At 41.7% G+C, this 112,538-nt stretch overlaps 1 protein-coding gene across 1 annotated transcript; it reads right to left on the bottom strand.

Annotated features, from left to right (window-relative positions):
- Positions 1-4,553: 4,553 nt before the first annotated feature.
- ADAMTS14 (ADAM metallopeptidase with thrombospondin type 1 motif 14) lies at positions 4,554-109,104 on the bottom strand. Its single transcript, XM_058189234.1, has 22 exons — positions 108,872-109,104; positions 101,897-102,282; positions 90,546-90,702; positions 88,711-88,901; positions 70,790-70,873; positions 68,865-69,012; positions 59,459-59,564; positions 56,331-56,474; positions 55,456-55,588; positions 53,399-53,512; positions 51,544-51,692; positions 49,364-49,539; positions 48,093-48,226; positions 43,601-43,724; positions 40,016-40,099; positions 38,140-38,303; positions 35,473-35,638; positions 19,868-20,000; positions 14,343-14,550; positions 12,217-12,346; positions 9,926-10,036; positions 4,554-6,479 (listed from the first exon to the last, which is right to left on the bottom strand). Exons 1-22 carry the CDS (start codon positions 108,963-108,965, stop codon positions 5,866-5,868), a joined length of 3,750 nt encoding a protein of 1,249 aa, XP_058045217.1. The 5' UTR covers positions 108,966-109,104; the 3' UTR covers positions 4,554-5,865.
- Between the last annotated feature and the right edge of the window lie 3,434 nt (positions 109,105-112,538).

Genomic DNA, 112,538 nt, shown 5'->3' on the forward strand with positions numbered 1-112,538 from the left:
CTGGTAAAAGATTCTTATTCTTATCCTCCTGTCACCGGGGGTAAAAGATTCTTATACAATTTTAGTTTTATTCCTCCTCCTTCTCCTCCTCCGGTCTTATCTAACCCCCTTTTTCATCACAACGGCTTAGTCAATCTTGACTTTTCTACTGGCTGTTGACTAAGCCGTTGTGATGAAAAAAGTGGTTAGATAAGGCCGGTGGAGGTGGTGGAGGAGGAGGAAGAGGAGGAGGAATGAAACTAAAATGGTAGCATATAGCATGTCTGCTATGAAGCTAGAAGACAGGACTATTCAAGGGGAAGATGGCTAAAGAAGAATGAGAATAAAGCAAACAGTGGAATGAAAGGAGAGAAAAGGAAAGTGGACACAGAGGACGGCAGCATGTGAGATTAAGGGAAGCCAATATTCACATTCTTTTCTTAGAATCATAGGGCTGGAAGGAATGGTGGGTTTCAAATTTTTTTACTACCGGTTCTGTGGGTGTGGCTTGGTGGGCATGGCAGGGGAAGGTTACTGCAAAATCCCCATTTCCTCCCAATCAGCTGGAACTTGGGAGGCAGAGAATAGATGGGGACGGGGCCAGTCAGAATTTTTACTACCGGTTCTCTGAACTACTCAAAATTTCCGCTACCGGTTCTCCAGAACTGGTCAGAACCTGCTGAAACCCACCTCTGGCTGGAAGGGACCTCATACCTCTAGTCCAACCTGCTACCCCAATGCAGGGGTCTTTATTCCATCCCAGACAAATGGTTTTCCAAACTTTTCTTGAAAACCTCCTGTGATGGAGCACCCACCAACTCTGGGAGGCAAACTGTTTCATTGGTTTATTGGCTCTCACTGCTAGGATATTTCTCCTTACTTCCAAGTAGGAGATCACTTTAACCTGTTGCTTCTTGTTCTGTCCTCAAGTGCTTTGGAGAATAAGTCAACTCCCTCTTCTCTGTGGCTCTCCTTCAAGTATTGGAAAACTTCTATTGTCACCCCTAAACCTTCTCTTTGTTAGACAAGACCAGGGGTCAGCAACCCGCAGCTCTGGAGCCACATGTGGCTCTTTCATTCCTCTGCTGCGGCTCCCTGTCGTTGGTCAGCTCCACAATTGATAGGACTTTCGGTTAGGACAGGTAGGGGAAAAAGGATGCCGTGCTAGGAGGAGTCTCTATGGTGGGGGAGCTGGACTTCCTGTCAGCTCCAGAATTGAATGGGGGGCTTCCGGTTAGGACCTTTGTGGCTCTTTTGAGTATTTAAGGTTGCCGACCCCTGGACTAGACCTACCTAGTTCCTTCAATAGTTCATCATACGGTTTAGCCTCAAGGTCCTTTATCATCTTTGTTGCTGTTCTCTGGATAGTTTCTAGAGTCTCGGTATCTTTTTGTGTGTGTATCATGGTGACCAAAACTGGAAGCAATATTCCAAGCATGGCCTCACATATTGAATGAAATACTAGCCATCCAAGTGTTTGGCTGCTGGCCTTGAAAATATATGAATGCTTCTGACCTCTGCTATCAAGGGATTTCCTGTATCATTTAAACCAAATAAAACTATGATGCCAATCTTCTTTCTATTTCCTTTCCCACAATTCTATATAATCAGGATCAGTTTCCCATAATAGCAGACTTTAAAAACAGCTTCTCAAAATGTGAGAGGTATACTTTTTTTTATCTTTCCTAAAGTTTCAGAGAAAACAAATGTTAAATGTCTATTCTGAATGCAAAACAATTTATAGGCTTGCCAGAGATCTAGTAAATGAGGTGGGTTTTTTTTGCAAAAAGAAAAACACAGTACTCGTCCCAATCCTCTAAAAAAAGGAAGTCTTTTCATAGCCATACCCAGATCATCTCACAGAGAAAAAAAATGTGAGAATTGAGAAGTTAACCCAGACTACTGCAAATAAAAGCTGTTCTGATCCCTGAGATTATGCTCGTACCATTTTAAAAAGGGGGAAAAAAGGATAGATAGTGAGGGGCTCTCAACTTGCACGTGTGACGCGAATATGTTCCTAGGAAATGGAAAGGTGATTGCTATAAAATCTAAACCAACCACTTCCCCTGAAAATAAAGAGATTTAAGGTCATACATGGAATGGAATGCAATGGGGTATTAAGACAGGCTTGATTTAGTTATTAAAATACATTAAATACAGGTGGATAGCTTCCCTGTATGTCATTCCCCCTACATAGACAGTAATCTTATAGCACGTGCCTCTTATGTTCTTCAACTTAATGAAGTCAAAGTCAAAACTACCAATACGTTCCTGGTTATGTGTCACCCTGAGCAGTTTTTAAATGGAAGTCATGTCCAACTATGGCAACTTTAAGACCTGTGGGCTTCAACTCCCAGAATTCCCCAGCCAACACTGTTAGTGTTGTGGTCCACCTGCAGTCAGCGGAGCTAGCAGCGGAGTTGGACAGTGAGGAGGCTGGGGAGGACCATGGGTCAGTCCTGAACTCTGAGGAAGGCCCAGACGAGGGCTCTGCGTTGGAGGCAGAGATAGGGCCAGGGCCATCTGGGAGCGATGTGCGGACTCCGAAGCCTCCAGAAGAAAGGCAGAGGAACAGGAGCCTTTTCCTAGTGTATGCATGCAAAGAGCTGCCAGAAGGGAAGAGCAGCTAAAGCAAGAAGGATGACTTGGGAATAAGGCCAGGAGATGATTGGCCCCTCCCATAAGGCTTAAAAGAGCAGCAACAGCTCTTGGGCTCTTTCTAAGAAAGCAATGTTGCGACAATTTTTTCTAGTCGTCCTCTCTTGTTTCTGAAGTTCGTGGGGCTTTGCCAAGAAAAGCCTTTGGCAGGGTGCCAAAGAAGACAAAGGTTTGTGATGAGGCCAAAGGACTTCTGTCTGAAGGATTTGTTTTGGAATTAATTAGGACTAAGCTGAGAATGAAGTAATTCTCAGCTGCTCTAATAAAATATGTTTGTTTAGGACTGATTGTGTCTGGTAATAACTACTTGGGCCTAGGTCACAACAGTTAGCTGAAGAAAGAAGAGGGAGTCGGGCTGTTCTCCAAAGCACCTGAGGGTAGAACAAGAAGCAATGGGTGGAAACTAATCAAGGAAAGAAGCAACTTAGAACTAAGGAGAAATTTCCTGACAGAACAATTAGTAAGTGGAACAACTTGCCTGCAGAAGTTGTGAATGCTCCAACACTGGAAATTTTTAAGAAAATGTTGGATAACCATCTGTCTGAGATGGTGTAGGGTTTCCTGCCTGGGCAGGGGGTGGACTAGAAGGCCTCCAAGGTCCCTTCCAACTCTGTTGTTGTTGTTGTTATTATTATTTTATTTACACAAAATAACAATATACACAGCAAACGAGATAACTATGCTGGATTTCGTATTACAGATCACTAGTCGAACACTTCCCAAGTGTTTAGGACTGCGTGATGTATCAGCGAATTATGCGAGCAGATCCCAGTAAGGTGGCCTTCTGCAGCTGACCAATGGTGATCTTGTCAGCGCCAATTGCTTTTAAGTGCTTGCCTAGGTCTTTAGGCCCAGTTCCCAGTGTGCCGAGTACCACTGGAACCACCTGCACTGGTTTATGCCAGAGTCTCTGCAATTCGATTCTCAAATCTTGATATCTGGTGATTTTTTCAAGTTGTTTCTCATCGATTCTGCTGTCACCAGGTATAGCAATGTCGACTATCCACACTTTTTTCTTTTCCACAATCGTGATATCCGGGGTATTGTGTTCCAAAACTTTTATTATTTTATTTTATTATTTTATTTAAATTGTTGTTGTTGTTGTTATTATTATTATTATTATTAATAATAATAATAATAATAATAATAATAATAATAATAATAATAATAATAATAATAATAATAATAATAATAATAATAATAATAATAATTCTGGATTTTGAAGTCTACCCATCTTAACGTTGCCAAAGTTGGACATCCCTGATCTAATGTATACTGAAAGTCTTGATGCACATATCGTACTAAAAGTAGGAAGACTGGACTTCTCACTTTCCACCTCCAGCAGAATCTAAAACACCACCACCATGCCGATGTAAAATAATACTTTCAAAGCAAATGAACGATGAAACACAAAAGAAACCAACGTATTTAAAAAAATAAAAAAATGATCCTCCATACAACCTATTTATCGCTATAACATTATTTCAGAAGCAAAAGTCTATTGCATGTTACTGTCCTACCTCCTTTCTGTGAAAGCCATCGCTCGTGGTTGTCTAGCCAAGTGCTGCTATAAATGAAGTGCTGGAATCAGAGATGTTGTCTGAATTAGACAACAAGAACTTGTTGTGTCTTGCCCGCTCTCACCGCAGCCGGGGCCTTCTTATCTGCTTCCGAACGCTGAGGAATGTCCTAGTATGCCTCCCGGCCCCAGCCCTGGCTCCATGCCCAGACAGGCTGAGGAGGAGGAAGCACCTCCCGGCCCCAGCCCTGGCTCCATGCCCAGACAGGCTGAGGAGGAAGAAGCGCCTCCAGCCCCTAGCTCCGGCTCCATGCCCAGGCAAACGGAGCAACTAGACCCCTCCCCCTCTCCCACAGCATGTGAGCCTGAGGGAGGTCAATTACCAACAGCTGCCGACTGGAGTGACCCTCGCTTCAGAAGAATTGATAGGTGGCGGCGTCAGAAGGAAGGGAGGGGCAGGCCTTAATGAGTGCTGAGTCATGGAGCCACACCCCATGGCCTATATAAAGGATCTGCTTTCTGGCATTCTCTGAGTCAGGCAAAGTCGAACATATCTTGCTGAAGTCACTTTCTGGTCTCCTGCCTGCCTTGAGGACTTTGCTAGGACTTTGGCAGAGCTGCAGAGGCACGCCTGATTCGGATTTCCCTGACCCGGCCGTCAGCGGAGGAGTGGGACACGACAGAACTTCCCAAATGGGTAAGAGTTGGGACAAGCCAAATACGTGCCAACATCCTACAATAGAGGGACTGACTCTTCCATGAAAACTCCAGGCAAGGAGGGCAGCGTCCTGTCTGTTTCTAGTTCCACTGGGTCTGCAACCTGTGACCATCTCAAACCACCACCCCTCTGTCCTTTTAAATGTACTACTCATCATGTCCCACTAAAGGTTGAGCACAGAGGTGAGCTGCCTTTTTGAAAAAAATCAGCTTCCATAAGGTGGACCAACTAGATAACCCTTTTCGTTTAAAACAAATGGTCATTTGATCTGATCCAACCAGTTAACCATTATATTCATACATACTCCCTGCTTGGTTTCCAACAAAGATTTTAACTTCCAACCAATCAGATTGGATGATGTGTTATGGGTTTAGGAGTCTTACTTAATCCAAATTGTACATGCACATCTCTCCTATTTTTTTAAACTAGTTCTCTTCATATATTTTTTCTCCTCCACATGAGATCTCCCTTGTATGGCTTAAAACTGCCAAAGGTTCATGTTCCACTCAGGCTAAAGCTATGTAATAAAAAGCCCATTTCAGAACAACAGGAATAGCAGCAGAAACGGGCAAGAAACCAAGGAGGAAGAAAACAAGATCCCTGGGTTTGGGTGCTTTTGTTTTTGTTCCCTTATTGCTTAAAAAAAGAAAAATATCGTTAGCACCTTTAAAGAAAAAAGCTGCTTTCGGAAGATAATGTTCTTAAATAATCTAGAGGCAGTGACTCTTGGCTTCTCATCGTAAGAAAAATGGCAGCTGAAGTTGTACCCTTTTTGCTTCTGGCTTTCTTTGGCTTTTAAAGCCTTTAGAAAAGTGCTAAAAAAGAGTAAAAATGTCATTGCTATTATAAATGAATGGGCTATTGCTTTGCATCCTTCAAATGAGAAACGCCCCAAAGAATCTGTGGAGAAAGAAAGAGAGAGAGAGAGAGAGAGACAGAGAGAGAGACAGAAAGAGAGGAAATTCTAGCAAAAAAAAAAAAATAGCCATGCTCATGTCAATGTCAAGGAGGACGTCCTGGAAATGGCATCTGGCTCTTCTGACACCCCATTGTCCCTTCCCCGTTCTGCTACACCTGAAGGTACACGGGAGGATCTACTGCCTCCCTGCGATGCAGCTAAAATTTTGTCCAGCATCAAAGGGAACCGCTGGAAGGTTGAGTTAATCTGGAGGTTCTCAGGAATCCACCCAGCTGTCAGCTGGCGAGGAGAAAACAGGCGGCCTGATCTTCTAACTCTTGCGGTGGTGTTGCCAGGACAGGGCCCGGGGGTAGTCGTCACCCGACATAAGCTGTGGGCTGTTAAACTGGTCATCGTGGTGGGCAAGGGATGAACCGCCTCTGCCTCCTTTGAAGTAGTAGCTTTTATCCTTTGCAGGTAACTTGCAGCCGTGGGGAAGAAAGGCAGTGGTGGAAAAGGGCTGGGAAGGACAGCTCCCTCCCGTACTTCAGTCTCGCGGGCTGTGCGGTCAACACCGGGCGGCTGAGTGGTGATGACTTTTTTGCTGCAGGATTCACAGCACAGCTTGTGGTAGCCCGGAATGGAGCAGTATCGAGCCAGGACTTCCATTTGGCAGAATACAGACTTGTCCCCAAGGCAAGACGCCTCTGTGATGAGAGAGAAAAAAATCACAAAAAAATGTTTTGTTTTGTTTTTTGATTTTTTTTAAATTTTTAAATGAACATAAATAAAAACATAACACCATCTTCAATTACAAATATGAACAGTGTGTCGGTCGGTTACAAGTCTTTTGTGCTTTTTCACCATATTCATAGCTTATAGTTTACCTAATTTCTCATTTTATCAATCTAATAGGTATCCAAATACTGTTCTCCTCATTAATCATTTATTTAACTGAGGCTGTTTCTTCCCTCACTTCATACAAAATATTCTAAAATTTAGGTTAATTTATATTGTGCCATTCATTTCATTCATCCTAAATCAATCCAATAATAATACATCTTTATGTTATATTTTGTATAATTCTACAATTCTTGTATTATAAAGATCTCTACCAAACTTCGTTACCATATTTTTTTTCCTAACCATTGATAAAATAAGTCCCATATCTTATAATATTGTTTATCTTCCTGTTCTCTAATTTCAAATGTCAATTTGCTCATTTCAGCACATTCCATTATTTTCTTAATAACTTCATCTTGCATTGGTATTTATAAAATATATCATATATCATATATATAAAATTATATCATATATCATATATATAAAATTATAAAGTGACAAAAAATGGTTTCCTGAAGTGGAGTGAAAATACCCTTTGCTCAGGCATACCCTCTGCTGCCAAATGCCCAGAGTTGGAAGGGTTAAAAAAAAACAAAAAACAATACAGGTAGTCCTTGACTTACAATCATTTATTTATGACAGTCTAAACAACACTGAATGATGTGGCTTATGGCTGTGTTTCACACTTACGGACAATTGCAGCATGGCCCTGTGATCAAAATCCAGATGCTTGGTATCTGACACGTATTTATGATAGTTGCAGTGTCCCGGGGTCACATGATCACCTTTTGCAACCTCCTGATGAGCAAAGTCAACAGGACAAACCAGGTTCACCTAACAACCATGTTACCAACTTAACTGTGGCAAGAAAAATCATAAAATGGAGCAAAACTCACTTAACAAGTGTCTCATTTATCAATGAGAAAATTTGGGCTCAATTGTGATTATAAGTTGAGGAGTACCTGTAACCGTCTCAAATATAGCTAATGAACGTTCTGGGTTGTACAATCATTGTCGGGAAAAATTACAAATCTTCATGCCACAATATTATGCAAATACATCGTCCTGTTATATGCAAGTACATCCGAATGAAATCAACCGTATCTACATCATTCCTGCAATAATGAAAGAATAGCACAGACGCATACATAAATAGATAAGAACCCGGCTAGAAGTAGGAGTTATTAACAAGGAGAAAGAAAAAGAAAAGAGACGGAATTAAACAAAAGAGAAGCCACAGATTTTCTAGTACTACATAATAACCTTCAAGGCAGAGTTGGGTTTCAGCAGGTTTTGACCAGTTCTGGAGAACTGGTAGCGGAAATTTTAAGTAGTTCAGAGAACCGAATAAATACCACCTCTGACTGGCCCTGCCCCCATCTATTCTCTGCCTCCCAAGTCCCAGCTGATTGGGAGGAAATGGGGATTTTACAGTATACTTCCCCAGGATTGGGGAGGGAATGGAGATTTTACAGTATCCTTCCCCTGCCACACCCACCAAGCTCATACCCAAACCACGCCATGCCTACCAAGCCACACCCACAGAACTGGTAGTAAAATTTTTTGAAACCCATCACTGCTTCAAGGGAGTGAAGTAAACTAAACAGGATTATCAGAAATTCAGGATGTCAGTGGTATTTGTGACATGATCCATGTTACTGACGATTTCCATCAGGAGTCGTAAATGACTAATGAGCATTCCCATCGCCTTCTGCTCTGAAGAAACTGTCAATTCCAACATCAAAAACCTTGCTCTAATGATATATAGACTTTAGAAGTGGGGTATTTTCTGTTTCTCATGGTAAACACTTCTTAAAATGAAGTTTGCGACATAAGACGTTCAATTTAAACCGATGCCTGTTCAGAAAAAAAGAACACACTATCCTTCACTGCGTATGGAAGACAAGAACAAATCACTTTAATGGCATTAAATTTATGAGTAGCTCAGCAGGTTAGAATGTTATGTTGAAGGCCAAGAAGAGAAGAATACGAGAAGAACAGAAAAGATGCTGAGGAACATCTTTCTAGTTTTGTGGCTCCTCTTTTGTCTAATTCTGTCTCTTTTCATTTTCTTTCTCCTTGTTAATAACTCCTACTTCTAGCCAAATTTCTGATCGACAAGCTCAGCGTCTTAGCCACTGAGCCACCTAGGGAGCCACCAACTTAACTTAATGTGCTTCATTCACCTGCACACTTAGATAGCTAGCAAACCCAATTACGTTTGGTGGTTTAGCAAGCGATTGTTTAAGAAAAAAAAGGGTTTAGTATCTTTTTAGTAAATGTATTCATTCACTTACACAATGAGATGGAGAGCATCCCATCTTCTAAGTATTCCAGAAGATGTTTGGGATAATGCATCTCCAAGAAGGCAGTTTTCCAAAAGGGAGCAGACACATGACAAGGAGCCCCAAATGTATTTTGGGAATAGATTCACCTTGTTCTGAGTAAAACCTACTTCTATTTTAGCGTTTTACATATCGTATGTACAGGAAATTATGGTAAAGCTGTCACAGCCTGAATGGTAATGCTAAGGTTTCCTGAACTGAATCTTCTTGTGCTGAAGAGAATATGTTGTGGTCTGCCAGCAGCCTGCGGAGCTGGCAAAGGAGTCGGACAGTGATGAGGCTGAGGAACAGTGTAGGCCAGTCCTGGAAGCTGGGAAAGGCCCAGATGAGGGCTCTGCATCAGAGGCCGAGGAGGGGCCAGGGCCTTTGGGGAGTGAGGTGAGGACTCCAGAGCCAGTAGTGAGGCAGAGGAACAGGAAGAGCCTGTTCCTAATGCACGCATAAGAAGAGCTGCTAGAAGGCAAGAGCAGCTCAAGCAAAGAGGACGACTCGGGTGTAGGGCCAAGAGATGATTGGCCCCTCCCATAAGGCTTAAAAAAGACCGGCAACGGCGTTTGGGCTTTGCCGGAAAACAATGTTGGAAGCTTCATCTTCTTGCATTTATTTTTGTATCAGTGTCTTCTAAACATTTGCCAAGAAAGGCCTTTGGCAGTTTGCCTAATTGGACCAAGGTTGGTGATAGGACTGAGGAATTTATGTTGGGAGGAATTTGCTTTAATTTAGTTGAACTACGCTGAGAATGAAGTAATTCTCAGCTGTTCGAATAAAGTTTGTTTGTTTTTACACTGACAGGGTTTTCTATTACCTACTTGGGCCTGGGTCACAACAGAATAGAAGAGATTTATTTATTTATTTATTTTGTCACAACAGTATATATAGGTATAAGCATGTAATAACTATACAAATTGGATACAATCAAAGGGAGTTGAGAGAAGCTGATTCAGAATACGAAAGTCTGTACTTACTGGATGATACCTTGCTAACAGGATGTTTGACAGTCTCCTCTGAAACCCACTGAACCTGTGGAGTCACGTGATTGCTGGTGTTTGCATTTGCGGTGACATTTGGTGGCCTTCCTGAAAGAAGTAAAAAAACACATCTGGGATCTCAGCTTGAAAGTAGACGGTTCACTAAACCTTTCCCACAGAATAACCTTCCATTTATGGTGAGATGGTATAAGCCTTCTGAAGATAATCCCAAACAGGTGTACAGATAGTCCTCAATTTATGACCATTTGCTTAATGACGGTTCAAAGTTACAACAGCGTCAGAAAAAATGATTTTATGACCCATGCTCAAAGTTAAGGACTGTTGAACCAACACCATGGATACATGATCACAATTAATGTTGGCTTGCATTTACAACTGGTTGCAGCATCCTATGGTCAGTCAACTTCTGACAAGCAATCTCAGTTGGGAAAACCAGGTTTGACTAATGGTTGTGACGATTCACTTAATGACCATGGCGAAAATGATCATAAAACTAGGTCTGGTCATTGATGACTTGCTTAATGACTGCATTGCTCAGTGGCTGAAATTCCAGTCCCAGATGTGATCATAATTCAAGGACTATATGTACTTGGTTCTTTTAAAGCAGGGGTCTCCAACCTTGGCAACTTTAAGACTTGTGGACTTCAACTCCCAGAATTCCTCAGCCAGCAAAGCAAGTTTAAGACTTGTGGACTTCAACTCCCAGAATTCCTCAGCCAGCAAAGCAAGTTTAAGACTTGTGGACTTCAACTCCCAGAATTCTGGGAATTCTGGGAGTTCAAGTCTTAAAGTTGCCAAGGTTGGAGACCCCTACTTTAAACCATGGGTCCCCAACCGCTGAGCTGTAGACCGGTTGCAGTCTGTGGCTTGCCAGAAACTGGACCGCACAAGTGAGCAAAGCCCCATCTGCGCACATGCAGGATCCAGGCAGCACACAAAAGCACCCCTCTGTTTCAGGGAAAAACCTCCCTCCGTGGAACCAGTCCCTGGCACCCAAAAAGTTGGGGGACGATACTGTCATCATGTATTCAGGATGGAGGCATCTGCAGAATCCGCCGCTTTCATTAACGTAATAAAAGGGTCGCATCATCAAACCCCTTTCAAATATATATGCAATGCACAATTAATGTATAAAATGGATGGAACGTACAATAGCGCCACACTTCTTTCACAATTTTCTCCCTCCCCCAGACATACCTTCCCATAGATGGTGCCCAAAAATTGTTTTCTGCCTTTGTAACTCTCATTATAATTGGAGGCTAAAAAGCATGGGAAAAATGGCTGCAGGGAATGGGTATGTCTAGTCTGATGAAGAGAAGAACTAAGGCTGACTTGATAGCAGTGTTCCAATATATGAGGGCCTGCCACAAAAGATGAAGGGGTCAACCTGTTTTCCAAAACATCAGAAGGCAGGACAAGAAGTCATGGGTGGAAACTAATCAAGGAGAGAAGCAACGTAGAACTAGGGAGAAACATCCTGACAGTTAGAACAATTAATCAGTGGAACGACTTGCCTCCAGAAGTTGTGGGGGCTCCAACACTGGAGGTTTTTAAGAAGAGATTGGACAACCACTTGTCTGAAATGGTATGGGCTTCCCTCCCTGAGCAGGGGTTGGACTAGAAGACCTTTCAACTCTGTTATTCTGTTATTTGTAATGGGGTGTGTGTGTGTGTGTGTGTGTGTGATGGGTGGTATTCACTTACCTTCACTACTGGTTTGCAAATGTGCCTGCGTGCCTCCTCTATGCATGGACAGAGGGTCAAAAATGGGACGTGATGACATCCGGGTGGATGGGCAGAGTCTCCCGCAACCAGCGCTACCAGATCGTGCGATCCGGATAGAACTGGCTGAATTTCACCACTAGTTGTGTGTGTAGAAATTCCCTCTTTTGCCCCACGTTTGCTGAGAACAAACAACAATTTTTTTTCCTCACTTCCTGATAGGCTAACTAGTTTCCCCACCCCAGATATTTCCATGAGAAGATTTCTATCTTCCCCCACTTCCTTTCTCTAAAAGGAAGTTTGTTCTTCCCATCAAGTCGACATGTTGTCCCTGAAAGCCTTAACTATGAACTCCCAAATAGAGAGCAAAAAAGCCATAGAGAAATATAAACATATATTGTTAGGTCTATGCAAGCATCGAGCCATTCACATTGGCATTCTGATATTCTGGGTTTGTTTTGTTTCCAACAACGGAGCTATTTAATTTCATTACATATGTACAGACACTGTTATTTAATTCCTTGCACAATTCCAGGTTCTCTCACCTGGGCATTCCTCCAGTTGGCAAACTTGGAAAGCCGCTGGCTTCTCACTGTCACACTGACCAATGGCATTGTCGTTGGACTTGCAAACCACTTGGCGTTGCCGAATGCCTTCTCCGCAGCTTACTGAGCACTGCAGTAGGAGAAGAAAAACAGAAGTCGATCAAGGAAGTGGAAAGAAGGAAAGTTTGTAGATCTCCCCAGCCCCCAGGAGGACTCTGCAGGCTTCCCAAAAACTCTGCGCACCCCGTTTTTGCAAAAAATGGACCTGTTTTTGGCAAAAACGGGACGCGCGGGGCAGGGTTTTGGCTGTATTTGGTGTATAAGAAGCACCAACATTTCAACCCATTTTTAGGTGGGGGGAAGTACATCTTACACTCAGAAAAGTACAGTACATCAAAGCCTTTTTTTGAAGAAGACCGCATTTGTATTGAATGGCCTGACTGGAATTCATATTCTGCAGAACATCTTCTGCCTCTGGAAATAGCAAGTGATTAAAAAATGAGAGATTGGGATCTTTTTTAAAAAGAAGAGGGTGAAAGAAGAGCCAGCCTACTAATCTCTCTTTATTTTCAATCAGTCTATCCCCAGGGCAGGAGGAGGATATATTTGTTGCTGAATTTGAGAAAGACAACACAAGACGATATAGCAAAAGTTTCCCCACCATCAAAAAAATATCAATTTTTGTTCTTTTGCCTTTATTATTATTATTATTATTTGTAAATTGGATTTTAGGAACTGCTACCTCATTAGTTCTTTTGGTTATAGAGTGAAAAGAAGGGAGCAGGCAGCATTTCCTGACCCAATTAACAAATTTTATTAAACAGCACCAAAGGCATCTCATAAAGTAGGTTGCAACTCATAAAAGATTGTGTGTTTGTGTGTGTGTGTGTGTGTGTGTAAATTGATATACAATATTGAAAAAATGAGAACACGCCACCAGATGAAAACATAATTCGGAAAATATTGGACTGTGCAGAGATGGATAGATTGACATTGAAAATAAAAGATAAAGGAGATAGAGAGTACTATTCAACGTGGAATAGGTTTTATCACTGGTTAAAGATAAGAGGCAGAAATTAGATGAAAGATTATTGTTATATGTAAGTAAAATATGAATGTTGTTTATAATTTTTAGCATGCTAGTACAATTAATATGATCATAAATATGGTTGTAATTATTACATGTATTATAGAATAGAATAGAATAGAATAGAATAGAATAGAATAGAATAGAATAGAATAGAATAGAATTCTTTATTGGCCAATGTGAACGGACACACAAGGAATTTATCCTTGGTGCATATGCTCTCAGTGTACATAAAGAAAAAATAAAATATATTTGTCAAGAATCATAAGATACAATACTTAGTGATAGTCATAGGATACTTATAAACAATCAAATCATACTAGGAAACAATAAAAACAATATGTTGTAAAGATACAAGCAACATGGATATAGCCATAAGTGGGAAGAGATAGGTACTAGTAAGGATGAGAAGAATAGTAATACAGCCTTAGTAAATAGTTTGACAGTGTTGAGGGAATTATTTGTTTCGCAGAGTGATAGCATTCGGGAAAAAACTGTCTTTGTGTCTAGTTGTTCTGGTGTGCAGTGCCCTATAACATCGTTTTGAGGGTAGAAGTTGAAACAATTTATGTCCAGGATGTGAGGGGTCTGTACTCTGTAGATATTTTCACAGCCCTCTTTTTGACTTGTGCAGTCATTATTATTATTATCATTATTATTATGGATCATTATAACTATCAGTATATCTTATTGTTTTCCTTCTTTTGTAAATTATAAAAAAATAATAATAGTATTTTTAGTTAGATAATAAACTACTAGACTCCTGATTTCTTATTTTATCATCATATACTAACATGGCTCACCTATAACCTCTGTTCCTATGTTTCCTAGGTCCAAAACAGTCAAAAACATTTTGCATTTTGTTTTGGGGAAACAAAGCCACCTCCAAATTTTGGGACAGGATGTTTTGAGATGATTAAAAACAAAGCCTCTTTTTCGTCTCCATTTCATGAGTACCTGCGGAACGAAGAGACGCCAGATCCAGTACCTCCATAAGCTGTTAAGGCAGTGATGGGAACACATGTGACGGGTATCTTACCTGAGACCAAGCCCCTGTCCTCCATTGGGCAGGACACGGGATGCGGCTGCAAGGCCTCCGAGTATCTGGTTTTTCTCCTGCGCAGTACTTTGAATGCATGGTCCGGTTGGTACCATTCTGTAGCTGTTGTATGCACTGCACCACTCTGGCCTGGACCCCAAGTTTGCCACAGGATTTACTGCAAGCACCCCACTGCTCAGTTCCCCAGCTGCCAAGAGAACAGCAAAGAACAGGACTGTGAAGTCCTAACAATTAATGTCCTAATGCACTGGTTCTCAACCTTTATAGTGCTGCGACCCCTTTAATACAATTCCCCACGATGTGGCGACCCCAACCGATCTCAGCGCGCCTCAGCAGCCGCAGAAGGGGGAAAAAAGCGGCAAACTGTTTTTTTGAATTTATCGCACCTGAAGCCGTATTGGCTAGCGATCTGAACTGCTTGCGATTGCCTTGAGGACGGAGGCATTAAAGCGGAGACTCCTCCCCTATTAAGTTTATTGCGCCTGAAGCCAGATTAGGCTAGCGATTGGGAGTGATTGCAGCTGGCTTGAGAGGGAGACATCAGAGCAAAGATTTCTCTCTTTTTTAATTCATCGCGCCTGAAGCCGAATTCGGCTAGCGATTTGAAGAGCCTGCAGCTGGCTTGTGGAGTCAACCATTGGAGCGCGATTCTTCGACTCACAAGTATACTTCCCATATTTCCGATGGTTTTAGGTGACCCCTGGCAAATCGTCATTCAACCCCCAATGGGGTCGTGACTCACAGGTTGAGAATCGCTGTCCTAATGCTTTCTGACCAATGTTGACTTACAACAGTTCATTTAGTGACCGCTCAAACCAGGGGTGAAACTCACTTACCTTCCCTACCGGTTTGCAAATGTGTGCACAACACATGCGCTTCGCTCACTTGTGCTGTCATCTGCACATGTAAAGAGCCTTCTGCGCATGCGCAGAGGCTTAAAATCATCGCAAAAAAGCGCCGTCATGACGTCCGCGTGTGTGGGTGGAGCCTACCGCCGCTACCGGTTCGCCCGAGCTGGATAGAACCGGCTGAATTTCACCCCTGGTTCAAAGTTACAATGGCACTGAAAAAAGTGACTTATGACCGTTTTTCACATTTACGACCTTTGTGGCATCCCTGTGCTCATGTGATCAAAATTCAGATGCTTGGCAATACTGATTCATACTTACGACCCTTGCTCTGTCCCAAGGTCATGTGATCACCTTTTGTGATCTTCTGATGTGCAAAGTCAATGAGGAAGACAGATTTACTTAACAGTTACATTGCTACTTATAAAGTGCAGTGATTCACTTAACTATGGCAACAAAGCTTGCAAACTAGAGTGAAACTCACTTAACAAATGTCTCACGTAACAGCAGAAATTTTGGGCTCAATTGCGGTCATAAATTGAGGACTGTTTTTCAGATTGTATTTGAGAGCTCATATAATCTAGACCAGTGTTTTTCAACCTCAATGTCTTTAAGATGTTCTTCAACCCTTAGAATTTCCCAGTCAACAAGGAACTGCTTAAACAGACCTCTATTTAACCTCACTGAATTTAGGAAACAATGATTTGATTTTCAGCAATAAGTAAGGGTAACCAGAAAATAATCCTTTATTTTCAACAAAAAAGCTGGTCTGGTAATAACTTTTTTTTTTTACAAAAAATTATAGCTGCATGGGTACTCGCTCTTAATATTCACAACTACTACATTTTTCTTGGTATTCAAGATTTGCTAATTTGCAATTTTGTCATACAATGTCTTACCAAAATATTTTAAGCCTGCGAACCAGGGGGAAGGAAATTGTCCATTGAAAATATGTTTTGTTATAATACATATAAAGATTAATTTGTCAGTAATTTAATTTGTCCAGTAATTTAAAATGTCCTAATATTTATACAATAAAATAAAATAAAAAACCCACAGATTTATTTCTCTCTCTCTCAATGGGCCTGGCATCCAAGATTTTTCACAAATCTTCCAGAAATGTAACTTATACATGTTTATGTAAGCTTGCAAGTTAAGCTTGTTATATCATTTAGGTGAATAAAGAAATGACTGATACGAATGGACAATAGTGGTTCACCAATTGTAACACACAAGTTCTGTAGCAATACAGGTAGTCCTCAACTTACGACCACAATTTGCTAATCAAGAAGGTCAATTGAGTTTTGCCCCATTTTATAACCTTTTAGCCACAGTTGTTAAGCAAATCACTGCAGTCATTAAGTGAACCATGCAGTTTTTAAGCGAATCTGGCTTCCCCTATTGACTTTGCTGGGAAGGTTACAGATGGTGACCGCATGGCTCCATCATGCTGCAAGTTTACTAAATACACGCCAGTTGCCATGTCCCTAAATTTTGTCACGTGACCGTAGGGACAGTCGTTAAGTGTCATAAATCCCTTTTTTTCAGTGCTGTTTTAACTTTGGACGATCACTAAATGGAGGGTTGTAAATCGAGGACCACCTGTACGTTAATGAAAGCAGCACTGACATAGATTATAAGCCAGAAATATTTTTGCTAGGCATAATACCTGAAAAGTATGATAAAGGGAACCTACAGTAGTGGCCAAAATTGTGAAAACTGTTTAGGAAAAGTGTATTTTCTAAAACTAGCTAACAACACCACTTTTTTGGGGAGTAGTACCATAAAATTATATATCAATGGAAAGATAATTTAATCAAGAATGTAATGCAACTTTTATGAAGGATTTGCTATTAGAATAGCAGTTATAGTATAAAGAAGAAAAGTGAAACACGTAGAAAAAAACGAGATATACAAAAATTATCACCATAGAAAAAATGAGATATACAAAAATTATCATCATGTCAATTAATACTTAGTTGGGTAATCTTTAGCGTGAATTATGGCCTTACAACATCTTTACATGGAGTGAACCAAGTCTTTTAGTTCTGCAGCTGTTCTAATGTGAAACCAAGATTGAATGATTGCTTCTATTAACTGGGTTTTATTGCTGGATCACTTCTGACTAATAAGTTTCTTTATTCAACTCCATAGATTTTCAATTGGGTTAAGGTCTGGGCTATTCCCAGGCCATTCCAACAGTGGAATAGGATTATCTTAAAACTCCCCCCAAAAGTGGTGTTATTAGCCATCAAACCTCAAAAATACACTTTTCCCAAAAGGTTAATTCTGGCCACTACTGTATATTTAATATTACGTGCTTGGACAGCAGCAAGAATTGTGTATGCACAACATTGGAAAAATGAGGAAATGCCCAGAGAAGACGATGTAATTTAAAAAAAAATTAGATGGTGCAGAAATGAATAGACTGACATTAAAAAGAAAAGAAAAAGAAGACAGTGTATTTTCGGACATGGGACTTGTTTTATAAATGGTTGGATAGCAGAGATAGAAATCAGGAGTGGGAAGAGTATTATTGTATAAAAATAAACAGATCCAGACAATACACTGTTCATTAAGCACTTACGTATGTATGTAATGTGAAAATATATAAATAAACTGTTAAAAAAAAAAAGAAAACAGCACTCACATCGGTTGAGAGCACTCTTGCAAGTTACACCTTCTGCGGATTGGCTTCGGTTTCTTTCCATTGCCACAGAAGTTCCGGTGTAACATTCGGTTATCATTCTTCTTCCGGCATCCATACTTGGCATATTGTATTCCTGTAAGATCACAGAAGGATAAAGGCATTTCAAATGCATGTTGGAAATGTAATTGCAAAGAAGGAATGGTGGACCATTGGTAAAAGAAAGTATTTTTATTGAGTATTGTTGTGCTAAGTATTTTAATGCAGAAGATTCCTAAAGTGGATATAAAACTGAAACCAGAGGTTTTCCTTTTAGGAATAGCCCATAAAGAACTTGCAAAAAATAAAAGCGGGAATTTTGTTCCTGTATATGTGGACTGCAATAAGAGTTCTTTACCTGATAATTGGAAGCTGTGTCAATCTGCGCAAAGGAATAATGTATGGAAAAAGTGATGGAACTAGCAGAGATAGCCAAATTAAGTGCTTTGATCGAAGAAAAGAATATATATATATATATATATATATATATATATATATATATATATATATATATATATATATATATATATATATATATATATATATATATATACGGTTTTGTTTCTACTTGGAAACCACTTGTAGGCTTTGTGCGTGAGACAAGAAAAAAACAACATTTTGTCTTTGGGATTTGTTGATTAGATTAGTTTGTTGTTATAGAAATGATTGCTATTTACTAAATATGTAGAAGTAAAAAGCTGAGGCTATAACTTTACTATTTATGTTCTGCATGAAAAAAAGTTGGAATTTAAAAAGTTAGAACTTTTTACACACACACACATGCACGCACGCACACAGACAGGGCTACATGATATATATATATATATATATATATATATATATATATATATATATATATATATATATATATATATATATATATATACATACATACATACATACATACATACATATATATATATTGAGATTTTCGCGGGTGTTTGTATGTAGCACGAAGCTGAAGCCTGAAGATGACGAATGAGACTTCGTCGAAACGTCGCCAAGACACTTCCAATTTTACGCGGGACAAAACCCGAATAACCAAAGACCTACATATATATACATATACATACATACATACATATATATATATGTATGTTCTCTGTCTTGGATATTAGTGGGGGGTTCTTTTTGGATTAGTTTGCTAATCTTATTTCTCTGGAATCCATTGGATGTTAGTATGTTTGTGAGAGTGTGTTGTTCGGTTTTTAGGTGTTGTTTGTCAGCTAAGCGTTTTGTTCTAGAGATGAGTGTCTTGGCTACGGAGTTGATCTGTGCTGGGTGGTGGTGTGAGAGTGCGTGCAGATAGCGGTTTGTGTGTGTTAACTTCTGATAGATGGTGTGTCCTAGGGAGCCATTGGGTTTCTTGTAGACTAATGTGAAACCAAGATTGAATGATTGCTTCTATTAACTGGGTTTTATTGCTGGATCACTTCTGACTAATAAGTTTCTTTAGTCAACTCCATAGATTTTCAATTGGGTTAAGGTCTGGGCTATTCTCAGGCCATTCCAACAGTGGAATATGATTATCTTAAAACTCCCCCCAAAAGTGGTGTTATTAGCCATCAAACCTCAAAAATACACTTTTCCCAAAAGGTTTCCACAATTCTGGCCACTACTGTATATTTAATATTACGTGCTTGGACAGCAGCAAGAATTGTGTATGCACAATATTGGAAAAATGAGGAAATGCCCAGAGAAGACGATGTAATTTAAAAAAAAAATTAGATGGTGCAGAAATGAATAGACCGACATTAAAAAGAAAAGAAAAAGAAGACAGTGTATTTTCGGACATGGGACTTGTTTTATAAATGGTTGGATAGTAGAGGTAGAAATCAGGAGTGGGAAGAGTATTATTGTGTAAAAATAAACAGATCCAGACAATACACTGTTCATTAAGCACTTACGTATGTATGTAATGTGAAAATATATAAATAAACTATTAAAAAGAAAAAGAAAGCAGCACTCACATCGGTTGAGAGCACTCTTGCAAGTTACACCTTCTGCGGATTGGCTTCGGTTTCTTTCCATTGCCACAGAAGTTCCGGTGTAACATTCGGTTATCATTCTTCTTCCGGCATCCATACTTGGCATATTGTATTCCTGTAAGATCACAGAAGGATAAAGGCATTTCAAATGCATGTTGGAAATGCAATTGCAAAGAAGGAATGGTGGACCATTGGTAAAAGAAAGTATTTTTATTGAGTAGTGTTGTGCTAAGTATTTTAATGCAGAAGATTCCTAAAGTGGATATAAAACTGAAACCAGAGGTTTTCCTTTTAGGAATAGCCTATAAAGAACTTGCAAAAAATAAAAATGGGAATTTTGTTCCTGTATATGTGGACTGCAGTAAGAGTTCTTTACCTGAAAATTGGAAGCTGTGTCAATCTGCGGAATGGAATAATGTATGGAAAAAGTGATGGAACTAGCAGAGATAGCCAAATTAAGTGCTTTGATCGAAGAAAAGAATATATATATATATATATATATATATATATATATATATATATATATATATATATATATATATATATATATATATATATACGGTTTTGTTTCTACTTGGAAACCACTTGTAGGCTTTGTGCGTGAGACAAGAAAAAAACAACATTTTGTCTTTGGGATTTGTTGATTAGATTAGTTTGTTGTTATAGAAATGATTGCTATTTACTAAATATGTAGAAGTAAAAAGCTGAGGCTATAACTTTACTATTTATGTTCTGCATGAAAAAGTTGGAATTTAAAAAGTTAGAACTTTTACACACACACATGCACGCACACAGACAGGGCTACATGATATATATATATATATATATATATATATATATATATATATATAAATATATATATATAAATATATATATATATATATATACATACATACATACATACATACATACATATATATATATTGAGATTTTCGCGGGTGTTTGTATGTAGCACGAAGCTGAAGCCTGAAGATGACGAATGAGACTTCGTCGAAACGTCGCCAAGACACTTCCAATTTTACGCGGGACAAAACCCGAATAACCAAAGACCTACATATATATACATATACATACATACATACATATATATATATGTATGTTCTCTGTCTTGGATATTAGTGGGGGGTTCTTTTTGGATTAGTTTGCTAATCTTATTTCTCTGGAATCCATTGGATGTTAGTATGTTTGTGAGAGTGTGTTGTTCGGTTTTTAGGTGTTGTTTGTCAGCTAAGCGTTTTGTTCTAGAGATGAGTGTCTTGGCTACGGAGTTGATCTGTGCTGGGTGGTGGTGTGAGAGTGCGTGCAGATAGCGGTTTGTGTGTGTTTTCTTCTGATAGATGGTGTGTCCTAGGGAGCCATTGGGTTTCTTGTAGACTAATCTAGGAAGGGAAGTTGGTTGTTAACTTCTGTTTCCATGGTGAACTGTATTTTGGGGTGTAGGCTATTGAGGTGTGTGAGGAAGTTGTCAAGTTTTTCTTTCCCGTGTGGCCAGATTATGAAGGTATCGTCTACGTATCTGAGCCAGAGTTTGGGTTTGTGATCAGATTTTTCTAGTGCTTGGGTTTCAAAGTGTTCCATGTAGAGGTTGGCAATGACAGGTGAGAGGGGTGATCCCATGGGTGCGCCTTCTATTTGTTTGTATTTTTGTCCGTTATGGATTCCAGAGAAATAAGATTACCAAACTAATCCAAAAAGAACCCCCCACTAAAACCCAAGACAGAGAACAAGAAAACGGCACAGCCCTCCTCCCATATATAAAAGGCACCACAGACAGAATCAGCAAGATCCTCCACGAACATAACATCAAGACAGCATTCTGCACAAACCAAAAAATATCCACCATCCTAAGAAACCCCAAAGACAAAATTGAGTTAGAAAATCAAGGAGTATATGAAATCCCATGCACCGCCTGCCCCACCACATACATCGGACAAACCAACAGAAGAATAAGTGCACGCATTGAAGAACACAAGAACTCAGTCAAAAGAGGAACCAACTTCTTCCTGGTCCAACACCTTAAAGCCACAGGACACGATATTGACTTTAAAAGACCAGAACTATCGCCAAAACTGAACACTTTAACAACAGAATAATCAGAGAAGCCATCGAGATAGAAAACGGCCACACAGCATGAACAAACGAGATGATACCTCCGCCACCAGCCATTTGAAACCGCCCTTATTGACAAATGAGTCCTAAACACGAGGAATGACACCAGACCCACACTCACGAGGTCGACACAGGATGTCACCACCACACATCCACCCAGAAAGCAGACCCAAACCCACACTGATCAGGAAGCACGACCAAGGACCAGAAGCCAGACCGCAGCTGCAACATTAGCCATTTCAACCCCTCAATCCATACATGCAGCAGACTGACACCCACTACGAAGATGTAGCACGACCACGAACACGAAGCCAAACAGCAGCAGTGCAGCTCACCAGCTCAAATCCCCTGCAACTCAGACTAATCCTGAGCACAACCAAGCCCCCACCCAAACAGGACACACCCCAGCCAATCAGAGCACAAAACCCCCATCCAATCAGAACACAGCCAAGCTCACCCAATCAGTTCAAACCCCACTAGCAGTTAAAAGGAAGAAACAGCTGCAATCACATTGCTCCCAGAAGCACGAAGCTGAAGCCTGAAGATGACGAATGAGACTGTCGAAACGTCGCCAAGACACTTCCAATTTAGCTGAGAAAACACGAAAAACCAAAGACATACATATATATATATATATATATATATATATATATATATATATATATATATATATATATATATATATATATATATATATATTTGTTTTCTGAGGTTTTCACGGGTGTGTGTATATAGATCTTTAGTTGTTCGGGTTTTCTCCCGTAAAATTGGAAATGTCTTGGCGAAGTCTCATTCGTCATCTTCAGGCTTCAGCTTCGTGCTTCTGGGAGCAATGTGTGATCGCAGCTGTTTCTTCCTTTAACTGCTTGTGGGGTTTGAACTGATTGGGTGGGAGCTTGGCTGTGCTCTGATTGGATGGGGTTTTCTGTGCTCTGATTGGCTGGGGTGTGTCCTGTGTTGGTGGGGGCTTGGTTGTGCTCAGTCTAGTCTGTGCTGCAGATTTGAGCTGGTGAGCTGCATAGCTGTTGTTTGGCTTTGTGGTCGTGCTACATCTTCATAGTGGGTGTCAGTCTGCTGCATGAATGGATTGGAGGGGTTTGAAATGGCTAATGTTGCAGCTGCGGTCTGGCTTCTGGTCCTTGGTCGTGCTTCATGATCAGTGTGGGTTTGGGTCTGCTTTCTGGGTGGATATGCGGTGGTGACATCCTGTGTGGACCTTGTGAGTGTGGGTCTGCTGTCCTTCCTCGTGTTAGGGACTCGTTGTCAATAAGGCGGGTTTCAAATGGCTGGTAGGCGGAGGTGTCATCTCGTTTGTTCATGCTGTGTGGCGTTTTCTATCTCAATGGCTTCTCTGATTATTCTGTTGTTAAAGTGTTCAGTTTTGGCGATAGTTCTGGTCTTTTTAAAGTCAATATCATGTCCTGTGACTTTAAAGTGTTGGACCAGGGAAGAAGTTGGTTCCTCTTTTTTGAATGAGTTCTTGTGTTCTTCAATGCGTGCACTTATTCTTCTGTTGGTTTGTCCAATGTATGTGGTGGGGCAGGCGGTGCATGGGATTTCATATACTCCTTGATTTTCTAACTCAATTTTGTCTTTGGGGTTTCTTAGGATGGTGGATATTTTTCTGTTTGTGCAGAATGCTGTCTTGATGTTGTGCTTGTGGAGGATCTTGCTGATTCTGTCTGTGGTGCCTTTTATATATGGGAGGAGGGCTGTGCCGTTTTCTTGTTCTCTGTCTTGGGACAAATCCAAACAACTTGCCGTCTGGAGAGCCGAAACACAGACCACCCTCAAGACAGACACGCACACCAACAAACTCCGAAGACTACAAGAACGCCAGAAACAAACCCCTCCACCTTCACAGCAACACATGAAACAAACAGTGCATAACATCTCAGATAGGATCCTCACCAAAGCTGAAACCGATGTCCTTTCCAAAGGATTCAACTTTGCAGTCACTCCCAAATACATCCCCACCGAAACCATTATATGCGGAGTTGAAACCAGCCTGACCAAAATCAACCCCGATGACGCTAACAAAATCAGACTCGAGATCTCCAACATCCTCTGCACCAGCAAGCCACCCAAAAGCAACTTACTCAAAGAGGAACAGACAGCACTACTTAACCTGAAAAAAGATACCAGCATAATAATCCTACCAGCAGACAAGGACAACGCCACGGTGGTTATGAACACATCTGACTACCAAACCAAATTAACCAACCTACTCCAAGACCCTGCATACAAGCCCCTAAACACAGACCCCACCACCTATCTGGAAAAAACCACTAGATCCAAAATAAAAGCCTCCCCTATCAGCGAAGAAATCCAACAAAGAATCATTCCCAGAGAGAAATCATCCAGATGCCCTAAGCTCTATGGCCTCCCCAAGATACACAAAGAAGGAACCCCACTCAGACCCATAGTCAGCTCCATAGGCTCACCTCTACAAAACCTAGCCAAATTTCTCGCCAAACAACTACAGCCCTATGCAGAATCCATCACCTCACACGAAAAAAACTCATTCCAGTTCATAGAGATCATAAAGAAACAAAACTTACAGCCCAGCGACCTACTCGTGAGCTTTGATGTCATATCCCTCTTCACCCAAGTGCCAATCAAAGAAGCCTTGACAGCTATCCAAAACAAATATAACCCCCCCAAGCACATCCTAGATCTGACCAACCACTGCCTATCCAACACATACTTCATCTATAATGGACAAAATACAAACAAGTAGAAGGAGCACCCATGGGATCACCCTCTCACCTGTCATTGCCAATCTCTACATGGAACACTTTGAAACCCAAGCTCTAGAAAAATCTGATCACAAACCCAAACTCTGGCTCAGATATGTAGACGACACCTTCATAATCTGGCCACACGGAAAGAAAACTTGACAACTTCCTCACACACCTCAATAGCCTACACCCCAAAATACAGTTCACCATGGAAACAGAAGTTAATAACCAACTTCCTTCCTGGATGTCTTAGTCTACAGAAACCCAATGGCCCCTAGGACACACCATCTACCAGAAGAAAACACACACAAACCGCTATCTGCACTCTCACACCACCACCCAGCACAGATCAACTCCGTAGCCAAGACACTCATCTCCAGAACAAAATGCTTAGCTGATGAACAACACCTAAAACCCGAACTAGACACTCTCACTAACGTACTAACATCCAATGGATTCCAAAGAAATAAGATTACCAAGCTAATCCAAAAGAACCCCCACTAAAATCCAAGACAGAGAACAAGAAACGGCACAGCCCTCCTCCCATATATAAAAGGCACCACAGACAGAATCAGCAAGATCCTCCACAAACACAACATCAAGACAGCATTCTGCACAAACAGAAAATATCCACCATCCTAAGAAACCCCAAAGACAAAATTGAGTTAGAAAATCAAGGAGTATATGAAATCCCATGCACCGCCTGCCCCACCACATACATTGACAAACCAACAGAAGAATAAGTGCACGATTGAAGAACACAAGAACTCATTCAAAAAGAGGAACTAACTTCTTCCCTGGTCCAACACTTTAAAGTCACAGGACATGATATTGACTTTAAAAGACCAGAACTATCGCCAAAACTGAACACTTTAACAACAGAATAATCAGAGAAGCCATTGAGATAGAAAACGCCCACACAGCATGAACAAACGAGATGACACCTCCGCCTACCAGCCATTTGAAACCCGCCTTATTGACAAACGAGTCCCTAACACGAGGAATGACACCAGACCCACACTCACAAGGTCCACACAGGATGTCACCACCGCACATCCACCCAGAAAGCAGACCCAAACCCACACTGATCATGAAGCACGACCAAGGACCAGAAGCCAGACCGCAGCTGCAACATTAGCCATTTCAAACCCTCCAATCCATTCATGCAGCAGACTGACACCCACTATGAAGATGTAGCACGACCACAAAGCCAAACAACAGCTATGCAGCTCACCAGCTCAAATCCCCTGCAGCACAGACTAGACTGAGCACAACCAAGCCCCCACCAACACAGGACACACCCCAGCCAATCAGAGCACAGAAAACCCCCATCCAATCAGAGCACAGCCAAGCTCCCACCCAATCAGTTCAAACCCCACTAGCAGTTAAAAGGAAGAAACAGCTGCGATCACACATTGCTCCCAGAAGCACGAAGCTGAAGCCTGAAGATGACGAATGAGACTTCGAAACGCCGCCAAGACATTTCCAATTTTACACGGAGAAAACCCGAACAACCAAAGACCTATATATATATATATATATATATATATATATATATATATATATATATATATATGTGTGTGTGTGTGTATGTGTATGTGTATGTGTATGTATGTGTATGTGTATGTATGTGTATGTGTATATGTATATGTATATGTATATGTATATATATATATGGTTATGTGATCAAAATTCTAGCGCTTGGCAACTGGCATGTATTTCTTATGACTGTAGTTTCAAGTTTCAGTTTATTACAGCCATAGGCCCGAACAAATAAAAAACACTCAGTAAATATACAATTAAAAATTCAAGAATAAAATAATACATATCAGATAAAATCTATGATAAAAACCAGTTATCTGTTATGTAACTTAAAATTAAAATACTACTGACATCCATCGTGTACAATACCATTCCTATAATTAAAATACATGATCTCAACCAGTAGGGTCACTTCCTAATTTACATGCGTGGAGAACCGTCACATATGTGAGTAAATGTATTTTCCCCATAACTGTTATATATATCTCCAAAAAGTTGGCATCAGTTGATATCTATAATTCGGTAACCAATTTTTTTCTTGTGGACATTGCAGCAACACAAAATTTTGCCACTGCACGTATGGTAGCCGGACTGTAGGAACCTGGGGTCACATGATCGCCAGTGGCAAACTTCGTAGCTGGTTTCTGACAAGAAAAGTCAATGGGGGAAACCAACTTCACTTAACAACTGCAGTGATTCGTTCAGCAACAGTGGCAGAAAAGGTTATAAAACTCGTTTAGCAACTGCTTGCTTAGCAGCAGAATTTCTGGTCTCAATTGTAGTCGTAAAATCAAAGTGTCAACTTCGAAACGGATCAGGCCTGCCGCAGCCATCTTTCTGTTTCTCAGCTGCCACACAGTATGGGAGCGGGGAGGAGTCTGGAATATCAGGCTAGACAAGAACAACAGATCATCCCTTGGGAACCAAGGTCATCTCTGGCCAGAGACTAAGAGGAGTTGCCAGTGAGATGCCAGAACACCTAATTGGACAATGTGACCTGTGACAATTAGGGGCGGGGGAATTATTTATTCTTTAATTATACTAAAACTGCAAGAAACACATCTGGTTTTGTTTTCATCTGTGCTGATACGATGTACACAATAAAACGATTCTTTGAGAAAGCTGAAAGTCTCAGAGTGCTGAATTGGCTGGGTTCATTAGTTGGAACCTTGACACGACTGTAATCAATTCTTGACTTGGACAATATTTCAAAATCACTTATAGATCTTTTGTGAGCAGTATGAAGAAGTTCATGCCGTCTCATAACGGCAGCTCCGACCACGCTTTGCTTGCACAAGCATAAAGCCGAAAGCACCAGCCTGAAGATGATAAGGGCGTAATAGCTCAGGCTGTTAGAAGCCTGTTATTAGCAGCCTGAACATTCCAGGATTTCAAATTGAACGATCAGACAGGGTTCCAGAAACATCTGGTAAAAAGAAAGGAGGAGGCTTATGCCTATATATTAATTCAACCTGGTGTCAAGATTTTAACATAATTTACAAATTCTGTGACAACAATTTAGAGACTCTAATTATCAATTGCAAACCTTACTATTCGCCTCGTGAATTTTCCTCATTTCTTCTAATTGCTGTTTATGTCCCACCACAAGCCTGTGTAAACGAGGCATTACGAACTCTAGCTGACCAAATCATGGAGGCTGAAGCCAAACACCCTGATTCACTGGCCATTGTTTTGGGAGATCTAAACAAGGCAAACTTAAGGAAAGAACTACCAAAATACTTTCAGCATGTCAATTGTCCCACCAGAGGCAAGAATACTCTAGACCACTGCTACACAACACTAAAAGATGCCTATCGGTCTTTACCACGTGCAGCTGTAGGACACTCTGATCATTGCATGATTCACCTTGTACCTGCTTACAGGCAAAGACTTAAAGCCATAAAACCAATAATTAAATCAGTGAAATCAGAATTAAATCAGAATTAATCAGAATTAAAGCTACAGGCATGTTTTGACTGCACTGATTGGAATATTTTTAAAGATACCTCTGCAGACCTGGATGAACTCACAGATACTGTAACATCATATGTCAGCTTCTGTGAAGACCTATGTGTACCTACAAGGAACTTGCAAATACACAGTAATAACAAACCTTGGTTTACACCTAAACTTAAGCAGCTACGACATTCCAAAGAGGAAGCCTACAGAAAAGGTGATAAAATGCTGTACAATCAGGCCAGAAATGCACTAACAAGGAGATAAGAGCAGCAAAAGAAGCTACTCTGAAAAGCTAAAGAATCAATTTTCAGCAAATGAACCAGCAAACATGTGGAAAACTCTTAAAATATCACCGGCTATGGCAAACCTCCTTCCCAGGCTGAAGGTAATCAACAACTGGCAGATGACCTGAATGAGTTTTACTGCAGGTTTGAAAGGAAACTACAGCCACCTATCTCCACAACCCCATCTCAGACACAGCAACAACAGCCAAGCCTCCTACAACTGACCCCATTTCATTGGGTTCACAACCCTAGTGATCACAGAAAAGGAAGTGCAGGACCTATTTCACAGACAAAAGCCAGGAAAAGCGCCAGGCCCAGACAAGATAACTCCTTCTTGCTTAAAAGTCTGTGCTGACCAATTGGCCCCATCTTCACCCATATTTTCAATAAATCACTAGAGATGTGCTATGTTCCTTCTGCTTCAAACGCCTACCATCATCCCAGTGCCAAGAAGCCCACCATCAAGGAACTGAATGACTACAGACCAGTTGCTCTAACATCTGTAGTCATGAAAACCTTTGAAAGGCTAGTGCTTTCCTACCTGAAAACCATCACGAATCCGCTTTTAGACCCTTGCAATTTGCATACCGAGCAAATAGATCAACAGATGATGCTGTTAATATGGCTCTGCACTACATCCTACAACATCTTGAGTCTCCAAAGACCTATGCAAGGGTCTTTTTGTAGACTTTAGTTCAGCATTCAATACCATCATTCCAGACATTCTCCTAACTAAGCTAAACCAGCTACAGGTACCGGAACAGGCTTGTAAGTGGATCACAAGCTTCCTAACAAACAGGAAGCAGCAGGTGAAGCTAAGCAAGATCACATCAAATACCTGTACAATTAGCACAGGCCCCAAGGCTGTGTGCTCTCCCACTTCTCTCTCTGTATACCAATGACTGCATCTCCAATGATCCATTTGTTAAGCTACTGAAGTTCGCAGATGACACAAGAGTGATTGGTCTCATTCGAGACAATGACGAATCCGCATATAGACGAGAGGTCGAACGACTAGCCTTGTGGTGCAACCAAAACAATCTGGAACTGAACACACTCAAAACCGTAGAAATGGTGGTAGATTTTAGGAAAACCCTTCCATACTTCCACCTCTCACAATACTTGACAACACAGTATCAACAGTAGAAACCTTCAAATTTCTGGGTTCTATCATATCGCAAGATCTCAAATGGACAGCTAACATCAAAACATCATTAAAAAGGACAACAAAGAATGTTCTTTCTGCACCAACGCAGTAAGCTCAAACTGCCCAAGGAGCTGCTGATCCAGTTCTACAGAGGAATTATTGAGTCTGTCATTTGCACCTCTATAACTGTCTGGTTCGGTTCTGCAACCCAACAAGAAAAACACAGACTTCAGAGGATAATTAGAACTGCAGAAAAATAATTGCTACCAACTTGCCTTCCATTGAGGACCTGTATACTGCACGAATCAAGAAGAGGGCCGTGAAAATATTTGCAGATCCTCATCCTGGACATAAACTGTTTCAACTCCTACCTCAAAACGACGCTATAGAGCACTGCACACCAGAACAACTAGACACAAGAACAGTTTTTCCAAGGCCATCACTCTGCTAAACAAATAATTCCTCAACACTGTCAGACTATTTACTGAATCTGCACTACTATTAATCGTTTCATAGTTCCCATCACCAATCTCTTTCCACTTATGACTGTATGACTATAACTTGTTGCTGGGAATCCTTATGATTTATATTGATATATTGATCATCAATTGTGATGTAAAAGTTGTACCTTGATGAACGATCTTTCTTTTATGTACACTGAGAGCATATGCACCAAGACAAATTCCTTGTGTGTCCAATCACACTTGGCCAATAAGAGTTCTTTACCTGATAATTGGAAGCTGTGTCAATCTGCAAAGGAATAATGTATGGAAAAAGTGATGGAACTAGCAGAGATAGCCAAATTAAGTGCTTTGATCGAAGAAAAGAATATATATATATATATATATATATATATATATATATATATATATATATATATATATATATATATATATATATATATATATATATATATATATATATATATATCTTTGGTTATTCGGGTTTTCTCCGCGTAAAATTGGAAGTGTCTTGGCGACGTTTGACAAAGTCTCATTCGTCATCTTCAGGCTCCAGCGTCGTGCTTCTGGGAGCAATGTGTGATTGCAGCTGTTTCTTCCTTTTTAACTGCTAGTGGGGTTTGAACTGATTGGGTGGGAGCTTGGCTGTGATCTGATTGGATGGCGGGGGCTTTTTGTGCTCTGATTGGCTGGGGATGTGTCCTGTTTGGGTGGGGGCTTGGTTGTGCTCAGATTAGTCTGAGTTGCAGGGGGATTTGAGCTGGTGAGCTGCATTGCTGTTGTTTGGCTTCGTGGTCGTGCTACATCTTCATAGTGGGTGTCTGTCTGCTGCATGTATGAATTGGAGGGGTTTGAAATGGCTAATGTTGCAGCTGCAGTCTGGCTTCTGGTCCTTGGTCTTGCTTCATGATCAGTGTGTGTTTGGGTCTGCTTTCTGGCAGTTAAAGGAAGAACAGCTGCAATCGAAACCTGAAGATGATGAATGAGACAAACGTCCCCAAGACACTTCCAATTTCGCGGACAAAACCGAATAACCAAAGACCTACATATATATATATATATATATTTGTTTTCTGAGGTTTTGGGTGTTTGTATGTAGGTCTTTGGTTGTCGGTTTTCTCCGCGTAAAATTGGAAGTGTCTTGGCGGCGTTGGCAAAGTCTCATTCGTCATCTTCAGGCTTTAGCTTCGTGCTTCTGGGAGCAATGTGTGATCGCAGCTGTTTCTTCCTTTTAACTGCTAGTGGGGGTTTGAACTGATTGGTGGGAGCTTGGCTGTGCTCTGATTGGATGGGGTTTTTTGTGTGCTCTGATTGGCTGAGGGTGTGTCCTGTTTGGGTGGGGGCTTGGTTGTGCTCAGATTAGTCTGAGTTGCAGGGGGATTTGAGCTGGTGAACTGCATTGCTGTTGTTTGGCTTCGTGGTCGTGCTACATCTTCATAGTGGGTGTCAATCTGCTGCATGTATGGATTGGAGGGGTTTGAAATGGTTAAAGTTGCAGCTGCGGTCTGGCTTCTGGTCCTTGGTCGTGCTTCATGATCAGTGTGGGTTTGGGTCTGCTTTCTGGCAGTTAAAGGAAGAAACAGCTGCAATCGAAACCTGAAGATGATGAATGAGACAAACGTCCCCAAGACACTTCCAATTTCGCGGACAAAACCGAATAACCAAAGACCTACATATATATATATATATATATATATATATATATATATATATATATATATATATATATCTTTGGTTATTCAGGTTTTCTTCCGCGTAAAATTGGAAGTGTCTTGGCGACGTTTCGACGAAGTCTCATTCGTCATCTTCAGGCTTCAGCTTCGTGCTTCTGGGAGCAATGTGTGATTGCAGCTGTTTCTTCCTTTTTAACTGCTAGTGGGAGTTTGAACTGATTGGGTGGGAGCTTGGCTGTGCTCTGATTGGATGGTTTTTTTTGTGTGCTCTGATTGGCTGGGGGTGTGTCCTGTTTGGGTGGGGGCTTGGTTGTGCTCAGATTAGTCTGAGTCGCAGGGGGATTTGAGCTGGTGAGCTGCATTGCTGTTGTTTGGCTTCGTGTTTGTGGTCGTGCTACATCTTCATAGTGGGTGTCAGTCTGCTGCATGTATGGATTGGAGGGGTTTGAAATGGCTAATGTTGCAGCTGCAGTCTGGCTTCTGGTCCTTGGTCGTGCTTCATGATTAGTGTGGATTTGGGTCTGCTTTCTGGGTGGATGTGTGATGGTGACATCCTGTGTGACCCACACTCACGAGGTGTGGGTCACACATTTCAAACCCCTCCAATCCATACATGCAACACACAGACACCCACTATGAAGATGTAGCACCACGAAAGCCAAACAGCAGCAGTGCAGCTCACCAGCTCAAATCCCCTGCAACTCAGACTAGACTGAGCACAACCAAGCCCCCACCCAAACAGGACACACCCCAGCCAATCAGAGCACAAAAACCCCATCCAATCAGAGCACAGCCAAGCTCCCACCCAATCAGTTCAAACCCCACTAGCAGTTAAAGGAAGAAACAGCTGCAATCACACATTGCTCCCAGAACACTGAAGCCTGAAGATGATGAATGAGACTTTCAAACGTCCCCAAGACACTTCCAATTTTACGCGGGACAAAACCGAATAACCAAAGACCTACATATATATATATATATAGAATAAGAATATATATATATATATATATATATATATATATATATCTTTGGTTATTCGGGTTTTCTCCCGCGTAAAATTGGAAGTGTCTTGGCGACGTTTCGACGAAGTCTCATTCGTCATCTTCAGGCTTCAGCTTCGTGCTTCTGGGAGCAATGTGTGATTGCAGCTGTTTCTTCCTTTTTTAACTGCTAGTGGGGGTTTGAACTGATTGGGTGGGAGCTTGGCTGTGCTCTGATTGGATGTGGGTTTTTTTGTGCTCTGATTGGCTGGGGGTGTGTTCACCATGGAAACAGAAGTTAACAACCAACTTCCCTTCCTAGATGTCTTAGTCTACAAGAAACCCAATGGCTCCCTAGGACACACCATCTACCAGAAGAAAACACACACAAACCGCTATCTGCATGCACTCTCACACCACCACCCAGCACAGATAAACTCCGTAGCCAAGACACTCATCTCTAGAACAAAATGCTTAGCTGACGAACAACACCTAAAAACCGAACTACACACTCTCACAAGTGTACTAACATCCAATGGATTCCAGAGAAATAAGATTACCAAACTAATCCAAAAAGAACCCCCCACTAAAACCCAAGACAGAGAGCAAGAAAATGGCACAGCCCTCCTCCCATATATAAAAGGCACCACAGACAGAATCAGCAAGATCCTCCACAAACATAACATCAAGACAACATTCTGCACAAACCAAAAAATATCCACCATCCTAAGAAACCCCAAAGACAAAATTGAGTTAGAAAATCAAGGAGTATATGAAATCCCATGCACCGCCTGCCCCACCACATACATTGGACAAACCAACAGAAGAATAAGTGCACGCATTGAAGAACACAAGAACTCATTCAAAAGAGGAACCAACTTCTTCCTGGTCCAACACTTTAAAGTCACAGGACACGATATTGACTTTAAAAGACCAGAACTATCGCCAAAACTGAACACTTTAACAACAGAATAATCAGAGAAGCCATCGAGATAGAAAACGCCCACACAGCATGAACAAACGAGATGATACCTCCCGCCTACCAGCCATTTGAAACCTGCCCTTATTGACAAACGAGTCCCTAACACGAGGAATGACACCAGACCCACACTCACGAGGTCCACACAGGATGTCACCACCACATCCACCCAGAAAGCAGACCCAAACCCACACTGATCAGGAAGCACGACCAAGGACCAGAAGCCAGACCGCAGCTGCAACATTAGCCATTTCAAACCCCTCCAATCCATACATGCAACAGACTGACACCCACTATGAAGATGTAGCACGACCACGAACACGAAGCCAAACAGCAGCAGTGCAGCTCACCAGCACAAATACCCCTGCAACACAGACTAGACTGAGCACAACCAAGCCCCCACCCAAACAGGACACACCCCAGCCAATCAGAGCACAAAAACCCCATCCAATCAGAGCACAGCCAAGCTCCCACCCAATCAGTTCAAACCCCACTAGCAGTTAAAAGGAAGAAACAGCTGCAATCACACATTGCTCCCAGAAGCACGGTTGAAGCCTGAAGATGACGAATGAGACTTCATGAAACGTCGCCAAGACACTTCCAATTTTACGCGGGAGAAAACCCGAATAACCAAAGACCTACATATATATATATATATATATATATATATATATATAGTTATGTGATCAAAATTCTAGCGCTTGGCAACTGGCATGTATTTCTTATGACTGTAGTTTCAAGTTTCAGTTTATTACAGCCATAGGCCCGAACAAATAAAAAACACTCAGTAAATATACAATTAAAAATTCAAGAATAAAATAATACATATCAGATAAAATCTATGATAAAAACCAGTTATCTGTTATGTAACTTAAAATTAAAATACTACTGACATCCATAGTGTACAATACCATTCCTATAATTAAAATACATGATCTCAACCAGTAGGGTCACTTCCTAATTTACATGCGTGGAGAACCGTCACATATGTGAGTAAATGTATTTTTCCCATAACTGTTATATATATCTCCAAAAAGTTGGCATCAGTTGACATCTATAATTCGGTAACCAATTTTTTTCTTGTGGACATTGCAGCAACACAAAATTTTGCCACTGCACGTGTGGTAGCCGGACTGTAGGAACCTGGGGTCACACGATCGCCAGTGGCAAACTTTGTAGCTGGTTTCTGACAAGAAAAGTCAATGGGGGAAACCAAGTTCACTTAACAACTGCAGTGATTTGTTTAGCAACAGTGGCAGAAAAGGTTATAAAACTCGTTTAGCAACTGCTTGATTAGCAGCAGAATTTCTGGTCTCAATTGTAGTCGTAAAATCAAAGTGTCAGCTTCGAAACAGATCAGGCCTGCCGCAGCCATCTTTCTGTTTCTCAGCTGCCACACAGTATGGGAGCGGGGAGGAGTCTGGGAAAGCAGGTTGGTGGGGTGGGGAGGGAATGGGGATTTTGCAGTAATCTTCCCCTGGAGTGGGGTAGAAATGGAGATTTTGCAGTATCCTTCCCCTGTCATACCCACCAAGCCACGCCCACCAAGCCACGCCCAAAGAACTGGTAGTAAAAAAAAATTGAATCCCACTACTGATGCCTTTTCTAGAAAGGACTTCCCTTACATATTTAAATATAGGCCCATCTGAGCTGGGCCATTCCAGGACAAGCTTGCATATAGAAAGTAGTTCTAAGCACAGAGAGAATAATACCTCCACCACAAGGTTTTGAGCAAGGAGACCAGCCCTTAAGAGCCCACTCATAGATATCCGTTTCTTCAAGAAGGACATTATTGTTTCCGATGACAGGTAGGAGATCTTCATGAATTATGTACTTATACATCAAGCTGCTTTTGGAACTATCATCTTGTGGGATGACCTGGAATCGAAGAAAAGGAGATAACAGAGAAAATGCTTCCTTTATGTTCTTCCTGTCTTTCCTCCTAACTTTTTGGACAGCTGTTTCACCAACGCTTGCTTAACGGACAACTGTGTACAAGGATTCTGAACTAGTCGCCACGTCCAACAGAGATGGATGGAGAGCCAGTCTGGTCTGGTGGTTAAGACAACAGGCCAGAAACTAAGAGAGAGTTCTAGTCCCACTTTAAGCCAAAGCCAATTGGTTGATCTTAGGCCAGTCCCTCTGTCTCAGCTCTGGGAAAAAGGCAATGGCAAACCAGTTTTGAAAAAGCTTGCCAAGAAAACTTGCACAGATTAGTCCAAACCAGGGGTTTCCAACTTGGCAACTTTAAACTTGGCGGACTTCAACTCCCAGAATTCCAAAGCAAAGCTGGCTGGGGAATTCTGGGAGTTGAAGTCCGCCAGGCTTAAAGTTGCCAAGGTTGGAGATCACTGGTCCAAACAGTCACCAGAAGTCAAAAACTGACTCAAAAGGTGCACACGCATGAGCACACTAACACACAAATATGAACATACAAAATCAACAGAGATGAGCTTCAGAAATCCATTGCCAAAACACAACTTTTAGTGTACACAACTTCTATTTAACCTGAGGACTGCTTAATTGTGATTTAGAGGCATCTTGAGAAGTGCAATCCCTAATGAGTGCAACATCTTTTAAATAAATTCATTATTTTATTATTGCAGGGGAATTTAATGTCATTAGTGGGGGGGGGGGCGCTATGTTATGGAGACTATCTGTGTCATAGCTCCCTCTACTGATAAGAAAAAAAATAATACGGCCTCTTCTTCTTTAACATAAAGTGGTCCTTGACTTGCACCCATTCATTTAGCGACCTTCGAAGTTAGAACAGCATTAAAAAAATCTGACTTATGCCTGACCCTCATATTTATATCTGTCATAGCATCACTACAGTCATGTGATCAAAATTTGGGCACTTGGGAAACTAGCATGCATTTATTTATGACAGTTGCAGCATCCCAGGTTTACTTACGGGACCGCCTGCTGTTACCTCATGCCTCCCACCGACCCGTACGCTCTCACAGAGAGGGCCTTCTCAGGGTGCCGTCCGCCAAACAATATCGCCTGGCGGCCCCCAGGGGCAGGGCCTTCTCTGTTGGAGCTCCTACGCTCTGGAACAAACTTCCCCCTGGTTTACGTCAAGTGCCTGATCTTCGGACTTTTCGCCGTGAGCTGAAAACGCACCTATTTATTCAAGCGGGACTGGCCTAAAAGTTTTATTAAATTTTAATTGGGGTAATTTATATTTTAAGGTTTGTTAAATTGCTTTTAAATTCCGGCCACCTTGTAATATGTTTTGTTTTAATCTTGTTTTAATGTGTATATTGTGGATTTTTTATATGGCTGTACACCGCCCTGAGTCCTTCGGGAGAAGGGCGGTATAAAAATCGAATAAAATAAATAAATAAATAAATCTGATCACCATTTGTGACCTTCCCAGCCGGCTTCTGACAAGCAAAGTCAATGGGGGAAGCTGAGTTTGCTTAATAACTAGGTGATCCACTTAACAACTTCAGTGATTCACAGTGGCAAAAAAAAAAAAAGCTTGTAAAATTAGGCATGCCTTAACATAGCAGCTGCCTTGCTTAGCAATGGAAATTCTGGTTCCAATTGTGGTTCATAAGCTGAGGACTACCTATAGATGGGACAGAACAGCAAACAGAAGAGGGAAGTAGCAATAGCGCTTAGACTTATATACCGCTTCACAGTGCTTTTACAGCCCTCTCTAAGCGGCTTACAGAGTCAGCATATTGCCCCCAACATTCTGGGTCCTTATTTTACTGAAGGATGGAAGTCTGACTCAACCTGGTGTGATTCGAACTGCCAAACTTCTGGCAGACGGCAGTCAGCAGAAATACCCTGCAGTACTGCATTCTAATCACAGCGTCACCGCGGTTCAAGTAGTTCTCTTCCTCTTGTTCAGAACAGCAATAAGGATACGTCATCTCCCCCTACTGGAACCAGAGGTGGATTTCAGCAGGTTCTGACCAGTTCTGGAGAACCAGTAGCGGAAATTTTGAGTAGTTCAGAGAACCGATAGTAAAAATTCTGACTGGCCCCGCCCTATCTATTGTCTGCTTCCTGAGTCCTAGCGTATTGGGAGGGAATGGGGATTTTGCAGTAACCTTCCACTGGAGTGGGGAGGGAATGAAGATTTTACAGTATCCTTCCCCTGCCACACCCACCAAGCCATGCCCACCAAGTCATGCCATGCCCACCAAGCCACACCCATATAACCGGTAGTAAAAATTTTTGAAACCCACCACTGTCTGGAATCCAAAGCACCCTTTGAGGGAAGCTGGGAAGGACCACAGAAAGTGATGCTAATGGCTTGTAGGCTGCAGTTCTCCTGTCCCTGGTTCCAAACAAGAAAACAATACTTGTCCTTTTCTTTGATAGATGTATGTATGGGAGCCTGAGGTGTCCTTAGGACTTACCAGAACATTGATGGCTTCATGAAGGGGGCCACTAGTCCTCAAGCTTTCCTTGCCATTCTCAGTGGTGTATTCCCATTCCAAACCCACCTTTAGAAAGGTATGGTTCTTGACCACTTTGATGCTGGGATTGATAATGAAGTCACCAGAGGCTTGGTTCTTAACAGCTAGAAAAGGAAAAGAAATTATTTGTAGCAGAGGATCAGGCTGGGTATGAGGGCAGGGTCAAACGGATAATCAGTTTGGAGTCACTAGGTTCCCACAAGAGATCTAAGTGCAACCCCCAAGAATTCCACGGATCTTATCTAATGCCAATTTGCCTTGACCGTTAGTAGCTCAGATTTGTGTGTGTAGGTAGCATGAAATTAATTGGTAGTACTTTTGAACTCTGTCCCGGGTCCTGATTTCTTGTGCCTGACGTTATTTGGATTATGACTCTCATCAACATCCTTCAAAAGGAAGAGAGGAAAATGATACAGGCATTGTTTTAAGTATAGAAAGCCCTGAAGTCATAAAGGAACATGTTTTCCCTGTTAAATGTTTTTTGATTATTGGTTTAAATCTGCAGCCATTTCAGGGTTTTTTTGTTTATTTGTTTGTTTGTTGCTTGTATCCTTACGATTTATATTGATATTGATTGTTTCCTGATTGCTTATTTGTACCCTATGACTATCATTAAGCGTTGTACCTTAGAATTCTTGATGAAGGTATCTTTTCTTTTATGTACACTGAGAGCATATGCACTAAGATAAATTCCTTGTGTGTCCAATCACACTTGGCCAATAAAAATTCTATTCTATTCTATTCTACTCTATTCTACTCTACTCTATTTTTTGCACCTACTGAATAAAACAACAGAATGTGGTATATGTATTCTGTCCTTTATTAACTATGAGAACCAATGTACTATACCAGTGTCGGCGAACCTATGGCACGCATGCCGGAAGCGGCAAGCGAAACTATCCTGCAACGAATGCACGGCCTCGCCAGCTCCTCTTCCACGTTCCTGTGTTCAAACGCGCACTGGTCAGCTGGCCGTCGCGCATGGGAGAGCACCGGATCCCGGAAGAGGGGCTTTCTGGCACACATGCGCAGGCCAGCACCCGACCTTCCTGGTTAACGTCGCATGCATGCGCGATGGCCAGCTGTTTGTCGGGTGCGCTTCCATGCCAGTATCCGGGTGTTTGAGTGCCGGCTCGCGCACGCGCGATGAACCACCACTCTTCTGGGTATCGCCACTCCCGCATGCGTGAAGGCAAGCGGGGCCGCGCATACATCAGCCGGCCTGCAGGACCGCCAAAGGTTCGCCAACACTATACAATAGGAAAAAGGGGATACAGTGCAGTGAAAAAGCATGTTTTCTCTATAAATTAATTAGAAATTCCTAGTGGTAGTAGAATATACAATCTACTTTTCTCAGTCTCCTTCAAAATGCTAGGTGGAGACAAATTTTTCTATTCTATTGTATTGAAAGTTTGTTGTTGTTGTTAGAAGCTATTTGCTCATACAGTCACTAGGGACTGAAATACTACTGACATAAAATTAACTCTTGTGTATATTGTCTACTTTAATAAATGTGGAAGTCAATCTTGCAGTGCCTATTTATATTTTGGAAATGACAACTGGATAAAGTAGGCATAGGGTATAAAGAAATTGCTTAAAAATATTAATTGGCTGAATGCAAAGGCAGCCTTTGGAAAAACCATTAACTCAGCCAAAAATCAGCCTCAATGAGTTCAGTGTGTCAATTAAATATCTGTTTTATTTGAACTTTAATTTTGACTAGATTCAACCTTTCTATTTTTCGATGAGCATTTGTTAAACATCCCTCTGAATACACCGTACAATACAGAACTGTTTCCAAGCAATCTGTTCTTACCAATTGTATGGGATGAAGGCTCCATCTCCTCAATTTGGACATGCCTGGCACCTACTGGAATCTCAAACATTTTCACAGCATCTTCTGAAAATTGCAAAAGAAATAAACCATATTTAAAATGAGTGCTATATGTAAAAAAAAAAATGAAGCCAGGAACCAGCAATTTCTAGGCTACAAAGAACTGTTGCGTTAACCCGGATATGGTGTCTTTCATTACCATAAAGAAAATGGGCAAGTATGCATTGATTACAAACAGTTTGAAGGGAAAAATAATAATTTAAGGCTTTGATTTCTGCATATCATAGTGGGCAAAACTTCTGTGCTTATATGCCTTTATTCCTCGGTCACATGTTTGAGAGACTTCTAGGAATAAGCTACTCCTTGAATCAAGGGTTAAGAGTCATGAATATTTGTTGTTGTTAGTCGCAAAGTCCTGTGCGGCCCATCGCGACCCCATGGACAACTTTCCTCCAGGCCTTCCTGTCCTTTACCATCCCACAAAGACCATTTAAGCTCCCACTGACTGCTTCAGTGACTCCATCCAGCCACCTCATTCTCTGCTGTCCCATTCTTCTTTTGCCCTCAGTCTTTCCCAGCATTAGGCTCTTCTCCAGTGAGTCCGTCCTTCTCATTAGGTGGCCAAAGTATTTGAGTTTTATCTTCAGGATCTGGCCTTCTAAAGAGCAGTCAGAGTTGATCTCCTCTAGGACTGACTTGTTTGTTCGCCTTGCAGTCCAAGGGACTTCAAGAGTCTTCTCCAGCACCATAGTTCAAAGGCTTCAATTTATTTTATTTATTTATTTATTTATTTATTTTGTCACAACATCATACAAAAAGATTATATAGTATATACACATATAAACATATATAGGAAGAAGAAAAGAAAAACAATAGGACAGGAACGGTAGGCACGTTTGTGCGCTTATGCACGCCCCTTATGGTCCTCTTAGGAATGGGGTGAGGTCAATAGTAGAAAGTTTTTGGTTAAAGCTGTTAGGATTATGGGAAGAGACCACAGAGTCAGGTAAAGTATTCCAAGCACTGATGATTCTGTTGCAGAAGTCATATTTTCTGCAATCTAGATTAAAGCGGTTTACATTAAGTTTAAATCTATTGGTTGCCCTTGTATTATTGCAATTAAAGCTGAAGTAGTCTTTGACAGGAAGGACATTACAATAGATGATTCTGTGAGCTAAACTTAGGTCTTGTCGAAGGCGACGGAGTTCCAAGTTTTCTAAGCCTAGGATTTCAAGTCTGGTGGGATAAGGTATTTTGTTGTTTTCAGAGGAATGGAGAACTCTTCTTGTAAAATATTTCTGGACACGTTCAATTGTATTGATGTCAGAGATGTGGTGAGGGTTCCAAACAGGTGAGCTGTATTCTAGAATTGGTCTAGCAAATGTTTTATATGCTCTGGTTAGTAGTGTGGTGTTTTTGGAAAAGAATTCTTTGGCACTCAGCCTTTCTTATGGTCCGACTTTCACAACCATACATTGCAACTGGGAAAACCATATCCTTGACTATACGCACTTTTGTTGGCAAGGTGATGTCTCTGCTTTTTAGTATGCTGTCGTTTTGTCATAGCTTTCCTCCCCAGGAGCAAGCATCTTTTAATTTCTTGGCTGTGGTCCCCATGTGGGTGATTTTGGAGCCCAGAAAAATAAAATCTGTCACTACCTCCATTTCTTCCCCATCTATTTGCCAGGAATTGAGAGGGTCGGGAGCCATGATCTTAGCTTTCTTAATGTTGAGTTTCAAGCCAACTTTTGCACACTCCTCCTTCACCCGCATCAAGAGGCTCTTTAGTTCTTCTTTACTTTCTTCCATTAGAGTGTTATCATCTCTATACCACTCTAATATTTAGCTGCCTTTAATTGCCAATATGGGAATTAAGTTTGAAAATATAGTAGTACCCTACTACAGAATTGTCAGGCCACCACTTAATCTTTCAAAGATTGATGAATAATATTTCCCATGAATGTACATTTTTATTTTATTTTAGTAAAGAAATTTTGGCAAGAAGGAGGCTTGTTGGCATCACTACTGATTCCTGAAAGACACAGAATACCCTAGAGCAGGGGTCTCCAACCTTGGCAACTTGAAGACTTGTGGACTTCAACTCCCAGAATTCCTCAGGCTGCAAAGCTGGCTGAGGAATTCTGGGAGTTGGAGTCCACAAGTCTTCAAGTTTCCAAGATTGGAGACCCCTGCCCTAGAGTAGTCTGAACTAACCACAAGAATGTGGGACATTTATAAACTTCTCACAGGCTCATACAAGCCAGGTTAGTTCTCCCCCCCACACATTTTAACAAAAGATTGATGCCTCAACACATAAATTATAATGCATCTTAATATACAATCTGCCACCAGCCTCCAGTCTGTAGCCAGCAAGGTATGCCCCATCAAAGTTAATCTATTCATTTCTGCACAAACTGGATTTCTTCAAGGGCCAGATCAGCATTGTAGTTCTCCTCCGCGAGTTGCCTGGTGGGGGAGGGGAGGGAGAAGGGACAGATGCCTCCTGCAGCACCCTGACAGCCAAAACCCGTACCCCCCGTACCCTATTTTGTGAGCCCCCCCATGCCACATTTTGGCTGGCACAGTGTTGCAGGAGGCTGTACAGACCCGAAAACAGGGCGCAGGGGGCACCCGAACGCGCCCTACACTCCATTTTGGCAGGCAGAGTGCTGCAGCACCCCCCACGCCCCGTTTTGGCTGCCAGAGGCACTGCAGGCCAATCTTTTGCTATTTCTAGGCCAACCCTACGAGCCAGATTTAAGTTGAAGGCTTTGAGTTTGACACCTTTGCCTTATAGTTTCCAAGAACTGATTAAATTATCTCCCACAACTATCAAGACCAGGGGTGAAATGTAAAATTTGTTATTACTGGTTCTGTGGGTGTGACTTGGTGGCGGGGTAATGTGACTGGGTGGGCGTGACCAACTTTTTTTAAAAAAAACTTTTAAAAGCATTTTTTCTACAACCTCTTCGGCTGAAATGCTTTTAAAAGCCTGTGATGATCAGGCAACTCAGCTGGGCTCGCCAGAGGAAAAAAAACTTTTAAAGGGTTCTGACGATTCCAGTTGATTTGCCTGATCGCCAGAACCTTTTAAAAGCTTTTTTTTTTTACAACCTCTTCGGCCAAAGAGGTTGTAGAAAAAAATGCTTTTAAAGGGTTTTGACGATCCCAGCTGAGCCGCATGATCATCAGAGGCTTTTTTTTTTACTTTTAAAAGCATTTTTTGGCCGAAGAAAAAATTCTTTTAAAAGTTAAAAAAAAACCTCTAACGATCGCGCAGCTCAGCTGGGATGGGGGGGAAGGGATTTTTGCTACCGGTTCTCTGAATCACCTGCCGCCATTGCTACCAGATTGGGCGATCTGGTCCAAACCGGGAGCATTTCACCCCTGATCAAGACCTCAAAAAATTTAAAGAGGACTGAAGCCCATTACTGACTTTAAAGAACTGCTGTGGTATGCCAAACTACAAACACATGCTGAAGAATAGACAACTGTGTTTACCTTTAATTGTGATACTAAATCCACTATCATTACCTTTTCAAGGATCATTTGTTCTTCCATTCTCACCTGACTGCTTGGGGGTTTTGACCAAAGTCCCCTTCACTGTTCTACAGTGGGAATTGTCACCCCCGCAAACTCCACACTTGTCATCCTCCTTCAGAGAGCCAATTTCTCTGTCGCACCCAACATGCTGCCATTTGAAGAAGAAGAAAAACACAGAAATAAGAAATGGGGTTAAGGATGCAAATTCAAAATGGCGATCCTCCAGGTGAACTCAGAACAGGCCTTGCAGAGTACCATTAGCTATTTCCATCTGTATCATCATCATCGTTTAACAAACCCATAATCCCTTGCGGGGTGGAATCTGGGCAACTGAATGGAGCTAGCAGTGTTTAATGGCCGGATGCCCTTCCTGTCACCAATGCGGAGTTTTGTTCAGCAGATTCTCAGTGTGCCCTGAGAGAGAAATATCTGCCTCTACCTAGGATCAAACTCACAGCCTCCTGATTGTGAGGCGAGAATGCCACCTCTAGGTCCCCACACCACTCTATTTCTCTCTGTATGATAGGATGAAATACTTCAGTGTTTCTCAACTTTAAGTTGTGAGGACTTCAATTCCCAGAATTCCCCAGCCAGTATTGATTTACTTTGTGGGCAACCATCAGATGGTCAGATTCAACCAAAAAAGCCTACTTACGTTTATATTTTAAAGGAGCCTCACAAATCAATGAAACATATTTTAAAATAAAAAGAATCTATATAATTGCATTTCCTGGTTTGCCAATGTATTTCTTTCAGACGTTCCTCATTTGGTTTACTCCTATGCCTTGCATTTTCTACTGCAACTTAAAACATATTATGGATATTCTGCTTTAAGTGCACAATTTGTTCATTTGTCGTATATGACAGTGGCTCTTCAGAATTGGGACTAAGGATGTACCTTACACTTTTTCAGTTGCTGCACATTCCTTGGGAAGATTATTTATCCATGTGTATATATATATATGTTTGTGAATATATTTTCTGCATCCCTAATCTGCTTTCAATAAAATCTAGATCTTGGTTGGGTGAAATGATTCCTTGGAAGGCAGAAACTGTTGAATTCTGCAACTGAGGAGCAAGAGGTTATGAATAGCACTCATATACCGCTTCACAGTGCTTTTACAGCCCTCCAAGCAGTTTACAGAGCCAGCCCCTTGCCCCCAACAATCTGGGTCCTCATTTTACCCACCTCGGAAGGATGGAAGGCTGAGTCAACTTTGAGCCTGGTGAGATTTAAACTGCCGGCAGTCAGCAGAAGTAGCCTGCAGTACTGCATTCTAACCAATGCGGAGTTTTGTTCAGCAGATTCTCAGTGTGCCCTGAGAGAGAAATATCTGCCTCTACCTAGGATCAAACTCACAGCCTCCTGATTGTGAGGCGAGAATGCCACCTCTAGGTCCCCACACCACTCTATTTCTCTCTGTATGATAGGATGAAATACTTCAGTGTTTCTCAACTTTAAGTTGTGAGGACTTCAATTCCCAGAATTCCCCAGCCAGTATTGATTTACTTTGTGGGCAACCATCAGATGGTCAGATTCAACCAAAAAAGCCTACTTACGTTTATATTTTAAAGGAGCCTCACAAATCAATGAAACATATTTTAAAATAAAAAGAATCTATATAATTGCATTTCCTGGTTTGCCAATGTATTTCTTTCAGACGTTCCTCATTTGGTTTACTCCTATGCCTTGCATTTTCTACTGCAACTTAAAACATATTATGGATATTCTGCTTTAAGTGCACAATTTGTTCATTTGTCGTATATGACAGTGGCTCTTCAGAATTGGGACTAAGGATGTACCTTACACTTTTTCAGTTGCTGCACATTCCTTGGGAAGATTATTTATCCATGTGTATATATATATATGTTTGTGAATATATTTTCTGCATCCCTAATCTGCTTTCAATAAAATCTAGATCTTGGTTGGGTGAAATGATTCCTTGGAAGGCAGAAACTGTTGAATTCTGCAACTGAGGAGCAAGAGGTTATGAATAGCACTCATATACCGCTTCACAGTGCTTTTACAGCCCTCTCCAAGCAGTTTACAGAGTCAGCCTCTTGCCCCCAACAATCTGGGTCCTCATTTTACCCACCTCGGAAGGATGGAAGGCTGAGTCAACTTTGAGCCTGGTGAGATTTAAACTGCCGGCAGTCAGCAGAAGTAGCCTGCAGTACTGCATTCTAACCACTACGCCACCACAGCTCATATAGAATGTGTTTAAATCATCATTGTTGAAATGTTTTAGAAGAACAGACTTTCAACCATGGTGTCAGGCCTGGAAACCATACTAGACTAGGTCTCTCTGATCTGAGACCTCAACCTGCCGCTCCCCCACCACCCTTGATAATCCAAGGTGAAACCCACTATGAAATCAAAAAAATCCTTGACTCTAGACTATACAGAGGTCAATTACAATATTTAGTCCACTGGAAGGGATATCCATTATCTGAATCTACTTGGGTCAAAAGTTGGAAAGTAAATGCGGACAATTTGATTAAACAATTTCACGACACTTTCCCTGACAAACCTAAAAAACCTCTTGGAGAGGGGAGAGGGGGGTAGAAGGGAAGTGTGGACCACTGACACTCTTCTTTATTAACTCTTTGTTTTCTTTCCTAGGATATAGCTTCTTTTCCAAGGGGGGACGCCTGTCAGGCCTGGAAACCATACTAGACTTTAGGGTTCCAGACGCTGCCACATTTTTCCCCTGAGGGGAAGAAGGGGGGCTGAGGGGTATGGTAACATTCTTCAAGCGGTCAAGGTCGGATGGTGTTCACATCTGCAGGAAGAGTGGCGAGAAGATATTCGAATGAACTGGGAGAACGTGGGACCATGTGACCATCAAAGGGGTCAGGGGGGTGGGACTCTTGGGGTTTGTATAACTGGGAAAAGAATCCGGAAGTTCAGTTTTGGAATTTCACTCATCGTGTGCCAGTTTCCTCATGCTAGTAAAGAACTCTGAAAAACAATGGCTTCTGAGTTTTTTTATGCAGAAGAGGTTTTTCTGGAACCTTGACACATGGCTTTCCAGGTAGTACTGGTGATACAGGCTCAGTCCTCGACACAACCATTCGTTTGGTAACTTATAACAGCGTTGAAAAAAATAACATTTTCCCCCACTTACGACTGTTGCACCATCCCTACAATTACGTGATCAAAATTTGGGCACTTCGCAACTGGCATGCACAGGTAGTCATTCACTTATAACAGTTCATTTAGTGACAATTCGAAGTTACAACAGCACCGGAAAAAGGGACATATAACCATTTTTGATACTTACGACCATTGCAGCATCCCCATGGTCACCTGATTTAGATTCGGATGCTTGATAGCTGACTCACATTTATGACGGTTGCAGTGTCCCAGGTTCATGTGATCCAGGGGTGAAATTAAAAAATTTCCCCTACCAGTTCTGTGGGCGTGGCTTGTTGGGGGGGAGGTCATGTGGTTGGGTGGGCGTGGCCAACTCAATATCACTCACATTGAGGGGCTCCTCACTGGCCCCTCCCCTCCCAGCCACTCTTTGTCGCGAATGGCAGGAAAATGGGGAGGGGAATATTCCTGCCTACCATCCTTCCCTCAGTCTGTGATGAGATTGAGGAATGGATGACAGGCAGAAAAATCCCCTTCCCCATTTTTCTGTCTTCCACAGAAACAGCTCCATTCCAGCTGCTCCCCTCCCCCCGTCTCCCTCCCTCCTGGGGACTATCTTAAAGGGACAGGCTCCAGCAGCTCCATTCTGAATGGAGGGAGAAAAGTTAGCATTCTCTCTTCTGCATTTAACATTGAATTTGGTGAAATAATGAGTAGCCGGAAGAGGTGAGCGGCGACCGGCCGGGTGTGGGTGGGGCCAAGGAGGGGTAATTACTACCAGTTTGGCGAACTGATGCCCATAATCCCTAGCGGTTCGCCCAAACTGGTCCGAACCGGTAGGATTTCACCCCTGATGTGATCCCCTTTTGCAACCTTCTGACAAGCAAATTCATCGGGGGAAGCCACTTAACAACCGTGTTATTAATTTAACAACTTCAGTGTTGTCACTTAACAAATGTGGCAAGAAGAGTCATAAAATGGGGCAAAACTCAACGAATTACTCACTTAGCAACAAATTTTGGGCTCAACTGTGGTCGTTAAGTTGAAGTCTACCTGTATTTATGAGAGTTGTACTGTCCCAAGGTCATGTGATCATTTTTGGTAACCTTTCCAGCTGGCTTCCAGCAAGCCAAGTCAATGGGGGAACCCAGATTTACTAAATGACTGCATGAGTCACTCAACAACTGCAGCAAGAACGCTCGTAAAATGAGGCAAAACTCACATAACAACTGCCTTGCTTAGCAATGGAAATCTGGGGTTTAAATGTGGTCCTAAGTCGAGAACTACCTGTATAACTTTAAGCACTTCCCAGTTACCATGGCCACTGCTAGCATCGAAATCAGAGAACGTCTGTCACATATCTATTATAAATCCTTCACAAACGTTTCTAAAACTTGAATGGGCCTGCAAGTTACATACCACACATTCACCCCTTACACAGACACTATAGGGGTCTCTGTAGGTGCACCTGGTACCATCGTGAACAACCTGATTCATAAATACCACATCCCCAGTTTCCTCAGACTGGCAAATCAGTTCACATTTCTGGGCATCTGCAGGGGGAAAAAAATGAAATACATGGAAAAAGATTGGTTCTATGTTCTGGTAATTGAGATGCAAAGTGGAACTCAGTATTTACAATTCAGCTTCCTGGGACTCAAGGAAACCAATCTACGATGGTTTCTTCCTCCTATCAATCCTCCCTTCTTTGCAAAACTGGATTTCTTCGAGGGCCAGATCAGTATTGTAGTTCTCCTCTGTGGGCTGGCAGGGGGCGGTGGTAGCGGGAAGAGGGGACGGATGCCTCCTGCAGCACCCTGCCAGACAAAACGGGGTGCGAGGGGGCACGTACGACCCCCTCTGCCCCGTTTTCAGCCTGAACTGCCTCCTGCAGCACTTTACCAGCCAAAACAGGGCAGGGGGGGCGGGGTTTGTGAGTGGCTCCCTCATGTCTTGTTTTCTCCCTCCATACCTCCTGCAGCACTCTGCCAGTTGAAAATCGTGTGGCCTGTTTTCAGCTGACAGAGGCACCAACAGGCTGGTCCTTTGATGTTTCCGGCCCGGCCCTATGGGCCGGATTTAAGCACCCCCACAGGCCTGATTCAGCCCGCGGGCCTTGAGTTTGACACCCCTGGCCTAAACCATGGGTGCATATGCAAATGGAACACCTGGATCACGTTTCATTACCCAAAATAGGTTCCCCAGTAGCATGTTACCTAGTTTGGATAATGAAACATCTGCAAGAAAACCACCAAGCTCCGAGAGCACCAAAGACCTCACAGTTCAACCCTGAACTACAAATATTCTCTTCTGTTGAAGAAATATTTCCCTGTCCTTTGAAACATCTTGCTGCCAGAGGTGAGGACTGCCCCCACCATTAAAATCTGGCTCTGTCCGTTGCCATGAGGCCCTGAGGGAGAAGCTGTAGCCTGGTGGTTGATGCAATGACAGAGAAAACACTACATCTTCTCTGAACCCATGGTTTTTTTCCAATTTGTATTTAAAAGTATTGCCATTTTAATTCATTTTCATATTTGTAATGGTTTTTATATCCACAGTGAGAGTTTTGCCGTACAGTGTATATTTATTTGTATTGTTCTAATTATTTTTATGTTTTGTTATTGCATGCCACCCAGAGTCACTGGTCGAGATGAGCAGTTATAAGAAAACAAGTAAATAAATAAATTTACCCTCAGGATGCTCATAGGGGAGCCAGGTGTGTTTGGAGTTTTCATGGGTGTAATAAGAGTTCCGCTTGGAACACTGCTGAGCATGAAAATCCTCATAGGGACCTTGGCACTCTTCGGCGTTGCAAACCTGATATTCATACATAGCACCTGGACACTGGCGGCCACCATAAGCTGGGCTGGAAAACAAACAAAGAGCCAATTAAGGGCCAGAGGACTCAAATTCTGCAGCATGAGGCAAGCAGGAAGGGCATTGGGTTTCATTCATTTTAATCTTTACTTTTGTTGGTTGATATAAATGAATAAAAATTATATTCAACATCAGGGGTGTCAAATTGGCAGCCAGCGGGCCAGACGCATCATACACAGGCCACACCCTTCCCAGCTCTGTGAAGGGGAAAAACATCGTGAAACGTCACGTGACAGCAAAGTGACGCGGAGAGTTTGACACCTTTATTCTACATTGGTATGTGTTTTTTTAAAAAAAAATCTCAAAGGAGGCATACAATGCATGTAAATGCAGTATTAAAAAAAACTAGAAACATTTGCAGGCAAAGCGTATTTACTATTAACAATAAACTTCAAGAAGATACAGAAGTCCTCAGGATACAATTAGATTCGGGCTAAGCCTGAATCATCCTCAGATTATCTTCTGATTAAAGAGGACAAATAGAACTGATTTATCATAATCAGAATATAGCATATTAATGAACATTTACTCCAAATTTCCTGATGGATACACCTATGACTGAGGAAGGAATAGCACCTCCTGCTGTGGAACTAACTAATGAAAATCTGTTGTTCTTTAAACATTGCTCTGAAGGTAGGGGCAGAACCAGGGATGGGCTGCTGGGGGTTCGCAGGGGTTCGGGAGAACCCATAGCTAAGATTCTGTGCAGTTCGGACAACCCGCACTCCTGGCTGGCCCTGCCCACACCGCCCCGCCCCTCCCAGGAGTTTCCACATGGCCTGTTTTGGATGCAGGTAAGTGCAGGGCGTGTACGAAGGCTCAGGGAGGACGGAAAACGGGCCTACCAGAAGTTCGGAAAGGGCCTCTGGAGCCTGGGGAGATTGTTTTCACCCTCCCAGGGGCTCAAGGAAAGCCTCTGGAGCCCGGGGAGGGCAAACTACCCCTCCCCCGCCATGGTGCAGGAGGCTGACTAGGTTATGCCTACCATGGCCACACCTACCCAGGAACCAGGCAGAGAATCCCTTGCTAAAAATTTTGAAGCTCACCCGAGCAGAACCACAGTAATATGATGCCCAAAAGGAATGGGATAGAATGAAGGAATTAACCTTGTGAAAGATCTTTGCTGATAATTAAGACTGGCTTAGCTAAGCAGCCACTCTCCAGCTTTAGCTTTATATTAGCTGTACATCATTGTTTATTTATATGCACCCATAAAAATTCACAGTATTTACAGATCTAATTTTGTTAGAATTGACATTGTAGACAGTCATATACCAAAAGGTCATAAGGGGAAGAGAGAATATTCTCATATTTTGGCATTTATTAATTGCGCTATGATTTTTTAGCATAAAATCTTCTCTTTATTGTTGGCTATATTAAAATCAGAAATGAGGAGGTGATAAGCCGCCTGGAAAAGCCAAGGGAAATTATCGATGCCATTAAAAAGCGAAAGTTAGAATATTTCGGACATGTGATGCGACACCTGGAAAAATATGACATATTTCACTTAATCCTCCAAAGAAAGATTGCAGGCAAAGGAGATCCAGGCAGAAGAAGAACATCATGGCTTCAAAATCTAAAGGACTGGTTTGGACAAAACTCACCAGCACTTTTTCACACGGCTGTTGATAAAAATAGGAGCACCGCCATCCGATGACAGATATGGCACAAGAAGAAGAAGATATTGGGAAGAAAGCCAGTTTGGTGTAATAGTTAAGGCACCAGGTTAGAAACTGTCAACACATTAGGCACAAAGCTATATGGGTGACCTTAGGCCAGTCACTTTCTCTGAGCCCTAGGAAGCAGGCAATGACAACCTACTTCCAAAATCTTGCCCAGAAAATTGCAGAGACTTATCCAGGAAGTTGTCAGCAGTCCACATTGACTCAAAGGTGCATCCACAGCCACATAATTTCAGGGAACTACATAGAGTTACTCTGCTAAATAGGGTAGGTGCTCTTGACACCTTTATCCCACGGAAAACCAGACTTACGGTGGTCTGTTGCAGTTCCTGCTGCGGGAACGCACCCCACCCCCACAAGTCCTGGAGCAGGAACCAAATTTGGACCAGGAACTCCAGCCGCCATCTTGGCTGTAAGGTTGTTCTGAAGTCTTCCAGATGCAGTGACCTTTGAAACACCACTGGAACAGGAGAAGAAATAAGGGTTACCTGAACACCTGCCTCTTCATATCTGTCCAGTGTTAGTGAGGAGAGCAGTTCTACCGCCACAGAAGCACCCAGCTTTACAATAGGGTTCGGAATCTGTTCCTCCCACTTTCATTGGTCAGGCAGACAGGGATGACTGTGGAACAATAAAGAAAGGTCTCAGGGGCGGGCCCGGGTGGCGCAGGATAGTCATGAAAAAAACCTTATCACTTCTAGAGCACCAATTTTGAATCTTGGCACAATCCGACAACATGCTGATACCTATCCGTACCTTACTTCTCCCCCATACACACACACACATCTGTATTTTCCAGTGGGAAAACCAAAAGGATGTCAAGGGGAAGGCATTAAACCAGGAGACTTGGCACTTTTAAGACTTGTGGACTTCCATTCCCAGAATTCCTCAGCCAGCATGGTTGACTGCAGAATTCTGGGAATGGAAGTCCACAAGTCTTAAAATTACAAGTCTTAAAGTTACCACGTTTGGAGACCCCTGCATTAAGCCTTCACGTGTATCTTCCATGAACGTAGTGCATGAACAAAGTACAAACAGCAAACAGCCATACGTTAAAAAAGCAACAATCAACTTTTTCCTACTACTAGCCAGGAGGTATCACCTAAAGCATTTCAGTGTTGCAGGGAATATCAAGGAAAAGCCATCAGTGCAAAATAAAACGTGCTAGGAAAATGTGCAAAAAGTGGTTGAACATGAGACTTCAATCATTATTTATTTATGAGCCGTGACGGCGCAGTGGTTAGAATGCAGTACTGCAGGCTAACTCTGCCCATAGCCAGCAGTTCGATCCTGACCGGCTCAAGGTTGATTCAGCCTTCCATCCTTCCGAGGTGTGTAAAATGAGGAGCCAGATTGTTGGGAGCAATATGCTGATTCTGCAAAGAGGCTTAGACAGGGCTGTGAAGAATTGTGGAGCAGTATAGAAGTCTAAATGTTATTGATATTGCTATGCATGCCCCATCAAACTGATTCGGGCACTCAAAAATTAAATTAAGCCCTAATTATTTGCAGCCACTCAAATTGCACAAAATGCCAGAATAGGAGTGGCAGAAGTTAAATCCACATCTATGAGAAATACCAAGCTTGGGAAAGGCTACAAGAAAACTAAGGAAGTTTAGTTTTGACTACAGGAGTAAATTCTGGGGATCCAACGGCTTTAGCTACAGCTCCAGCAGCAACTCTCTCCCCCTTACCGCCTTTTTTTTTTTTTTTTTGCATCTAACCGGGAGTGGAGGTTGCTCACGCATTCTAAAATTCATTTTAAACCTGGACCTTGAGCTATGGGTACATGAATCGCAGTAGGCAAACAAATTTAACAGCTAATCAACTTAACTGGTTAAAACTGAAAACAATTAATCATTAATCAGTTCATCAAAAGTAATAACCAATATTGCTGTTTAATTATTTGATCAATTTATTTCCTTCCCCTCTCTTTTTTGTCCTTTTGACATGACACTTAGCAATTGGGTTGCTAAATGAGGACTACTTGTAGTGTCAATTTGAAAAGAGAATATGAGTATGAGGTAAAAGATAAAAAATGTATAACATTGTCTATTTCGGCCCATTAAGACATACAGTATGTCCATCTGTCTGTCCCTATATGGATGTAAAACTGTTCAGCTCTTACTAAAATGAGACTGACATCCCACTCAACAGCAGACCTACCTGGCCTGAAGCACACTCCGTTCCATCCAAAGGTGGCCCTTTCTTCGTTTTACAGAAATAAGGGTTGTCTGGATGGCTACACCACAGCTGTTTGCATGGGTCAAAAGTCCTGAACTGAAAAAGAGAAAGACCACATAAAGCTTATAGCTCTTTCTCCATTTAAGCCAAGTGTACTTTGCTTTGAACAATATTTTATCCTTTAATTTAGTGCAGTTTAAGCTCTACATCAGTGGTAGTCAACCTGGTCCCTACCGCCCACTAGTGGGCGTTCCAGCTTTCATGGTGGGCGGTAGGGGTTTTGTCCAATACTGAAGCACTTTCCCTTTTTTTTAATTTAATTGACTTTTTAAAAAAAATTCATAGCATTATTTTAAAGCATTTTCATTAGGTTTTCATAAAATTCCCTGTGACAATTTAAATTTCTGAAAGTATACTATTTGTATCGCCTGTGCATGTTTAGTTCACGTTACGTAAGTGAAATTAAATGGCGCTATAGTGCGACCGCAATCAAAAGAGCCTCGTCCCAGAATAGCTCGCGCATCTCCTCCCACATCACCCAACTGTAACAGACAAGCAGAGCTGGTAGCCGGCGCCTTCTCCCCACCCAAACCCAATCCAATCCATGATGCGAGAGAGCCATGCGCAGACAACGATACATGGTGCATTACTATGGAACCGGTGGGCGGTTAGAAAATTTTACTACTAACAGAGATACAAAAGTGGGCGGTAGGTATAAAAAGATTGACTACCCCTGCTCTACATTATTACAGGGTTTTTTTTTAAAGGAATGGTGTGCATCCACTAAAGAATAATCTCATAAATTAAGGATTTATTAAAGTCATCTGTTGCTCGCTATTTGCACAACTCCTGAGCCAGTAAGTTTGACATACATTCAATTTGAAGAGTTCAGCATAGATTTTTCCAACCGCATTTCCCTCATTCAAAGCAAGATCTTATTTCGTCATCTCAAAAGCTCCTGACTTCTCCAGCGAGCTCAACTCCCGGTGACTTCTCCTATATGGCATCTCACGGCCTTCTTTAAGGATTTTTTTTTTACTATTTTGTCCCAATATAGCAGGGGGTAGAATGGGAGAGTGGCTAAATATATCATGACATTATCATCATTTTAAAAAACACAATTTAGGAACCTGTCGGATCGAATTTGCATTCTGATGTCATTGCACACATATTGCCATTTTGGTGTGCCTTTTCTTTGCTGCAGATTCTTACGAGACTCATCTCACTCACATCTTTTTTTTAAGTGTAACCCTCAAAAAACATTATTTGTTATTTTAACTTGCAGCTTTATGGATAGAAAATATCAGTTTTTACCCATAGATCAGTGGAATAACTTGCCTCCAGAAGTTGTGAATGCTCCAACACTGGAAGTTTTTATGAAGATGTTAGATAACCATTTATCTGAAGTGGTGTAGGGTTTCCTGCCTAAGCAAGGGGTTGGACTAGAAGACCCCCAAGGTCCCGTCCAACTCTACATATATTCGAGGGGCTGCCACAAAGAGGAGGGGAGTTGACCTATTCTCCAAAGCATCTGAAGGCAGGACAAGAAACAATGGATGGAAACTAATCAAGGAGAGAAGCAACCCAGAACTAAGGAGAAGTTTCCTATGTGAGAACAATTAATCAGTGTATTGGCTTGCCTTCAGAAATTGTGGATGCTTCATCACTGGAGGCTTTTAAGAAGAGACTGGACAGCCACTTGTCTGAAATAGTAGGGGGTTTCCTGCTTGAGCAGGAAGCTGCTTGGACTAGAAGTCCTCCAAGTCCCTTCCAACTATATTATTCTATATTCTGTACATAAGCTTCCCATCACACTATCATGGAAAGCTCCTCCAGAGGCTGAAGGGATTCTGTGGAACTGAATGGAATAGGTCATCAGCAGCTGCAGGACGTGGCAAGTGGACAAATCTAAGGCAAAGCCACCAGTGGGTTGAAGCCAACGTGTGATTCATTAAGAAAAGAAACCCGAGGAATTAACAGGAGGGAAGAGGAAAAGGTCCCCCCCCCAACAACAACAACAACAACATTTCCATACTCACAGCTGTGCATGTTTTGTATCCCACACCAAAGTCAAAACGGCATTGCTCATCCATAGTGTAATCAATTCCTGGTAATTCTGGGAGTCTGGGCCAGTCCTGCATAAAAGGGTCATCTAAGAGGCAGTCGTAAGAACTGCAGCACACATACAAAAAAACCAGAGATTGTGCATCAGAGATTAAATGTTCCTTGCAGATTCATTCAGCTGTTCCAAAAATCCTGGCACTCTTTAAGTTTCCATTTTTTTTTCCAGATCAGAAATATATTTCACCCTATTTCTGCATTACACTGTATATATTTTTTTCTTATCTGCAAGAAACTCCATATATTTGCATTTGAATGCATGTTCTATCCATATTTCTATGGGCATATTTCCCTCAATATTCTTAAATACGTATACATTATCTGAGTTGCAAACTACATCACAACTTTAAGAAAGTTGCTTCCTAATTAGTCAGCCGATACAAAAAAAAAGCTTTGGATTAAGTGGTATTTTTCTCCAACCCCAATATTCAAGCTGTTTAGTATTTTGAATCAAATTCTGTCATCTTAATGGTTCTGTAAATTAACAAATGCCTTTTTGTTTCAACTGTATTCTTTCTACCCATTAATTTATCCTATACAAAATAAAACAGAATGATTTCAAAGCAAAAAAAAAAAAAAGGAAGTTAAACTTACTGTATGAGGGGTCCTTGGTGCTCTCTGAACTTGGTTTTTTTCTTGCACACGTTTCATTACCCAAAATTGGTTCCCCAGTAGCACATTACCTAATTTGGGTAATGAAAAGTCTGCAAGGAAACAACCAAGCTCAGAGAGCACCAAGGACCCCTTATTTCAACCCTGAGCTACAAATATTCTCCTTTATTGGTAAACTTACTGTATATAACGGTTCAACTCCTGTTTGCTACATCGGGACCAGTGATAACGGTGAAATGCAGCCTGCACCAGTGGTGCCATAATACTGCCCATGCCAGTCTCATCAGCACATTGGTTACCTTGGCCATCATGTTCCATACCTAACCTGTTTAAAAAAAAACAAGTGATACAGTATGTGGGCCTCTGGTGGCTCAGACTGGTAAGACAGTCTCTTATTAACAGCAGCTGCTTGCAATTACTGCAGGTTCAAGCCCCACCAGGCCCAAGGTTGACTCAGCCTTCCATCCTTTATAAGGTAGGTAAAATGAGGACCCAGATTGTTGGGGGCAATAAGTTGACTTTGTATATAATATACAAATGGATGAAGACTATTGCTTAACACAATGTAAGCCGCCCTGAGTCTTCGGAGAAAGGCGGGATATAAATGCAAAAAAAAAAAAAAAAAGTATTTCCTGAGGTCTATGAAGCGCTAAATCATGAAACGGTGCCAGCGTTCTGAATACCGCTGAGTATCCCAACACGTTTGCTACCATGTGTACAACTGTTTTTGCTATTAATATAACCAGATCTGCGTCACTCATTAAAAGAGATGAAATGGGCCTGCCTCGCCAAAGACATATCAGGGGTGTCAAATTCAATTTCATTGAAGGCCGCATCAGGGTTGTGTTTGACCTCGGAATTGTTGTGACCCAGACCCAAGTAGGTAGTAATAAACTTAGTCCGTGGAAAAACAAACTTTATTTGAAAGCTGGGAATTACTTCATTCCCAGCGTCATTCAACTCAAAGTAAAACAAATGCCTCCCGACACAAATTCCTCAGTTATCTAACAAACCTTAGTCCAATTAGGCAAACTGCCAAAGGCCCTTCCTGGCAAATGTCCAGAAGCCACAAAAACAAAGATGTACACGAAGCAGAAGACGGAGTAAAAGTCGCAGCTACAACGTTGTTTTCTGGAAAAGCTGAAACACCGGTGCTGGTCTGTTTTAAGCCTTATGGGAGGGGCCAATCATCTCTTGGCCCTACTCCCAAGTCGTCCTCTCTGCTTGAGCTGCTCTTGCCTTCTGGCAGCTCTTCTCATGCGTGCATTAGGAACAGGCTCCTCCTGTTCCTCTGCCTCACTACTATCAGTCTCTGGAGGCTCTGGAGTCCGCACCTCACTTCCCGATGGCCCTGGCCTCACCTCAGCCGCATCGCTGTCCGACTCCGTTGCCAGCTCCATAGGCTACTGGCGGACCACAACAGGAATGGGCATGGCCAGCTCGACGTCACTTGCGTTGGGGGCGCTTTGGTGGCTTGAATGCTGTGCCAGTGAAAACGGGCTCCCAAGCTCCATTTCTGGCTGTGATGGCCTCCTGCAACCCTGAGCCTAAGCTCCATTTTCACTGGCAGAGGCACCGGGCCACATCTAAGCACGCCGTGGACCGAATCGGGCTCCTGGGCCGTAAGTTTGACACCCCTGATCTACATATTAAGGAAGACATTTTTCCCCAACCTGTTGCCCTCCAGATAGCGAATACAGGTAATCCTCGACTTACAACAGTTCATTTAGTGACTGTTCAAAGTTACAACGGCACTGGGGAAAAAATTGACTTATGACCATTTTTCACACTTACAACCACTGCGGCATCCCCATGGTCACATGATCAAAATTCAATTGCTTGGCAAGTGGTTCATATTTTTGACAGTTGCAGTGTCCCGAGGTCATGTGATCAGCTTTTGCAACATTCTGACAAGCCAAATCAATGGGGAAACCAGTTTCACTTAACAACCATGTTATTAACTTAACAAATGCAATGATTCACTTAACAACTATGGAAAGAAAAAGTCATAAAATGGGACTAACTCGCTTAACAAATGTTTCACTCAGCAACATAAATTTTGGGCTCAATTGTGGCCGTAACACGAGGACTATCTCTACACTGAACTGTGGCTGACACTTACTGAAAGATTTCTGACCCAACGAAAGTTAAAAATTCATGCTCATCCTCTGAGAATGTTCTCACAAGCATGAATTCCATAATCAAAGTTTGACAGCTGAGTTTTCAAACCATCACAGTCAACGTATTACAGGCTGTGCGGGTCCCACAAGATCAGCAATGTACAATTTCCCTTACTTGATTTCAGAGCCCTGGGAGAAATTGCTTGGGCAGAGGTCAAGTCAAATCAAGGTTTTCTAACCACACCTGAGACTGCACACTTACCGTATTTTTCAGAGTATAAGAACCATCTTTTTCCCCCAAAAAAGAGGGTGAAAATCTGGGTGCAGCTTATACTCCGAATGTAGCCCAGCCCAGCTTGTCAAACGCAGGTTTCAAAGGCTGACAAAGTATCAGAAACGAAGCTTCAGAAAAGAAGCCCCCAAACAGAGCTTAGAAAAAAAGCCCCAAACAGAGCTTAGAAAAAAAGCCCCAAACGGAGCTTCAGAAAAAAAGCCCCAAACAGAGTTTCAGAAAAGAAGCCCCCAAACAGAGCTTCAGAGGCTTTTTTTCTGAAGTTCTGTTTCGGAGGCTTTCAAAAGCAGAAACCGAGTTTCAGAGGCAGAAAAAAAAGCAAAAAAAAGCAAGGCACAGAGCTCACAACCAAGGAACCTGTTGCTAAAATTCACCTCTGGGAACAGTTGATTGGGGGTATTCCGGGAGGCCGATCCACCTGCCAATCAGCTTTTTTCTTATTTTCCTCCCCAAAACCTAAGGTGCGTCTTATACTCCAGTGCGTCTTATACTCCAAAAATATGGTAATAGCTTTTTACACAGCTTTGCATGAGAAAGAATGTTTAAGTGTGATGGTTGATAGTCAGACATTGACCTCAAGAGTGACAGATTTCTGAACAAGGTCCTGCTGTTAAAGTTCTTCCTTAATCTGGAAAATTTTTAAGAGCAGCGGGAGCTTGAGACATCCTGTGTTCTACCACAGCTCCCTCAAAGGAGCAACAACCCACAACAAAGATACCGGACAACTAAAGCAGGGATCTCCAACTTTGGCAACTTTAAGACTTGTGGAATTCAACTCCCAGAATTCCTCGGCCAGCTTTGCTGGCTGAGGAACTCTGGGAGTTAATGTCCACAAGTCTTAAAGTTGCTAAGGTTGGAGACCCCTGAACTAAAGAACAACCTTCACCAGTAACTTACACATGTCCTGTCTCATGAGCAACTACAAAGGCTGAAGAAAATCCGTCTTCGTGGTTAAGAGTGCAGCTACGCAGAGGATGGCACATGCCAGTGACAGGGGCATAACCTGAAATAAGATGAAGGGATAAAACAAAGAACAAAGTAGAGAGTCAAAAGGGGAGGGAGACAGAAAAAAACGAAAAAGAACATATCAGAAAAAAAGGAACCTCATGCTGGAACTGTTTTAACCATACTTCACACTCAGCTCTCCTCTGGGAGAAACATATGTCTCAGAACTACATAGCCAGATAAAAGGAACATATAAAATTGTTCCACATATTTCATAAAAGCAATTATGCTTTGACCCATTAATCAAATGATAAATGGCTTAAATCTAAGGACATGCTTATACTGTATCATTCCTCTCCCCCAAAATTTGATCTAATAGCAAGAAAAATAACAAACTCCCCCCCCTCCTGCCCCCAAGTTATACCCTATCTAAATACAGAGAACCAATTAAGTATTTTGACCTTCCAAGGGTTTGTTGCCAGTCTGGATTTTGGAGCCCCAGGAAGAAAGCAAAAAGCAGAAAGTTCACTGGCTCTTTTATGGACCAACATGTATGGCTGTGAGCTACATTCAGGTTGATGAGTCCCAAGCTGTGTAAGCTTACTGTAGCAAAAAAATAATAATCTAGGCCTATTGGCAAGGATCCTGTACATGCAAATGACTTTTGTATCTGTCTCTTCATATTTTCACATCGGCAGAAAAAGAAATAAATTTTCTACACCCATGATGGCAAACTATGGCACTTGTGCCACAGGTGGCACATGTTGCCATATCGGTGGGCATGCAAGCTCAGCTAATTTTTGGGCCTTCTGGGCCCACCGGAAATAGGTAAAAGGCCTCGGGGATGGCCCGTGGGACTGGAAATTGACAACAGGCCATTTCTGATCTCCAGAGGGCCTCCGGGTGGGTGGGTGGGTAAGGCCCTTTTTGCCCTCCCCAAGCTCCTAGAAAGGCTCAGGAGCCTGGGGAAGAGCAAAAAAATGGGCCTTCCAGTCCCACCAGAAGTTGGCAAACAGAGAAAAATGGGCCTACCGGGCTCACCGTGCCATCGCGGGCCATCACATACCAGGAGCGGGGGGGGGGTCACACGTGCATGCGTGGGGGTAGGGGGCATAGAATTATGGGGGGGGGGGCACACATGCATGTGTCACCCCCCTCCTCCCCCCACCCAGTTCCTGGCACGCGACGGCAAAAAGGTTAGCCATCACTGTTCTATGCCAATGTTTCTAAATTTCTCATCCCATGCCTGATTTTTTTTTTCTTGAGATGTTTAACATCATAAAATAGTATTTTCCAGTTTGGTGATTATGTTGCCTTGAGATCTGTTAGAATAGAGTGCAGTATATTTGGTACAAGATTTGGACTTAAGAGGCCAATAGAATTTGTAACATTATGATGTAAGACTTGATTTGAATCTGTTCACTATGACTGTATTACTATTCTTCTTCTCATCCTTCCTATTACCTATCACCTTTTCTACTAATGATTATAACCTTGTTGCTTGTATCTTTACGATTTATGCTGCTTTATTCATTCCTAGTATGATTTTGATTGCTTATTTAGTAACCTATGACTATCACTAAGTGTTGCATGATTCATGATGAATGTATTTATGATGACTATGATCATAATTTATCACTTATATCTTTTATGTACACCGAGCGCTTATGCACCAAACACAAATTCCAATCACACTTGGCCAATAAAGAATAAAGAATTCTATTAAATATGCATGAAATCTTCATATGCAATGTTGCAACCCTAACAGGTTCATTATATATTAGAACTAAGGAGAAATTTCCTGACAGTTAGAACAATTAATAAGTGGAACGACTTGCCTGCAGAAGTTGTGAATGCTCCAATACTGGAAATTTTTAAGAAAATGTTGGATAACCATCTGACTGAGATGGTGTAGGGTTTCCTGCCTGGGCAGGGGGTTGGACTAGAAGGCCTCCAAGGTCCCTTCCAACTCTGTTGTTATATTTTATCTTATTATATTATATTATATACTGCATGAAATTCAAATATATACAACAGGTAGTATTGCATTGCAATTGTGTTTGGTTGTTTTTTTAAAAGAATCAAACAACTGTAATGACATATGACTTTTTTCCAATCTGCAAATGGTTGATCTACAATCTACAATGGTTGATCTTCCATCCTTTATAAGGTAGGTAAAATGAGGACCCAGATTGTTGGGGGAAATAAAAGTTGACTTTGTATATAATATACAAATGGATGAAGACTATTGCTTAACACATTATAAGCCGCCCTGAGTCTTCGGAGAAGGGCGGGATATAAATTCAAATTAAAAAAAAAATCTACTACTTATGACTGGAACTAGATAGTAGAACTAGATCTCAAAGCTCTGTTTAAAAAAAAAAAACTAGGTCCCATCAGTCTAAAGCAAAACTTAGAAATCCCTGTTCTGTAACACCGCAATATTAAAAACAATGTCTATAATTCAGAAAATTAGACACAATTTATGGTTTCGGTTATTCCCTTTATTGTAATTTTAGATACTCCATTATTTTTATCTGAATCTTGAATGTTTGTAGAGGTAGAAAAATCTAGAAAACAGCAGGTGGAAAATGCTGGCAGAACTAGAATAGAATAGAATAGAATAGAATTTTTATTGGCCAAGTGTGATTGGACACACAAGAAATTTGTCTTGGTGCATATGCTCTCAGTGTACATAAAAGAAAAGATACGTTCATCAAGGTATCTTCTACCAATATAACTATTGGTAGAAGGTACAATGAATGCCATTAAGGAAGTGGCCAAGGGTGAAATATAAAATTTGTTACTATCGGTTCTGTGGGTGTGGCTTGGGGGGGTAATGTGACTGGGTGGGCGTGACCAACTTTTTTTTTACTTTTAAAAACATTTGTAAAAAATGCTTTTAAAAGCCTCTGATGATCAGGCAACTCAGCTGGGATCGCCAGAGGAGCCTTTAAAAGCATTTTTTTACAGCCTCTTCGGCCGATGTGATCCAGTCTGAACCGGGAGCATTTCACCCCTGGAAGAGGCATATGCCAAAGGACTGCCAAATATCTTCTTTGGTGAAGGATTTGGTGAATTGTCAAGAGGGTAGAGAAGACTGAATTTCTTACTAAATCATCTTGCTTTTCATTTCCAAGAACAAAACGGCAAATGTGTTACATGTTACAGTCCTCATTTTTTCCATGATGTAATGTTAATAGCCTTCACCATTCAGGCAATATATTTTAAAATATGACTGCCATTTCTTCTCTGTTCTGTTCCTCCCTCAAGGCAATTAAGATAATCTCTACAAAGTCAATGTACATGAACAATCTGCACCGTGAAAAGTCTGCACTTCCAGAATTCTCAACCAACAACAGACCCAATACTCTAAGCGATAGTAAGCAGTGGAAGGCTGGCTGGAGTTTAACAAAATTAATTGAAAGGAGATGGTAAAGAAAGACAAGACAGAGTGGCTGTGGATGCCGGCATCCCGGTACAGTCAGCTGCAGCCGCGGCTGACTGTTGGGGGCGAGTCATTGGCCCCGATGGAGAGGGTGCGCAACTTGGGCGTCCTCCTGGATGAACGGCTGTCCTTTGAAGATCATTTGGCGGCCGTCTCCAGGAGAGCTTTTTACCAGGTTCGCCTGGTGCGCCAGTTGCGCCCCTTTCTAGACCGGGATGCCCTATGCACGGTCACTCACGCCCTCGTGACGTCTCGCCTAGATTACTGCAATGCTCTCTACATGGGGCTCCCCTTGAAGGGCATCCGGAGACTGCAGTTAGTCCAGAATGCGGCTGCGCGGGTGATAGAAGGAGCCCCTCGTGGCTCCCGGGTGACACCTATCCTGCGCAGACTGCACTGGCTACCTGTGGCCTTCCGGGTGCGCTTCAAGGTGTTGGTGATCACCTTTAAAGCGCTCCATGGCATAGGGCCGGGCTATTTACGGGACCGCCTTCTGCTACCGAATACCTCTCACCGACCCGCGCCTCACAGAGAGGGACTCTCAGGGTGCCGTCAGCTAGGCAGTGTCGTCTGGCGACACCCAGGGGAAGGGCCTTCTCTGCGGGGGCTCCCGCCCTCTGGAACGAGCTCCCCCCAGGACTTCGCCAACTCTCGGACCTTAGAACCTTCCGTCGTGAACTTAAAACACACTTATTCAGGTGCGCAGGACTGGATTAGATTTTTTAGTTTTTTAAATTTTAAATTTTAAATTTTGTACTGATTTTAATTGGTTTTGTTATTTTTAGTTAAATTGGCCGGTTAAATATTTCATTTTAAAATTATTTTAAATTTATATACCGCCTATCTCCCAAAGGACTCAGGGCGGTTCACAGGCATATAAAACATCAGTGTACAAAATTAAAATAATCTTTAAAAACTTATTCCAATGCCCTATAATTAAAAATATAAATATAAATATTAAAATCAATTTAAAACCCTATAAAATTTAAAATCTAAGCCAGTCCTGCACAGATGAATAAATGTGTCTTGAGCTCATGACGGAAGGTTCAAGGTCCGGAAGTTGACGGAGTCCTGGGGAGCTCGTTCCAGAGGGCGGGAGCCCCACAGAGAAGGCCCTTCCTGGGCGCCGCCAGACGACACTGCCTAGCTGACGGCACCCTGAGGAGTCCCTCCTGTGAGAGCGCACGGTCGGTGAGAGGTATCTGGTCGCAGTAGGCGGTCCCAGATAACCCGGCCCTATGCCATGGAGCGCTTTAAAGGTGGTCACCAAAACCTTGAAGCGCACCCGAAGGCCACAGGTAGCCAGTGCAGCCTGCGCAGGATGGGTGTTATGCGGAGCCACGAGGGCTCCATCTATCACCCGCAGCCGCATTCTGACTAACTGTAGCCTCCGGATGCCCTTCAAGGGGAGCCCCATGTAGAGAGCATTGCAGTAATCCAGGCGAGACGTCACGAGGGCGTGAGTGACCGTGCATAGGGCCTCCCGGTCCAGAAAGGGCGAACTGGCGCACCAGGCGAACCTGGTAGAACGCTCTCCTGGAGACGGCCACAAATGATCTTCTAGAGACAGCCGCTCATCCAGGAGGACGCCTAAGTTGCGCACCCTCTCCATCGGGCCAGTGACTCGCCACCGATGGTCAGCCGGATTTAGCTGACTGTACCGGGATGCCGCATCCACAGCCACTCTGTCTTGGAGGGATTGAGCTTGAGCCTGTTTCTCCCCATCCAGACCCGCACGGCCTCCAGACACCGGGACAGCACTCGATAGCTTCGCTGGGGTGGTCCGTGTGAAAAGTACAGCTGGGTGTCATCCGCATACAGCTGGTACTTCACACCGAAACCACTGATGATCTCACCCAGCGGCTTCATGTAGATGTTAAACAGAAGGCGAGAGAATCGACCCCGCGGCACCCCACAAGTGAGGCGCCCGGGCCGACCTCTGCCCCTGTCAACACCGACTGCGACCGGTCGGAGAGATAGGAGGAGAACCACCGATAAACGGTGCCTCCCACTCCCAAACCCCCAACCGCGCAGCAGGATACCATGGTCGATGGTATCGAAGCCGCTGAGAGGTCTAATAGGACCAGGGCAGAGGAACAACCCTATCCCTGGCCCTCCAGAGATCATCCACCAACGCGACCAAAGCCGCCTCCGTGCTGTAACCGGGTCGGAAACCGGACTGAACGGGTCTAGATAGACAGTTTCATCCAGGTGCAAGGGAAACTGATATGCCACCATATTCTACAACCTTCGCCGCGAAGGTTGGAGACCGGACGATAATTACCTAAAACAGCCGGGTCCAGGGAAGGCTTTTGAGGAGGGCCTCACCACCGCCTCTTTCAAGGCGGCCGGAAAGACACCTCCACCAAAGAAGCGCTCGTAATCGCCTGGAGCCAGCCTCGTGTCACCTCCTGCGTGGCCAGCACCAACCAGGAGGGGCACGGGTCCAGTAAACATGTGGTGGCATTCAGCCTCCCCAACAACCTGTCCATGTCCTCGGAGCGACAGGGTCAAACTCATCCCATACAATGTCACCAAGACCACCTCAGACGCCTCACCAGATCACCGCAATCTTGGTCCAAACCATCCCGGCTGAACGATTTTATCGATAGATAACCGTTAAACTCCTCAGCACGTCCCTGCACGGGTCATCCCGCCTCCCCTGGTGTAGGAGGGAGCGGGTCACCCAAACAGGGCGGCTGGGCGGTTATCTGCCGATGCAATGAGGGAGGAGGCGAGCACGCCGCTTCCTCATTGCCACTAGGTAAGCCCTAGTATAGGACTTCACTAGTGTCCGATCAGCTTCTGAACGGCTAGACCTCCAGGAACTCTCTAGGCGCCTTCTCCGCGCTTCATCCCCTCAGCCCTCGGAGAACCAAGGAGCTGGTTGGGACCCGCGCTGGGTCAGAGGCCGCAAAGGCACGACCCGGTCTAAGGCCCCCGCCGCGCCCGCTCCCAGGCCGCAACAAGTTCCTCAGCCGAGCCGTGTGCCAGACCCTCAGGAAATGGCCCAAGCTCCGTCCGAACCCTCCGGGTCCATCAGGCGCCTGGGACGGAACCAACGTGTCGGCTCCGCCTCCCGCGGTGGTGAATGGCGGTCAGAAAGTCCAGACGAAGAAGAGAGTGATCTGACCATGACAAAGGTTCAATGACTATTTCCTTTAAGTCCAGATCTCTCAACCACTGACCAGAGACAAAAATCAAGTCCAGAGTGCCACCCCCAACGTGAGTAGGGCCATCAACTACTTGGGTCAGGTCCAAGGCCGTCATGGAAGCCATGAACTCCCGAGCTACCGTCGATGACGAGCCGGACGATGGCAAGTTAAAGTCCCCCACGACTAAAAGTCTGGGGGTCTCAACTGCCACCCCAGCAAGCACCTCCAGGAGCTCGGGCAGGGCAGCTGTCACGTAGCAAGGAGCCAGGTACGCGACCAGCAAGCCCATCTGACATCTATGACCCCATCTCACAAAGAGGGATTCGCACCCGGCGATCTGAGGTACAGTGGTCTGAATCTTGAATGTTTGTAGAGGCAGAAAAATCTAGAAAACAGCAGGTGGAAAATGCTGGCAGAACTAGAATAGAATAGAATAGAATAGAATTTTTATTGGCCAAGTGTGATTGGACACACAAGAAATTTGTCTTGGTGCATATGCTCTCAGTGTACATAAAAGAAAAGATACGTTCATCAAGGTATCTTCTACCGATATAACTATTGGTAGAAGGTACAATGAATGCCATTAAGGAAGTGGCCAAGGGTGAAATATAAAATTTGTTACTATCGGTTCTGTGGGTGTGGCTTGGGGGGGGTAATGTGACTGGGTGGGCGTGACCAACTTTTTTTTTACTTTTAAAAACATTTGTAAAAAATGCTTTTAAAAGCCTCTGATGAACAGGCAACTCAGCTGGGATCGCCAGAGGAGCCTTTAAAAGCATTTTTTTACAGCCTCTTCGGCCGATGTGATCCAGTCTGAACCGGGAGCATTTCACCCCTGGAAGAGGCATATGCCAAAGGACTGCCAAATATCTTCTTTGGTGAAGGATTTGGTGAATTGTCAAGAGGGTAGAGAAGACTGAATTTCTTACTAAATCATCTTGCTTTTCATTTCCAAGAACAAAACGGCAAATGTGTTACATGTTACAGTCCTCATTTTTTCCATGATGTAATGTTAATAGCCTTCACCATTCAGGCAATATATTTTAAAATATGACTGCCATTTCTTCTCTGTTCTGTTTCTCCCTCAAGGCAATTAAGATAATCTCTACAAAGTCAATGTACATGAACAATCTGCACCGTGAAAAGTCTGCACTTCCAGAATTCTCAACCAACAACAGACCCAATACACTAAGCGATAGTAAGCAGTGGAAGGCTGGCTGGAGTTTAACAAAATTAATTGAAAGGAGATGGTAAAGAAATATACATATATATATATATTCTTCTCCATATAATAAACGACTGTATCATACACCATCCCAAGCACTACATTCTGCATCAGGGGTCTCCAACCTTGGTCCCTTTAAGACTTGTGGACTTCAACTTTTTTTTTTACTTTTAAAGAAGAGGTTGTAAAAAAATGCTTTTAAAAGCCTCTGATGATCAGGCAACTCAGCTAGGATTGCCAGAGGAACCTTTTAAAAGATTTTTTTTTTACAATCTCTTTGGTTGAAGAGGTTGTAGAAAAAATGCTTTTAAAAGGCTCTGACGATCCCAGCTGAGCTGCGCGATCATCAGAGGTTTTTTTTTTTACTTTTAAAAGCATTTTTTCGGCCAAAGAAAAAATGCTTTTAAAAGAAAAAAAAAACAAAAACCTCTGATGATCGTGCAGCTCAGCTGGGCATGAGTGGGGGAGGGAGTTTTGCCACCGGTTCGCCGAACCACTCGCCGCCATCGCTACCAGATTGGGCAATCCGGTCCAAACCGGGAGCATTTCACCCCAGGACAAAACCTTCTATTCCATCCCACTGACTTACAGCAATTTAAGGATCCATTGGCTTAAAAAGGGGGCTTTCTTCTTGAATGGTCTGCAAAAAAATAATCAGATAGAATAGGGCTAATCTGAAATGGTACAAATGCTGCAGTCCAAATAATAATAAGAGACTAAACTCTTGATGATGCTATAATATGCATTAGGAGGCTACTGAACGGAACTCAAGTTTCCTTTTGTTGGGATATTTTTCCCCCTGCTCTTATGCATTATTATAATCTGTTAGGAAGGCAACATCAGATTCTTATTTGGAATTACAGAATTAGTCTGACATAATGTATGATTAATCAAACCACACTGACTCTAATAAAAATTATATAAATTTCTTGCAGATGGGTCGGGTTAGATGTTTCTTGTCTTCCTGTCAAACTCTGTAATTCTATGATTTTACAAAACTTGGTTTTTACCACCTACCTGAAAACTCAGAGTACTTCTAAAGGAGTTAGGAGGAATTATTAAATATACAGAAGCAACAGCACAGGACAGTTAGATTCTTTTTGGTAAAAACTGGTGCAAGTATAAACAGGCGATTTCCTCCTTTTTTGCTTCACAAACCACAATTGTATAAGCATCACAAGAAGGCAAAATATACTGATGTCTGCAGACTGTTCTTAAATTGAAACCTAAATTTAATTGTCTTTTTGCAAAACTTTTAGAATCTTGATGGAAAACCACCAGGAAATAGCAGAACTGTGGATCAGACTGGAAAATAAAAATTTGAAAAAGTCCTTGAAGAAGGCAAAAGTGAGCCGGTTCCGGTTTGTTGTTCAGAAAGTAAAGTGAATGAATGTAAGGAGTTACCACTTTGGCTTTAAAACTTTTATGTACTCACTACTCCCAAGGCCTGGGGCAAATGAAAGGGCCTTTCCTGGTGGTATCCACCAAACTGCACGTATCTGATTGAGGTAAATACAGTACCTTGCATACCTGCAGGACCAAAATCTTGCCTGGTGAGGAACACAGCATGATCGTGATATTCAGCATGTGCAGGATCTGATCGCTGTTGGGAATGAGCCCAGCGACACACCTGCTCCAGGCTTCGAGAGGGGTTCCCTCGCTCTATTAAAGTGATGGACTGAAAGGAGTAAGAAAAGACAAGGTTGAGTCAGCATTTCTGCATGGCTTGACCTGAAGGGCTGCCTTCTCCAACCAAAATCAACCCACCTAATTTTGTCCTAGAAAAGACTGCTGCTAAGTCCCTCGTTTCCACCTCTCTGTCGCATCCCTTATGTTGAAGAATAGCTTCCAAATTCAAATAAAGCCATCCCAGCTTTTGCCTTTTTAAAAACATTTGAAAACAGAGCTGTACCAGAAGTCTTATGGTAATGCATAAGGCCAGAAGCAGGAATATCCCCAGGGAAGGATCAACAAAAATCAAAATGGCAGCCACCACAAAGCAATCAAATGATGGATTGCATGGTTATGGCCCACCATGATTATTTTTTGACCCACCCACTCTGCAGACACCTCCCCTCCCCCCATCTAAGAGGGATAAATCAATCACAGTCTTTGGATTTTACGCTTCTAGAAATATTTATTTATTTATTTATTTATTTATTATTCAAATTTTTATACCGCCCGATCTCCCGAAGGACTCAGGGCAGTTCACAGCCTTATAAAACATAAGAATAAATACAAGTTAAAACAACATTTAAAAAACTCATTACATTAGGCCGAATTTAAAACTATCGTTAAAATAATACAAAACCCCATTTAAAACTAACTTTAAAACTAAACTCTAGGCCAGCCCCGCACAAATAAATAGATGTGTCTTAAGCTCGCGGCGGAAGGTTCGAAGGTCAGGAAGTTGGCGAAGTCCTGGGGGAAGCTCGTTCCAGAGGGTGGGGGCCCCCACAGAGAAAGCCCTTGCTCTGGGTGTCGCCAGTTGGCACTGCCTGGCGGACGGCACCCTAAGGAGTCCCTCTCTGTGAGAGCGTACGGGTCGGTGGGAGGCACTCGGTGGCAGTAGGCGGTCCCGTAAATAAAATATGTTATTTTCATTTCATATTACAGTTATTTCCTATGTTTTATCACCACCAAGGACTCACTGGAGAAGAGCCTAATGCTGGGAAAAATTGAGGGCAAAAGAAGAAGGGGACGACAGAGAATGAGGTGGCTGGATGGAGTCACTGAAGCAGACGGCATGAGCTTAAATGGACTCCAGAGGATGATAGAGGACAGGAAGGCTTGGAGGAATGTTGTCCATGGGGTCATGATGGGTCAGACACGACTTTGCAACTAACGACATCAAATCACCACCAAGAACCTTGGGGACTGAAGATGATAATAAATCTAATATAAATAAAAAACCCACTAAAGCTGGTCTATATGTCAGATGAAACAGAACCTTTGGCCACCATCGAATCCTTTAGTGGCCAAGAACAGATGTTTGATATTTCAGCTCCTTTAAGAGTCTTTGGTTTGCTCAGTCTTTTCCCAATATGCATTGCTACATTCATGCAAGAATCTCCTTTAAAAACAAAACAAAACAAAACTCTGGGTAGCATTTGGAAGACTAATTCCATTTTTAGTATCCTGTGATTACACATACCCACCTAAGGCTGTGTTCTTTGTAAGAGTTCTTCGACACTCCCCTTTTTTCTTATTTTTGGGCATCCTTTCACTTAGAGGATGATGGGCAAGTACCATTTATTTATGGCAGCGGAAATGTTTGTATTACATCACTTTAAAAAAATAGCTGTCACAACAGCTGTCAGGAGGAAGAAAGGGGGAAAAGAAAACACTATTCCTTCACCACTATAAACTTTTTAAAAAATCTTCACTTTTTTCTAAATCATAAGCAAACATTTAAATTAAATATGTGGGCAAGAGTGACACTGTGTGTATTTTACCTGTCTGTATCCCATCATGATCATTCTAACAAGGACAATGTTTATGTGGACTCCCAGGGATTCATCATGATAAATTTCATTCACCTAAAGCAAAAGAAAACACGTAAGAAACCCACAAATTACAATTATTTATGCAAACAGTTTTGGATGTGAAAGATTCCCCTCACCTCATTTGACCACACATTAACCCTGTGATTATTACTCTCAATATCAGTTCTAGCACCAGGTTAGAAACTGGGAGACTGTGAGCTCTAGTCCTTTGTGCTTTAAGAACAAAGCCAGCTGGGTGATGTTGGGCCAGTCACTCTCTCACAGCCCTAGGAAGGAGGCAATGGCAAACCACTTCCAAAAACGTCGCCAGGAAAACTGCAAGGATCCCCTCTATCCAAAATGTGAGCTTTGCTGTCTTCAAAAGAGTGGCCTTTTTTGTCCACATTTTGGATAGAGAGATCACTGATTTGAAAGAGGGATAAAAGAATCCATCTATGTTAGGACTGAATAGCTCTCCCTCAAGAGAGGGGATGAGTACAACAACACCTATCTCCTTTCTACAACACAGTTCTTTCAACAGTTCCAAGGAAATCCCATCACCTTTTTGCATTCTGATTCAGGTGACCCTGAGGGCACAGATAAACCTCCAAGTGGCCTCAACAACTCTCAGAAAGAGTATTAACGACCAGATGACTGCAAAAAATATGATCCTTCTAGTTCCACACACACACACACACACACACACACACACACACACCATCCAGTCAGAGATGGTATTCAGCCAATTCAGATTGGTTCGGGCGAACCAGTAGCGGAAATTTTGAGTAGTTTGGAGAACCGGCAAATAACACCTCTGGCTGGCCCCGCACTCTTACCCCTGCCGTTCCCTATCCTATATTCCCTTGTTTTTTAGTTCAGCTGATTTGCACAGCAGAGCAGATTGCCACGCCTCAGCTGAGCTAAACAACAGCTTAACTCACCAGCGCTAACACCAAGGGCGGTCTTTGAGTACTGTGCGTGCCCTCAAAGCACGCTCTCATAGAACCGCTAAGAAAAGATTTGGAATCCCACCACTGCATCCAGTCAGAATTGATGACGCTTCCTGGATGAGAAATGAAACATCTTCTTCTTCCTCAGGGAAAAAAGAGTCTAGTTGCCTTTTGAAAAAGCATCTTTCAGACAACTATGAACTGGATGGCTGAGAATCTCCATAGACATTTAACTCTGAAATGCTAGCACAACCCCCACCATCTTAATTAACTTGTTTAATTAGATAAACATTTCTACAATCCTGCAAAAGAAAGTCTCAGAACAATGTTAACAACTAAATCACACATAACTATCAATTTAGATCAGCAGCTGAATTTTCAACTATGAGGGATCTCTCTCACTTCAGAACTGCTTCCTGTATTATTCTTTTATTCCTGTATTTTTTTTTATTTGGCAGGTCATTAACTGAACAAACAGCTTTTTTCTTCTTCTCTCATCTATTGAAACATCTAATGACATAGCAACAGTTTACACAAAACATTCAAAGCGCAACACCACATGTATAAATATGTTTGTTTTTCAAAATGTTATTGGAGATTACTAACATTTCTTCTCTCCTATTTTGTCAGGTGCTAAGGAAACCTTTTTTCTTTACAATAAACAGATCAGCCTTTGATAAATAAAATGTACAAATTGGGAGAGAGAGAAACAGGTGACATATCACCAGAACGAATTTAGTCCATTCGGATTCCTTATGGGGAGTTCATTAGCCATGAACTTCCTGCAAGAATTTTGCAAATGAAATGGTCAAAATGTGAATGGAACTTAGCCAGCAAAAGGGAAAAAGTTCACATCTGCAAAAAACACATCTGCATCTCGGATTTTTCTGTGAGAACTCTTGTTAGATCATGAGTAACAAAAAGGAGGATTCTTAGGGGAGTTTGAAGCAGATCAGTAATGTCTATGAGAAACCTTTGAAGCATCATCTAATCCACTTAAGCTAATCTTGAAAAGTTCAGCAGGACCTGGGATACTGCAGCTGTCATAAGGCAAAATTTCCTGACAGAACGATTAATCAGTAAAATGACTTCCCTCTAGAAGTTGTGGGTGCTCCAACACTGGAGAGATTTGACAACTATTTGTCTGAAATGGTATAGGGTAGTGATGGCTAACCTTTTTGTTGTTGCGTGCCAAAAGCGGGGGGAGCGCGGGGGGTGTCATGCACACACCCAAAATTCAATGCGCCCCACCCCCACACTGCACACGCGACAGCCGCCCCATGTTCCCCCCCACTTTTTGCACGCGATGGCACGATGGGCCCAATAGGCCCATTTTTCGCCCTCCTTAGGCTCTAGAGGCTTTCTTGGAGCCTGGGGACGGCAAAAATGGCCTTCCCCACCCACCCGGAGCCCCTGTTTCCATGACTTCCGGTGGGCCCAGAAGGCCCGAAAATCAACTGGCCAGCGCGTGCATGTGCACCGGAGCTAAGCTAGGACAACGCTCATGCGTCCACCGATATGGTTCCACGTGCCACCTGTGACACGCGTGCCATAGGTTCGCCATCACGGGTATAGGGTTTCCTGCCTGAGCAGGGGGTTGGACTAGACTAGAAGATCTCCAAGGTCTCTTCCAACTCTGTTATTCCACATCCTAAGCTAAGCGAACAAAGATCAGCTGCTGAGCAGTAGCAGCATTGCTAAATGAACCCCTTTCCTTCTCTTTTCATACTTTGGAGCAGATTAACTGGTTGCTTGTGGATGCATCTGCTTTGAATTCAGCTGGAGGTAAAGAGAAAGTAGAGAAAAAAATATTTGTCTCTTCAAGGGACCCTTATGCCTTTCATTGTGCAGATAACTGGAAAGACAGTTACACATGTCACAAAGTCAAATTTGCGGTGAAAGGAAAAGCTGAGTAAGAACTGAAAGAGATGAGCTGTTATATGTCCTCCTCTGCGAATCATTATGGATTTACTTGCAGGAAGGGAAAAGTAATCTCACTGTTGAAACTTGTAAGTTATCAGCATTCAAAGTGCACTGACACAAATCAAGTTCACTTCCTGGAAGCATTGAGGGAGCCGGATTTTCTGGCAGACTTTTCTGGCAAGCTTGACATGAGCAACCTCACAAACTTCATCACTTCATGATCTTCACATGAATTGATATGCTTGACTTCACCATCAGCCCCAGAGGTAGTTTTTTCTGTACACTTAGGGAGAACTCCCAAAAGTAGATACAAAGACAATCTGGAGAAGCAATTTAGATCAATTTTGCTGAGCTTTCTGGAAGATGCAACTGCCTCAACGCTTTAAAGGTAAATGTAAAGGTTCTCCTCACACATATGTGCTAGTCGTTCCTGCCTCTAGGGGGCGGTGCTCATCTCTAGGATGTGGTGCTCATCTCCATTTCAAAGCCGAAGAGCCAGCACTGTCCAAAAATATCTCCGTGTTCATGTGGCCGGCATGATTAAACACTAAAGGTGCATGGAACGCTGTTACCTTCCCACCAAAAGTGGTCCCTATTTTTCTACTTGCATTTTTTACATCCTTTCAAACTGCTAGGTTGGCAGAAGCCAACAGGAGCTCACCCCGTTATGCAGCACTAGGGATTCAAACTGCTGAACTACCGACCTTTCGATCGACAAGCTCAGCATCTTAGCCACTGAGCCATCACCTCCCTTTTTCAATGCTTTAAGAGGTACCCAATTTTAACCAAAACATTTAAAATGCTTTGCAGAGCCCCAGGAACAAGTGAGGAACTGCAGGTAACAAGGAAGTGCTCTATGACTTTTTAAAAGGCCAATATTTCATAGGAAAAGATTTTGTAAAATAAAAGCATCATTATCTTTTAAGGTAGCTTGGCAACTTTAAGATGTGGGGACTTCAACTCCCAGAACGATGAATTCTTAAAGTTATAAAAACACTGCTTTATGCCATGCTGTGCATTCCACACTTTTAAACTTCTTAAGTGGGATTTATTTAAAAAAATAGAAATCTCTTTTAATTCTTTCAATTGTAATTCCACATTGGAATACTGTGAAAAATTAATGGATGTAGAATTCTAGGTTATTGACATCCATTCATTCTTCTAAAAATCTCATGAGCATACTTTATTTTATTTATTTATTTTCGTCAAGCATGTATTTTATGACAGATACAAGTATAAACATAATTATAAACACATGTAAAGGGTATGAACAAAAGAAAACATTAGGACAGGGATGGTAGGCACGCTGGTGCACTTATGCATGCCCCTTACAGACCGCTTAGGAATGGGGTGAGGTCTACAGCAGACAGTCTAAGGTAAAAGTTTTGGGGATTTGGGGAAGAAACCACAGAATCAGATAGTGCATTCCAGGCTATCTATCTATCTATCTATCTATCTATCTATCTATCTATCTATCTATCTATCTATCTATCTATCTATCTATCTATCAAACTAAAAGCACAACAACTTAATCAAGGACTAAGATCATAAGAAAAGTTATTCCATTTGTGATTCCTTAATCAAAAGTCTTCATCTGACTAGCAGATATGAAGTTACTGTAGTAAAATCCACACATATTCAAATATTGGAATAGAAAGGTACACTATTAATTCTTCACACAAATTATTTATTTATTTATTTATTATTTACATTTCTATACCGCCCTTCTCCGAAGACTCAGGGCGGTTTACAGCCAAGTTAAAAAGACATATACAAAAATTAAAACACAATATTTGAAATTTAAAAATCTGAATCCATAGGCCGAATATTAAAATAACAAGTAATAAAACCACCCATTAAAAATTACCCTTAGGCCAACCCTGCTCGGTGAAACAAAAAAGTCTTGAGCTCGCGCTTAAAGGCCCGGAGGTCGGGAAGAAGGCATAGCCCCAGAGGCAGTTCGTTCCATAGGGTAGGTGCCCCCACAGAGAAGGCTCTTCCCCTGGGGGCCGCCAGCCGACATTGTTTAGCTGACGGCACCCCGAGGAGACCCTCCCTGTGGGAGCACACAGGTCGATGGGAGGCTATTGACGTAAATGGCATTACCTGCTCTGAAAATCCATTATCCCTCATCCGTTATCTCTGATCAGACCCAATGTAGACACGTTACAAAAATATGTTGCATTTTCTGCACATCAAGGCATGCACAAAGTTTGATTTTCACTAATCAAATAACGATGAACAGATTGTATTGCTGTGTCAATCTCTATGTTTGCAAAGTATCTCACTTATTCACCCTAGATGTACATTTCCTGAGGGAGAGTTAAAACAAGTAATTATAAGTAAGTTTCAAGCAGCAAGTAAGGACAAATATTCAAAAGGTTAAATCAAAGAGTTTCAGGTTTTTTTAAAAAAAAGAATATAGATAAGTGCAACTGTATTCAAAGTGCATTAACTGCATTTTCAATATGAAAATATCTTCAGATGTTTTCCTCTCACAACTCCAAGGTAGTTTCCAAAGCTACATTTAATAAACTACATTTCCCAACATTTACATCATACTGATGTAGAAGTACACAAATGCTACAATATTCAGTATGAGAGAATGAGAACACAGGAATAAACTTTCAGAATCTACTTCTCCCATAAATGCTTTTTCTTTTTTTGGACATTCCCCAATTCTATCACTACCAGACAATTAAAGGCTTCCTTGCTTTCTACTCCCCTTGTTTCCAAGGTCTTTTTATGCCTCAGGCTGTTTAAACAAATATCTGGCACAAAAGAAGAGCTGACTGGAAGAATACCTTGGAAGGAAGAGTAATTGTTTATCCTGGATCAGTCTTTATTGAACCCCCATCACCCCACAGTTGTTCTTAATAATGAGAGGATGTTACATTTAGTTCAGCTTTTCATTGACGGCAGAGGAAGATTCAACTTTGTCAAAAGCTTGATTGATGAATACCCCAGATTAAATTCTTCCCTAAGGGAATTTAGTCCACAGTTGCCCCATTTGACAACCCAAACAGGAAGAAATTTAAGAGACTATGTATTGTCAACTAAAACCTGCTGCTATAATTGGATGTGCAAGAACCAGAAAGCAGGGGTCCTCAAACTCTGCTCCATGTACTGGCATCAGTCCGCGGCATGCCAGCAACCGGCCCAGTGGTGGGTTTCAATTTTTTTTACTACCAGTTCTGTGGGTGTGGCTTGGTGGGTGTGGCATGGTTTGGTGGGCGTGGCTTGGTGGGCGTGGCAGGGGAAGGATACTGTAAAATCTCCATTCCCTCCCCACTCCATGGACTCCCAGCAACTCCCAGAATTCCCCTACCAGGATGAGAATAGACATTTCCCAGAACGGCCTTTTCTCACAATGTATTTATCTGAGTTATAAGGGAAAGAAGATAAGCACGACATGCAAACTCCAAAACTAAGTTAATCAATCCTATTAATCTAGAGCAGGGCTGTCAAACTTCCGCCCCACGGGCCAGATGCGTCACGTGCTGGCCATGCCCACACCCAGTTTAGTGAAGGGGGGGGAAAGTCCTGATACGTCATGTGATGCCGTGACACCATGAGTTTGACACCCCTGATCTAGAGTACATTAGGATTAGCCTCAAGCAGACGCAATTTCATTTGGGCCAAAAGAAAGATACCCCAGCTACAATAATTCACTTTCCCCATATTGTGTGAGCTACTTGCTGAAGGATTAATTGTCCCTTCTTGTTCATCTGTGATTAAAATGAAGTCATAGAGAGGTTCTGCAAAGTTCGTACATAAAGAAGATCCAAATGTCTTTGGTTATTCATAATGTGGGAACAGAGGCAATGTGACTGATGGCAAACAATGGGTAAAACATATTTAACAGATAAGTGTTTAATTTGCATAATAAGTTAATGCCTATACAAGATGAATAAAAAATAAGAAATGCTGGGTAATTAATTATCTCAGATAAACACAGCACTCATTAAGAAACTAAAATTTCATTTGCAAGACAACAGAACATATTCCTTAAGTCAGTGGTGGAATTCAGCTTCTTTACTACCGGTTCTGTGGACGTGGCTTGCTGGGCGTGGTGTGGCTTGGTAGGCGTGGTAGGGGAAGGATACTGCAAAATCTCCATTCCCACCCCACACCAGGGGAAGGATACTGCAAAATCCTCATTCCCGCCCCACCCCAGGGGGAAGGATATTGCAAAATCTCCATTCCCACCCCACTCTGGGGCCAGCCGGAGGTGGTATTTGCCAGTTCTCTGAACTACTCAAAATTTCTGCCACAGGTTCTCCAGAACCTGCTGAATAGTACCCCTGCCTTAAGTGCACATTGCTTGTTTCTATCCTCAGTAACTGGATAGCTTAGCTGCACATGACAAACTGAAACCACAAAACCCATGCTTAGCAAATGTGGAATACCATAGTGTGTCTCCATTAAAACAAAAAAGAAGGTAACACTGTGAAACAGTGTCTTATTTACGTGAAATGTCTGACAATAGTGAACACCACAAAAGTCCTCCAGAGAGAAACTAATCTAAACATTTTTAGAGACACTGTGTAACTATAACAAAATATAAAAACACTCAACAATTAGCAACACAGCATAATGGTGACAAACCAAAGGAATTTCCCTATAGAATCAATGTTTTAACTTTGTAATAAAGCTGATCTTGTGTTTCAAAAACTATATATGGTTTTTTTATTACTGCCTTGCCATTTATTGCACGTTTCGACGAAGTCTCATTCATCATCTTCAGGCTGGTGTTTACAGCTTCGTGCTTCTAAAGCACGAAGCTGTAAACACCAGCCTGAAGATGACGAATGAGACTTCATCCATTTTTTACGTTGCCAAAGTTGAGAAAAACTGATCCACAGAAAGCTAGTCTAGGTGCAATAAATGGCAAGGCAGTAATAAAAAAAAAATCTACCTACTTGGATATTTCCCCAGGTTCTGATAGGACTCCAGATAGCCCAGCACGAATGTCTCGACCACTGTACAGTAAATAATCAGGCAACTTAATTAGTACTAAAAAGTACCAGTTACAATTTTCTCTTCAAGAGTATCACAAGAAGGTTTCCCTCCCACCCCCTCTAATCAGATTAAGGTGGCAGGAACCGCTAGTAGCTGCTTCGTGTAGACAAACAATGTGTAAAGAGCTTTATCCTTTCATTTGTAAACACAACTGTTAGGAATGTAATACATAAGCAATACCAGCACAGGGCTGTGCCACTGTGCTTGGAATTCTGACAATGATCTTACAACTGCTTCACGGAGCTGATCTAGGATGAATTTTGCTGCTGATCGTATTTGTGTTTTTTAAATTAATCGCAGATAGTTTTTATATGCTTCTACATTGGTTTTTTATTGATCACTTTTTTTCTGTCGCGAGCTGCCCAGAGCCACTTAGGTGAAATAGGCAACCATACATAGTGAATAAATATGCATAAATAGATGATTAAGGGCCTGGAGACAAAAACATATGAAGAATGGTTGCAGGAATTGGGTATGGCCAGTAGAGAGAAAAGAAGGACTAGGGGTGATATGTTAGCAGTATTCCAGTATTTGGGGCCACAAAGAAGACGGGGTCAACTTATTTTCCAAAGCACCTGAAGGCAAGACAAGAAACAATGGATGGAAACTAAGCAAGGAGAGAAGCAACCTGGAATTAAGGAGAAAGGTCCTAACAGTGAAGACAATTAATCAATGGAACAGCTTGCCTTCAGAAGTTGTAGGGGCTTCATCACTGGAGATTTTTAAGAAAAGACTGGATAACCACCTATCTGAAATGGTATAGAGTCTCCTGTTTGAGCAGGGTATTAGACTGGAAGACCTCCTTCCCAGCTCTATTCTGATTGATTGAAAATATAAATACATACTTACATACACAGAAATATTTCCCATTTCTGAAAATTTCAAAGTTTCCAGCTTCAGCAGGCTGCTTAAGCTACTAAGACAAGCATTTGCTTACTTTCTGGTAGTTCATATTTAGAGATTGAAACTCTCTGGCCATAAAATCCAGGCAAGCAAGTAAGGAAAAACTAATGCCCATAGCAGATTATTTTTTTTAATGAAAGTGGGGTTAAATTGTGAATGAATAGAATAGAATAGAATAGAATAGAATAGAATAGAATAGAATAGAATAGAATAGATTAGATTTTTTTTATTGGCCAAGTGTGATTGGACAAACAAGGAATTTGTCTTGGTGCATATGCTCTCAGTGTACATAAAAGAAAAGATACATTCATCAAGAATTCTAAGGTACAACACTTAATGATAGTCATAGGGTACAAATAAGCAATCAAATCATATTAGAAAACAGTCAGTATAAATCATAAGGATACCAGCAACAAGGTTACAGTCACACAGCCATAAATGGGAGGAGATGGGTGATAGGAACGATGAGAAGATTAATACTACTGCAGATTTAGTAATAGTTTGACAGTGTTGAGGGAATTAGTTGTTTAACAGAGTGATGGCGTTCGGGAAGAAACTGTTCTTGTGTCTAGTTGTTCTGGTGTGCAGTGCTTTGTAGCATCGTTTTGAGGGTAGGAGTTTAAACAGTTTATGTCCAGGATGTGAGAGAGGTCTATAAATATTTTCACAGCCCTCTTTTTGACTCTTGCAGTATATAGGTCCTCAATGGAAGGCAGGTTGGTAGCCATTGTTTTTTCTGCAGTTCTAATTATCCTGTGAAGTCTGAGTCTGTCTTGTTGGGTTGCAGAACCAAACCAGACAGTTATAGAGGTGCAGTTGACAGACTCAATAAATGAATAAACAAACACGTGGTGCTGTTCTGCCTGCCTTTTATTAGTCCAACAAGTGCAAAGGCAGCTAGTTTTAAACACTTCTGAGGCTTTGCCCAATATAGAAGAAAATGCAGCATAAATGATAAAAGCCATATTGGATGCTTAGCTTTTATCTCTATTAGAACAGTTGGTGGATTTACACTCCTGGAAGCTCTTCACCTAACAATTGATCCCAATCCCTTCCTTCTCTTCCCATGCAAAATGCCATGTGGATAGCCCTGCAACATCTGAACTTGCTTGTTCAAGGTATCATTCAAGACATTCACTTTTGAGATAGTATGCAAATAATTATACCCTTAAATACTGTACTTAACTGTCACAATAGGTATCCTGTCTGCTTTTTTCAAAGCAAAGACCAGCATCTACAGCACCACTTCAAATAGTCTAAACAAGTGTTTGTAAACATTTTCGGTGAATTGTTTGAAAGACCAACATATTTCTGAAATGTAAGGAAGTCCTAAGACTAAGATTTGTCCTCTTTTACCCCAGACGTTATTGTGCTCAAGACCAGAACATGTTGTGAGAGTCTTGGGTGCAAAACAATAGTTTCTGTTGTTTTCTCCAACCACAACAAATATATCATTTTTCTTCTATCTACTCTGATGAAGAGGACAACCATCATCTTCATCCTTTCACACAAAGCAGAGCTTCTGGAGTTCTAACAGTATTTATATCTCTTGTGGAGAAACTATAGAATTGCACCAGGGGTGAAATCTAAAAATTTTCCCTACCGGTTCTGTGGGCGTGTCTTAATTGGTGGGCGTGGCTTGGTGGTCAGGTGACTGAATGGGCATGGCCAATAATAATAAATAATAAAAATAATAAAGTATACAAAACTTGGAAGCACACCGGTCTACCTTCTTTAAAAATAGAGGCACCGGTCTACTAATTGCCTTGTTTTGGTAGGCATCAGTGTACCTTCTTTAAAAATAGAGGCACCGGTCTACTAATTGCCTTTTTTTGGTAGGCATCAGTGTACCTTCTTTAAAAACAGAGGCACCGGTCTACTAGCACCTACAGCGCTGATCAGCAGTAGTGCGGCCCTTTGAAGCGCGCGGCAGTCATTTAAGGCCGTTTGCAGCTATATCACCACCCAGAGCTTCAGGGACAGAGAAGAGGAACAGCGAGGCGTGGACGGTGTCGGGGGAAGGGATTTTTGCTACCAGTTCTCCGAACTACCCGCCCCCATCGCTACTGGATTGCGCAATCCGGTCTAAACTGGGAGCATTTTACCCCTGAATTGCACTCTCAGAACTACGCGAAGATGATCCAGTGAAAAAAATTGTTTTGAGGGGTTTCTCATCTTGTCTTTATCTTGGATAGCCAAACTCAAGACTTTCTGGACAATTTTCCATGCTGGGAAAGATTGTGATGGTCAAAAACAAGCTTCGACTGAAATGACCAACGTAACCTGCACATATGAGCATATACATGATTTGGGACTATAAATTTAATTCATTAGCATGCCTACATAAGAAAATATAACCAGCTCAGCCCATGTATATGTGTAACTTGCAATGGCAGGCAACAAGCTTAAATTTAACTCTGATAAATTTTGTAAGTACATTCGATTTGTGATTCCTTTATATGGGACTGTGCACTTACTAAATTACACCTTGGGTAAGGAGAATGTAGAAAGTTAGCACCCACCCCTCTCCTAGAAGAATGAAACATTTTGAGAAACATTAAAAAAGGCAGAATATTATATTTTCCTAAAGGAGTAATGGAGAAACATGCTCTTGGAGACAGAAAGCAGCCCCCACCTTTCCTAATAGCCCTCAGCAGATGTCAGCACTTTAGAGATAAAGAGATAAATAGCTGAATTCATAGGCAAAGAAAATGCTGCAGGCAGAAATTCGTTCAAGACAGGATATTCTGAAATTCCCTGCAGCAAGGTCTGAACAAAGGTTAGGATTAGCACTAAGCTACAACGGGAATTGCCCAACGCCCCTTAATTGCATCAGCAGTCAAAACTTCAACCAAACTTAGCTCAGACAAACATGACCCTTACATGGCCCTATTGGGAGTCTGACAACAGCCAATAGAATCCATGTTCTTGCACAGGAACAGGAAGCTCAAGTGCAGAGCCCAAGAGAAGATAAAAAAACCCCTCACTCTCAACTCCATGTGGTCAGCTACCCAGAACCCATGTGGTTCTGCTTCATCATTAAACCATCTGTTCAAGCAGCCTCCACGTTTCCAGTGTCTTTCTCCAGGCTTGGAACTGAACCAGATGGATATTTCTTCCAACAAGAACACTACTCAATGTTCCCACTGCATAAATCTCTCATTCATAGCTGCTCCTGAACAAAATCAGATAACTTGATGGTCCAAATATTATGTCTTGTTGGCTGGTTCTGGAAAAACTCCAATGTGCCCATTTCTGAATTGGGTCTGGTATTTCTTTGGAAAGATTGTAGATGTTAGTTCTCAGAAGAAAGGTCTGCTCTTGAAACAGTTTATCTCTTCACAAAGATAATCTGTAAATATTCTTTAAATGCCAAGTAGGGAGACATCCAATTCAGCTGAAGAGAGTGATGTTCTTCTAAGTGTTGCTTAATCTGCAGTCGCAATGAAAACTTTTGTTTCAAAGCAGTACAAACACTCCTTAAATAAAGCACAACAATTATCTGATATGAGTGCTTTAGTTATAACCTTGTCAATGTGACTATTTTAAAAAAAAACTTGCTTAAATCCATACTACACGTAGGTTCTCTAAGTAAACCACACATCAAAGGCAACAAATTGCCATGGGAACCCTTGAGGGAATATGAAAAACAAAATATATTTTGTATTTCATTGATGGGTTTTCAGTGAAGGTCTCACATGATTCCTTCAACAACACATCACAACACCTAGAAATCTAAAAGACTTTTAAGCCTCCTTGCTATCGGTGCTATAATTTCTGCTCACCCAGGGTGCTAGTTCATCAGCTCCAGTGGTGGAATTCAAATTTTTTTACTACCGGTTCTGTGGGTGTGGCTTGGTGGGCATGGTGTAGCTTGGCGGGCGTGGCAGGGGAAGGATATTGCAAAATCTCCATTCCCACCCCTCTGGGACCAATCAGAGGTGGTATTTGCCGGTTCTCCAAACTACTCAAAATTTCCACTAACGGTTCTCCAGAACCTGTCAGAATCTGCTGAATTTGACTCCTGATCAGTTCCTTTCTTCTTACAATCTGGCAGGAGATACTCTTGGTATGAACTAACAGGATTAGCATTCATTTGCCAGGCCTTGGTCACCTTTGTATTTGTGGGCAAGATTGTGATAAATTCTGAACATAGTTTTTCTCCTCCCTCTGCAAAAATTCAGGTCACTTGGGTTTAAGTGTACATTCCAATAAATTATTTCCTAATTGAGGAAGAAATGCCATGCAAAAGCTTAAATAAACTTAAATAAACAAAAAACTTACGTTGTTTTTGAGTAAAGTTAATATCTAGGATTGCTTATTTCCTGTACTAATGTTAAGATTTTCAAGAACTCTTTTATTTTTCCATTTCTATCCAACAAGATTTTTTAACTGATCGAATCTTAGAATGTACAATTAAAAACACAAATAATCCAAGCAAAATAAAAATATAACAAACCAAATTTCCACAACTGCAAGAGGCGAAATGACTTGTAAGTTTAGGGTAGAATCCTAAATAATCTACGAATTATTTTCAAAATAAATACTGAAGTTAACATCTAGCATTGCTTATTCCCTCTACTATGTTAAGATTTTCAAGAACTATTTTATTTTTCCATTTTTATCCAACAAGATTTTTTTGTGGATCAAATTTTAGAATAAGTTGTTATACACCATTAAAAACACAAATTATCATAAGCAAAATAAAAATATAGCAGAAACCAATTTTTAACAGTTGCAAGAGGCTTAAAGCCTCATGAATTTAGGGTAGATTTCTAAGCAATCAACAAATAGACTTCTCATATTATTTTCAAAATAAGTATTGAGATGCCCCACAAATGTCTTTGGAAATCTTTAACTAGTACTTTTTCCAACCAATTCTACCAAAGAAAAGGAAGCATATATTTCTGAAGGGAGGCTTAAACCATGTAACCAGGTTACAGAGCACAAATATAAATATTTACATATAAAGAGTCAAAATTCCAGATTTTGACCTTTTATAGGCAGGGTTAAATTCTTGCAAAATTACTGCAAATCATTGTGTGTATGTATGTGTGTGTGTGTGTGTGTGTGTGTGTGTGTGTGTGTGTGTGTGTTAAAAGATTAAAAAGAAGAATAGTTAAAAGGAAGAAACAGCTGCGATCACACATTGCTCCCAGAAGCACGAAGCTGAAGCCTGAAGATGATGAATGAGACTTCGTCGAAACGTCGCCAAGACACTTCCAATTTTACGCGGGAGAAAACCCGAATAACCAAAGGCCTACATACAAACACCCGCGAAAACCTCAGAAAACAAATATATATATATATATATATACACAGTATATATATAAGCTGCATTTATGTCTCACTAGTTCTAAATCACCATTTTGCTTTCAAATCTAAAGCATGCAAAGCATTGCACAACATTAAACTAAATGGATCTTCTGACTTAATTGCTTCCTTTGGTCATTAGTAAATTGATATTCTTTGATTATTAGTAAATAATGGTCATAAGTCACTTTTTTCAGTGTCGTCGTAATTTTGAACGGTCACTAAATGAAGTGTTGTAAGTCGAGGACTACCTGTACTTGAACCAATTAAAGCAAAACCATAATTTTTAATGGGGGCTATATAACCAGCTCCTACCGCATTCTGAGCTGGGCCCTCAGGGCTCTGTATCCCCATTTATTTGGCCTTAGGCATGTTTTTCTTTAAAAGAAACCTATAAGTTATTATTCTGCAGTTACTTTAGCAGCAGGAAAAAGCGAAGGCGGCCTTGTCAAATTCTGGGAAAAAGCTTCTTCAGGAGCTGCCAAGCCTTGAACAAATGCCTTTTAAAAAACACTGCTGCCCTTTGTGTGACATAACCACTTATGGGAATCCAGCCTAGAGAGAGAACTTCTGAAAAGATCACCAGCCTTGATGGATAACTAAGTAAGAAGGGCCTGAAGCTGTGGGTGTTCCCTCATCAAGTCTGCCAGAAATTTGACAAGGTTGCGAAAAGAAAACCTCAAAAACCAGAAACAAAGAAAAAGGGAAGGAAAAGACCTGCCTCAAAGCTAGCAAAGGAGATAATGGTTTGGTAAACGGTTCATTTTGTACTTTAGGCAAAGGTCATGTTTTCCTTATTTTCTTTTAGCTCTTTGAGGGAGATTTTGCCATCCCAAAAGGCCACTGAACCTCTCTTTCAGGATCCATCCTGACAGCATCCCAAATACTGACAAACTGAAATGCTTTCCCCACTGAGCGTGAACCATGAAATGGATTTGGAAATAATGTTTTGGATTAAACCTGACCTTTTTGGGCTTTCAATGGGGGAGGGGGGAGAGGGGGGACAGACAGCAAAACAATAATCAGCAGTGTCCAGAAAAGGAAATATTTTTCTTTCTGGAAAAGAGAAAACTCATTTATTGTTAAGATAGGATGAATACTCAAAGAAATTCATGCTGAAGGCTAGATTTCAACGTCATCTCAAATGTGAGGTGTGGGTGGATAGATAGATAGATAGATAGATAGATAGATAGATAGATAGATAGATAGATAGATAGATAGATAGATAAGATAGATAGATAGATAGATAGATAACTGTAGAGATAGATAGATAGATAGATAGATAGATAGATAGATAGATAGATAGATAGATAGATAGATAGATAGATAGATACTGTAGATATAGATAGATAGATAGATAGATAGATAGATAGATAGATAGATAGATAGATAGATATAGATACTGTAGAGATAGATAGATAGATAGATAGATAGATAGATAGATAGATAGATAGATAGATAGATAGATAGATAGATAGATAGATAGATAGATAGATAGATAAATAGATAAGATAGGTAGGTAGGTAGGTAGGTAGATAGATACTGGATAGATAGATAGATAGATAGATAGATAGATAGATAGATAGATAGATATAGATACTGGAGAGAGAGAGAGAGAGAGATACTGTAGATAGATAGATAGATAGATAGATAGATAGATAGATAGATAGATAGATAGATAGATAGATAGATAGATAGATTTATAGACAGACAGACAGAAGACAGACAGATAATATTTTTGTGTTGATGTTTATTCTAGTGTATCACCTTCATCTGGATACATGAATAGGTAATAAAGTGGACCATTCATCCAGGCAGAAACACATGATTTGTCCATGGCAGTTTTAGAATGTGTGACTGATAGAATAACAGAGTTGGAAGGGACCTTGGAGGTCTTCTAGTCCCACCCCTGCTCAAGCAGGAGACCCTATATCATTCTAGAGATGTGGCTGTCCAGTCTCTTCTTAAAAGCCTCCAGTGAAGGAGCACTCACAACTTCTGGAGGCAAGTTGTTCCATTGGTTAATTGTTCTCACTGTTGAGAAATTTCTTCTTAGTTCTAGGTTGCTTCTCTCTTTGATTAGTTTCCAACCACTGTTTCTTGTCTTGCCTTCTGGTGCTTTGGAAAATAGGTTGAATCCCTTCTTCTTCATGGCAGTCCCTCAAATATTGGAACAATGCTATCACGTCACCCCAGCCCTTCTTTTCTCTAGGCTAGCCATACCCAATTCCTGCAACCATTCTTCATGTGTTTTAGCCTCCAGCCCGCTAATCATCTTTGTTGCTCTTTTCTGCATTCATTCTAAAGTCTCGACATCTTTTTTATAATATGGTGACCACAACTGGATGCAATATTCTATTCTTCTTTTCACTGGACTATGCATTCCCTACTCCAAACAGCCAGAAGGAAACAAGCTAAAGCACATGCTGGTCACAAATAAGCACTTACATTCCATCACACTTGCCTCTCTGATATACGTTCATTAAAATCATCTATCTTGGAACGGTAGTGAAAGCCGCATCATTAGTTTTCATTGCTGTGTTGGGAATTCAGACTTAAAAACACTATCATGTGAAGCTGATTTCACTCTTTTTAGACTGCAAAAGGACAGCTGCTAGGGTTGAAAACCCTAAAGGCAACTCATTGGGTAAAGCAATCCCACAATAAATGCTAGGTATAACGTAGCAACCATAACAGAATAAGTACTCCCTACCGAACAAAACAAAAATCCCAACATTACAACCCAATAAAAAAGCATCCCAGGAAAAGCCAAAGAAATTAATCCTGAAGAAATCGAGGCCCCCATCAGCCAACAAAGTAGGAAGCTCAAAGTAAAAAGAAGTTTAAAAAACCAACATACTTGGAGGTTTGTTTGAAATATGATACTGTACATATCTTTATACATATACTTTCAATATCTACAAGAAAAAAAATGAGGGAAAAGGTCTATGAATTCTCCTCTCCCTTGACTCCATATTTTATTGAAATCTTTAAAAAAATTTAACCTTTAATAAATAATTGTGGGTTTTTAATAGGCAAGACATAATATTGCCCAATGAATCCAATGAATGCCATGGACAACTTTCATATATTTTGATATAGGTTGGAAGAAAGTTTTAGCTCTGGCCACCCATACAAGAATGACTCCGTCACTCACCCCCAAAACTGCATACAATATTTATGTTATAATCCCATTTAAATGTTTTTTTAAAAGCAGAAAGTTCCATGACTAAAGTTGTAACTGCTCCAAAGCATGCAAAACTCTTTAATATCTCCTCCTCCCCCCCAAAAAAACCCACAATATCTTACAATCCTGTTATACTTCACTGACGTAAATCCTTTCCTCGTGAATGCTGTGTTCTATAAAACATCTGCCCAATTTATTTATTTGTGTGTGTGTGTGTGTGTGTGTGTGTGTGTGTGTGTGTGTGTGTTTTGGAGTACCAAATAGGTATCAAATTTTTCGTGCAGCCAAGACCTGAAAATACGTTCCGGGCATAGTACATGCTTTGAAGACATCAGGGAAGGCTGCAATGTGTAATACCACATTGTCATGCTATGCTTCAAGATATTACATTATGTACTATGACTTCATCCCGGATACATAGATTTTGAGGAGACACATCTGGCCTCTTATGTGGGCAATTAATGTGGAAATCTTCCCTGATGCTCACACCAGGAAGGCTGTGCGATCACACTCAGTCTGTGACTATGCCCACTTCCTTTTTACTTTCCTTCCCTCCCCTTCAAGACACAAAACACAAGATGAAAGAGCCTCACTATGTTCATCAGGGTGAGGACATAATTCTGGACGTGCTCCTTCCCATGGAACCGTACAACCGAATCATCCACAGCCAACAGGACCTCTATATTGTAGTCATCCTTCTTTGCGTGTCGCCTCTTCCTCTCTGCTTCACCAATCTGATCTTCAATTAGATTCAGAGCTTGGGGGAGCTGACCCAAGATGAAATCTGGAATTAGAAGAGTTAAAAACAAATGACAGCATTAGAAATGAGGAAATAGGAGCGCCTTAATAAGCCTGATAGTTATCTTCAAAATGCATTGAGCCAGCTCAAAGGGAAGAACAAGATCTAAGCCGTTAACGTTATACTACCTACTGTTACAACATTCTGCTTGCAGATTTGAAACAGAGCAATAGAATCAATGCTAGACAAGACTCCAGTATTCTATCATCCTAAAGATATAACTTAGGATATCTTCTATCCTTAGCATGGGATGAAAGTGCTAACAGTGGAACCTGCACATTTTCCTTATTAGTGTTGCCTGTCCTCTCTGTTATTACCCACCTGATCACAGGATGAAATTATCTTTTTTCAAACCAATACAAAAAATTAGGAAATTGCCCAACATAGATTTACCTTTTGGAGTAGTAGATAGGACAATTAATCTTTTTGCTCCTGCTATAATCTCAAATCAGAGAAGCAACTACCATTTGCAACATTAGCACTTAGCAATAGCACCATGATTTATGTACTGCTTCACAGGGCTTTACATCCCTACCTAAGTGATTTTACAGAGTTAGCATATCTGGATCCTCATTTTATCAACCTTGGAAGGATGGAAGGCTGAGTCAACCTTGAGCCAGTCAGGATCGAACTCTTGGAAATGAGCTAAATAAGCCTGAATTACTATATTCTAACCACTGTGCCACCATAGCTCTTAATATTAAAAGAAGCTTCATTAAAAATTGTAAATGTGAGTGGAACGAGGGCAAAATTCTTCCATACCCCACCACAGGGGATTGAGGCTAATGAATAAACATAAAACATTCAAGAGGTGAAAATAATCACATTTTGATCCTACAGGTTTGCAAAGCCTTAGTTTTTAACCATGGTTTGTTGAGTAAATCATAACCATCACGAAAGCTAATGTCTCTCAGCCCATTACAATTCGTGGGGAAAATAGGAGGCAGAAACATTAGGTATGTACATTGTTTTGCCTAACCAAAAACAAAGGCAGGGTAAACATTTTAAAATAAATAAAGAGTAGCTGGATTCAGACATCATATATAACAGGGGTATCAAACCCAAGGCCTGGGAGCTGGAGCCAAAGCCAGCCTACAAGTTTCTTAGATCTGGCCTCGGAGCTGCCCTGGAAACAGCGAAGGACTGGCCTGCGGTGCCTCTGCCAATGAAAACAGAGCTCAGGAGGGCCCACCCACGGCCCTCCCGAGCTCTGTTTTCACTGGCAGAGGGTTGCAGGACACCATCACAGCCAAAAACGGAACTCAGGAGCCCGTTTTCACTGGCAGAGCACTTGGGCCACCACAGGCACCCCTGAGGCGAGTGACGTCGAGCTGGCCATGCCCACGCTGGCCCCCTGAGGACAAACACAACCCTAATGCGGCCCTCAACGAAATCGAGTTTAACACCCCTGATATATAACTATAAATGATGCTTTTCAAACTACAGAGCTAGGGTTATACAGCCCGCTAACTCAAAAACCAACCAAACAACACATTTCTCTCAATGCATCTTTGCTTTGAGACATTCAAGAACAAGTACACCTTCTTTGGAGACTGAGATCAGGTATGAATTCTGTACAGTCTCCTAAATAAGATGTACATGTCATTGCGTTTGTTTCCTCAGTCATACCTTCGTTATGGTAATCTTTGAATGCTTCTGCTCTGTCTTGTCTGATAGCCGACCTGCGGTACACCACGTGAGCTCTCCCAGCCTCTTCTTTCTCCCACTGTCCTCTCTCCAGAGGCTCAATGAAAAATTCTCCATTGTTTGTTCGAATGAGACCAGCCTGGAAGACCACAGGACAAAAGAATGAAAGAAAAATAAAATATTTATTATGTTATTTTCTTGTTGATTAAATAAGAAATTAAATATTGGTCATTGTGAGGATCCATATTATGCATATCCAGGAATTTCTGCTAATTCGCCATGTTCTAAAGACAATACCTAGACACACCCTTGAACTTGCCAAAGGTTTAATCATTTTTCTTGTTATGTTATTTTCTATCACAATTCAACAATGTAGCAGTTGTGTATTCCAATGTTTTCTTGATGGAAACAAACACAGACAACGTGCAGTTTGATCAAATGTCAAAAGCAAATGTCCATAGCCATGTTTTTATTAATTTATCATATTTATATAGCAGTCTACATCACTTTGAACTTTGGTGCTGGAGAAGATTCCTGAGAGTCCCATGGACTGCAAGGTGAACAAACAAGTCAGTCCTAGAGGAGATCAACCCTGACTGCTCCTTAGAAGGTCGGATCCTGAAGATGAAATTGAAATACTTCGGCCACTTAATGAGAAGGAAGGACTCACTGAAGCAGTAGGCGTGAGCTTAAATGGACTCCAGAGGATGGTAGAGGACAGGAAGGCCCGGAGGAACGTTGTCCATGGGGTCGCGATAGTTCCGACACGACTTCGCAACTAACAACAACCATATCACTAAATAAGAGTAGGTGGTGTACAATCAACGAACAGTTAAAAACAACCATTAAAATCTATTAATAGCTGAAATTGCAGGTGTGAAAAAATTCAGGATACAAAACTTTGGTTCTTCAGGGACATTTAGCATCGGGGGATATTATTAATAAATCATGAGTTAATTATCCGATTATCAGGGCTTTGTGCCAATGCAATTCTTGTTTCCAATTTATCTATATTGTTCTTAGTGTGGATTTAAGAACTTCAGGAACTGAAATATTAAACTTCATCTAAGTTGTACTCAGAAATGACTTTCTAGTTTCAGTTCATGACAGCTCTATTATTCAGGTTTTTAAAAATATGTCAGAAAAAGCACACTATAGAAATGTTAATGAGTAACATCTTTAGGCAGAAGTCACTGCATAGAATAACATATTTTAAGTAGAAATGTTAGAATGAATTGAAATAGCTGAAATCCAAATGGAAAATAGCTGAAATGGGAGGCAGGTCAAATCGTACATTGGCTGCTAACATTCACAATGCTGACTTAAGCTATCACTAAATCTGCTTGGTCACCAGGCTCTTTCACTGCATCTGTTGGTTAGGCAAAAATTCTTTTCTAACACATAGTGGTTATATCCTGGCCTTGTTAAAACAGAAAACTCTATGACACCAAGACAAGCCATATTACTATACTTGGTGACCTCCCATTTATCATTATTTATACATTTATTTATTACTTCAGTATTGCCTACACATGCCAGTATGTGTACTGTTTGCTGAGGCCCTATAGTTATTAAATTTTCAGTGTCATTTGTTGGTGTTTCTATATTACCAAAGACTGATAGCCAGCATTATTTACACAATAAATACTATATACTATTATTAATTGTGTATTCAAGCTGGCTGCTGTTGATCCATGTAGTAGCTGAACCAACAAAACTACAGTATTTTAGCAGAGGTAGACAGTATTATGTCATATTACAATAACTTTGTGTGTGTGTATGTATGAGTGTGTGTGTGCCAGACATGGGGTTTCCTTATATGTTTGCTCCAGTCATTTTAATTCTACTTTCACTTTTATAATATGAACACAAGAGAATTTTGTTCTTTCACACATTTGGATAAGGTGCCATATTCCCTTAAATCAGCGTTTCTCAAATAGTGGGGCGCGCCCCCCAGGGGGGGCGCGAGGCTCCGTAAAGGGGGGCGCGTTTGACCTCGGCAAACAAGCTAAGCCCCGTGTTTATGTCTCTGTATCCAATCAAAGAACAACGGGAGCATCTGATTGGCTGTCCAAAACCCTTGTGACACGAGCCTGTCGGAGCCATCTTTAGTGTGGGACTGCCAGTACATGTGACTGCACATGCTCCTCCCTTTCAAGGAGAAAAACGCCTGAAAGAAAGTCGCGCGGGGGGGCGCAAAAATTTTTTTCTTCTTCCTAGGGGGGCATGACAGAAAATAATTGAGAAGCACTGCCTTAAATATCAAGCTTTTGGCGATTGCCTCAAGCCAAAAATATCTCTTCCACGCAGGGGTCTCCTGGAGCCTTTTTAAACAAGATTTATTGATACGAAAGTAACAGAGTTATAAATATTTCAGCAACTGAACTACTTCCATCTTAGAACCAACGTATTTCCCAATACACTAGGGTAGAGGCTTTTCATTTCATTCCAGTGGTTTTTGTCAGGCGCAAAGAATCAGGATCGTACATTAGAATGCAACATGGAAGATTTATCTAAGCCTGTGCACAAGATTCTAATCAATCAATTGGTGCCAGATAAAAGTCAACAGAGTTCAGGAGGGGTTGAATTTGGACTGCTTGTGGCAACACAATGACTCTACGCTGCTGATGCACTTCACTCCCTCTCCAGCTCTGCCTGCTCTTCTCCTACAGCTTTCCTGTAAACCATTGAAAAAATAATGTTTTTCACTTATAACAGAGAAGCCTTCAGGTGGCTGTTTATGAAACCATCTCCTGGATCCTTATCAATCAAGCATTACATCCAATCAATTATTTTACAAGAACATTATATGCTACTGTATTAGATCATGCAAGTGGAAAGCATCACAGCAGATCTAAGAAGTTTTATTAGTAGCATATACCAATTGCAGTTATAGTGACATCAGGACCCAATATGCCCATTACAAAACATTCACAAGCTCATTTCTGTTGTTATTGACTAAGTATTTTAATTTAACAAAACTAACTTTAACTAAGGCAAACTACTAATAAGCTAATCCTAACCGATCTTGGAAATGAAATCCACTCACCCCAAAAAAATCAGAAATAGGTTGAGTGTATTCTAAGCCAGTTACCCATTCTTCAATTGCCCCTCCCCCAAACACTTAAAAGGTCATTAATTACAAACACACATTTGGGGAATGAAACATTCAGTTCAATATCAGCACCCATCATGGTAAGTGTATATTTCAGCAAAGTCTGCTGTTACCGTCATTAAGTTAGAGCTTATTGAGGGCCACTGTGCTAAGCAGAACTTCAGATCTGCCCAGCAAATATATATAGTATAAATATAGCATAATATATGTAAATTATTGAGAATGTTATCCTTATATCCTGCATGTAGACACTAAATGAAGAAGGCATGCATAGGGCAGTCCAATGTCCACATGTCACCTTCTCCCAATGATGTGCTCCTAGCTAGCCCAGATCACAGAATTATTGATTTTGCAATTAGCAAACTTAGGCCCAACACAAAACAAATGCAGTATTCAACGACAATGAAAATATAGCATACAAATTTAATAAATCAATAATACTTTGCTTATATTCCTTCTGAATATTCCAGCAAATTTCATATAAACTCTTTTATGAGATTACTTCTACCACTACTCTCAGTTTTCTCCTTTAATTCAAGAGCAATACATTTTCCTACAGAAAAGAGTAGTGATAAAAAGCTAACTAGGAATCTCAGACTTGTGATGAAACAAGTGATAAATCAAAGCAACCAGACAAATCTTTGTTCTTTTGAAGATTTGTCATTGCATTTTGATGATTCTTTGCTATAATCCCTTCACTGAAATTAAAACTGTGATCACTGTTGCATAATGGGAGAACTATCTATTAACTATTTAATGAAAAATATTCCTCCTTACTATTTTAGCTCAGTCTTACAATAAAAGAGTGTCTAACATAATGTTTTTGCAATGTAATAGAAATATTTACTGGGAGTTGGTCAAGGCAAGTTTTTATCCAGCTGCAGATATGGTAATACAGTATTTGTGCAGACTACAGTAACTTCCCATCTTTTAATCAAAATACAGTAAGTTCTCATTACACTATAAATGGAATAATCTTTGGTGTGCCAATTGGTTTCATTTAAATGAGACATGCAAAAAAACAACAGCTCAGAATGTGAATTTGCCTAACTTGCAAAATGCTAAGTTCCACCAGCCCAGAAAAAAAAAACACCTTTGGTTCAAAATTTAAGCTAAGAATATTGCAAGCTCATTCAGCCAATTGGTTCTTTACTCTTGTCTTTCTCTATGTCAGTAATTAGGGAGATTATGCTCCAATAGGCTTTTAAGATATTACTATATCCTACAACAAGAAAGAACTCCAGGAGTCTCTGCAATGTCTACACCTTGATCTGGACTAACTCTATAGGTAGACCTAGTGGTGAAATCCAATTTTTTTTTACTACCAGTTCTGTGGGTGGGGTGTGGCTTGGTGGGTGTGGCTTGGTAGGTATGGCAGGGGAAGGATACTGCAAAATCCCCATTCCCACCCCACGCCAGGGGAAGGATACGGCAAAATCTCCATTCCCATCCCACTCAAGGGGAAGGATATTGCAAAATCTCCATTCCCACCCCACTCTGGGGCCAGCCAGAGATGGTATTTGCCGGTTCTCCGAACTAATCAAAATTTCCGCTACCGATTCCCCCAACTGCTCAAAATTTCCACTACCGGTTCTCCAGAACCTGTCAGAACCTGCTGGATTTCACTCCTGGGCTGACCTCAACCTTGAAAGCCAATTTCTTATTGTTCTCCTTATGCTACACAAAATCAAGGTATGGTGACTCTGGGAGTATTTATTTATTTAAATTTATATGCAGTCCCGCTTCAAATTATTCTGAGTTTCTTTTTCAAGCATCCTTCAATCTCCAGGCTGTGTAAGTCCTTATCAGCTATTTTATTACTTTCTCAGTGTCACTGTAAAATCCTTTACAGAAGTCAATTGATTTGCTGGTGTAGGTGATCAATCATAACCTGTCATGCAGAATTATCTTCAAATGATCAATTGCATTTATCTTTGAATAAGCAATGTACCAATGTTTGCAACATAGTCAGCACATAATTCCAAATCAAATCTCACCCTGCTATAAATCCATTCTATATACATTTTAATCCAGACATGTACATGCGATGGTGCAGTTATGGGCCACAATGGTACAGTGGTTACAGTGTAGTACTGCAGGCTACTTCTGCTGACTGTCAGCTGCCTGCAATTTGGCAGTTCAAATCTCACCAGGCTCAAGGTTGACTCAGCCTTCCATCTTTCCGAGGTGGGTAAAATGAGGACCCAAAATTGTTGGGGGCAATATGCTGATTCTGTAAACCACTTAGAGAGGACTATAAAAGCACTGCGAAGCGGTATGTAAGTCTATTTACTTAGTACTAATTACAATTATTTTGATTACCTTCACAAATCCCCCTGAGTAGACTAAATGCTGTCATAATAAAACAGTTCTAAAAATAATCTTCCTAAGGAATATATTACGATATAAATTTGCTTAAATACAAGAGTTTGAACTTATTAACATTTATTCTTGGAACAGTATCTCCTTTTCACTTATATTCACACATTCAACACTGCTTATCTCTTGGTACTTTTTAGTTTAACTTACTTTCTCAAGAAATGAAATAGGAGTCCAGGAATGTCTATTACTAAGTCTGGATGGCAGAAACCAAAACAGATTTCCAAATAATTATCTTTGCTACTGGATAAATCTACCCATTAAATTCACAATTCCCACTGGATGTTGGATGTTATTCAAAAAATAGCAAGTATTACAATGCCTAGCAAATGATACAATGCCTGGCCCAGCCTGCTGAGATCTTGTTTCACATGCCAATATGTTTTGCAGGCAGGCTGTTTCAGAACACAGACAGTGCTTTAAATCCATTGCACAGTCCGCAACCTTTTCTTAAATTGTTTACAACTTCAAATTCACGATTCTTTCAAGATTTGAAAAACATTCCGCAGCAGAATCAGAAAGTCAAAAGCCGCTTTGCATCCTCTTTCTTTGCTAAAGTTCTGTCCACCTTGAACTTAGGGCAGACCTTCCTGAAGAGAAATTTGGCAGCTGAGGGAAGTGGATAAGTTACCAAACCAAGGCAGCTCAAACAGGGGAAATTTGCCAACAAACTAATCTCAAAGTTGACTCTCCATGCCAATTTCTCTTGATATTTGAAGGTGCTATCTAAGCAAACTCTGCAGGAAGTTTTGAGTTAGTATATGACTGTGCATTTGGCTGCCTGGAGGTTTTATCTTGAGACTTCTCCCTGAAGCAAAAGAGGAATCTAGATATTTAGTTCTCTTGTGGTCTGCCAGCAGCCTGTGGAGCTGGCAACCAAGTCAGACAGGGATGAAAATGAGGAAGAACATGGACCAGTCCTGGAGGCTGGGGAAGGCCAGATGAGGGCTCTGCATTGGAGGCAGAGGTGGGGCCAGGGCCATCTGGGAGTGATGTGTGGACTCCGGAGCCTCCAGAGGCTGACAGTAGTGAGGCAGAGGAACAGGAGGAGCCTGTTCTTAATGCACACATGAGAAGAGCTGCCAGAAGGCAAGAACAGCTGAAGCAAAGAGGATGACTCGGGCATAGAGCCAAGAGGTGATTGGCCCCTCCCATAAGGCTTAAAAGACCAGCAACGGCGTTTGGGCTCTTGGCCGGAAAGCAAGGTTGATAGAATTGCTCCTTGTCTTGCTGCATTTATTTCTTGTCGGCATCTTCTGCTTTTGAACTTTTGCCAAGAAAAGCCTTTGGCAGTTTGCCTAATTAGACCAATGTTGGTGATAAGACTGAAGAATTGTGTTATGAAGAATTTGCTTTGATTTAGCTTGGACTATGCTGAGAATGAGTTAATTCTCAGCTGTTCTAATAAAGACTGTTTGTTTTTAAACTGATTGCTATTACTACTACCTACTTGGGCCTGTTCTAAGTTCTAAGCAGTGATGCAACAGTGTTAGTGACAAGGAGGATTGGAAATAAACTTGTTGGAAACTTTATTGCATTAACATTTTCCTACTAAGCTCCTTTGCTTACTTCCTAGTTTCACGCGAGATGCAGGGCATCAGACTTTTTATACTTATCATTCTTTTTAACTTGCTGTATTTTGTATAAATGAGTCCCATCCAGGGGTGAAATTCAGCAGGTTCTGACAGGTTCTGGAGAACCTGTAGCAGAAATTTTGAGTAGTTCAGAGAACCGGCAAATACCACCTCTGACTGGCCCCAGAGTGGGGTGGGAATGGAGATTTTGCAATATCCTTTCCCCCAGGAGTGTGGAGGGAATGGGGATTTTGCAGTATCCTTCCCCTGCCATGCCCACCAAGCCACGCCCACCAAGCAACACCACACCCACAGAACCAGTAGTAAAAAAAAATTGGATTTCAGCACTGGTCCCATCTTTCATTATTTTTGTCCATACAAAATGTACGTCTATAGGTAATCTGCTCATAAGTGGCAAGTAATCAGGACTTCAATCCATTGAGAGAATGTGGCAATATATTTATCTTTCCAATGGGAAATATTAGTCTTTTGGCTATAATTAGGACACAGAGAATTCATTTATCTTGCCTGGTTGTCAAATTCCAAGTACTAGGTATGTAGTTCAAAAGAATAGAATCTGAAAATTTTAGCTTTTGATGCACAATAATGTTTTCATAATCCACTATTTTCTTCCAAAATTTAATATAGAAATACAAAAGTGTTGCTCTCTAAGGCAGGACTAGAACTCACAGCCCTGGTTTCTAGTCTGGTGTCTTAATCACTAGACCAAATTGGTTCTCATGAATTAACTTAGCCTTCAATTAAACTCAATTTTAATTTTATATTTTTAAGCTCTACTTTCATGGACATCTAATTTAACTAATGTGCATTGTTTATGATTCACAATTCTGCTTTGATTCAATTGAACATACTTGCACCACATTTAAGTATAGATACAGATCTCCTTCCATCCAGTGTGTACTCCACCCCATCTCTTTTCCTTTTTTGAAGCATCTTTTTTATGTTTGAAGTCCGGGAGTAGGGAATGTTCTGCTAATGCATTCCAGAACAGTACTATGTAAACTAAACTTTAGATAGAAGGAACACAACCATCAAACTATAAAAATGGCCGTCTGAATTTTTCCACAGAAGCATGGATAAAAGCCAGTTTCTCCACAGAAGTTTACTGATCTCACAGCAATAGGATTTGCAAAAGGATGGATGTGGTGGGAGAAAAGAAGTGATCACACAATCCCCTTTAATGTAGATCAAAGCCATCAAATGCTACTCTAACTTTACTGCTGTTGCTACCCAGAAAATCCAGCTGAGTCTTTGATTAAGCGCCAGCCCGTCCAAACTATGCTCCAGAAATCCGTACCCAATGAAAGCTAATTTAAAATTTCACATCTGTATTATAGATCATTTACAACAAGTGAGATTTCTCAGGAAAATAGGATAATACCACATCTCCTGCAACTCTTAAACAGAAATGTCATTGCTCTTGTTCATTTACAAACACAAAAATGCTTTATATGTATAAAGAAATGTGGTTGAAGGTTGTATTAGATGTGGTTGAAGGTTGTATTTTAAGTATATTTACCCATGCAGTAGACTGTATTGCTATTATCCTTCTCATCTTCATTACTATCTTGTCTTATTGGTATCATTATTATGATTGTTATTACTCTGTTGCTTTGCATGTACATTGAGAGCTTCTGCACTGGAGACAAATTCCTTGTGTGTCTAATCACACTTGGCCAATAAAAAATTCTATTCTATTCTATTCTATTCTATTCTATTCTATTCTATTCTATTCTATTCTATTCTATTCTATTCCTATTCCTATTCCTATTCCTATTCCTATTCCTATTCCTACTCTACTCTACTCTACTCTACTCTACTCTACTCTACTCTACTCTACTCTACTCTACTCTACTCCACTCCACTCCACTCCACTCCACTCCACTCCACTCCACTCCACTCCACTCCACTCCACTCTACTCTACTCTGGAGTCTTCTAAATCAAGAAAGCTTGGTTGATCTTCTCTGTTTAATCCATGTTCAAAGTCACATAAGACAGTAAGCAAATTATAAAATTATTTATCCAAAATCCAATTCAATCTTGCATATTTCTACCTGACAAGTTAATGCTTGCTGTGATAAAATTACCCAACATACTTCTGGAAGATAATCAGATTTTACTTTGGCACATTCTACAAGGAATGAAGTTCCAAAATTAATGATTACCCAATGCTAACATCCTGATGTTTAGTAAAGTCTGGACACCACTACTGGTAGTCCTCGACTTACAACAGTACTTTTAGTGATTGTACAGTTACAACGGCACTGAAAAATGTGACTTATGACTGTTTTCCATAGTTACGACCTTTGCAGCATCTGCATGTGATCCAAATTGGGCAAAGCTCACTTAACAAATGTCTCACTTAACAACAGAAATTTTGGGCTCAATTGTGGTCGTTAAGTTGAGGACTACCTGTATTTCCTTTAGACTTAAATAAGCCCGTGTATATTAATATAAATATACTTATACTAAAAGTTTCATTATAAGAAGTTTATAGAGAAGTGACTTCAGTACGACTTACGATGTCGGTTGCTAAATGAGAGAGTTGTTATGTGAATTTTGCCCCGCTGTACGACCTTTCTTGCCACAGTTGTTAAGTGAACCATTTGCAGTTGCTAAGTTAGTAACATGGTTGTTAAAGTCGTTAAGCGAATCACTTGCAGTTGTTAAGTAGGTAACATGGTTGTTAACTGATTCTGGCTTTCCCACTGGCTGCTTGTCAGAGGGTTGTAATTCTAGCATATAAATAAAGACTTCTGTATTTTTTTACAGTATTGGCTGTTGCCACTTTTTCCACTGTGCCCCCCTGCAATTGCCATATGAGCCCAAGAAAAGATGCAGTTGCTTTAAAGAGCTAGAGGAAGGCACTATAATTGTGTTCTCATGCAGTCCTTTTCCTAATTATTTTCAAAGAACTTTATAGTTATGATTTATCATACAGTCAGCAGGTGCTCAGACTTGATTTGGCATTTTTATTCACCTATCAAGTTCTTCCTGTTGTTGTGTGATGTGTTAATTATTATTATTGTTCAGCGCACAGTCAGCCAGATGTTCAGACTGGCTTTCGCATTTTTGTCCACCCAAGTCCTTCCCAAGGACCTGCGATATTATTATTATTTTATCCCGCCTCTTTTGTATATATTTATTTTGATCAACTCAAGATGGCAAACCTGCCTAATATTCCCACTTATTTTCCACCACAATATTGTACAAACTAGATTTTGCAATTTACGTCGCTTCTTATGCTAATCTTATTCTGATCTCGGAAAACAATTCAAGGTGTGATTATTTCAAAGGCTGCACATCTTTATTAGTCCACACCAGAGGTAGGTTTCAACCGGTTCTGACCAGTTCTGGAGAACCGGTAGCAGGAAATTTTGAGTAGTTCGGAGAACCGGTAAATACCACCTCTGACTGGCCCCGCCCCCATCTATTCTCTGCCTCCCGAGTCCCAGCTGATCAGGAGGAAATGGGGATTTTGTAGTAACCTTCCCCTGGAGTGGAGAGGGAATGCAGATTTTACAGCAGCGGTTCTCAACCTGTGGGTCACGATCCCGTTGAGGGTCGAATGATGATTTGGTAGGGGTCACCTAAGACCATCAGAAATATGGGAAGTATACTTGCGAGTCAAAGAATCGCGAATTCGGCTTCAGGCGCAATGAATTAAAAAAGAGAGAAATCTTTGCTCTGATGTCTCCCTCTCAAGCCAGCTGCAATCACTCCCAATCGCTAGCCTAATCTGGCTTCAGACGCGATAAACTTAATAGGGGAGGAGTCTCCACTTTAATGCCTCCGTCCTCAAGGCAATCGCAAGCAGTTCAGATCGCTAACCAATACAGCTTCAGGCGCGATAAATTAAAAAAAACAGTTTGCCGCTTTCCCCCCCCTTCTGCGGCGGCTGAGGCGCGCTGAGATCGCTGCCTAAAAAAAAAAAAATTTTACGGTTGGGGTCGCCACATCGTGGGGAATTGTATTAAAGGGGCCGCAGTACTATAAAGGTTGAGAACCACTGTTTTACAGTATCCTTCCCCTGCCACGCCCACCAACCCATGCCATGTGATGCCTACCAAGTCACACTCACAGAACCGGTAGTAAAAAAAAAATTGAATCCCACCACTGGTCCACACATGGAATTTCTACTTGCAAAACTCACAATAAAGCCATTGTGAGCGATACAAGAAGGAGGTCTAAATATTATGAGTGAAAAATAGAATGGAATGGAATGGCCTCTCTTTTTTCTTACCAATCCATCACAATTGCTAACCGCCACTGTGGCCTCTGGCATGCCTGTAATGCCCCCGGTGAACACGCATTCCTGCTTCAAGGGTTCCCAAAAGACTTCTTGGAAATCTTCTTGCCATTCAGCCAAAGCACCAGGAGACACCAGCCTCTGGTTGGGCTTCAAGCGGAGATGAAGTTCTTTCCCCCAAATAGTAACATTGAAGAAGTACAAGGGATTCCCAGATATGGCTTTTTTCGTAGGGATGCTGCGAACCATCCTGTGTCGAGCTGAATGTTGTGCAGGAGCCGGTGAGTCAGACACCACGTGTGATAGGAACCGTCCCTGGTGATCTACACTGAAGGGCACAATCACATCATATTCACTTAGCTTTCCAGACAGGAGTAGCTCTATGGAAATAAATGCAAATAGACATAAATTCAGCACATTCAAATGAAACTGCTCGCAATAAAATATCTTCTGCCACCAAACTCCAAATTTTGGGCTTGGACAACTTAGAACTACGCCGACTTCAGACTGAGCTAAGCATAGTACATAAAATTATCTACCACAATGTCCTACCTGTCAATGACTACTTCAGCTTCAACAATACACAAGCAAATACAAACTCAGGGTAAACTGCTCCGAACTTGATTGCAGAAAATACGACTTTAGCAACAGAGTGGTCAATGCCTGGAATGCACAACCTGACTCTCTAGTTTCTTCCCCAAACCCCCAAAACTTTAAGCTTAAACTGTCTACTGTGGACCTCACCCCATTCCTAAGAGGTCTGTAAGGGGCGTGCATAAGCGCACCTGCGTGCCTACCGTCCCTGTCCTAATATTCCTTTTTTATTTACTCTTTTCATGTATCCAAATTATGTTTATAATTTTGCCTGTTAACTTATATATGATTGACAAATAAATAAATAAATAAATAAAATATTTTAGCAGGGACACACATACACAAAAAAAAGAAACAACTTTTGTGTGTGAAAAGAAGCCTTTCTCCTTCCAAATATCTACACTTGTAATTTCAGCAACATGGAAACTTCTTTCATCGGTTATAGCAAATTCTAAGAAAGCTGAGTTTTGCATGATACCCCAAAACCACATTTTAATTTAGTATGTGTGGCCATTTTACATTTTGTATGTTGTAGGTACCCAGGAAAGGAAAAATAGAGGATTAAAATGGGTGAATTTTGCAACTCGAATACATTAAGGTAAAGGTTCCCCTTGCACATATGTGCTAGACGTTCCTGCTCACCTCTGTTTCAAAACCAAAGAGCCAGCGCTGTCCGAAGACGTCTCCGTGGTCATGTGGCCAGCATGACTAAACGCCAAAGGCACACAGAACGCTGTTACCTTCCCACTAAATGTGATCCCTATTTTCCTACTTGCATTTTTTACATGCTTTCGAACTGCTAGGTTGGCAGAAGCTGGCACAAGTAACGGGAGCTCACCCCGCTATGCAGCATTAGGGATTCGAACTGCTGAACTGCCAACCTTTCGATCGACAAGCTCAGCGTCTTGGCCACTGAGCCACATTTCTGTTCTGCAAATGTAGAACATCTGCAAAACTCCTATGTAACTTTTTCCTGCCGTTATTTTTTATATCTCACCAGATAGGACAAAATAATAATAGTAATATAGACCTTTTGACTACTGAAAATACAAAATGTATTCAGCCAGGCACTGCTGCATACTTTAAAGCATATTTTCACATCAAAGGCCTTTGCCAAAGTTTGTATTGTATACATTCCTGCTCTCTGAACTGAAAAAAGCTTAGAAAAGTCCATTCTGTGCCATGCTACTACCCAACAATGCATTTTCCACTTCTTTCCTACACTCCACATAGATATATGCATAAGGACATCATAACTAAATATTTTGATGCTGTTTGACTGTTGCACAAGCCTGTGAAAATGATTTGACTCTGATCTTTTATCCTCGTTCTTACAGCAGCTTTGCATTCATACAGAAAAATGTAGTCTTTCGGTTTTTGTTTTCAAGCATCCCCCCTTCCCACTCCCATTTCTACCCATTATCTTTGATTTAAACCAGGGGTCACCAACCTTTCGGACCTCAGGGACCACTAAATTCATAATTTTAAATCCCACAGACCACTAATATGAATTTTTAAAAAGATAAATAGTATTTAGTACAATATAAAAATGCAAATGATTTTTCTGCGGACCACCAAAATTTTCTCACGGACCACCAATGGTCCACGGACCACTGGTTGGTGACCACTGATTTAAACACCAGGATGGATTTGATTTAAATCAAGTCGATTTAAATCATGATTTAAATCATGATTTAAATCATTAGTAGAAAGGCTTGATTTAAATCAACTTGATTTAGATCATAATTTTTAAAGACTCATCTTTATCCCGCAGAGGCTCTTCCTCTGACCTGCTGTTCACTCACCGACAGTCCCAATATTGCAGAATATACAGCCTCGTGCTACGTAACTAAGCTCCATTTCATGCTGAATAAACTAAATTATTAACGTATCTTAAATAGAATGCTGTCTTTAGATAGATTTTTACTCCAAAAATGTTTTATTAAGGTAAATTTGATGAAAATTTTAAAAAAAATCTGATTTAAATTTTAAAAAATCTGATTTTTAATTTTTTTTTTTAAATCATCGATTTTTTTATCCACCCTGATTTACACACACATACACACTGGTGAAGGAGATTTGAAGTGAATAGGAACCGCTGCTTCATCTCCAGTTGCAAAACGAAGTTATTTCCCCTTACAAACTTCAGTTTGCCAAGTGAATACAGTATGAATACAGCTGATGCACACTGATGCCACTTACGGCTGACACCAAGCATCCAAGCGCTTCATTCTGCAATCCTCAAGTAACACATAATGTATGTACTCCAAAAGAGAGAAAATCCTCTGAAATGAAATAATGGTTCAGCAAGATAACAAGATAACCGAAAAATCTTGGAATACACGCCACAGCAGTTTGCAGCTTCTCATCCCAGGAAAACTATTGCTAGGGCAGATATCATGTGCCAAAATAAGATTAACAGCCTCATATCTGAATTATTTGAACATTTAAATAATATATACTAAGAACATGATCAAACAATGTCTCTCTATAAACAGAGTTCTCTTTAGAATAGAATAGAATAGAATTTTTTATTGGCCAAATGTGATTGGACACACAAGGAATTTGTCTTGGTGCATATGCTCTCAGTGTACATAAAAGAAAAGATACGTTCATCAAGGTACAACATTTACCACACAAATGATGGTCAATATCAATATAAATCATAAGGATTACCAGCAACAAAGTTACAGTCATACAGTCATAAGTGGAAAGAGATTGGTGATGGGAACGATGAGAACATTAATAGTAGTGCAGATTTAGTAAATAGTTCGACAGTGTTGAGGGAATTATTTTACAAACAAGAGTTCCCCTGATTGGTTTGCTGCAAAACTCCTCCTGTGTATTTTATTTTGCTTTATAGCCTATCGACTTCCACATCAAAAGGACACCACAAAGGTCTCTAAGATGAGATCTATTATAATATGTAACAAACCAACCAATCCAGCTGAAATCCATAAATCTGTCTAGTATGATCATTTTTTTTTATTTTTATTTTTTATTTACATTTATATCCTGCCCTTTTCCGAAGACTCAGGGCGGCTTACAGTGTATAAGGCAATATGTTTATCATATCATATCATATGTTTATTTTAAAAAAAAAAAAAGTTTGACACTACTGAGAATATCTGATTGACAGAGGCTGAAAAGTAACAGCCAACGGTCAAATTTAAACCTGTTCTTTATTTTCATGCCTGTCGCAAGGCAGACAATGGATTTTTAAAAGATTGGCAATTGTGTTCTCCCTTGTAATTGAAGGAAAATCCTGCCTTCCTTTCCAGTTTCCAAACAGGAAAGCTAAAGCAGAGCAGATCAGACACCGCACGAAATGGGAAGCTGGTGCCTAGAAATTTGGGGGCCAGTTCTAAAGAAAGGCTCAAATATCACTGTAACTAGCAACATGTGGGAGGCGGGGAATTGTTTCCATATCTACTGGGATTAAGGGATACCCTGCCCACCATCTGGGCAGGAGGGTTTGCCGGATCCAGAGAAAATGCACAGGTAGGACAGGATTTGTCCTTTACGTGAAAAGGCAGTTTTTCAATGACATGTAGATGGTCCAGAGGGCAGGAGCAACAGCAGGGAAGACCCGCCTCCTGGACCCCACCAACTGGAATAATCGGGCTGATAGGACCCACAGCATGCCTCCTTTACCAGCAGGAGTGGTACGGGCCAATCCCAGTGGGGTGAGAGTAACTTGGACCCATACTCGGCATTGTCAATATATGGGAGCTTTGTAAAGGTGTCAAGGAAAGATCCAAATTTCTCCTAAGGAGAAACTTGTGAAAACAATTAACTAATAGTGGAACGGCTTGCCTTCAAAAGTTGTGGATGCTCCATCACTAGAGGATTTTAAGAAGAGACAGGACAACCACTTATCTGAAATTGTATAGAGCAGAGACGGCTAACCTTTTCGCCACCGAGTGCTGAAATGGGAGTGTGTATGTGCGCGTGGAAAACTGGAAAAGCAGATAATTTTCCGGTTTCCCACGAGCGCATGAGCCCCAGCCACCTGCTCTTCTGGTTTCTGGCAGAAATACGCATGCGAAACCAGCTGTCCGGTGCGCATTAAGTGCGACCCCTCCCAGCCTGCCACCCAGAACAAGCCAGCGCAGCTCCCCACCTTCCCAGTCACTTCCGGGCCCACGCACCTCTTACCCCTCTGTGGCATCTTCACTGAGTCTTCATGCTGCACTCTTCATGCTGCGCTGTCCTCCAGCCCTCCTGGGGCAGCTTACCACTCTGACAGCAGCTCCTCCTCCTTTTCCTGCTCTAGCATCCCGGCTGGAAGTGGCAGGAGTAGCAGGACACAGCTGCCCTGTGTGCCTGAGCTGGCCAGGTACTCCAGACCGTGGACACACAGCAGTATCATGGGCTGGAGGGCTGGGGCCACAAAAAAAGCCCGCTCGGGTGGGAAGGGAGGGAAGCCCCAGCCCGCCCGTTCTGGCTAGCAACTCTGCTCCCCTTGCTCTTGCTCCCCTTGTGAGTTCCTGGCGTGCGATGCACACTTGCCAGCTGGTCTTCGCCCATGCATGCATGCCAGAAACCTGAAGACCAGGTGGGTGATGCACATGAGCGCACTGGAAACTGGAATATCATCTTCCCGGGATGCGCATGCGTACTGTGCGGTTGCTCTTTCATTTTATGGCGCTCCTGTGCGCATGAAGACCAGCTAACTGCGGCGCACCGGAACCCGGAAGAGCAACGGGCAACAGCTCCGTGTGCCAGAGAGATGGCTCTGAGTGCCATTTCCAGCATGTGTGCCATAGATTTGCCATCACAGGTATAGATTCTCCTGCTTGAGAAGGGGGCTGGACTAGAAAACCTCCAAGGTCACTTCCAGCTTTATTCTGATTGATTGAAAATATAAATATATATAGATAAACATTTCCCATTTCTGCAATTTAAAAGTTTCCAACTTCAGCAGGTTGCTTAAAGTTACTAAGCCAAGCATTTGTTTACTTTCCGGATGTTCATATTTTAAGAAAAAAAGTCTTTGGCCATAAAATCCAGGCATGAAAGCAAGGAAAAACTACCAGTAATTCCCAGAGTGAAATTAGAAATTGTGGGTACTCCATCACTGGAATGTTTTTTAAAAAGAAACTGGAAAACCATTTGTTTGAAATGGTCTAGGGCAATCTCCTGGACTAGAAGACCTCCAAGGTGCCTTCCAAATCTGTTATTCTGTATTCTGCAAAAGACTGGATGGCCACCTATCTGAAATGGTATACGCCACGATCTCCTGCTTGAGCAGGGGGTGGGACTAGAAGACCTCCAAGTCCCTTCCAACTCTGTTATTCTATATATCATTTGGAGTGCTGGGTAATATTGGGTAGATGAGAGAAATGGATTGTTTTTCAGCTCATGTTCGTTACTATGCTATACAAATATATCAGGAACTGCAGATTACTTTAATGACTATCTATCCATCCATCCATCCATCATCTATCATCTATCTACTCTGTCTATCTTTCTATATCACCTCTCTCTCTCTCTCTCTCTCTCTCACACACACACACACACACACATACACAAACATCTATGGCTGGAAATATCTATCCTCGTCATGAGACATATGTCTATCCTGGACATAAACTGTTTCAACTCCTACCTTCAAAATGACGCTATAGAGCACTGCGCACCAGAACAACTAGACACAAGAACAGGTTTTTCCCGGACTCTGCTAAACAAATAATTCCCTCAACACTGTCAAACTATTTACTAAATCTGAACTACTATTAATCTTCTTATCGTTCCCATCACCTATCTCCTTCCACTTATGACTGTATGACTGTAACTTTGTTGCTTGTATCCTCACGATTTATATTGATATTGTTTCCTGATTGCTTATTTGTACCCTATGACTATCATTAACTGTTGTACCGTAGAATTCTTGATTAACGTATCTTTACTTTTATGTACACCGAGAGCATATGCACCAAGACAAATTCCTTGGGTGTCCAATCACACTTGGCTAATAAAAAAAAATTCTATTCTAAAAAGCAGTAGCAGAGTTACACTCATTGACATCTCGCCCGGGGAAGCTAAACCAGCTTTCATTTTGCAGAGCCGTACTGCCACCCAACGGAACTCCGTCGCAGCCCGGTCCCCAAATACTATCCGGTTTTGCAACGAGCCTCTTTTTTTTCCCCCTCGCCTACTACTACTTGCACCTGAGGCTCTACTACCTGGACGAAACCAAGCCAAAGCCTGCGCCCAAATCTACTAGCGAGCGCCAGGCAGCAGACGGGCAGACCCCGGCTTCTCTCCATCGCGCCTTGCTGCTGTCCTAGGGGGGGAACCGCAGCCTGACGGTCCCCTTTTCTTCTTGCCCGCCTTCCTCCCTCTCTCACCCACCTCACCCCCGTTTCCTACCTCGGACTCTGCCTTGCCTGCCGGAGGCGACCCAGCACCGCCGAGGCATCATCACCCAGGAGAGCATCGCCACATAAAAGACGAGCAGATCCATCCGGGGAGGGAGGTCGCCACACGCGCTCGCCGGCCGTTCCAGAGCGGGGCCAAAAAAGTTGCTCCTCCAGGACGCAAAGGGAGCCCCCTGCCTTTCTTTCTTTCTTTCCTTTCTTTCCTTCTTTCTTTCCTTCCTTCCTTCCTCGTCTCCGGCCGAGCCGGCTGACCCCACCCCACCCACCCACCCACCCCCTTCAGCACGAGAAGCCTCGCGGGAGCAGGAGCTGCAGCCGCTCCGCCAGCTGGTCCTCCCGGCAGCGCACTGAGCCCCGAGCCGGGACGCGTCTCCTTCCATCCAAGGCGAAACGGCCTGAAAGGTGGGCGGGGGGGGGGGGCGGAGGAGGAGGCGCCGCTTTCCCGCTGCAAGGCTGAGGGGAGCCGCGGGGGAGGAGAAGGGAGGGGAGGGAGCCGGAGAGGCCCACGCGTGCGCGCGCGCGCGCGCTCCGTCCCAGACACGACACGACCCCCTTCCTAAGGGACAGCCAAGGCGGCAACCTGACCCGCGCGTGACGGAGCTGATGGGCTCGCTGGGGAGACCTCCCCGCCTTCTTCCCCTCTTCTTCCCCGGGAGCGCCGCCGAGGAAGAGGACTTTTCCATTGCACGTGGCGCTTTTCGACGCGGCTTCGCCTTTTGCCAAACGGCCCGAGCCCCCGCGGGCCAAGCGCCGCCTCCTGCCCGGGCCGCCGCCAAAGGGTCCGGAGAATGAACGTCGGGTGGTGGTGGTGGGGTTGTCCCAGAGCAATTCGGAGGCGGTGAGAGGGAAAGAGGACGCTCCGCTCTTCCCGCTCTTTCTTTTGCACCGCTACCTCGTGGAATAGAATAGAATAGAATTTTTTATTGGCCAAGTGTGATTGGACACACAAGGAATTTGTCTTTGGTGCATAGGCTCTCGGTGTACATAAAAGAAAAGATACAACACTTTCAACACTTGATGATAGGAATAGAATAGAATAAAAAATTTTATTGGCCAAGTGCGATTGGACGCACAAGGAATTTGTCTTGGTGCATTTGCTCTCTGTACATAAAAAGACAAGATACCTTCATCAAGGTACTACACTTACAACACTTAATGATGGTCATAGGGTCCAAATAAACAGTCAGGAAACAATATCAATATAATGATATAAAGGTAGAATGAATCCTACCTGCCGGGGTCCCGTCTGGAAAAAAGGGAGGGATTCCGACTTTCACGTGCAGCACTTCCCGAACGTTTTCCTTCAATGCCCAAAATGCTTGTTTTTGTTGGTTAAATTTATACAAGTATTCCTCGGCTTATGACCCCAGTTGAGCCCAATTTTTCCCTTGCTGAGCAAGACAGTGAGATAATTTTTTGTTTCGTTTTCTGACATTTCTTCCCCACCACCACCAGTTGTTAAGGCGAATCGGTGCAGTGGTTAAGTGAATCATATGGCCACCTTGTCAGAAGGGGATCACCTGACCCTGTGACACTGCTGCAGCCATCATAACTACGTTCCAGTTGCCAAACAGCCAAATTTCAATCATGTGACCATGAGCGTGTCACAAACATGATCATGTGACCGTAAGCATGTCGCACAAATAAGTGTGATTGTGGTCACGAGTCGCTTCAGTGCTTTTGTAACTTCGGACGGTCACTAAACGAATGGTTGTAAGTCAAGAACTAGCTCCATGCTGCCCGTCTCACTGTCAAATGACTCTGGACAGCTTGCAACACCAGAAAGTCTTTAGTCAAACGTCCCTGTTTTGAGGGGGAATTGGTCCATGTGTGGTTACCAAAAGAAAGACCTTTTTTTTTACCCAATTCTGGGTGATTTGACCAGAGTTAGAGACCACATTTAATGAAACTTGAAAACAGGTGGTTCCAAATTTCTCAGAAGGTTCCTGTAGAAGGAGGAATGGCAGAACCTGGATGTGGAGTTAAAAGAAGGATCAGCCAAGAATCCCTACATAGCCGCAAATGAAGTACAGTCCTTGAATTCCTTTGACCTTCTGATATAATTCCAAGCAGGTGTGAACCCTTAGTTGAGAAGATTCCTGTGCATAGGCCTTTTAGCAATAAATAAGTTTAATTGGACCAAAGTCGGTGCTGACCAATTGGCCCCCATCTTCACCCGTATCTTCAATAAGTCGCTAGAGATGTGCTATGTTCCTTCTTATCATCCCAGTGCCGAAGAAGCCCACCATCAAGGAACTGAATGACTACAGATCAGTTGCTATAACATCTGTAGTCATGAAAACCTTTGAAAGGCTAGTGCTGTCCCACTTGAAAACCATTTCCTTTCACTTATGACTGTATGACTGTAACTTTGTTGCTTGTATCCTTATGATTTATATTGATATTATTTCCTGATTGCTTATTTGTACCCTATGACTATCATTAAGTGTTGTACCTTAGAATTTTTGATGAACATATCTTTTTCTTTTTATGTACACTGAGAGCATATGCACCAAGACAAATTCCTTGTGTGTCCAATCACACTTGGCCAATAAAAAAATTCAATTCAATTCTATTCTATTCTATTCTATTCTATTCTATTCTATTCTATTCTATTCTATTCTATTCACAGGTAGACCTGGTCTTTCCCGACTGATGGTTCCTTTTTCCCAGCCAAGAGATGTTGCTACAGAGAAAGCAGAACAAAGTACTTTCTCAAGTATGTCTATCAGGGGAAGTGTTGTGAGATCGAAGGGTGTGCGGAGCAGCTGCCTAGTTTTTCAAACTACCTTTTGCATGAAGGTGGGGTGCCTCTGTGAGAGTTGCTCTAGCTGTGATTTGAGATAATTACTCCATTGCAAATTTAGTTGATGTTCATAGCCATTTGCTGGACAGAATAACAGAAGAAGAGGGTTGGAAAGGACCTCGGAGATCTTCTAGTCCAACCCCCTGACCAGTTAGGGCACCTAGACCAGGGGACTCCAACCTTGGCAACTTTAAGCTTGGCGGACTTCAACTCCCAGAATTCTGGGAGTTGGAGTCTGAGAGGCTTAAAGTTGCCAAGGTTGGAGACCCCTGACCTAGGCCATCTTGACTAAGTATATAAATTTAATTAATAAATAAATGTGGATCTGGTTATTAGGATGGGAAAACACCAGGAAATCTCAAAACTTTAGTCAACTAAAGAAAAATGGGCCCAGCAAACTATTCTTTTAAAAAAATCAACTCAAGGAAGCTCATCTGATCTTGGTATCTTGTATATTTTGGCAAGTATATAGCGAGCATGAATATCAAATTATTTTGTATATTTTCATAAAAGCCCCAGCTGCATGAGGCAATTACTCCTGTTGAAATACACAGTTAAGTAAGTGTGAATAGCTTATATCCCAATCCAGAAAAAATAGAGCTAAGCCAAACTTTTAAGATTTTTTTTTCTGCTTTTCCTTAGGAAAAAAAAGACCACCTAGCAGCATTTCTCTTCTTTATAGATATTCTTTTCTCCTCCAGATTCATGGAAGGGCCTCCCAGTTTCTCTGCCCATAAATTTATCTACAGTTCTGGAGAAATGGGTACAGCTGGCCCAAAATATTTTCCAATGAAAATCAGAGGAGCAAATGGCATTCACCCATTCAAATCCAGTGGAATTTTACCACCACCCT

The sequence above is a fragment of the Ahaetulla prasina genome, chromosome 6 (assembly GCF_028640845.1).
Source record: "Ahaetulla prasina isolate Xishuangbanna chromosome 6, ASM2864084v1, whole genome shotgun sequence".
In the NCBI taxonomy this organism is placed as follows: Eukaryota; Metazoa; Chordata; class Lepidosauria; order Squamata; family Colubridae; genus Ahaetulla; species Ahaetulla prasina.

Excerpts from the sequence above, each read along its gene's own strand:
- ADAMTS14 (XM_058189234.1), bottom strand. The coding sequence starts at position 108,965 with ATGGATCTGCTCGTCTTTTATGTGGCGATGCTCTCCTGGGTGATGATG. Across the intron at positions 35,639-38,139 it reads ATGAAGCCATCAATGTTCTG|GTCATCCCACAAGATGATAG; the intron begins GTAAGTCCTAAG and ends CTTCGATTCCAG. Across the intron at positions 6,480-9,925 it reads TGTTAGCAAGGTATCATCCA|AGGCGTCTTGCCTTGGGGAC; the intron begins GTAAGTACAGAC and ends CTCTCATCACAG.